Source organism: Pseudopipra pipra, chromosome 4 (genome assembly GCF_036250125.1).
Source record: "Pseudopipra pipra isolate bDixPip1 chromosome 4, bDixPip1.hap1, whole genome shotgun sequence".
In the NCBI taxonomy this organism is placed as follows: Eukaryota; Metazoa; Chordata; class Aves; order Passeriformes; family Pipridae; genus Pseudopipra; species Pseudopipra pipra.
In genome coordinates this window covers 90,692-212,587 of record NC_087552.1, presented here as the reverse complement: position 1 = coordinate 212,587, position 121,896 = coordinate 90,692, and the positions used below count along the sequence as shown (strand labels likewise).

Below are 121,896 nucleotides of genomic sequence, written 5' to 3'. Positions count from 1 at the left end.
AGCTTGTTGTGTGTCAATTCCCAGCCTCGGTCAGGGCTTCGCGGGGAGCGTTGCTGCTGCTGCTGCCGCTGCCGCCGCCGCCGGGAGAGAGAAGTCCTTTGGGAAGCCGGGATAAAAACAGCAACTCTGTGAATTGCCCAGCTTTTCCTAGGGAAGGGCAGGTTTTAGGGAAGAAAGGCCCGTCCTCGCGAAAGGCGCCGCGGGTCTCGCAAGGGGGGGGGCCGCGCGGCTGCAGTGCCGTTCCCGGCCGTGTCCGCCAGGCGGCGACTGCGAGGCGGCGCCCGGCGGTCGGGGCGGGCTGGGAAGCGGAGAGCTGGAGTGTTTTGGCACTGCCGGGCTTCTCCGAGCTTCAGTCCGGAGTCGGAGCTTTTTGTGGGACTGCACAGCGAAGCTGCCTGTGGGAATGACCCGGCTGTTGCTCGGGGTACTCCTAACGACAGTGTCTTTTACTCCGTGTTCCCAGGCTGCCTCTTTTCCTTCGGTCGCCGTGGACACTGTGCCGGACGCCTCTGGCAGGACTAACTACCGTGGCTTTTACGTCCAGCGTGCTGTGCTGTGAACCTGCAGGTAAGAAAAGCTGGGAGTGCAGTCCCTCTGCTTTGATTGCTGTGTCTCTTTGGGAGTTGTTTCGGAGGGGAATGAGAGAGCGATTTGGTTTGAAGGGGACCTTCAAAGGCCACCCTGTCTTCCGTGGGCAGGGGCACCTTCCACTCTCATCCCCGGTTGGATGCTGCAGGTCCCATCCAGCCTGGCCTGGAACACTTGCAGGGATCCAGGGGCAGGCTCGGCTTCCCTGTGCGGTGTGCTCTAATAGCTCTCCACTGGCATGGTGAAAAATGTTGTCAGTGTGTTTTGTTCGAGGATGGGAAGCAGGACCGGGGTGAAAATTGCGTTCTCTGAGGTGCAGAGGGAAATAATTCTCCTTTGAAGTCAAATGTACTGGGTTTTGCACGAGCCTCGTCTGCCTTATGTTTGAATTGCTTTCTGTTCTCGGCAGTTGTTTTAAATTAAACTTTTATTTTGTGTCTCCCCCCTCAGCATCCTGTCCGAGACAAAGCTACCTTTCTTTCCTCGTGGGAATGGACCGGCCGGGCTTTGGCAATCTGTCCCCTCGAAAGACAAAGTGACCTCTTCCAACAGGGGAAGACTGAAGCAAGGGTGCCAGGAAGAACTGGAGTCTCTGGAGAATAAAAGCTGGAAGTATGGCCCTGAAAGTCCCCAGCCCCGGGTGGTCAGTGGTCTGACTTGCACGGCCCAGTGGCCTTGGCCAGGAGCGGTCCTACCGGCCTGTACTTTTAATTTCTTGCCCAGGCTGTAATTTTAATTTCCACTGGGTGCTGGCAAAGCCCCGCTGGGGGTGAGCCCCAGTGCCTGGCAGGAGCGGAGCGGGCTTGCGGGGAGGTGTTCACCCGGTCAGCGTCAGGAACCATCCTAACTGAGGCCTCGGTGAGTGCTTTTTGTGTGACTGGACAGTGGAGCTGTGTGAATGACCTGGCTATTGCTCAGTGTACTCCTAATTAAAGTGCCTTTTACTCCGTGTTCCCAGGCTGCCTCTTTCCCTTCGGTCGCCGTGGACACTGTGCCGGACACCTCTGGCAGGACTAACCCTGTGGCTTTTATGTCCAACGTGCTGTATGCCTGCAGGTAAGAAAAGCTGGGAGTGCAGTCCCTCTGCTTTGGTTGCTGTGTCTCTTGGGAGTTGTTTCGGAGGGGAATGAGAGAGCGATTTGGTTTGAAGGGGACCTTCAAAGGCCACCCTGCCTTCCGTGGGCAGGGGCACCTTCCACTCTCATCCCCGGTTGGATGCTGCAGGTCCCATCCAGCCTGGCCTGGAACACTTGCAGGGATCCAGGGGCAGGCTCAGCTTCCCTGTGCAGTGCTCTCTAATAGCTCTCCACTGGCATGGTGAAAAATGTTGTCAGTGTGTTTTGTTCGAGGATGGGAAGCAGGACCTGGGGGAAAATGCCATTCTGTTAGGTGCAGAGGGAAATAATTCTCCTTTGAAGTCAAATGTACTGGGTTTTGCACGAGCCTCGTCTGCCTTATGTTTGAATTGCTTTCTGTTCTCGGCAGTTGTTTTAAATTAAACTTTTATTTTGTGTCTCCCCCCTCAGCATCCTGTCCGAGACAAAGCTACCTTTCTTTCCTCGTGGGAATGGACCGGCCGGGCTTTGGCAATCTGTCCCCTCGAAAGACAAAGTGACCTCTTGCAGCAGGGGAAGACTGAAGCAAGGGGTGCCAGGAAGAACTGGAGTCCCTGGAGAATGAAAGGTGGAAGCGTGCCCCCGAAAGTCCCCAGCCCCGGGTGGTCAGTGGTCTGACTTGCACGGACCGGTGGCCTTGGCCAGGAGCGGTCCTGCCGTCCTGTACTTTTAATTTCCTGCCCAGGCTGTAATTTTAATTTCCACTGGGTGCTGGCAAAGCCCCCCTGGGGGTGAGCCCCAGTGCCTGGCAGGAGCGGAGCGGGCTTGCGGGGCCCTCCTGGCAGGCGTTGTGTCTAAGGGAAGGGTAGGGGGGCCTTTGTCTGTCCCAGAGGAGCTTCAGTGTTCTTTGTTGCTCTCTGGAGGACTAAGAACTAAAAAAAATAAAAGCAAACGAGAAAGAAAAGAAATGAAAATGAAATGAAAAATAAATAGAATAAAAAATTAAGGCAATAAAGAAGGAAAATGAAAGAAAAAAAATCAAAGCGAGCAAAGTAAAAAGGCCCTAATAAACTGCCAAGTGAAATGAAAGGGCAAACCAGGGCTTCTTGGGCACCCCGGGGTTTACTCCCCGCCCCGCCCCGCCCCGCCCCGCCCCGCCGTCCGCCCCGTGACTTGGGGGTCCCCCCTAAAGTATGAGAAGGGGAGCCCAAAAGGTGGTCGGGGAAGGGCGGGGAGCCGAAAAGGCAGCGGGGGGGGTGCCGCGAAATGTGAGGGAGGGGCCGGGGCAAAGCGGGCGAGGCGCGCGCAGCGAGAGCGAGCGAAGGCGGGCGGTGTGGGGGGGCAGGCAAGGTGGCGACGGCGGCGCATGCGCAGTCCTAAAGCGAGACGCCGGCGATCACGTGGTAAGTGAGGGCGGGCGGGCGAGGGCAAGCGGCGACGCATGCGCAGTGGCTCCTGTGCCGCTGCAGCGCTCCCCGCTCGACTTGAGGGCCGGCTCCGGCGGCACGGCGGGAGCTGCGGTCTCCCGTCTCTCCCGGGGTGTGCGCGGGGGGAATAACGTGAAGATTTTTGGGGCGAAAGCGCAGAAATTAGCGAGGGTCGTTGTCCGGGTAAAGCGGGGCACCGGAAGTAGAGAGCGACCGAGGCCGCCCCGAAAGAAAGATGGCGGCGCCATGACCGGAAGTCCTCCAAGGCCGTACACAAAGATGGCGGCGCCATGACCGGAAGTTCTCCAAGGCCGTACACAAAGATGGCGGCCTCGGCCCGGAAGTTCGCCTTGATGCCACACTCAAAATGGCGTCGCCAGGACCGGAACTTAGCCCAGGCCACACTCAAGAGCCTCCTCGCTCGCACCGCCCCCTTTCCCCTCACCGCCTTTGGCGCGCCGGCCCTTTCGCGCTCGCTCTGCGCACGCGCAGCTCTGTGGGCAAGCGGCTTTCTCGGGGGCCGCGGAGGACTCCGCGGGACCGGCAGGACCTCGAGGTGTGAGGGCGGGAGGGCGCTGAGGGGCTGTGGGGGCTCGTTTTGGCTCGGCTCGTCCCCCGGGGGTGGCAGGGTTCACTGTGGAGCGCTGTGGGCCCGTTCCGTGAGGGGGCTCGTCGGTAAGTCTCCCTTCCTCTGGGAATGACCCGTCCTGCGGCTTCTGGAGGGCTGAGCTGAGCTCGGGAGAAGGCTCGGATGGGCAAAGGCAGCCTCCTGCTGCTGTTAGCCCGCTATTCAACCCAAAAAGGGAGGTGTTTCACAGCACCATTGACATGCTGGGATTTGGGTCTTTCCGGCGATTGCTCGGTGGAAGCTCTTTGGAGAGGGGAGTCAGGGCAGCTGTGCTGTGCCCCACCCGCAGGGCAGGCGGCATCGCTTCCAGGTGTGCTCCCAGAGAGCCGCCGCCTCTCCGAGGCCGGGACAGGGGGAGCGGCGGGCGGGTTTCTTGGCTGCGCCAGGCGGAGGGAATCCCTCACCCCCCGCGGGCGTGCGCTTGAATAGCTGCGTCATCCCTTGGGAGCTGCAGCCCGGGAATGTGAGTTTGCCAAGGCTGCGAGCTCCTGGCGTCGCTGGGGACAGGACAGGGAGCACGGGTGTGGAAAAGGGGGAAGTGTTTCGCTGTTACAAGGGACCTGGTGGCGCGTTTTGTTGTGGGTATCGTTACAAGGGACCTGGTGCTCTATGTGCAGCGATTTACCCTGGAAGTTGTTTCAAGAGCCCGGGTCCTTTAGGAGGGGTGGGTTACCGTGGGTGTTGTTACCAGGGGCCCGGTCCCGTATGTGCAGTGCGGGACTGGGGATGTTGTTACAAGGCAAACGGTTCTTCACGAGGGGTGTTTTAGTTCCGTTTCCAAAAGGCTTTGAGGAGAAAGCTGAAGTACTCCCCGAAAGTCTCTGAGAAGGGCAGTTCGAGCAGTGCATGTGCCCTTTTGGGGTTTAGGCCGTTGTTTTTACACTTGTGTCTTGTCACGCTTGTTGTAGCGTGTGCTTGCCATGAAAAGGCACTCCGCCCTGAGAGTTCGATGCTTTGCTGTAACACTTTATTCCATCTCCCAGCTGGTTCCCCCTGCTCTTTTATTCTTGCCCCTTTCCCTCTCAGTTTCACTGGTCTGTGCATTTTAAAACATTTAGCTACGTGTTTTTCTGGCCTCTTGAGAAAAATTAATGACTACCATAAGTAAGAAACTTTTCTTTTCTTTTTTTTTTTTCTTTTTTTTGGTGCTTTGGTACAAGGAGTTAAAAATATTTTTAGAACCCTGATTTTGACAATGTGATTGGTGAGCAGTAGAACCACTGAGCAGCCTCCTTGTTCTGTGGTGCTTTTCCCTGTTTGTGCCATAGTGAGATTATCACGAAATAATTTACTAGCATGGATCACACACCTTTGGTGGTGGTGCTTGTGGGCTGAGGACACGTGGGCTGTGTGGTTCAGCTGTTGCTGTATTTCATTTACAATCCTCTTTCAAACTTCTACTTCAGGCATAAGTGATGTTTTTTTCTTTATTTTTTTTTTTTTTTAGGGTTAAGTGTTAATAGAATCCCAGAATGCTTTGGTTTGGAAGGGACCTTAAAGATCAGCTCTTTCCAACCCCCTGCCATAGGCAGGGACACCTTCCACTAGACCAGCTTATCTGTCTTCTGGTTGCCTGAGGTGGCAGTTCTGCCCTCCTGTCCTGCTTTGGTGGTTGTTTTTTTTTAGTTCCCCATCAGTTGGTAGGTGGGGGTGTCACCCTGACCGACAGGGTGACAATGTGGTGCTCTCCTTGGCTCTTGCACAGCAGCAGCTTCAAGCTCTAGTTGCCAAAAAGCCCTGAAATAACCCAGTGGCCTGGGCTGCCTTTGTGCCCCTGGGTGAGCCAGTGGCTGTTGTGTGTAGCTGCTGCATTTACTGTAGGCTTCCCTAATTGCTGGTTTTTTGTGGGGTTTGTCTGTGGGAAGCAATCAGCAAGGCAGGGCTCAGGAGGTGAGTTAGGGCAGGAGTAAAGGTGAGCACAAAGACAGGGATCGTTCTTAGGATGCTTCTCTGGGTTTGTAGCTGTGGTTTAAACGACACAGGGTTTGCTCAAGAGCTGAGTCTCCTCCTTTGTGTGCAGGGAGGCTCCTCTTGACCAGTATTTGCACAATTAGCTGCAGGGTAGCTACACATTGCACATCTTGCGAAGCTGCTTCGGACCACAGGACCGATATTTTCTCTGCTCTGGTTGTGTGGGTTGCTCTGCATCCTCACCTCTGCCTTTGGAATGTCTGTTGCTCAGTTAAATAGCATTACCAGGTCAGGCATGGGCTCGGGAGAAATGGTGGCACTTTTTCTACAAATGGTAAAAATGAGCATGTGTTGAGGGTAATGAATCTGGGGGGGCTGGAGGCAGTGCTTTCCTTTTCCCTTTGGGATTCTTGGTGAAGCAGGCTGAAACTTTTTAGTGTCGTGTCACAAGTCAAGGACAGGTTGATAGGGAAAATAGAAATAAGAGTAGTTCCTTTAAAAATACTTTGTATTTTCCACTGGTTAAAAAAAAAAAAAAAGCAAGCCCCAAGTTCCAGCCCCAAGCATTCCGTGACTCGATGCTGAGCAGTGTGTGTCCAGTGGAGCCTGCAGTGGCAGAGGGGCAGAGGGTGGCACGGGGAGGCTGTTCAGGGTGAGGGATCTGCTGTCTCTGCGCCTCAGGGTTTGGTGCTGTACCCGGTGTCCCCAGGCTCAGGGTTTGGTGCTGTACCCGGTGTCACCAGGCTCAGGGTTTGGTGCCGTACCCGGTGTCCCCAGGCTCAGGGTTTGGTGCTGTACCCGGTGTCACCAGGCTCAGGGTTTGGTGCCGTACCCGGTGTCCCCAGGCTCAGGGTTTGGTGCCGTACCCGGTGTCCCCAGGCTCAGGGTTTGGTGCCATAGCCGGTGTCCCCAGGCTCAGGGTTTGGTGCTGTACCCGGTGTCCCCAGGCTCAGGGTTTGGTGCTGTACCCGGTGTCCCCAGGCTCAGGGTTTGGTGCCGTACCCGGTGTCCCCAGGCTCAGGGTTTGGTGCCGTACCTGGTGTCCCCAGGCTCAGGGTTTGGTGCTGTACCCGGTGTCCCCAGGCTCAGGCTCTGGTGCTGTACCCGGTGTCCCCAGGCTCAGGCTCTGGTGCCGTACCCGGTGTCCCCAGGCTCAGGGTTTGGTGCTGTACCCGGTGTCCCCAGGCTCAGGGTTTGGTGCCGTACTCGGTGTCCCCAGGCTCAGGCTCTGGTGCCGTAGCCGGTGTCCCCAGGCTCAGGGTTTGGTGCTGTACCCGGTGTCCCCAGGCTCAGGGTTTGGTGCCGTACCCAGTGTCCCCAGGCTCAGGGTTTGGTGCCGTAGCCGGTGTCCCCAGGCTCAGGGTTTGGTGCCATAGCCGGTGTCACCAGCATGTGTTGCCCCCACCAAGGCTCCCCATCCCAGCTGTGCCCCTGCTGAGTGGGATGAGCAGAACCTGGCTCTCAGTTCCATCAGCCAGAGGAGGGAATGAGCCCTGGTGCTGGCCACTGGGGGGGCACTGGACTGGTGGTAATTCTGCTTTTTCTGAAGGTGTATCAAATTGTGGTGCTAAAATGGATATTTTCTCCCCCGGCAAGCTTTCCCCCAAGGACTATCAATACATGTATTTATGTTGGTTATGTAGCTAGATGTACTAAGAATTTCATTTTAAAAGCAAATACATGTAGTAGGAACCTGCTGGTCTGTTGCAGATCTGCAGCAGTGATAATTCTTGAGGAGTGGTGTCAGGGTTTGTAAAAGCAGAACAGGGAACAGACAAATCAGCTCCAGTAGGTTGAGGACTGTCTATATTTACAGAACACTCAACCCAACAGTGAACCCAAAGCCTGTGGCGATAATTAATACCAATAATTGTACCTTTTGTTTCTCTAGGTCACTGGCAAGCATGGGACAAGAACTGACCGATGACTTGGTGCAGGCCCAGGCACAGAGAGAAGCAGCAAATCCTCCTGAGAGCGTTCCTGTGAGTACCTGCGAGATCGTGATTTTCTTAACAGGTTAAGAATGAATCTGAATGGCGAGACACAGGATTTTGCAGGAAGACCTCCGGGGGAACACGTGACAGAGATTATTTGATGAAAGATTTCTTGAATATGTTTGAGAAATATGTTGATGTTAATTTTTTTTATACAAGCAAAGCATCTGAAAACACTCTGCAGAAGCCTGTGAAAGGTAAACGAGGAGCTGAAGGAAAGAAGGAAAACATTTAGGGGTGTGTTTTGGTGTCACAAGGAGCTGTAGATTTCAGTGGGTGCTTTCAACAGAGGGAGATGCAGCCGGAGCATTGAGACGCTTTCTTTGGAACTCATTAGCAGGGGTGCTCTCCAAGTTTTCCTGCAGGGTGCTGAAGGGGTGCTGGAGTGTCGGGATAGCCCAGCAGTGTCCCTGTACGTACCCCATACCCGGTGTGGCCCCTGGCAGAGCTGCCTGGGCACTCTGCCCGCAGTGCTGTGCTGCCAGGGGCAGCTGGGATTGCTCCTGCCCCGTGTGCCGCTCCCCCTCGTGCAGCTGGGTGACTCGGGGGACTGTGTTGCTGAAGTTTCAATTGCCATTGGTCAGTTTGGCTGGATCGATAGCCTTCAGTTTAAAGGGAGGATTGTCCTATATTCTTGGCTTTTTAATAGCTCTAATTTTGTATTGGGAGGAGCGTCCTGGTCTCGCTGCTGCGTTCGGATAGAACAGTGCTCTTTGGTACCTTCTTCAAGGAGAAGCAGGAGCCTGGCTTTCTCTCTCTTAGATGGCCTTCACGTTAAAGAAAAGTAGTAAAGGTGACTGCAAAGGCAGCGCTGGGTGCTCTGGGAGTCAGGAGTCACTGTGACTTTATTTCCTGGTTCTGCTTAGGAAATTGTTCAGGCTATGCTAAGGATTGTTTTGATATCCTTTGACTCTCCTGATTGAAGTAAAAGCATCGTTCCCCTCCCTCCCTTCCCTAATTCCAGGGTCAGTATTTACTCTGATGGTGAGCTAATTAGCCTCTAAAACGTGCAGAGGAAATGAAGCGTGGTGCCCCAGCACATGTGAGCAAGCTTTGCCCTGAGCTTCAGACAGCTCCTGGTGCCTGCTGCCTGGCAGGTATCCTGGGGACTGTGCGTCTTGGGATGGTTTGGGAAAAATACGGCACAAAAGGTTAAACGTGTGGCAGAAATGAGGTAGGATGGAGCCGTGCCTTGGAAACGTAATAACCGTCGGCGATTGTATCCCATGAGTGCCGCAGTTCTTCCCCTTCTGGCCGCGGTTTTCTGAGCCCCCTGTAAAGGACCTGCAATCTCCTTGTTTAACAGACGGGGTCACTCCTGGGTTAGGCAGAGCCCTTCCAACCAGGGAGGGGCTGGCGATGCCTGCAAGAGGTGTTTCTAGCTGTTTATGGAGGGGCAGCAGGACTTAGTTTTTATAACCTGAAAAGGTTACTTTTTATAACCTTTCCTGATCCAAAAGATTTTTGGGGATAATTTTTTTCGTTTGTTCCCTTTCTCTGCTGCTTGGAGGCATGTCTGTAACACCTTGGGTTCCTCACTCCACTCCTGTGCTATGTCCTTGTAGTGCTGTCCCAGAGGATGTTGGAACAAGCAGTGGGAGCCAACCCAGCTGTGTTAAGCAGAGCTTGGACTCTGAAAGCTCTAGTAGGGTTTTAGTGCTCTGCCTCGTGAATTAGTGGGGTGCTCTAAGAGATTAGGGTAGATAAAGTAGGAGCTAGCCTACAAATGAAAATAAAACATAAACAGTAAGTGTCCCACCAAAATGAAGACAGCCGGTCTCAGTTCCCAGGCTTCCTCCAGTGCTGCCATTCCTAGGCCCCCAGAGCAGCCTCTGCTGAGGTATCCAAAGCTTTTGGAACAGTGAGTTGTTACAAGCTGTTCAGTACATACCGAGATACAATGAAGTGCACTGAGTGTGCAATTCCAGCCTCAGCTCTGATTCTCCTGCAGTTTGCTGTGTTACAGGAGACCCTGTAGCATTTTCTTAATACACTTCAGTGTGAGAAGGCATTTCAACTGGTGATTCAGAACTTAAACTGTTGGCTGCAATCGAAAAGACACATGAAAGCCTTTTTTGTTTTTCTCTCTTGTGTACCTGCTGAACCAACAGAGAGCAGGTATTCCCTCTGGAACCGTGGGGTTTGTAATCTGGAGTGCCACCTGTGTCATCAGCAGGGCTTTCCTGCATGTACACCCAGCTGTCCTTTCTGTAAAAAACCCAACGCCAGCAGCGGCAGCTGAGGTTGCTCTTTGCTTCCCTTTTCCCCCTGGCTTTTGCAGGCCCCTCCTGTGTCAGGTTGGTCTGGGAGGTTCATTCTCTAAAGCGAGCCTGCTGTGACAGATATTTCTTTATAAGCCAGTTCTGTTCAAGAACTTGCTCCAGAACAGTGTGTGTGAGGAATGAGCTGTAGGAGTTCGAATTCCCCTGAAAGCCAGTGCGTGTCTCGTGAGCAGAAGAACTCGGCAGGCAGACAGGTCTTGACTTCTTTACACAGGTGTGTGTTTACCCTGTCTAGCCCTCACCTCTGCTCTGGTATGCATTAAATATTACTTGTTTATTTAAGGTGATAAAGGGCCCCGTGGGTCCTTGGTGTTGACAAAAGCCTTAGGAAATTATGCAATACTCAGGAACTCCTTTTTGTGTCCCGCAGGGTGATCTTTTGGGAGGGGCTTGGTGTGTTGGGGCAGAGAGGAAGACCACAGCCAGACTGATATGTCTGAGGACTCTGGAAGCTTGGACACGGCTTTCATGGTGATTGGAGCAAGTTCTAGTTGTGTTCTCACAGGTATCAGTGCAGGCATCCAAAGCATTTAGGCACTTCCAATAAGTAGGTGGAATCTGTTGTGAAAGTTAAAGACCTTGGTAAGCTGAGGGTTCATCCTTCCTACCTTGTTCCACTGAGGGTGGGCGGGGAAGGCACTGGTTACACTCTACTCCTTTGGAGCCTTTCACAGCAGCTGCTGCAGGTGGCTGAGAAAACTTTCCAATAGAGCCTTCACATGTGTGGAAAACTGGATGAAGCTTAAGATGGAGTTACATCTGACCAACAGTGTCCTGCTGACATGATTTTTTTCCCCTTTACTGTTTCCCAACATCTCTGAAAGGTTCCCTTTCAAGAAAAGGAGGGTAGAATAACAGTTAATATAATTATTAAATTATTAAATGACCAGTTAACATAATTATTGCTCCCCTCCCTCCCCATGATCCATCTCTGTAAGTCATAGCCGTGGTGTCGTGGACAGATGGTTCCCATGACTTGTAAAAGGTGAATTGTAAATGTTTTCCAATGGCTGGAAATGGCAGGATTCTCTGTAGTGCGTGTTCCCCAGGAGCAGGCTGCAAAAACTGGGACTCTGTGTCAGAGGGCACATGGACAAGGAGGAGAAATGGAGAGCATCTTTTATTTCTTCGTTCTTTGCTGTAATTAATTGGAAACGAAGTGAAAGTTAGGAAAGCTGAGTACATTTCATGGAATATCTGAACTGCATCGTTCCAGTGATGTACCAGCCGTGAATAACTTCCAGTTACTTGTACTGTGAGGAAAAATGAAAGCTCAATGTCCTTCCTGCCTCCGGAAGAACTCTGGTTTTCAGTCTGAAAGATTTCCAAGTGAGTCTTCAGCCCTTGGCAGCTGTCAGGAGCTGGCTGGCACTGCTGAGGGCAGGCAGTGGTGTTGCAGACTCTGTTCACGTGCAGTGGGATTTTGGCCCTGCAGGACTTGGTTGGGAAGCTGCTGTTTCAGTGGGATGTGTGATATGCTCGTGAGCATGGGGGGAACTGAAAAGGATTGTTTGATGTAGTTCATGCTGCTGGGGTGAGCAGGGGTGCTCTTGCTGTGGAACAGAAATGCCCCAGCGCGTTGTATCAGGGCCAGCTGAGGCAGGAGATGGAAGCTCAGTCGATGAATCATAGAATGGAATTGTTGAACAGTTGGGGTTGGAGGGGACCTTTAAAGGTCGTGAGTCCAAGCCCCCTGCCGTGAGAAGGGACACCTTGTCTAGCTTTTCTTACAGTCTTTCTGAACTGTTCTTCTTTCCCGTGCATGATAACAAAAGTTTCCTGGGTCCGGCCCGTGCTGCTGGGATGATGCAGGATGGCTCAGTTGGCCAAAGGCCTCGCCCTGTTTGGAAATGTTTGCTTTAACAAGCTGAGCTGCCAGGGTGGAGAGCAGAACACAGGAACCGTGATGGGAATGCCCCGGTGTCTGTGGCCTCCCCTGCCAGCTCTCCAGGTGTATCCCTGTGTAACAGAGCCATGCTACCTTGCTTTGCAGTTGGTTTACAAACCAGGGGTGTCTGAGGAGTTTAGCTAAATCTGCAGACCTGGCCAGTACATTTCCTAATCACCATTTCAGGCAGCTCCTAAAAACATGTATTTGCAAGGTATTTTCTGAATGAATGTGTGGCATCCATACCTAGAAGGGGAGTAAATGTCAGCTGCCTTGTGGCTGTTGCATGTGGAAAGCAAACCAGGTGGGAGATGGAGTACTGGCACTCCTAAACTGCAAAGGAAACAGATATCCAGTAGCTCTGAAGTGAACCAGAAGCCTGAGTTGATAATCACTGCTTTGGTTATCACTTAGGAATGTGTTTGTTGCGTTCCCCATGAATTACTACTCATGATAACGAACTTTATCGTGCCTGTGACAGTCTCTTCTAATAAACACTGCTGTATGCAGCTGACCAAAGGAGAGCAGCATTAACAGAGTGTTTGCACCACTCGGTGCAGTTTAGTAGCAAAATAAAGCAGAAAAAAAGGAGAAGTTATCTTATGAAAATACTGATTTCCTCCTGAAGTTGGCAGAGAAGCTGCAATGCAAACCTAGCAGAAACACATGAATAGATGCATTGCTGTGAACTGGAGGTCTGTGCTGGTGTCAGCTGGGTCTGCACACTCAGAGGAGTGGTTGGCAGCTTTCTTGGTCTGTGAATAATCATTATTTTGTGGGTTCACTTCACCCCTTTCTTGTTTTTTTGTGATTTCTATTTGAGCTGTCAGATTAGCTGATGGACAAGGGCTGCGGAGGACTCTTGCTTCCCTTTGTGTGAAGTCTACATAACACCTCTCTTCAAGTGTGTCAAAACACTTGGCTTTTATTGCTGGTAGGTTTGTTACCCGCACCTTGTGCTTGTCTTGGTGTGGAGCAGTGCTGTGGAATCAGTCTGTACTCAGGCTGGCCGAGGGGATCCCACATCTTACTGGAAGAACTCCGTGTAGCTCGTGCAGGTCTCGGCTAAATTGCAGTAATGTGGGTTATTGTTCAGACTAATCCCAAAAAAAGGTGAGATGGAAATGGTCTCTGTGACACTAGTCTGCTGCACCTGAAATGGGACAGAGCAAGGCAAGTTTTGGTCTCTGGAGAGATTTCTCTGTGTGTTCAGCCTTTTATGTGGCCAGTATTTGTGGAATTTAGCCCCAACACGCTCTCAGTTGTAAGGTGCTGGTAGGAAGACAAAGCTGAATAAAAAGTTGGCTGAACTGACCTTTTCCTGAGGATTGCAGTTGTTTAGAATCCTTACCTGTTTGTCATTCTGTCCTGCCTGCTTTTTCCCCGATCTTCTTTGACTCTGGTAGATATATGTCTTTTTGGAATTGCTGGAGCCCAACAGCATCCATCCTTCCTGCTGCTGCTTTGCCCGTGAGCTGGTGCTGAGTCAGCACCCTGGCACATGCTGGTGGTGCCATTCCTGGCAGGCTGGCCAGGTAGGTGTCCGATGCAGGTGAGCAATCCCAGAGTTAAAAACAAGGCCGAGTTAGTTCTCTTGAATCACTCAGTAGGAAGTTAACGCTGTTCGGAAGCCTGGCTTGGATCAATTGGGGCATACTGGTCCTGACCTGCCTGATTTGCAGTGTTTGCACAGAAAAGGGTTCCATAGGTAGAGGAGAATGAGCACTAGTACCTCCTATGAGTGTATGCAACCATTAGATCCAGTAGTGTGGGGCTCTTTGCCCAAAGCAAGCTCAAGGCAATGCTCAGTGTGTCTGTTGCTGCTCTGTGGGACTCACTGATGCAGGATTGGACAGCTGTAGTTAGCAAGAGCTCATCAGGAGATGGCTCCCAAGTACCTGAGAAGGATGTGTGGCAGAGAGGGATTTTCCAAGAGCTGGCCAGCACCCCCAGTGCCAGGTGCAGACCCTACTGGTAGGGAGGGGCACACGCCCTTTGAGCACAACATGCACAGTTTGAGAGCACTGTTGGGCAAATCACCTTTCCTAAAGTCTGTCCTGCCTGGAGGAGCTCCGTGTTCAGCTGCTTTACATCAGCTACAAGGCCCTACGCCGTATATTGGATTGCTGTCCCATTTCTCATCTCGAGTGCCCAAAGTTCACCCACAGGATGCATTTCTAGTATTTGGGTTCTAAATGAGATAGGCCAAGTTTACACTCAGGAGATGTTCTACAGCCCTCGATGGCACCCCCAGGACAGCTGCCCCTAAAGAGCACCTGTCACTTGCAGTGAAAATTTGCAAACTTCAGTGTAGTGATAGTAATAACAACCACAGACATAAACATGGGAACTGCTTTGGGTTTATAGCTGCACATTGTGTTTTGGCAAAATAAAATACACTTGGTGCTGCTTTCTGGCAAATAGCTGTTGTATAGGCCTGTGCTGTTAGCAGAAGAAAATCAAGTACAATATAAGACTTAAACTATTATAAAATAAACCTTATAACTCAGGGTAGGTTTGCTGAGACTGGTGTATGTAAAAGACATTTTCTGGCCTCTTTAGAATGACAACCTGTCTTCCATCACCCAGAACCCAGCTGGAAAAACTATCCCTCCCTTTGATTTAACTCCCGGGGATGTTGTTTTTCTATTCAGCTTTTTTCCCTCTCAGAATCTATCCGTTAACTGCAAAGCAGTGAGGTTTACTTTTTATGGAAAATGTCTATGAACAATGTAGAAGGGATGAAACTTAAGTACAGCCAAAGATGGCTGGATATTCTCTGAATAGTAACATTTTCCAAGGTGTGTGGAATGCGTCTGGTTTGAGCAGAGCAGAGCTTTGCACACTGAAGTGTGTGGAGGTGTGAGCACGGCCGATCTGGGTGTGGCTGGTGGGGTGTGTGTGCTCACAGATGGCAGGGGAGGGAGCATCCTGGGGCTTTGGAGGGAGGGGATGTGCCCTAAGGAGGTTACCCTCTCCTCTGGCTGCCTGGGGCCCTTATCTCCAGGAAAACTCTGCTGTCCCGTTGAACAAAGCTGAGCCAGAGCGTGCTATGACGAAAGCTTGCTGCCTTCCAGTGGGACAGCTGAAACCTTGTGAGCAGGGAGAGGACTGGAGTGGAACAAGGGTTCTGCTACAGGTATTCAGAGTTATGCAAATGCCAGGGGAAAGGACCCATCCGAGCTGGACAGGGTCTCCTCCAGGGTGGGCTCCTGCCCCCTTGGTGGGGCTGGCACTGGGCACTGCAGTGAGCCTGGTTCTTGAGCAGGGCTGTGTAGCACGGGGGACTTCTGTTCTCATGTCACTGCAGTTAATCCAGCTTCATTTCACGGCATTTCTCCCTTGCCTTCTGTAGGCTGAAGTGTGGTCTTTATAAAAAGTGAAACCATTTGATCTTTGCACATCATTAGGTGTTTGCTACCCTCCCTTTGTAAGGTGAGCACTGTCTCCCTTTTTTGTTTGCTATGGTGATGTCATTGACTGACACTGACTGATGCTGAGGACGTGACAAAGGAACAATATCACAGGCCTTGGAGTTTATTATGTGGGGAGATACAGTCAGGCATATTGATTCTTTCTTTCTTACATTGCCTTTTTCAGTAGTTAGGAGCAAGTTTCTGCTTGTGGAATGATCCTATTCGTTCCTTAGAACGATCATTTACTCAGAACCTAAAAGCTGAGCAAACTGCAGAGGGAAATGATTACAACACGGAACAAAGGTTTTCTCTTGGGTGATGTCAGTACTTTACTCAGTGCATAAGAAATGGTCAATCTGTCTGTGATTTGGCCCAGCTCATGGACTTGCCCAGAGGAGTAACCAGGCAATGTAACATGTGTGGGCTCTTGGGGTTGAAGGTAGAACGTGCAATAAGAGTATAGGCTGTGGCTTCAGGCTGTGTTTCCTGTCTCTGAGAGGACCAGCAGAGGACTGGCTCCTGCCTGGGCTGCCCAGCCAGCCTGTGTGGTGTGACACCATGGCAGGAGCGGGGCTGTGCTGGGGTAGGCAGTGGCCCAGCCAGCATGGCCGTGACATGGGTAGAGCAGTGGCACCACAGGGGCCATGCAGCATTAGGAGATCTCAGAAAAGATGGATTCTAATTGGGAGATAGGTCATAGTCTTACCTAAATAACGGGGAATTAAAGTGGTCTTGTGCTCTCCAAGACAGAAACATCACAGTAGACATCAGGAGAAAAAAAAATGGACACTTTGCTGCTTTTTAATTGGTCTAATCCAGCTGGAAATGTTAAACAGCCATTGTCAGCAGTTGGTACTGGACACAGTGCAATGTGCATTAACAACTGGGATCGAGAGACAAGCACTTCCCTTCCCGGGCCTTTGGAAGCGATGACTGTGAGTGCCCCTCTGTTTCCTCAAGTGCCACAGAAGGGCCGCTCTTGTTTCTGGTTTGTGGGCCCAGAATGCTCAGCGTTGAGCAGACCTTGCTCCCCAGAGGTGATAACCTGGTCAGTCATGCAGCTGAAATATTAAGATTAAAGAAAAAATGAAGAGAAATTCCCAACACTGTTGTGTTTCAGGCTCATGGAGACTTGCACTGCCCAGCCATTTGCCCTTGATGTGGGCACCAAAGGCAGGAGGGAAGGCTGGTGAGCACCTGCTAAATCTTGTGAGGTACCTTTAGAAACAGAGAGAGACTCCAAAGTCAGTTAAGTCAATTGGAATATTTTTCTTTATTTTAATGGGTCAGAATATATTTGAGCCATTAGGTTCTGAGGTAAAGCTGGAGATTAGCCAAGATGCACTAGAGGCACCCCGGGCCTCAGACAGACCAGCACATCATTTAGAGATAAAATGATGTTTGGAACTAGGACTGTGTGTGGCAGTAATGGAGAGGTGACAAGAGGGGGCAGGAACACTCCACAGAGTTCAGGGCTGCAATGGAGCTTCACTTGATGCAGGGGAGTGGAACAGCCTTCAACCAGAGAGGAGACAATCCAGTGCATGACAAACGTTGTGACAGGACTTGCTTTGCCATCAGCTTCGGATACTTGGGCAGTGCATGTGATTTAAATGCGTTGTGTTCTCCTCATCAGGCTTGGAACAGCCTCTGACTGCATCTTTGTGCAGCTGGAGACTGGGCAAGAAACCAGGTTGTTCAGAAGTTCAGAACTTCTGAACTTGAGTGGATTTTCTGCTCTTCTGCAGGTTATGGAGGAGCTGCTCACATCAGCAGTAGCTGGCATTTAAAAAAAAGAAGTCCAACTTTTTTCCCGAGTTGGCCTGGCATCCCCTGCCAGCACAGCGGGCTGTGTCCTCAGTGTCCACGTTGTCCTGTTGCAGGGATCCTGCAGCTTAGCCTGCTCACTAAGCCAAAGAAAGGGGAAAACCCTGGAGTTCAGCCAGCCCTGAGCCGCTGTCGTGCACCACGGAATGTGTGCCCATTCCTGTCACTTCTTCTACCAGTTCACAGGGTCGACTCCTCCAGGCTCTGAGAGTTTGTTCCCACAAACCGTGGTGCTGGTAACGCCAGGGTTGGGAGTTCCATCCCCATAGGGGCCATTCACCTAAGGGCTGGACCTGAGGGTCCTGGGGGTCCCTTCTGACTCAGAATATTCTGTGATTCTCTGGGTTTTACATAACAGAGTGGCATTAATGGAATGGAAAATGTCATGGTAGCAGAACAGCCGGCCACAGGATTTCTCCAGCTTGCGTTTTATCCACGTTCCCGTGTATGGAGTAGTGTGTAGTGTGAGTTAACAGGTATTAAAGTGCAGCATTCTCACAGACAGTTCTGCATACTCAACAGTGGATGGTGGCAGGCTGTTTGCACACCTTTCCTGGTGTGTGGGGATGGGAGCACATGCCTGTGAACAGGGTTCTTTGCTTACCACACTGCAGGGATTTAAGCCCAGCCAGCAGCCAGGAATTTACGGTAGGAAAAAGGAAAATTTAAGGGAAGAACTCCTGACCCCATATGTTGCTTTCTGTCTGTTGGAACCTTTCTCCATTGCGGGGTGTGCCAGTTCCCAGTAAGCTGTGTATGGGTATGGCAGTGCCAGCCTGGCCCTGTAAACCTCAGAGAGCTCGGCAGGTGAAATAAAACACCAAAGAGAGTCTGAGGGGGAACAATGAAGGAAGTGGGGAGGGAGGGACTGTGCTAACACAATGTAAATGCATAACTCCACATTCTTGGGAGAGTTTTGCTGAAACGTAGACTTTTAAAGAAAATATTTGGGGATCGTTATTACAGGAAATAAATTTCATGGTGTTTTTAAGTTGTATCTATAAAAAGCTAGAAAGGATACTGAGTAGACAGTCCTGGTCTGGTGAGCGGGCCCTGCAGCTGTGTTGGCTTCACAAATGTTTTGCATGTGCTGTTCTTAAAGAGAAAAAAGAACAAAAGGGAGAGAAAGCCCAACGCAAAACTCTTTAGTCCCCTCATCTTCCAAACCTTGAGAATTTTTCCTTTTTTCTGCGTGTAATAATTGTATCAATTATGGTTTGCATTTCTTCCGTTAAATGTTTGAAGTAATTAGTGGAGCCTGGAACTCCAAGAAGCAGCTGTTGAGAAAATGAGGCACAAAAAGGGCTCGAGAGCGTCTGTGAACTGACACTGCAGTTGTGTCAATCTCGGCTGCTGGCTGTGCGAGCCCGGGAGCCCAGGAGAGGGGACTGGCAGGCTCTCTGCTGCACTGCACACAAGGGCTCCTTTCTGCTGGAGGCAAGGCCACGCTTGGCAGTTTGCTCGTGAGCGTGAAATCCCGTCCCGGCTGCGTGCACTTGCTGCTTCTATTTTGGTGTGCGAGTCAAGTGGCTGGAAGTTTGTGCCTTTAATGATTTCCTCTTGTTTGCTCAGCGAACAGCTGCTCCGCGCTGTCCCAACACCAGCCCGAGTATTTACTGGCCCGTGCTCTGCGGAGATGAAAAGGGAGGCATTTAATCTAATCTCCCTGGATGTCTTGGTGTTGGCACTTGGCAGTTTTCTTTTGCAGTCTTGGGGCAAGTGCAGAACGAATTAATGTTGCAGTTTGACACCGACTGTGCTTCGAGTGTGATGGCTGCCAGGAGCTCCTGGGGCATACCTTGAAAAGCTCTTTGCCATAGGCTATAGTAAGAAAAAGAAATTGTTATTCAGAATTGCATTTAAACATCAGTCTGAGCAGATCTGAAGAAACTCAGGTGTGAGAGTTCAGTGCTGAGCCTCTTTAACCTGTTGCCAGCCAGGGCTTTAGAGCAGAACATCAGCTTCATGATGAAGCACGTGAAGACTAGACCCGAAGGTTTTGTTAGGTCAGCTTTGATACCTTAAGCCCACATTGAGGCATGAAGGATGCTGAGATGGGAGCTGAAGTGAGTTCACAACATGGCAGAGGGGCCCAAGTCCAGCTTGTGTCAGCTTGAGATGTGAGCCAGCCTATGGACTGCCAGTCAGGGTCCTGAGAGTTGTGGGAAGGAAGCCCTCCTCATCCGCTCCGTTACTTTGGGCTTGGGGTGCTCACTGGAAGGACTTCAGGCTGTGAGGAGGTGTCTCTGTGCTAGAAATGTGCTGTCATAGCTCTCTTGTGAGAAAGACAGTTGGAATTTAGGGAAATCTACTGGGCAGCAGCCTCTCAAAGGGTTGGAGAAATGTATGGAAACAGACATTATTGACAAGACTAACTCAGTCCCTTAATAGGCAGCTAAATGTGTGTATATATACAAATATATGTATAAAATATAAATAAACAAATGTATAAATATATGCATATGTAGTTATTCATACCCACATATATTTATACATTTCCTGTATGTTCCTGTGTATTACAGGGGTGAGCTGTGGAGATGGCAGCTGTGGAGTTGTGTTGGCTCACGTGGTACACGTGGGGGCTCAGAAGTAGAAACGAGGCCTCCCTAACACCAAGGTGTATGCTTTAACAGTAAAACAATTGGCTTTCCCCATGCTCTATTTCCTTTCTCTGTTAGAAGCCCCTCTGATACTGTCGCGCTTGAGGATGTGCTTTTGCTGTTCCTGTGTAGTGCAATAGCCAGACCTGCTCTGATGCTTGCACAGAATATTGTTGATCCCTTTTCAGTTCTCATCTGGGAGTCTGTTAGGAGGCCCAGAATCATTAAAAACAGTAAGGTTGCTTTCCAATGTTGGTCTGAGTCGCTCAATTCAGCTGAGTAATATAGTTTGGAACTGAGCTGCTGATAGTTCATTTAGCCAAATCCTGGGTGTATGTGTAGGACTTGTTTAAATTATTTGTGATTTTGCTGTATGGAAAGCAGTTTCACCAGGAGAAAGCATGGGGATGCTGTAACCCAAGTGCCCTTTTTGTTCTTGTTCAGTGAAGAAGAACCATTTTGTGGAAGCTGTCATTTCTGCAGGCAAAAGGAAATGTTTTTCATAGGAGGAATCTCTAGTTTTATTTCTGCCCAACGTGCTTGGTGTGGTTGTTGAAAAAGCTAAAAGCTGACTGATGAAGTGAGAGCTAGCAATGCAAGTGCTTTTAATTAGCTTATGTAGGGCAATGCACTTAATGGAGACAGGATATGTGTCCAGCTTGATGTGAGTTGTGTTTACCCAAACCATCAATGGGAGGGTGTTTCAGCTTGTGATTTACTGCTGCTCAGGTATCCAGACGTGGAGCAAGTGCCTTCCACCCCGGGCCAGTAGAGCTGTGGAGCTGGAACATCCACTTCTTGAGTTCTGCCAGCTCCATTGCTTTCTTGATCTGTATCATTTTTTGCCCTCAACGCTCTAGAGTTGAAGGAAATCAAGTCTAAATGCCCATGTAGTGGATCAGGTGAGCTTTTGCCAGGTGAGCTTTTACCAAATAGCTCTGTTAAAATGTCTGCATGTTGGATTCATATCAAACAACTCTTGTCATCTTTGCCCAGCGTCTGTCTGGTTTCCACAGGCTCTTCTCTTTCCAAACTTGCTTTGTTGTGGGCTTTTCTAGCAGAGTTGATCTTGCAGTTGATCTTGTCCCGGAGTGTACACATGGCTGATGTCTGAGCAGCGGTGTGATGATCAGCCTGTTTCACGTACAGGTCACCACTCTACATGAAAGAGAACATTATGTTTCATTCCCTTGGGTTTTTTCAACCATTGGAAAATTGGAGTTTAGGCCTTCCTTTCTTTCCCAATGGAAACCAGTGATTTGTGTTTTCAAGAGCCACCCTGATTTATTAGATGGCGTTGATTGAAATCGGTCAAACCACAAGTGTGTTTTTAAACTTGGTGTATCAGTTCCCCATTAGCTCTGCTCTTTTGTTTTAGTCTCTTGTACAAGTACATATTGGATCTGATGGCTCAACTCAGACTCCAGCAGAACCAGCACAGGTATAATTTTCCAGTCCTTCCTTGTGGCTCAGGAATGCCTCAGGAGCCTGTGTGGCAGAAGGCTGCATGTTAACAGCCTCGTGCTGCTGTTACATACCCATGTCAGTGTTGGTGATCTAGACTGACAGTGGAGCAAGGAAAATGAGAAAACTGCCTGATGAAAAAGAGATTGAGTCCTTGACAAATTCCTTATAGCAGAGGGATCCTCTGCACTTTTCTTCCAGTGCCCTTACCTCTGACAGCCGTCAAGAAGATGAGGCAGGGTAAGGCTTAAGTTTTCTTAAAGGCTTCCAGCTGGTGGCATCTGTTCCTATGACCAAGGCCTGTTGGCTTTGACAAAGGAACAGCCAGTTCATGGGACAGCTTTTCTACCAGCTCTGTCCCAGCACCAGGATCACGGTGTCCTGCTGTGTCCCATGCCTGTGTCCCATGCCTTTGCAGTTCTCTTGCTCCTGAGGATGTATGGTTGTGCCTTAACTCCACTTCACTCAGAAGTGCAATAGAACTGTTGCTGAGAGGCCAAAGGCAGATTCACACAGACAAGCAAATGTCTCGTAGCAGTATTTTTCCATGGCTTCTGTACCAGCATTTCTTTTATGTTTTTTCTTCAGGATAGCAACTTGATCTTAGTACAGTTGGCCTGAGCTCCCCTTGGCCCTCCCTGGGCCCCTGCCATAGGCCAGGTGTAGCACAGCAGCATGCAGCACGTGCCTCCAGCTGCCTGAGAGTGCTGACTGTCAGTCTCCCTGGAAACTGGCAGTGACCATTCCGTTTGTGTTCATTGGGGAACAAGCTGGGTGTTGGTGGGAAGTCACAGGTCCTTTAGACATTTCCTCTTTCAGCCCCCTGGGAGGAGGATGTTGTTGGACATGTGGATGAGGTTGAACTAACCTGATTACCGCTGTGAGCTGCCGTGCCGAGGTCGTGCCAGGGCTGCAGCAGTGACCCACTGCATAAAGGTGGCCCCAGGGGTGTGGATGTGCCCAGACCTCCGGGCACGAAGCCCACACTGGGACTCGTTTTCCATGGCTGTGTGTTGTTGATGCTGAGGTGTCTGCACTACTTCCTGCTGTTCTTGGTGAGGAAAGTATTTCCCCAGATTATCGAGTTCTAATTTCCACCTCTGCTCGTGGTGTTTCCTATTGAGCATAAATTTCCTCATCTTAAACAAAACCAGTAATTAATGACCCAAGCTCTGTTCCCTGGCCATGCTGGGATGCCACCAGCTCCCCAGACCCTCCTAGTGCAGCTACAGCACATACACTGCCTTTTATTGCAGGCCTGTCCTGTTTGTTTGCACATGAAAAGGTTCAGACAGCTGAAATGAGCGGCCGGGGGAGAAAAAGCCTATCTGTCTCCCCTGTGGCATTCCCTGTGGCATTCCCTGTGGCATTCCCTGTGGCATTCCCTGTGGCATTCCCTGTGCCATTCCCTGTGGCATTCCCTGTGGCATTCCCTGTGGCATTCCCTGTGGCATTCCCTGTGGCATTCCCTGTGGCATTCCCTGTGCCATTCCCTGTGCCATTCCCTGTGGCATTCCCTGTGCCATTCCCTGTGCCATTCCCTGTGCCATTCCCTGTGCCATTCCCCGTGTCCCAGTTAGGCTCTGCAGCACCATAACCCTTTTCCAGTTTGGGAAGCTGCTCGTGCTCGGTACTGGGCGGCCCCCAAGGACGGTAGTTTTGCTCCTGGCCATCCCTGGCTGTTGCAAAGGCGGTGTGTGCTTACAGCAGGGCTCGGGCAGTCGCACGGGGAGCGCATTCCTTGGAATGCTCTTTGTTTTATCCTTGCGGAACAACCCACCGGGCTGTGTGTTATTGCACCTGAACAAACAGTGCCGTGCACTTCCCCCGGCGAGGTCAGGGGCCGTTCCCGGGCCCCTTGCCCGCTGCTCCCTCTGCCCCGCCGGGGCCTGGCGCCCGTGCCACCTGAGCAGGTGTCAGGGAGGGCACGGTTGGGGGGCTGGCTGGAAAGGCCAGCTGCTGGCCATCGGGAGTGCTTTGTGCAGCAGTGTTTGCCCAGCGGGCAGGAGCCGTGTTCCTCTGCGTGTTTGCTGTGAAAACCACCGGCAGAGTTTCAGCGGCGTGGACTTGCCAAATTCCATAAATACTTTAATTTCATTGTAATGCATAACAACAGGTGTACGGTGTAGTTGCCAGTTTCTGCTTGCGGGCTGGGAGAGTAAATTAGTCTTTGCAAAATAAGAATGGTATTTAATTGATATTTTAAGATAGAAATGGCTAATAGCGAGCTTGGGCTCTGAACAGTCGCAGTTGGGTGGCTGGCATGTCCATGTTGGTCACTAGCTGGAGGAGAACACCTTCCTAAGTCATTCTCAGCTGCCTAGAATGATAAGAAATGTGGCACTTCAGAAATATGTTTTCCATATAATTCCCAAGGTCTTGACTACGAGTCTCTCTCTTTTTTTTTTTTCTTTTCATTTTTTCCCCTCCTTTTGAGTCACTTACTATTTGAAACTGTAGTGAAAAGCACTTCTTGTGTAGTTCCACCATGGCTGCTCTGCAAATACGTTCTTTAATTTAGAAGCCTGAGTAGATACAAAAAACATATTTCCCTGGTCTTGGCTGCAGAGCCTTTTGGGGCTTACATGGTCTGACTACTGCTGAGCTGCAGTCTGATTTAGGAGCCAAGCTTCTTTTTTTGCATTGTTCTGATGCAGACCAGACATTTGTACTAGGCGGGATATATTGCCAAAATATGGAATTGCACCTCCTGCACACTAATGTCGTGGAAGAAGTCTCAAAATGACTGCCTTCTGCCAGGTCAGATGTTGTGTGAGGCAGCGAGCAGAACATGGGAATGTGTTCTCAGACCTACACCTTGCTGCCTGTGGGTTCAGCCCAGCAGGAGAGGGTGCAAGCACAGTTTTGGAGTTCAGGTTGTGCCTGCAAATACATGGAGACCTGGAAGCTGTTGCCCAGAAGCTTTGCTGATTTATATTCTTTGAGGGCGTGGTCCTCTTATCCTGTTATCTGCTAAAATGAGAGTTTTAGGTTTTTGTCGTGAAGGCATTGCTGCCTTATGCTTTGGAGCGGTAGGAACATCAGCATTTCGTCAATCACAAGTGCAGTTGATGTGGTTTTCAGCAGTTCCTTCTCCAGAGGGAGAGCCCAGGATTTCTCTCTGGCATACTCTGCCGTATTTGTGTTTGGGGAAGGATTTGGGGCCTTCATGTTCAGTTTCTGAGGGCTCTTTCAGGTTTCCTGAGAAATCCCTTTTATAGGCAACATTTCAGAATGACTGTGCTGGGAGCCACAGCCGGAGTTTGCCTCTAAATGACCTTAAAAAGGGGCTTGTAAAATAGCTGTGGTCAGCATTGCTGTCTGGAGCAGGTGGGCAGCACTGAGATAAGCAATGAGATGGCTTTTCCAAGGCTGGAGGGCCTTTTATTATCCTGGAGTCCAAGCTGTGTGTGTCCCGGGCCAGGCAGCACCTCCACTGCTGCGAGAGAGAACAGCCTGTCAGTGCTGCCAGAACATCTGAAGAAACACTTGCAGAAAATCACTAATCCATCTGGGGGTCAGGGCACTCTGACAGAGGGGTTAATCACTCTGGGGATCCTGCAGGCCTCTCTGGGGACTTTGGACTTGGCTTTGGTATGTCTTTAACAAAACAGAGGACTTTACGTTTAATAGCCAGGGATAAGGCTTTTGTTTACACAAGTATTTCATCAAATACTGCATTCTTTAAGGGAAAAAAGTAAAAGTGCAGGTTTGCAAGGTGCTTACGCTGGATTCCTGGCTGAGGGGGAGTGAGACAGGAGATGAATTTCCAGCAAGATGACTGCCATCAGCTGGAAAAGAAGACACTTTGGACTGTTTGGTCTCATCGCTTGCTTAGGAACCTGGAGAGACCGTGAGCTGTTCCCAGGACTCCAAGATGCTCTCCATCTGTGGGACAGGCAGCCTGCTAAAGGGACAGCAGTGCCCCAGTGTCTCAGCAGCATCCCTGTCCTGCAGCCCTTGGCATTGCTCCTGTGGCAGTCACCAGGCGGGCAGAGAACGTGCTTGTGTGGTGGCTGCTGTGTGTCTGTGTTGGCAGAAGGCTCCTCTCGGGTGGGAGTTGGGGTGCAGACGGTGAGCTGGACCAGTCGTGCCTCAGCGTGCCTGCCTGAACAGGCAGCTTCTGCTGGGGCCTGCTTTAAGGCTTGATGTAGTTCTGAGAGATTTGAGTCATGGCATTCACAGGCACAGATGGAAGCTTAGAGTTTACCTCCTAGTACTGGAAAGTGTCTTGTTGAGATCCTTTCTTTCAAAGAAGTACATGAACTGCTGCTGGGGGAAGCAGGTGGTACCAGACCACTGATGTTTGTTGTGAAAAAGACACGTCTTAGACAGTTGTTTAAGAAATGCACAAAATGTGCTGTGTTTACACATGGAGTGTAGGGAGGTCATACCAAAAAAAGGAAAAACGCACAACAAACTGCACAGATCGTGTTCCAATCTGCAGTCTCAAATGCCATGGAACTGTTTTGTAACGAAGTAATTACCCTGAGTGAGTCTGCAGCCACGCAGTCTGCTGTGGTTTGATCCTCCAGCAGCTCTGCAGGCACCAGGCTAATGCAGGAGCTGGGGGGGAGGGCACAGGGATGTGCTGGAGTCCCAGGTGGAAAGGTTCAGCTTTGGTTTTGGTTTTCCTGTCCGGCCAGGGGTGTCTCTTGTCACCTTGGGTGAATCCCTTAAAGCTGTTAATAGATCTTTAACACTTGGTTCCTTCCAAGCTTAGCAAATTGCCCTTTATGATTTCCCGTTGGTGTCAGGGAGCAGCAGGAGTGGGGAGTGCCTGTGCCAAGGCAGGGCAGCACGGGGGGCACCCAGGCCTGGTGGTGCCAGCCAGGGTCAGCCACAGGTGTGCTGTAGGGACGGGCAGGTCAGAGGTTCGGGTTGGAAGGTCGGTGGGTACCAGGCCCAGCCCCATGGGAATAGCTGCAGCCTGGGCCCTGGCACGGCTGGAGCTCACGGGGCTGTTGGGTGGCAGGTACCTGGCAGAGGGCTGGGATGTCCCAGGGTGGCAAGGGACCACGGGTGGCCTGGCACCGGGCTTTTGGCTCACCGGGGTGGCTGCGAGCTGGGGAGTGGCTGGTTTAATGGCTGTTTCCTTTTTAATAACTCTTTTTTGTCAGAGATCAGTGTAGAATTCTCTCTTTCTGAACTGTCTCAGTCTCCTAGTGAGTGAGCAGGTTCAGTAGCATGAATGAAAAAACCAAGGCAAACCAATTCCTCCTGGCCGGGGTTCCCAGCCATGGGGCAGAGGAGGGGGCCCCCAAAGGAGGAGTGTGCTGCCAGGTCTGTGCAGGCAGGAGGGACATGCTGTAGCCAAGACGGGCTGCTGGTACCTGGGGAGTGTGTCCAGGCACTTGGCTGCTTGACTTGGTGTTAGGGGCTGTGAAACTCGGCGGTCTGCCAGCTTTCCTGGAGGAGGTGATTTTTATGGGAATAGATGTGGAATTCACCTTTTGATCAGGGCAGCACGAGACCCGGGGTTCCGGGCGCTGGTTTCTGTTGGCAGCCTGTGCCAGGGAGGCTGTGCTGCTGCTGGGCACAGGCTGAGCACCAGCGGGGTGCCCATGCCCACAGGAAGGGCTCCTGAGGCACACGAGCTGCAGGAAGGCAGGGAACCGGGCTCCTGAGGCACAGGAGCTGCAGGAAGGCAGGGATCCAGGCTCCTGAGGCACACGAGCTGCAGGAAGGCAGGGATCCAGGCTCCTGAGGCACACGAGCTGCAGGAAGGCAGGGAACCGGGCTCCTGAGGCACAGGAGCTGCAGGAAGGCAGGGATCCAGGCTCCTGAGGCACACGAGCTGCAGGAAGGCAGGGATCCAGGCTCCTGAGGCACAGGAGCTGCAGGAAGGCAGGGATCCAGGCTCCTGAGGCACAGGAGCTGCAGGAAGGCAGGGAACCGGGCTCCTGAGGCACACGAGCTGCAGGAAGGCAGGGAACCGGGCTCCTGAGGCACACGAGCTGCAGGAAGGCAGGGATCCAGGCTCCTGAGGCACAGGAGCTGCAGGAAGGCAGGGATCCAGGCTCCTGAGGCACACGAGCTGCAGGAAGGCAGGGATCCAGGCTCCTGAGGCACACGAGCTGCAGGAAGGCAGGGATCCAGGCTCCTGAGGCACAGGAGCTGCAGGAAGGCAGGGAACCGGGCTCCTGAGGCACACGAGCTGCAGGAAGGCAGGGATCCAGGCTCCTGAGGCACAGGAGCTGCAGGAAGGCAGGGAACCGGGCTCCTGAGGCACACGAGCTGCAGGAAGGCAGGGAACCGGGCTCCTGAGGCACACGAGCTGCAGGAAGGCAGGGATCCAGGCTCCTGAGGCACACGAGCTGCAGGAAGGCAGGGATCCAGGCTCCTGAGGCACAGGAGCTGCAGGAAGGCAGGGATCCAGGCTCCTGAGGCACACGAGCTGCAGGAAGGCAGGGATCCAGGCTCCTGAGGCACACGAGCTGCAGGAAGGCAGGGATCCAGGCTCCTGAGGCACACGGGCTGCAGGAAGGCAGGGATCCAGGCTCCTGAGGCACACGAGCTGCAGGAAGGCAGGGAACTGCTGGCCAGTGGTTGAGGTGGCCTCAGTCAGTGGCATGTTCACAGACGCCGGGTGTCTGACAGGAGGGGTGCTATGAACAGTGCAGCCCAGGGAGCTGTGCTGGACACACAGAGGGGCTTTGGGAAGGAGCTGCAGTTCCTGGCTGTTCTCTCTGTGTGCAGAAAGCCTTTCTGTGACCCCCCGGGCCGTTTGAATCCCCCGAGACACCCGCAGAGCGTGGCTGGCATCACAGTTCCCAGCTGGCAGCTGGGAGTGTTTCTGGTTTGCATCTTCATTCATCTGAGCTCATGTAGAATAAAAGGCAATGCTGTTAATTGAGCTATTGCTGAGGATCTTCCTTGGTACATCAGATGCTCTTTTTCCCTCTGAGATACCAGGCTTTCCTTTGAACTCATGTGAAAGCACCCGATACCACTAGAAGTCTTCATACCTTTTGCTTTGAGCAAGTTCTGGTGTAGTTTTACTTCTGTGCTGCCAGCAGGCAAAAAGGCTGTGAACCCCTGACCTTCCAGGAGATGTCCTGAGCTGAGCCAGGGCAGAGAGGGAAGGAGAGGCTGGCTCTGGCCACCAGTGACACGATGTGCTTTGAAAAGTGGTTTCTAGCACCTGTACTAGCGAGTGAAGAGAGAATCCTGGTGAAATCCGCTGTCTGGGAGATGGTTGACCTGCAGGTTTTGTGTGAGGCATCTGCCAGTGCTGATTTACAGGCACGTCTAGGGAAAACTTGGCAAACCAGAGCACTTTCCAAAGCAGCAGGAATAGTTGGACAGAGAATATAGGGGCAGCCACGTCGGGTTCTCCTCTGGAACTCAGCACCACGTGCAAGCAGTGGCCGCTGTTGCTGCAGTCTGGCGTGTGTGTTGGGAACAGCAGCAGCTTCTTTGGGCTGAAGGTGCCCCCTGATCAGCCTCACTACAACCTCAGCCTGAAAAATTGACTTGGTTTGAAAAGTGCTGCACTGAAAGCAAATTATACCTCTTAAACTGCTCGTGTGTTCTTAGAGTTACAGACTACTAAAAATAATCTCCCAACTTTCAAACATGGGCTTTGATTTAACACTACTTGTTCTTCCCTTCTCTCAAGACAAGTTTGGTTATTCAGTATTTGCATGCTTAAAAGCCTGCCTATCTGCTGTATGCTTTCAGAAATGCTGTAATTGCTGAGAGTTGCTCATTTACTGCCTGTGTCTGGGCAGGATTCTGCTCTGCTGTCACCAACGGCGACGTTTCAGGGATCCATTTTGATCCCATTAATGCCATTTGAAAACTGGAATGCTGTGTTGCAATTTTCTTTTTTAACCAGAAACAGGGCTAGGAAATTTTTGAAAATTGCCTTTAATTGGCTGGATGGGCTTTGGAAAGAATGTAGCTGCACATTGGGGAAGCAGAGCTTTCCCTTTAGCCTTTAGAAACGCGAGTGTTTGGGCCGGGGAGATTTCAGCATTAGTCTCCTGTGTATAAATAGGGGCTGTGGCTGCTCTGTGGGTGTTGGCAGGTGTTGATGGCTGTGCAGGAAGCCTTACCTGGGCTTTCCAAGTCTCCATGCAGCCAGCACATGGTCTGAGCACGTTGGAAATCCCCTTGGTCTGCCCTGGTCTCCTTGGGTGGTTTGCTGTGGGCACTACAAGCCCCCAGCTGTTGAGCTGGGCACCTTGGTGGCTCATCTTTAGGCCTGGTCTGGGTGAGCTCCAGGTGCCTGCGGCCTCGCTGCTGTTCCCAGCCCGTGATTTATGATTGAGGATGACAGTAGGCAGTGACCTGAGCCGGGTGATGCTGCTCCAGCTGGCTGTGGGTCAGTCTGCCTGGTAGCTGCTGCCTGGGGAAAAAACAACTTCCTTCCTGCTTGGTGTGGGAGCCCAGCCTGGCCCCTGCTGCCCCAGGGTGAGACCCCTTTCCCTGCTTGGTGTGTGCCAAGGGTCTGATTCCCTGCGGATGTGCTGTCCTGCAGCTCCAGTGGAGTCAGGCGTGGCTAGGCTGGCATGTGCTGGGACAGGAGCACTCTTAAACAGGTGGGGAAAGGAGATGCAGACTGCAATGGTTGTGTGAGTGTCTGCCTCACTCCTCACCATGCTCAGGGCAAACAGAGCTTTCCTGCAGGAAGAGCTCCAGCAGGGAGAACTTGGGATGTGTTTCTCTGTGTTACAGCTATCATTTTTCAGCCTGACTACCCTTGAAGCATCCCTCTGCTCTCCAGAGCACCACAGAATATGGCAAGTGAGGCTTCATGAACTGCAGGGAGTTGTTAGTGCTGCCAGTTGCCATTGATCTTCAGATGGCAGCAGGTAGAGACCCTTTGTATAGCGATTTATCTGTGTTTTTGATAGTGTTCCTGTATGTAAAACAGAAGTCAGGTTGTATTTACTCTGGTGTATTTACTCTGTATTTATGAGTACTAGTAACGAGTTTTTCTCGCCGTTTCTTCTTTGCCTTCATCATGTGAAACATGAAAAAGCGAAGTTTAACCTGTCAGTCGTGGTGTAACCCCAGCCAGCAGCTGTGCCCCATGCAGCCACTTGGCCAGTCCCCCACGAGCAGGATTGGGGGCAGAACTGGAAGGGCAAAAGCTGGAGAACTTGTGGGTTGAGATAAGACAGTTTAATAGGGAAAGCAAAAGCTGTGCACACGAGCAAAGAAAACCCAATAATTCCCTGCTTGCCGTGGGCAGGCAGGTGTTCAGCCATCTCCAGGGAAGCAGGGCCCCATCCCACGTAACAGTGACGTGGGAAGACAAACCCCAGCACTCCAAACATCCCCCCCTTCTCATTCTTCATGTAGTTTTTGCAGCTCTATATGCTGAGCACCATGTCATATGCCTTTGGTCAGTTTGGGGCACCTGTCCTGACTTTGTCTCTTCCCACCCTCCCGTGCACCCCCAGCTTCGGGCATCGACTCGGCAAGTGTTGGCCAGCGAGTGATGCTGGAGCTGAACTGCCCTGAGCCTAGGTCTGGTGCACAGTGCATGCTCCATAGCTCACTGCACTGCCTTAGGGCCAGCTGGGACATTTCATTGCTTCTACACAAGTTGTGTGTCTTGAGCTTTCCTCAGATTCCGGTGCTGTGCATACTGGGGGAGGGGGGAAGGTAATTGGAAATGTGATTTATCAAGAATTTAAAAGAGTTTGGCATCCCCAAAGATTTCATACTCCTTCAAAATTTCATATTTGTAAGTACACGAAAGACATTTCCAGATGTTTTTTGTTCTCTTCACATTTAATTTAGAATTGGAGAAGTATTTTTACCTATACAAATAATTGACATACGTGAATTATGTGCCTAAAATGCCCTGCCCGAGGTGCAGGTTTATGTCATCGTGCCCCCCGTGGCACTGTGCATGTGGCAGTGGGACACAATGAGATGGCTCAGCAGAGGTTTTGAGGAGAGGGCTCCCCCCATGCATGTTAACCCCCAGTTGAACTGCAGGTGGGAATTTCAGCAGGCAAACGTCACTCAAACTGCAGTTGGGATTCTGGAGATGGACAAGTACTTCGCTTTGCATCTGGAATTCATTTTCCATGTGTAAAATTGCACCTGCAGAAGGGGAATGCAGCTCCCCTGAGCGCTGTGCTGCGAGCTGGAGGAGTATCCCAGGGTGAGTGACAAGTGTTTGAGAAGTTGCTGGGGCCCTGCTGGAGACTGCACTCATCCAGAGCTCGGAGATTCTTTACCACCCCTCTCCACTGAGAGCTCCGCTGGGAGAAGCTTTAGTTTGCACTGTGATGTGCTTTTTGCAGAGTGGTTTTCTCTGCCCTGGCTCTGGCTGACAGCTTAACGTGTTTTCCTGGCAGCTGATTTACTTGGAATGTAATTCATGACTGAGGAAGCAAGGGCCCGAACTTTTGCTTGCTCTTCCCCCAGCTTCGTCGTGTTTGTTTGCTGACTTCTACCGCTAAAAATGTCAGGTTTGCCTTGTCCCTTCCTCTCCCACCCCAGAAGGTTCCTGTGAAACCCTCTGTTCACTTGGAAAAATTAAATGGTCAAGGAATTTTTTCGCTTAACATTTTGATGCAGGCTGAAAGAGCTTGGAAAGGTGCAGTTTGGAATGATTTCCAGGAAGGCACATCGAGTTCGCTGCTGCGTTTTACGCAGTGCCAGGTGTTTAGGCATGCCCTGCTTGAGGTGGTTCCTGCAGAGCACAAGCTCTGCAGCTCCTGTCTCTGTAGCTCAGCCTGGCTTGGAGCAGTGGAGCGTGTTCCTGGCACTCCAGTGTCAGTTGAGCTGGGTAACAAACAGGCAGTGCTTCCAAAAGGATGTTCTTGTTCCTCCAGAAGTCGCTTCTTCTCTAAAAGAGCTACTGGGTTCTGTTATTTTGGTTTTTTCCCCCCGGGAGAGCATTATTGGAGGGCTACATTAATGTTTGTGAAAGAAATGCTGAAGTTCACAAGAAAAGCATGATTTGGGGGGAGCATCTCTGTCTCTTCAATCCTGCCTGTAACTTGTTTCCTTCTAATCGATTACTCCTGAATACTCCTGTTGCTCCCATGGTGCAGCCCCTGACTCTGTAACTCAGCACTGTGGCAGGACACAGAGCCCACAGCCCTGAAAGGGAAAGCAGCCTCCCTGTCCCCAAGCCCCTGATCATTAGGGCAAAGTAATTGTTGGGTTCTGAGGAATGACAGTGGCTGGCTGGCTCTTGGTGTGTTGTGTGCTGGGGCCCTGAACTCGGCTGGAGGCTTTCTCTTGGGCTGTTGCTGTTGTGGCAGGGTGTGTTTGTCACTCCCCCATGGCAATGCAGGTCGGGGTTTGTTCTGCAGGTTAATTGTTCTGCACTAACTGGTGGTGACAGGCAGTCAGTGTTACACTTCTCTACATAATTAACTGGTTACCATTTTCTAATTGCTTAAATCCAGAGGCTCAGAACAGAGAAGTATTAGCAATTCCTGCCTGGCTTTACGGCCAGTCTCTGTAGGACAAGGTTTGACATTCCACATGAGGAGTGTAGTGCCACTGTCCCTGTTTGCAGTTCCAGGGAAAGCATGGTGGGATTCCTTCCTAACTGAGTCCTGAGGTCAAGTCAGTTCCTAAAACACTCTAAAAAGATCAAAACTTCTTTTTGTAGTTCAGAGGAATAAACTTGGGGTTCATCCTTAGTAAGTTTTCACAGGAAACTTATGAAAGGAAGTTGTGAATACTGTTTATTTGTAATCCTCTAAAGGCATTCTGTGCAAAAGTGGTTTGACAAACCCGGAATAGTTCTGCTTCTGAAATGAAGCACTTTGTGAATGACACAAAAGGAAACGATGGGTGTTGACAGCGGATTATTTCAGTGGGTTGTAATCAAAAGCATCATGAAAAGCAGGCCTGGGGTTCCCCGCTCTGCAGCGCTGACTCTTGTCCAGTTCTGCAATGCTGTCAGCAATAGCAGAAGGTCGGGACTGTGCAGGTATGGCCCTGTCTTACTGCATTACTGCACTTCTCCTCCTCAGAAATAATTCTGATTCCTGGGCACTGCACCAAGACGTGCAGATGTTTTGAAGATGTCCTGATCAGCCAAGATTAGGATGTGAGTGCTTTAAACATTATTCTACAGACAGGGCATCCTTGAAACCTGACTCCATGAGCTGGTTAGACAGTCCAGGACAAGGAAGCACAAACTGCTGCCTGTTCGCGAACGACTTGGTTTCAATGCTGACTATTAAGAAAAAAAAAATATCACACAAATCAACCTTAATCTTTTAAGAGAATTCTCTGCTTCTCTGCTGGAAAGTGGCCGTTCTGGAGGGATTGTTCCCCTCCGATTTTAGCTTTATGTGGTGGGAGCTTGTCCCTTGTGGAGGTGAAAAGAGCTTTTTTTGTGCTTCAGTCAGGGTGACCCAGCTCAGTTTGGGAAGCACCTCTCTTTGTCTGGTGTCCTGGGAGGCTTCTGGAGAGTATTGCAGGGGCCGAGGGAGGTGCTCTTGAGCCTGTGGTTAAGGCAGTCCCTTGCTGTGCTTTTCAGTTGTAAAGATATGCTGCATATGCTCCCCTTAACTGTGACTTTTCCAGAGCATTCCTCCGCCTTTCCTTTTCCTTCAAGATTCTGTGGGTATTGTTGAAGTAAGTGTTGGCTTCATGTTGCAGAGTCCAAAAATGAACTTGACATGATCTTTATGAGAGTTCTTTCCCCTCTCCCCATCTCTGGATGTTTCCTCTCAGCATTTGTCAAGTCATATGTATTCATCTCTTTGCTTTTCCATAAGGCCAACTAATGGCACAGAGCCTGTTTTGCTGGAGACTACAGAAAAATCAGTCCCACTCAAAAAATCCTGCCAGGAGAAGAATATCAGCCACAGGTGAATGCTGGAAGGTGGGGAGTGCCTGGAAACTTGGATGCCTTCCCTTCCATAGAGCAACCTCCAGGAGCTTTTCTGGGAAAGGTTTTCCAGCTTCATCATTTCTTTCTCTTTTTATCTTAGTTGGGTCTAATTTTGACTTTCCCATCTGCCAGCCTTTCCCCACGATTGTTTGCTCTTTGAAGAGATGCACCCATTTTTATGTATGTGGAAAAATACCTGAATTGCTTTCCTCATGGAAATCAGCGTTGGTTGTCACCGTGGGTTTAATAAGTAAACTCTGGTTACTGTTCAGTGCTCTAAGTAATGTTTAATAGCTCTGATTGTTAAAACCCATGTCACACAGTGAGATGCAGTGCAGGCAGCTGATTGAATGAACATGACTAATATAAATTCTTAAAAATGTAAACAAGAAAAAAGAAAACATAAACTGAATGTTCACTGGCACTTGAATATGTCCCAGGGCACAGAGACGTGTATACAAGGCTTATAAAAAATAGCTTTTAGACTCCTGGTTGAGTAACCCATGTTAACCCATCCTAAGCTTGGAGGCCTTTAAGCTTAGGGCTTTTTCTGGCTGGTCTTTTTTCAGTTGGGCCTGAAGATGTTCAGTACTGGCTTTTCCGGGTGGCAGCTCCTTTCATGGGCTCTGTGTCATCCTGCCCTTCTTTGTGCAACTGCTGGGGTAAAACCAACAGCCCTGAATCCACTGTGAGGGAACAGTGACAGGTTGTTACACTGCATTTTTACCTTTGTGTGCTTGGTGATTCAAAAGACACAGCTAAGCACAAGTTTTTGTATTCTCCATGTACCATTTCTGCTTTGGCTTTTTTTTTTTCCTTTTTTTTTTTTTTTTTTAGTGCTGTCAACCATGTTTTGCTGGTTGCAGTTGATCCCTGGATGTTTTGTGGATGTTCCCAGAGGATTTGGTGTTGCAGTTGTTATGAACAGCTTCATTTGCGTAGCTCTGCTGTAATCCTTGACAAGGAAAGTGTTGGTTTCTTTCATGGCATCTTTGCTTGACTTGTTTTTATGCTTTTTAAGGTTCAAATCCTTGCAGGGAAATGCATTGAATATAAAGGTGCCAGAAGGGAAGGTGGGAAAGGAGGTGTCAGTTGTGGGACTGGAAAAGCAGTTTCTCCAGCCCTCCTGCACTGCCTAGGCAGAGTCTGCCATGTCTGAGTATCCCTGTGTTTCCTGGAAAATATTCTCGGCCTCACCCCCCTGGCTTGCAAACATCAGAGAAAAGGAGGATTGTGACACGCTCGGGTGATTAAAAAGGTGAAATAACAGCTGTAGGTCTGTGTTGGGTGAATAATGGAGATGCACGTGAGGTCCATCCAAGTCCAAGGCTCTGGCCGGGCAGGGGACAGTGAGGGCTGGTGGCCAGTCAGGGGACAGTGAGGGCTGGTGGCCAGTCAGGGGACAGTGAGGGCTGGTGGCCAGTCAGGGGACAGTGAGGGCTGGTGGCCAGTCAGGGGACAGTGAGGGCTGGTGGCCAGTCAGGGGACAGTGAGGGCTGGTGGCCGGGCAGGGGACAGCGAGGGCTGGTGGCCAGTCAGGGGACAGTGAGGGCTGGTGGCCAGTCAGGGGACAGTGAGGGCTGGTGGCCAGTCAGGGGACAGCGAGGGCTGGTGGCCAGTCAGGGGACAGTGAGGGCTGGTGGCCGGGCAGGGGACAGTGAGGGCTGGTGGCCGGGCAGGGGACAGTGAGGGCTGGTGGCCGGGCAGGGGACAGTGAGGGCTGGTGGCCGGGCAGGGGACAGTGAGGGCTGGTGGCCGGGCAGGGGACAGTGAGGGCTGGTGGCCGGGCAGGGGACAGTGAGGGCTGGTGGCCGGGCAGCCAGGGGGAAGCTGCTGCTGCAGCCAGAGGCTGGGGTGGTCCCACACAGCCAGTGCCAGCCTCTGGCCACCCAGAGCCTGGAACGTGCCCCCCGGGTGTGCTCCAGGTGTGCCCCACACCCCGTGTCACCTGGGGCACGGACTTGCCAGGTGGCAATAGGGCACAAGCCTTCCTGCTCAGGAGGTGGCAAAGCAGACACTTTGTTATCAAGTCTGTGTGGGTTTGATCTGATCAACAGTGTATTAAATCCTGCCATAGCAAACAAGAAGGTGCCTGGAGGAAAGGGTTTACCACCTTCTGTGTTGTATTGTAGCAACTGATTTGCTGCTCTGGTGATAACCAAGAAGGACTTTGTGTCCCATAAAGTTTGTGGCTTGATATGAATGTTTGTTTTAGATATTGCACCTCAAAATCATTGAAAAGCATTTCTGTGGGAGTTTCTTCTCCAGAGTATTCTAATTTTTTTTTTTAAATGGCAGTTGCCAAGGCTTTTCTTTGTAGAGAATTTGTTTTAAGTGGAAGTTGTCTCCTCATGAAAATCTGACAGTGGCAGTGGTTCCCAAAACAAGGCCCATGGTCCACGTGGGGAAAGTGGCTGGGGGGTGTAAGGAGGAGCGTTTGCTTCTCCAGCAGCCCTGGGATCTCGTGCAGGGCTTGACACAAAGCTTGGCTTCCTTGGATCTCATGGGTATTTAATTCAGTTCTAAGCAGTTACACCAGAGACCAGCTCAGGAGACAGTGATGCCCTGTGTGGTCATGGAAGAGAAGTGCCATGTGCTACCAGAACCTCAGTCCTTTCTTGCCGGTGGATAAGGTCCAAGGGTAGGGAATGGCCCGCAGCATCTGTTTTATGGCTGGCTGATGGCTGCAGAGATGGCTTTTGATGCTCTAACAAAGAGTATTTTGTATAATTGATAGAGAACTCAGTGCTGGAGTGAAATATTGACATAGGTGCAGGCTGTGGACTCCGTGGGAATCGCCGGGTCCTTCCTATCGGAGAGCAGGGCTTGGCTGGAACGTTGCAGCAGGTGGTAGCATGTGATTCCCTGGCAGGACAGTGAGCAGGTTGTTATTTGTGTCACACCAAGGACAGCCCTAACCTTGCTTGACCCATTGTTTTGAGTGGGGATATTGTTTTTTCTCCCTGGCTGATGAAAGGAGCCCAGCTTGTCTCAGAGGCTGAGCCCTGCCTGCGTGTGGTGTGGCAGCTTTGCACAGGGGTTTGCTTTGAGAATGTGGGAAGATCTTGGCTGTATTAAACACCTTTTCAAATAGACCTGCAGAGGATTGCCCTAGTTGGGATCGACTTCTGCAGTTGTTTCTTTGGGCAAACAAGCCTTAGCACTGTGCCTGCAGAGGACACACACCATTACCGTGCGATGTGTCACGGCATCCCAGCAAAGCAGCTGATGTGCACTTGGCCTGGTTCATTGCATTCTCTGTCTGATATTCTGGATGTTCTGTGATGGAGGTTCTCATCGTGGGTGCCTCAGTGACTCCACGAGTTTTACAGCTGTGAGGTGTAGAAAGTTTGTGCTGTAAAACAGACAGACCGTATTTGCGTTCTTAGTGAAGGTTTTGGTACCAGGCACTTCATTTCCTGGCGTGACCCCTTACTGCCACTTTATTCCTCACTCACTCTTCCATTTCCTTCCCTTATTATACAGGGCAAAAACGAAATGACTTTGCGTTGGTTTGTGTCTTTGTAGTCAAAAGAAAAACTGTATAGTAACTTCTTACTTACCTCAGTCCCATTTTGCTCTGCCAAAGCCCAGGGTCTGTTTTACCAGCTCTAAAAAGTTGTCTGGACTGGAGGAATATCTGTCAGCAATGTCCCCAGTATGGCTGTGCCCCCTCAAATGCTGACAAATGCACTGAATTTGTAGTGTGGAGCCAGGGAGTTCCAAGCAAAGGAATTTATTGAAAGTCATCACATACTTCTGAGAAAAAGTAAAAGGAAAGATGAAAGCATTTGCTGACGATTAATTTCCAACTGTATAAGGGGCACCCCTGCAGTGGCAGAGTAACATCTCTCTGGGACAGCAGCTTCTCGAACAGGGTTCCTGGAATGGCCTTTGAGAGCAGCTTTTCGTACTGCTCTTGAAATTGGACTTCAAGTTATGCTGGAAATTGGTTTCGTGGGCCATGTTCCTTCTGATTTCTTATAAAACAAAGATTAAAATGGTTTCTTTGTTTTATCTTTGCAGAGGAGGTGGGGATGGAAATTTCCCAGAAATGTTTTATTTTGTGTCATATTAATTGATTGTTTTGCCTAAGAAGTTGAGCATAGTGAAAACACAGGAAAGCAGGGAAGAAAGGAGCTTAGAGGCAGGGGCTGGGTGAGAGAAGGCTCTTAAACTCCCGTGAACAGTCTGGTATTGGAGTTCCTCACTTCAGCCTTTCACTCTGCAGGGTGATAAGTGGATTCCTTCCAATGCCAATTGATCTGGGTGGGAAGTGGAAAGCCACTATGATCCACTTAATCCCAGAGCGTGGGATGCCTTGCTGTCAGTGCAAAAGCAACCTCAGCACATGCTCAGCTGTTGCTCTTTCACAACCAGTAGTGCAGTTGTCACTCCCCGGCTCCTGCCAGCAAAAACATCCGCTGGGTTCATTTCACCACCAAATATTTTTACACTTCTGCACTAATAAATATAAACTACCCTGACTGGAACTGACGTGTGCCGTCCTACCACTGCTTGCATTGCACCGGAGCTGAGATGTGACCTGAGTTCTACTGCTGTCCCCTTCCCTCTGCCCAGCAGTGTGATCCCTCCTGTCACAGACAAGTTCCCCGCTGGGGCTGATTTTAGCTGCTGAACGAGCAGAGGGGAAAACATCAAATGAGCCCTTACTGTTGTACCCTGCTGAGAGTCCCTACCAATTGCTCCTGAGAGAGCCTGGAAGGGTTTTCCTCTGGCTGGCGTCCAAGGTAAGCGTCCACAGGTAATTGCAGATAAACACCTGAACAGCCACTGAAGTGGCTTTCACTTGCAGTGCTGGCGATCCATCCCCACATGTTTAGGGAGTTCTGACCAGAGGATGTAGGCTTTAGCCAAATAACCCGTGAGAGGAACTGCTGTGTTCCTCCTGGCACCACTGCTCCGGCTGTTTGCTCCTTCTCTCTGCATTTCCCAGCTTGTAAAAGTGCTGAGCTCCCTCTCTGGTGTTTTGTGTCTGGTAATGATGGGCTAGGTAAAACGATCAGGAACAGTAATCTGGGCTGTATTTTCTGCTCCTAATCTGTAAAATGAGACATTAATAGTCTCTCTCTGTCTTAGGTGAGCTCTTACCAGGGTGATTTTGACAGTAAAGATGTTCAGGAATAAGAAGTTCTCAGCTTCTCTGCGGAGGGGATAAACAAAGGTATCTTGGATGGCTCATTTCCAGAGAAGTGCAGAGAGTTCAAGGACAGATGGAATTCAGATGCAGGATCTTTCCTTGCGGGATCTTGTTGTTGTTTGAGCAAGTGATGGATAGACAAAAGTGTGAGTGCCTTCTTATTTTATGCAATTTAGAAGGCACACTGGACCAGATCAGAAATAAAAATATGGTTTTGCTGTGCAATTCCCTCGTAGCTGGGTTCCTCATTTGTGTCTAGGAGCCGATAGCAGAGCTGTCCTGCTCTGCTGGCCAGGCCATGAAGGTGGTTTGCTCAGCTGGAGGGTGAGAACAAGTGCACTGCACTGAAGGCAGTGGATTTCTGGCCGTTCCCCGCCGTTTCGGTTCAGCGGTGGTGACGTGTCCCTGCTTCTCTCCGGGGATGGGCCGAGCAGTGTTTGTCAGCTGCATCCATGAGACTTTAAAAGCTTTGCTGTTGTTTGTGTGGGAGTGCTCAGTGCAGCTCTGTGGTACAAACCTCAGGGGGTAGCTGTTCCCTCTGGGAGCAGAGGGAAGCGCTGTCTGTGGTGGAGGGATGGCCGGCAGTGCACTGGTGGATTGCAGTAATGAGGTCACACTGAGCTGCTCTGTAGCCTTGGTTCGTGTAGGAGCAGAACTTTTTACTTCTGTCACACCTTACAAAAGACTTGCTGCTTTGGGGAAAAAAATTGTCATCTTTCTGTTGAAATCCTTCTGCTGTAATTGTAGCCAATCCAGTGCTCTGATTAGCATGATCGTATTTCTCCAATGCAGATGTTATAGAAATTTGCTTTTTGTTGCCATCAATATTTAATTTTATTTTCTTTAAAGCTCAATTGAATTTTGCTAAAGAATTATATAAACAAGAACACGTGTGTAACTGAGCTGTATCCCTCCTCACAACCTCTTGGAATCCAGTCCTTCACTTCTGGGTGGTCACTGTATTTATGGGGTGTTTTTACAGCGGGTATATGGCGGGAGCTGTGGGGTATAAATGAGAATACAATGGAATCCTGTTTACAATTAGGACATTTGAACTATCTTGCCACAGTTGTCCATCTCTTCCTGTGGTCAACGCAAGGAAATCAGTTTGTTGTTACAGGGACAGCTTGGGATGTGTTTCAAAACAGTAAGAAAAGCTTTACTTTAAGGGAAGGGAATCATTTGTTCCGTGAGGCTGAGGACACTGAGTCTGAGCACGGAGGGCAAATACTAGGTATTAAATCCTTTAATACTGAAAGGAAATCCCTGGAAAGCTGCATTGTGCCTTTTCCTTCTTGCCAGTCCTTGCCTGTCCTAGTTCATTTCTGTGCAGACAGGCAGAGTGGAACTGTGCTTCAGGCTGAAAGAGCCCCGGCTGTTCCTCGTCCTGTCAGTGTTACTGTCCCCAAAGGTGCTGCTCCACGTATGGAAGGGTCCACGAGTCCTCCCAGATCCACTGTGGCTGCCTCCTCGAGGGCCATGGCAGGAACCCCTCCTCGTCCCCATTGTGCTTTAGGGGCTCTGAATCTCAGGGCTGCACCCGGTGAGATCAGATCCATTTTTGGGAGAGGCTTTGAGGCGCAGCTGGTCCCAGCACTGTGCTGGTGTAGAGGAACAGCAGACATCTCACTTGGAGAGATGAAGGAGGGTTTGGTCTCACACCTGGTTCGTAGCACACAATATACCTAATGGATTGTGATCATCTTGTGTCAGGGCACGGTTTTAGTTCGTTTATTTAATGTCTTCCAAGGTTAAAGCTTTAACTAATAGCAGATATTAACAGCTCTGCTTTTATACTGTGTTGTCTTTGTCTCTGCTGCTGCCATAGACTGAATGCCACAGTGTCTGTGCAGAGAGACTGGGCTGCAGCTGACCCAGCACTGCATCCCAGATGAGTTCAGGCTGGGGATATTGAGCGGGGAGTGGGTTAGGATTGAACCTCCCCCCTCGACAGAGGATGTGCCTTTTACCACTTTTGATGTGTGTTCACGCTCTGAGCTCCCGTTCAGCACCAAGAGGATTATGAAAGGGCTCTGCTGAAGCACTTCTCTCCATCTGCTCTTAAACTGAAAACTCTTTTCTTTTGATGTGATCTTTCAGCAGTTACTCATTGTTTTTCTCCAGAGATGTCGACTGTAATGTCCTGTGCACATGCAGTGAGTGCAGGCATTCCCAGTATTTAACTGTACACCGTGCAGTTAGGCATTTAGAACCATAAATGACTGCAGAGCAAGACACAGAGGTTCATGAGCCTCCTTGTTGTTAGGACTTGTGTGTTACTTTTGAAGCCATCTGATTCAAAACTGTCAGGCTTGGAAATAGAAGTACTGAAGATCTGGAATACTACTGACAGAAAGCAGTGACGAAGCATGTGACAAATCCAAGTAAGGCCTGAGGGCACCTCTGCTTGCCAGCATAGCCATGGTACCCAGGACTGCATGTCCAGCTGGTAGTGTCGAGCAATCAGGGAAGAGGGGTACCGGAGCTCCTGGCTCAGGAGGGGTTCATGCTCCCTCCCAAAAAGAAAGCACTGGGTTAGAACACGCTCTGCTTGATGGGTTACTGATCTTCTGTTTGGCCTAGTGAAAGGGGAGGGATCAGAGGAGATGAAGGGTGAATAGGAAGGATTTTTTTTTACTGCAAAATGAAAAATACACTGAAGAAATGAAGGAGAAAACTATCAGGGTAAATACGAAGGGAATATAATTAGAGGGCAAGTTGCCAGCATAAAAACAGAACTCTAGAACAGCGCTGATGTTTTAGGTAGGATCAGGCTGAGGTTCCCAGTGGCCATGGACTGCTTCAAGATGTTTGTGTACCTGTTTGGGATAGGTTCTTGGGTGTATTTGTGGGGTTACTCATTGTTTCAGACACTTGAACTAAACTAGCCAGGGAAAACAGTGAGCAGTGCTGGTCCCTTGGTGCTGGCCTGCTCAACTCATAGCGGATGTTTACTGGCCACTCCTTCTCCTTTCTGTATTTTGCTTCTTGCCTAGCAGAGGACAGCTGGGAGATGATACTCAGGGAATTAAATTCTGTGCTATTGGCCATCCCTGCTTTTGTCTGAATGATGAGACAGAGCATCCTGGGAAACAAGGGGGACTCAGCAGCTTCCTGTGGCTCTCTTTACTCTGTGTTTGTCCAGGAGGCTCTTGAATATGTGCAAACCTCTGTTTACATACACAGAGCTGTCAAAAACGTGCTTGGGTATGTTTTTGGAGCCGGGCTCCTGGTTGAACACTGCCTGTTTTGCACGGTTGGATGGACACAGAGTGTCCCTAAAGGCAATTAACCTTATTTCTTGGAGTTTTGTGTCACACGAGCACCACGATCAGCCAGGCTGGGACAGGAGATGTGCCCTGTTGTCCGTAATTGGTCCTGGCCCTTGGGAGGGGGAACTTGAATTCCTAAGTCAGTGACACTCAAAGAAGCACGGGCAGAGAGTTGGAGGGCAAAAGCATCTGAGTGTCTCCCTGAAAAGTGCTGCCCTGAAAGCGTGTGGACGCTGCACGCTTTGGAAGGAGCTTCCCAGTTCCCGCATTCCCTGTGAACTGCAGTTACTCTGAGGGTTTGGCTTGCAGAAATCTCAGAAACTTCAGAAGCTTTAAAAGGTAAAGTGAATTACCACCAACTCTGCTGCTTCCTTTCTTTTAAATGGAAAACATTCTTCTCAAATTGAAATATAATTATGGACCCAATGTGCTCCGAACATTTTATTTCGTCAAACCGAAAATTATATTCTCTGCGAGCTGCTTCAAAGCCAAAATAAGAACCCCCACCTAATTATAGCAGCAGTGTGGAGGAGGTCTGCTAGGATATTGTACGATACATTTTGACAGCTGCCTTTTACTGGAAGGTTGTCAAGAGCCTCACAAAAACATTCTGAAGTGCTTAAAATGGGTGAATGCAGACTGTGTAGCTGTCGTGCCGGCGGCAGGCAAGGACTGCTGCCTTGGGTTGGGGTGGGCTTAGAGCAGTGTGTAAAAGAATGGTCTCCGCTTAGCTCATCTTAGCTGGGCTGCTCAGCTGCATTCAGGAGCTTTGCTGAAGTTGTAAAGGGTAAAACTGAACCTTTATTTGACATATAGAAGAACTGTCCAATAACGTTTGTCAGGGGAGAGGCATCTCTGATATTTCTAATTTTAAAGATTTGGAATGGTGGGTTTGCAGTTAGACTTGTGATCCACAGGCCAGTGACAGACGGGGCAGTTAGAACAGTGAATAAAATCCATCTTTAACCCCTTCCTCTCTTCCCTGGTTGTTGCCACGTGTATGTGCAGCCCCCAGACTTGGCAAACGCTGCTGGTTTTGGCTCTAGGTAACTGGGTCTGTGTAAGTGCCCAGCACGTGGGGAATCACGGGGTGAATAGTGTTCAGTGGCCCTTCTGGAGAGGCTGCTTTTGACTCTTCAGAAACCCCAGGGAACAGACAAAAAGGAAGGAAAAGGCAAAGAAAGAACTTGGGAGTTCTCCTCATCCTCTGGAGATGGCAGTCCGTGCTGGGGTGTTTTGGAACACTGGCTTGTTCAGAATATTTGAGGGAACACTGAGAAGAAACAAGCTTCCTTAAGTATGTGTTCAAGGAGAACAGTGGTCTGTGGAGGTAGCCAAAAATCCCCTTTCTTTAGGAGGCTGCCAGAACAGAAGATAGAGCCAGCTGAGGACTGCAGTTAACGTGTGATTGTGGCTCCCAGGCTGAATGCATTGAAGGATTCATTCCTTCAACTAATGCTCATTTGCATCAACTGACATTGAGTCAGACTTCAGGGGAATCAGCTTCACTTTGATTTAGCTGAACTGTCAAGTACTTTGGAGATTTATTTTTTCTAAACTGTCTGCTGGTATGAATTCCAGAAGTGTTTATTGGAATTTCAGCCGAGACACGACACAGCTCTCCCAGGTGCCCTCCTATTTGTTGTTTTCGTTAACATCATTATTCTAAGACCATAATTACTCGGAAAATACTGCTGGTTAGGATTACCACGTGGCTTAGCAGGAACTGAGGAACCCGCTGCTCCTTTTGCATAAGCAGTTTGGTCATGTGTGCCCTTGGTTTGAAGGTTGGGAGCTGTGTCTGCAGATGAGCTCGGGGCGAGCAGTCGGTGCAGTGCGTGAGCAGTGAGAGCGAAGCCTTTGATGTGAGAAGGGCAGGGCAGGGCATCACCAACAGCATTTTCCTGAGCCCCTGTGCTAATGTTGGTGGCTTTCTTGAGGGAAATGTGTTTTGTGAAGGGATCTGTCATGGATTTTTCCAAGTCTTTCGTACGGAAAATTTTTGGGGACCTTTTGACAGGTTTGGATGAACAACATCCAACCAGCGCTCGAAGGAAAGGGCCAGCTCAGGTTGTGTTTGAAGCTTCACTTGGTATCCAGATAATGAACATGTAAACACTAGCACAGAGAGTTGCCTGCTTAGGTTCCCTGTTTGGTTTCAGCTGGCTGAAATCAGCTTTCAGTAAGTTATGTGTTCCTACTCTGTCTGCACTGCAATGCTTTTTTTCTTACTAATATGTGATTTAGTTCAACCATCAGTATTTTAAATCAAATGCACTAGATTGTGAGGCTCTTGTTCTGTGTTGAAGGGCTGTTTACTGTAGTTCTGCCCTCGGGAACTCAGAGGAGTGGTGACCTGCTGGACCTTTTCCTCAGTAGGATCCTTTTGAAGCTATCATAGTAGTCTGGAAAAGCTTCAGCAGCACGTGTCCCAGAGCACTGCGGTGATCTGAGCGTTAGGGATTTAGCTCGAAGCAGAACTTGGCATCTGGCTGGGTTAGGAGTTGTAGAAGTTGGCCTGATCTGTGATTTATAGATGTTTAGAAGATGTTGAACAACGAATTTTTCGGAGCAGTGTAAACGAAGTATGTTTATATTAGCAATTCTTTGATGTGAAAATCTATTCAGAGGGTGCCAGGGCACTATCAGAGAACAGCATCAAGACCATCCCAGTGTGTAATTCCACAGCAGGCATTTCCTGCTGTTGCTCCCCGGGGTTGCACCTGGTCTGTGGCACGGCTGGGAATGCCTGTCCAGGTACAGCCATTACTGAGCCTTTCCAAGAGCTAGAGCGGCTCTTACAAGACAGGAGAGTGGGATCAGCTGAGCTGCTCTCAGCTGGCTCTGTCAGCATCAGCCTTGGACAAAGTTTACAAGTCAGGAGTGGTGCTCAAGGAAATGGAACTTCTTCCTAACTCAGCAGGTTTTTGGGAAGGCTCAGGATTCACCAGCCCTTATGATTTCAGCTGAGAAATGAAAGCAAACCCTCAGGAACAAATGCTGTAAGGCACCTGAGGGGAAGGTGCCCTGTGTGATGTCAGGTGTGTTTCTGTGAGCTGTTTGGAAACATTTCTGAGTAACTCGCCTACTTGTTAAACTGCAGCTTAGGAAATCTTTTATCTGCTTGTCTTTGGAGACGCATGGCTTTTATTCCCAACTGGATTTCAGGCAAGGCAGATGACTGAGGGGTTTGACTGATACCAGCAAGCAGGGTGTGCCCTGGAATCCCACTGCCAGGGAAGTTACCGGTCAGATTTCCTTTGAAACGCAGATAGATAATTTTATCAAGAACATTTCTGGTCTACTTATGGGTTTTTTTCCCATCCAAGGGGCAGAGCACACAGGACAGCTTAGGAAGATGACAAACATGGGAAGTTCCTGCAGGCTGAAGGTGTTCTTTCATCCCTGCAGCCATCCAGGGCTGCGACACAGGTCTGCAATCAGGTTTTAGCTGGCCATCGCTGAGCCCCACAGTGTAGAGCAGGTTCCCAAGTTACCCTTTCCAGAGCTGAGGGTTTTATTAATCGGTGCTGTGGGTTCCAGGGCAACGCAGAGTACCCCAGACCTCACCACAAAACTGGGATTCCACGTGGTGGTGTCTCCTTCGGCATCTCCAGTGGGCTGTCAGAAGAGCCTGGAAATTCAGAAACCTAAAGGAGTCAGAAAAGGGGAGCAATGCTGTGTGAGTGTCACCGTTGGGCCAGGATCCCATTTGCTGCACTCTGGATGAAGTGCATGATCAGGAAAGGCAAATGGAAGCTGCCAACAGTGAAAGGGAGGCAGCGCTCAGCAAAGAAGCACGGGGGAAGCAAGAGGGTGTCAGATGAGAGGGAGGCACGGAGGAGAGGGCCAGGCCTGTGAGTCCATGGAGCAGGCTTGAGTCAGTCAGCCCAAATTACAGGAGAGCTGTAGTTTTCCCTTTTTTAATTGATGGCAGAGTTTTAATGTGGTCACAGGACAGAGTCACGTGATTTACAATCAGATGGATTAACCGCTGAGTTACTCTCCGTGTACGCCTTATAAATCCACAGGGATACCTTCCAGATGTGAGGCAGAGAGCAGCAAGACATCTTTAGGATGTATAAGCAAAGGCTGTTTTCCAATTGAAAATACACACCTGGCACTAAATCCCACCGACATGCTATTTGAAGAGAAATTTTGGCAAAGATGTGCTCGACAATCCCCTATGGGGATTTATGGGCAGTTCTGTCAAATTTAGGGCAAACTTGTCATTTTTTTTTTTTTCCTCCCCCTTTCAACCACATTTGCCGCTGGATTCCTCTGGCTGGTTGTGGGCTGCTGGAGCTCTGCGTGCAGCCATCTGCACAGTGGCCCCACCCTGTCATTACACGGGGAGGGATCTCCGCCCTCCGAGTGCGCTGGGACATGTGTTCCTGGGGCGTTCCGAGTGTGGCAGCAGGGACAGGGCGCTTGTGCCTGCCTGGGACAGAGCGGCAGTTTGGCAAAACAAATCCAGCTTGGGCTGCTTTCGCCATGTCAGCAACTGTTCCCGCAGTGATTAAAATCCTCTTTCAGAAACCCCCCAGGTCTAAGACACAAGGTTGCCACGGAGAAGGACTCAGAGGCTGTGAGGACTGCAGTCCCTTCTGTCCTGTGGGAGAAGCAGCGTGGCTGCAGGGAGGTGCTGCAGGGGCAGGACAGGAGCCACAGCCTGGGTGGGGCTTGGCCTGCCCTCTGCGCTGGGAAAGCTCTGTGGCATCGGCGAGGTGCCTTTGAGGAGCCCTAACCCCACAGCAGGTCATACATAGTCAGGCAGATGGACATCAAGGCCTATTTTTAATTAGGATTTCAAAATCAACAAGTTAACTGGCTTCTGTGCCCGGTGACGGGAAAAATGAGTATGCTTTTTTAAGATCAAAGCCTTTAAAACTTCCCTGTCTTAAAAGCAAGACACTTCTGCTTTGCTTTGATTTTACTTCCTTTCCCGTCTTTCTCCTTTTAGTTAATTTTGGTGCTTTTTTTCTCTCTTTTGTGGAAGTTTGAGGACTCTGGTGGGGATTTGAGCTGCTTGTTGCATTTTGTGAGCCTGTCTCGGGCCAGGGATCTTCGTTATGTTTAAACTGACCTGAGTAAAGCTGGTTTTAAACTGTATCTATAAACCTTGAGCTATCAGTGAGTGTCTGTTCTTTTTGGCATGAATTTTTGCCATCGTCCTTCAGGTCTCCTAACTTGGTTCTAGGAGAGTTGAAGTGTGCTGCCGGGTGATTAGAAAGGAATCGTGGGTGAGGAAGGAAGAGCAGCGATGTTGGCAGATGAGAAGGCTCAAAGGCCCTTAGTGCTGAGGAGGAGGCCTCAGAGGGGTCCCTGTAACATGTGGCACTGTGGTTAGCCTGGATGCTCTCCTGGGGCCTGTGAAGCGCTGCTGTGGTAGTCCCTGTGCTTGCCTGAGTTCCACCATGGTTTACAGCTGATAGATCTGAGCAGTTCTCTAGGAGGTTGATTTTGTCAGCAAAGAGCCTGGCGTGGTGACCTGCTGTTTGCCGTGGCGCTGTAACATCTGCAGCTGTTCTCAGGGATTGGGTCCCACCGTGTGAGCCAGGGTGTTCCTTCACAGCTGGGAATCCCTCTCAGATGCACGGCACACACCTGGGCTCGGACCTGACTGTGCAGTGCCCCTGCTGTGTGCTGGGCATTGGACCTGGCCTTGGCCCTGGCTCTGCAGGTGCATCAATCGCTTCTTCCAAATGGGGAGCGCTGAGGACAGGGAGGAGATTGGTGTTTCAAGATGGTCAGATGTACTGCAGGAGGTTCTTCTGGCTCTTCCCATCCATAGCCTTGAGGGGACAAAACTGCAAAATGAGTAACACGTGTTTTGATGGAATTAAATGTGAAATTGGAAAAGGAAACGTGTCTCAAGTATAACAAAGGCTTGCCAGATAAACCATTACGCTCTAGAAATCTGCTGCTGTTAAAATAAAAGATGTTTGTTGAAAGAGTTCCATGTGGTATTGTTTCCATTTCCCCACGTTCAAAAAAAGGAGTATCACTGGATTTCAGTGCAGTGAAAACAAACACATGGGCAGCTCACAGATACTGTTGTATCTCACCTGCTCTGTGACCTCTGTGCTCTGCCTTTAGGGTGTTTTCTGTGGATCCCAGGGTGCAGCAACCCTTCTGTCTGCTGGTCCTTTTTGCTTTTTGAGTGGTGGTAGCGTGAGATAAAGAATTGCCTTCTGCCAACCTAGCTCTGTTCAGCCGCCTCGCCCTAGTCAGCGCTGCTTCTGGGCACAGATTTTGCTCTGCTGTTTGTTTGCTTGTGTTTAAATTGTCACAGTTTTCTCTGGAACTCATTAGCTGTTCAGACTGAAGTGGTACAGGGGTTGTCTTGCCAGAGAAAGGGCTGGTGAAGCCCGCTGTGTCCCCTGGCCAGGGCACAGAGCAGAGATGTGCAGTGAGCAGCTCCCAGTCAACGCCCCTCTGAAAAACTCCAAATCTGCAGGGAATGTGACATGGAGTAAGTATAGCTTTGTCTGCAGAGGTGCATCCCAGATCAGATAGTGTTCTCGCTCTTTCTCCATTGGCCTGGTGGTCAGTGCATGGACTGCAGCATCGTAGATGGGCAAACAAACCACCCTGGCTTAAGACCAGGTGAGTGGTTTGTGTAAAAATCTCTGCCAGGCCTGTTCCCTCAAACCCGGGGGGTGTGTTACAGAGGTGCCCCAAAGCAGGACCAAAGGCTGAGTGGGCCAGGGGAGCTGTTGAGGGGTCTGGGTGCTCTGTTCAGGGCTCAGTCACCAGGAAGAGACTGAAATCTCTCAGCACACCTGAGATGAGAAGCAAAGACTCTCATTTTGTACTTTTAAATCGCAGGGGGGAACAGACAGTTGCTGTTCATGACTCAGTTAAGAACAGGAGTGAAGGTAACACTGTGCATGCTTTGCATAATTTGTCCTTTCTGTGTATTAGGACTTTAGTAGTTGCTCACAAATAAGCCTTTTTAAGTCATTGTTGTCACATTCGACAGGAAATAGCCCCCTTGTGTCCGATAGGTGTGCTTAGTCCTGACTGCTCCCAGTTGAAAAAGTCTCATTTAATGTATGCTTCAACCACTTTTTCTGCTCCTTGTGTCAAAACTGAGGCACGCTGCAAACTTCACAGACACCTCAGCACGTTCATTCCTTCTGGAGGTAGGATGTAGCTTCAGGTGAGGGGTCACTTGACCTCTTTGGTAAAAAAATGGAGGGAAGTGGGGGTAGATTATCTCTTGTATCTGGGGTTTTAGAGCTGGACTGTAACATTTGCAAAACTGCACTTGAACCTTCGTGCTGAACAGAAAGGGAAGTTCAGACGGAGTTCCAGGACAGCTTGTTTGCTGTAGTTGCTGAGGTTGGTATATTGTGGAGAAAACTATTGGCCAGAAGGAGGGACAGGTATGAAGAAGCCCAAGAAGACAGGCTTGGGCTCCTACTGTACTGATTTAAGCATTCTTGTTGTCAGAGAACTGAACGTGTCCCCTGCAAACCTCTTCATTGCGCGGGCAAACCCATCCTGTTTCTTGGATGGAGTCTCAGCTGTGAAGTGCTCCTGCTGGATCCTGGAGTTGTAGTCACATGCCAAGTTAAATAAAGCTGGAGGACTAGACAAGCTCTAATTGCCTGGGCTGTCATCAAAACTGTCTCCAACCATTTTTCAGTGATCTAAAAAGCATTTTCCTGCAGGTAATTGTACTTTTAACGAGCATCCCTCACCCTGGTGGTGTTGTTCTCTGCCTCTGTTTTCTACCCAGCTCCTTCAAAATGCTGTTTGCGAATGGGATACTTTGACTGTCTGTATAATTTTGTGCCTTCAGCTTTGAGTCCTCTGTCGAGCCCTGAATCAAAAGCTTTCCACTGCATTTTTCTTCCCTGGATGCTGATGTGTTTGGGTATAACTTCTCAGGCTGAGAGGCTGGGGGAGTATTTCTGTCGAGAGGGGTTGTTCCTAAAAGCTGTCCTAGCGGTTTGAGTTGTTCCAAAATGCTGCCTTTGTGCAGAACAAGTGTGTCTGGGCCACGGCCTCGCTCGGCACGTTGAGAAGCCCTCACGGTCGGTCACGCTCGCTCGGAGTCACTCGGGACACCATAAATCTGGCAGTTTTCAGGAGAGCTTTGTCTGGTGTGCAGAGCTAGCAAATTATCTTTTCAATGTGGAAATCCATACCTCGCTGCTACACATCTTTTCCTTGGCTGTCTGAGGCTGTCAGAAGATATGAAACTTGGTCTTAAGTTATAGCCTTTGAATCGAATTCTTGTTCGCAATACAAAGTAAAAATACTGAACAATTAAGTTTATGTGATGTTCATACTTGAAATCCAGAGGGTGATATCAGAGGCTCTCGTATTTGATCTACGCGGTTCCTGTGAGTATTTTTGCCATTTTATTGCATTGCTCTATCGAGGGAGTATTACTTATATGATATAATCCTCATTTGGTTCCAGTTTATTAAATGAAAGGAATGTGTTAGGCAGTCAGTTCTTAAGAGGTCTGGAATCTGGACTGTAATTGAATCCATTCCCTCTCAGCTAATTTATGTAATCTGATGAGAAACAAGTGTAGTACAAATTGTTCAAAGAAAACAGAGAATGTTCACTTTATGGAACCATACCAGAACAAAGTTCTCTGAATGAAGCAGCCCAGCAAGGCTTGGGTTCCCTTCTCGTACTTGGAGCGTCTCTCTTCAATATCCCAGTTTTGTAGTGACATTGCCGTGGCTGATGAATTGCGTGGGATCTCTTAGGCAAGAGCTACAAGGCTGTGAGGAGGGCAGTGCTTTGTTTTGTAATTTACAAAAAGTAGATGCAGTTTCTTTCAGTTGTTTGTCATCACACCTAATGTTTACAAACCCCCCTGGGCCTTTGGTTGCAGCTGAGTTCTGGGTTTGCTGCCCAAGGTGCTGATGGTAGCAGGCCAGTCACTGCTGAGGCTTTGGAGCAGTGGGTGGTGAGAGGGGGAGCCCAAGGAGACTGAAGCCAGGGCTGGCTGCTGTTGCTCTGGGCATGGGGCTGGAGCCAGACGGGGAAGAGCATCTTCTCCCCACATCTGTGTGATTCAGAGTCCTTCCCTTGTCTCGTGGTGCTCCCCGTGTACGACGCTCAATATCCGCACCCGCAGGTGGCGTGCCCTGATTGGGGAAGGGTTTTCAGTACCTGCACTAGAGGTCAGGTGGCGTGCCCTGATTGGGGAAGGGTTTTCAGTACCTGCACTATAGGTCAGGTGGCGTGCCCTGATTGGGGAAGGGTTTTCAGTACCTGCACTATAGGTCAGGTGGCGTGCCCTGATTGGGGAAGGGTTTTCAGTACCTGCACTAGAGGTCAGGTGGCGTGCCCTGATTGGGGAAGGGTTTTCAGTACCTGCACTAGAGGTCCCTTTAGTATTGGTGGCTCTGTCAGTCACCCTGCAGGCTCCTGACTGTGCATGTTGCTGTCCCACATTTGACATCCAGGATTTGTGTCACAGTCTTGCCATGGTTTGGAGGTGAAGCAAGGCCGCTGTGCTGCCGTGAGGAGTGGCCGTGCAGGAGTTCGGGGGATAACCCCTGGGTGTGAAAGGGGAGCAAGTGTCAGATGGATGGGTAGGTAGGAAGGAGAGTACATTCAGACTCCACGTTTGCATGTGTGAGCAGAAACATTCATTGCTGCCAACTCCGTAAATGTTTGATTTGGAGATGGATGGTTCCACATCTGGCTCGTGTTTAAATGCAGCAAATATTACTTTTCACTTTTAATTTCTCTCCTTTTTTCAATTCCAACTTCGATCTCGTAAGAAAGATCGAAAGTCTCTTCAGAGGAAAGGTGGGCTTTTTTGTAGCTTCGAACAAACTAACCACAGACATTTTAAATTGGGAAATGCAACTACAAATCACTAAAATATCCGGGGAGAAAAAGTTGTAACTTGGGGAAAAAGCTAACCTGCCCTCCTTTTGTTGTCTCTAGAAAGAACAGAACAGAAGGGAAAAAAATCTCTCACAAACCAGAAATGGGCTTAAGTGCTTGTGTGGAATGTGATTTGGGTTGAACCTTTTGTGTGCAGTTTGGGAATGAGGAACGATTCCCAGTTGTTTGCTCGTGAAGACAGCGTTATGAGGTACAGAGAGATGCAGGAGGGACCTAAACAGAGTCGGTCCTTCTCCTCTTGCTGATTCCCTGGCAATAAAGGGGATGCTTTTGCAGTAGTTCCCCGTGTGTTGGCTCACTCTGAGGGAGCTCTGCAGGTCCGGGGGTCACATCCTGGGGTTGGTTGTGCTGTCTATTTAACATTTCCGTGAGGTGACTGAGTGTGCCAGGTGTTCAGGACACGCCGGGCCGTGGGCACACGTCAGCTGTGTGCTGCTCCTGGGGCAGCCTGGCACTGCTGCCACTCACGGGTGTGTGTGCTGCTCCCGGGCAGCCTGGCACTGCTGCCACTCACGGGTGTGTGTGCTGCTCCCGGGCAGCCTGGCACTGCTGCCACTCACGGGTGTGTGTGCTGCTCCCGGGCAGCCTGGCACTGCTGCCACTCACGGGTGTGTGTGCTGCTCCCGGGCAGCCTGGCACTGCTGCCACTCACGGGTGTGTGTGCTGCTCCTGAGCAGCCTGGCACTGCTGCCACTCACAGGTGTGTGTGCTGCTCCTGGGCAGCCTGGCACTGCTGCCACTCCCGGGTGTTTGTGCTGCTCCCGGGCAGCCTGGCACTGCTGCCACTCACGGGTGTGTGTGCTGCTCCCGGGCAGCCTGGCACTGCTGCCACTCCCGCGTGTGTGTGCTGCTCCCGGGCAGCCTGGCACTGCTGCCACTCACGGGTGTGTGTGCTGCTCCTGGGGCAGACTGGCACTGCTGCCACTCCCGGGTGTGTGTGCTGCTCCTGGGGCAGACTGGCACTGCTGCCACTCACGGGTGGCTGAGGAACCGCTTCTGCCTCCGACTCCAAGCAGGAAATAGCTGTGGCCGAAGCCCCTATGTCCAGATTTTTTGATGGATGGTTAAATGGAATAAGTAGTGCTTTCTTCAGTTGCCAACTGTCTCCTAGCAAGAACAATGGCCAGCTCCTCACGTGTGGTGCTGGTAAGCGCTGGCCTTGCTCGTGGTGCTGGTGCTGCAGGGACAGCTGGTGCTGCAGGGACAGGTGGCAGCTGGAGTGGCGTTGGCTCTGGAGAGCCACCTCTTGCCCTAGGCAGAGCTGATGCCTAAGGCTTGGCAGGGGGCAGTGCCAGGCCCCGGGAGAGAGAGCCCAGAGAGCCCGTACCTGTGCCTGGCTGAAAAGACCAGAGGCTCTTTGTGGATGACTAACTTGCAGGAACCAGAACCAATAGCGAGGGAGGGACCTGTTTTAACTCCTTGGAAAAACTTTCCCTAAAACTTCCAGAACTATTATTTGGAAGAGACCGGGTATCTTTAAATTATTAAGTGGGAAGAAGCAGGCAGAGAACAGCCCCTAATGAGCTCAGGGTGACTCTGCCATTACTGGCTTTTGTGGCTGCATTTTCCAAGCTCTACTGTCTGAGATATGTCAGTAATTAAAAGATCCAGTGAAGGATGGATCTGAAACTGCATTTCCCACATCCTTGGTGAGGTCTAAGCAATCAGGGTCTTGAAATAAACATTTGGTTGAAAAATTCCTCAGTACCGTGAGCTGAATCTACTCATCTCCTGTGCTGCAGCAGAGGCCTCAAAGTAGTTTGATTACATACAAAACAGCGTTTCAGTTAAAGGCTCTCGTTCAGTATCGCTGTGTTTTCCCTTATTTTGGATTATTGTGGTGCCATGTATTGGTCTTTTCTCCTGTGTGATGCCAGTTAATTTTCCTTTGTAAGGAAAGGCCTTGTGATGAATCATTTCACTGCTCATCCTTAGGTTTCATCAGTGAAAATACAGTATTTATGTAAAAATCATCCGTGTCTTAGAGGATGTTCTCCAGCCTCACTGCTGAGCCCTGAGCAGACACGAGTGAAGTGGACATGCTGAACACGAGGGAATGAGGAGAGAAGTGTTCCAAGGACTGATAACCACAGGAAAGCTTCCCCTGTGTGTTCTTATGCCCTGTGGCTTTTTAGCAAAACAAATGCAAACTGTCCAGCCCAAAATTATTGCTCTCTGTAAATATAAGGTGAATGGAAGTGCCTCCATTCTCTCCTTAGAGGAGAGACTGTGACATTTACTGCGGGTACAGAGTTTGCACGCTGCCCTAAGGGAACCCAGACTGAGCATCTGGAGATTTTGGGCCAGGGGAGAGAGCTGTGGGTGTTTTTCCAGCACATCTGAACTGTGTGCATGAGTTAGGGTCTACAGATTTTAATAGCCTGTGTATGTTTTGTAGTCTTTTATATTTCCTTAGCACCCCTCCACAATCATAGTTTTGTTCTTTTTATGTGGACTCTGTATCTTTGGTCTTGCATCAGCTTTGGGAGCTCTTGTGGTGATTGTTTTGGATCACAGAATGAAGCTGGAAAGTAGCATGAGATTGGTGGTGAACTGCTCCATCACGAGCCACCAGCAGAATCACAGCAAAGTTGTTACTATTTAGTATAAAACACTAAAGTCATTAGATGTTCTCCCTTTGGCCATCAGTGAAAGATGCAGTTGAGGAACATGCCCCATGAACTCAGATTGCCCACATCCAGCAATCAGATTACAGATGACTAAGACCTTTGGGCACTTCTCTGCGAGGCAGGCAGGGACAAGCAGTGCAGGCCACGGCCCAGTTCCCACTGCCAAGCAAACAGAAGCCCAGGTGCTGAACAGCCCGTGGCCACGCCGCCGAGCTGCGTGTGCAGAACGTGGCTCTGCACGGGAGGGAGCGTCGCTCCTCTTCTTTGGCTGCTGTTCACTCGAGGGGTGTTTGATTTCAGCTCGGCTCTGGGCAGAGTTATTACAGATCCCACAGCACAAGTTCTCTGTGATGAGAGAAACATGTGATCCTGTGGCCCGAAAGAAGGAATTCTTCTGGAAGGCCCCTGCAGCGGGACGGCTGCTCCTGGCCACCTGAGCAAACAGCCAGCCTGGCTGCTGAGCCCTGAAAAGCCAGCCCAGGGGACACAGGGAATGGCTGCACACAAGGGCCTTGGCTCTGGGCTTCCCCCCTGCCCTGCCTGGCCAAAAGGTGACTTTGTGGGGCTGGGAACATACTGCTGGGACAAAGCTGGTGGCACTGACTCAGACTCGGTGTGAGGAGCCCTGCCAGAGCAGAGCACACAGAAGCCCATCTCAGGCAGCCGAGCAGATGTGCAGAGGGGTTGCAAGGCAGCTGAGGCAGAGCTGCAGGGGGGAATTCTCCAGATGACAGCCAGAAGAGCTGGGATGTGGGAGCCACAGCAGCGGAGATGGCTTTGGTAAGTCAATTCTGCAGAGGCTGAGAGCCAAGCAACTGAGAGCACAAATGTGGGATTGGTCTTCACATGCCGAACAGATTTTGCTAATATCACTTTGGTATGCAAATATGTAATTATTTCGTTTCCCCTAGAAGGAGTATTTGTGGTTTCCTCTTCCCTGGGACTTCCGAGTGCTCGTGTGAAGGGAACAAATAACTGCCAGGTTACCGGGTTGCGTGTTTTGTGGCAGGCTCTGAAAAAGCACAAACCTGGAAGGTTTCTGGTGGAAGTTTTTTAAATAGCGGTTTTGAAGGCACTGCTGGAGGGTGGTGAGGCTGGCCCTGGCAATGGCACAGGAGTTGCTTACCACTTAAATGAACTTGGTTTACATGGAAGCCTGCTGTGTGCCTGTGCCTAAGGTGTTAGAAGGCCAGGTTGTTCACCCGTCAGAGACTCTGTGGTGGATTGGGATGGACTGCACTAGCATGGAGATGCTTGGGCCCAGCAGGGAGGGAGCCGGGCCTGCAGACCCACCTGGAGCTGCACAGGCTGTAGCTGGGAGGGAGGGCAGCTGTTGATAACTGTTGTTTGCAGCACTCGTGTAGAAGAAGTGGAGAATGAATAGCAGAGAGGTGCCAAAGCACTGTTCCCTCAGAGGTCAGGGCTGAGCCTTTGTCAGCCGGCACTCACTGTGGAGAGGAACTTCTGTGTGCTCTGCTTTGCTTTGTTTTGCTTTGTGTGCTCTCAGGGCTCTGGCATTCAAAAATCTCGCAGCAAGGGGAGTATTTTTAAGCTTTGGGAGCTGCAGAACTCTGTGTGATGAGCGTCCTGCCACGTCACTGGGACAGTCCATACAGCAAAGGTGTTCTTGTGCTGACGCTCAGGAAACACAGCAGCCATCTGACAAGGGGGACTTGGAGAAGGCTTCTCGTGCCCCGAGAACTGACTCTTTCCTCTCTGCCTCACTCCCAGAGTCCTCTTTCTCTCTCCTCTCGGGCTGTAATAGAGTTGTACAGGACTGACTTTCTATTTTAGACGCTTAAACAACCGCGGTCAAGTGGTGGGGTGAGGCTCTGAGAGCCAAATTCGGATTTTATTTTGCACGAACAGGGCTTTCTGCTAACACTGGAAAGGTTTTAAATAAAAGCTCAGCCGTAGGGTGCTTGAGCTTCCACGATGAACTTACGTTAGCTCTTGACTAAACCCCCTTTGCTTGAGAATGGTGTTAAATCCGTGCTGTCTCTGAGGGCTTATTTTGTGTTTTAAAGTCGTTCTCAGATGGCCCGATCTCAAGAGTCAGGCCACAGCTCAGAGGATGTGTTGGAGATGGCAAAACATCATATTCTTACAGTATATTGTTTGGCACTGGAGGTGTAGAAGAGGATTCAGTTATGCCCCTTTCATTTACGGAGTTGTGGTGTGTTGTTGATGGGGGTTTTTTTAATATTGCTTTTCTCGGCAGTAGGAAATAACGTGACTGAAGCTTGAAATGGCAATTCCAGTATTTCAGATGCATAAAGAGTCATCTTTGGGATTGGCAGTTCAGCCATGGATATTAGCCAGAGATTGCTGCTTGTGCTGATTTTTGTAGCTATCGGTTCAAATAATTTTGTTTTCTTTCTGCAGGGACCTGCGTTGGTTTTATTACTTGGGTTCAAAAAATCAATCATGCCTTAATGTTTTAATTCTGAATGTTCCCTTGGGCGGTTTGTTTTCTGTATTGCGCTAATGTCCATGTCTTACACAGGAAAGTGAGAGGTACAGTTAATTGTACTGTTAGCATTGATGCTGACCTTGTGTGTTGTCCCAGTTCCTCACTGTGTGGGTGTAACTCAAACTGAGTATTCTACACCCTCGATGGCATTTCCCAGGAACTGGTAACAACAGACCGGTTGTAGCAGCTGCCCAGAGCCCCTCAGGCTGGGTGTTAAGAAGCCTGTGAGACAGAAGGATGTTCCTGTCCTCACACCATGACTGGGGTTTGATAACACCCCTCGGGGAGTCACCAGCACTTCCACACCCAGCCTGAGGGGTCACGGCTGCTAATGGGCCACCGAGGATTCCAAAACTACCTCACCATTCACGGTCACCCAGTGTGGAACTCCCCGCCCTGGGGAAGGTGCTGGGCATTCCCACCCAGTGTAATTTGAGGGGCAATAACCATTGTATTGCAGTGCTGTATTTGGGGCTGGATAATGATACACTTTGTGTAGCACGTTGAAAATGTGAATGGCCTCTGCTGGCAATACTGTGTGCGAAGCTCCATGCACTGATCTGCAGGCTGATCTTATTATTCCCCTTCTCTGGCTCAGAAACCAATGCATTTATAAACAGGGACAATTTAACGAGGCTCCTCTTCCACCTCCCCTGCGTTGCCAGGCAGATGTGCAGGTGAGGCACCCTTTGTGTTGGGAAGAGGATTTCGGAAGGGACAGTGTCATATCTGATGGGGTGTTGTGGCACTGGTAGGGGGAGTGAGATATTTCTGTCCTTTTGGTTGCTGAAAGGCAGCACGTGCAGGAGGCACGGGCAATTGTCCCAGCCGAGTAAGGATACCTTGCTGTTCCCTGCTGGAGTGGGGTCGTCCTCATGTGCAGGATTTCCCTGGACGCGTGTCCCCTGTCGGTGGGCTCGAGGCTGCTGGGCACACCTATGCCAGCCCCGTCTGGGTTGGAGGGTGACAGAGAAGGAAGCCGAGGGTCACCGAGCGTGACCTGGTACTGCCGGTATTCTGGAGAGGCGAGCAGAGCCCCAGCACAGCTCGGGGAGCATCCGTCCCACCTGCCCGCGGCGGACTGTGCTCTGCGCCCGGCCAAGCCGGGAGACGTTCCAAGGGAGAAGGGCGAGTGCGGCGTGACTCGGAATTTTTGTTTTATTGCGATCGCGTTATCGTACGGCCTTTGGGAGGGGCTGGCTGGAGGCGGGCAGGGGAACGTCCCCCGCCTGGTTCCCCGTCCGCCCGGGGGGATGGAGTTGGCAGAGCCTGCCCTCCGCTCCGTCCGTGCGGTCGCCGCGCTCCCCCGGGGTGGCGGTTCCCCGCGCTTCGCCCCCGCCGCAGCCGGAGCGAGGGCGGGCGGGGCGAGCGCCGCGGTTACACCCGCACCGGGCAGCTCACGCCCGGCTCTACCGGGGAGCGGGGAGGGAGCAGCACCGCCGGCTCTGCCCCGGCAGCGGGGAGCGGGGAGGGAGCAGCACCGCCGGCTCTGCCCGACAGCAACCTGCGCGACCGGGAATAAAACCCCTCGCTCCACACCGGGAAGGGAGGGAGGGCGGGCGGCCGGCCGGTTTAGACCGGGGCACGTTCCTCCGCCCCGCTTTTTCCCTTTTTTTTTCCTTGCCCAGAAGCGGAGGACCCCCCGTCCGCGGCTTTCGCCGCAGCGCCGTCTGCGCCTGCCGGGGCTGCGCTGCCCCGGGCGCCGCTGGCCGGGGCGGAGGGGCGGGATGGCGGCGCCGGCCCGCTGGGTGCTGTGCCTGTGCCTGGGCTGGGGCTGCCTGTGCCTGGCGCTGCCGGACCGGCCGGGCCGGGCCGGGCTGCGGCGGCGGGCGGCGCCGGGGGCCGTGCGGGGCGGCGGCAGCGCCCGGGCGGCCGCGGGTGCCGACGGCCCGGGGCGGCGGCGGCCCGAGCACGGGCACGGGCGGCTGCCGGCGGCGGACGGGGTGGCGGAGCACATGCTGCGGCTCTACGAGCAGTCCCGCGGCAGCCGGGACCCGCCGGCCGCGGCAGGGCCGCCGCTCCGCCGGGGCAACACCGTGCGCGCCTTCCGCCCGCTGCCCGCAGGTGAGTGCGCGCCGGGCCGGGCCGGGCCGGGCCGGGAGGGGGGACCGGCGGGGCAGCGCTCCGCTCCTCATTTCCATTACTGCCTTGCTGCTTCTGCTCCGCGAGTAGCAGCGCTGCCGAGCGCAGTGTGAGGGAGGTGCAGCAATTAACGGATCGTCTCCGGAGTCTCCCGTTAGTGCTGTTTTGCATGTGTAGCTTCTGTTGAACCAAGGGCTGGTTTGCACTCGATGGCACGGTTTGGTGATACTTGAGACTGTCTGCGGCGTTCTCGCGTTGGGAAGTGGAGATAGTACTGGCAGTTAGAGGCAGTGACAGAGGAGTTCAGTGGAAGCATGATTCGAGCATGGTAAATACTGCATCTTTGGCAGTGGCACTTAGATATCTCTGTGATTACAGGCTGACGTGCACAGGTGGATTGGTGAAAACGTAAAATCACTTTCCATAACGAGGGGGGGAATGTTTAACATGCCAGCATCCCAAAGGAGCAGTGTCCCAGCAGAAAGAGAAGATGTCTTGGCCACTGTCTTGGCGCTCCATCCCTTTGCTCTGTTCTGGTTTTTGTGCATCTGAGCTCTGCAAGGGCTAAATTCAGTTGTTGTCTTTCTCTTGCCATAGGCAGCAGCAGCTCGTTTTTTGTTGTACTGATGGCAGAAAAGTGCATTTCCAGAAAACCCTTAGATCAGATGTTCCTCGGGATGGTGGCTGGAGTGGAAAGGCTTTTTCTGGTCTCTGATTCTTCCTTGTGCCCGACTGTCTGGCCAGCCCTGCGATGGAAATGGCACGTTCACCTTATTCCCCTTTTGAGGGGCTTAGTCTCCAGATCCTCTGCCTTGATCGTTGCACTCCTTGGCTCCAAATTTCAGTCCCTCCTGGGCTTCCCCTTGTCCTTAATGGGGCTGCATCAGTTAATTTAATACCTCGTGTTGCTGTTACTCCTTTATGTTTTACCATCCCTGCTGCTGACTCCCTCAGGACTCAGCTTTTTGTCTGCCAGGAGCAGAAGCTCCCCAAGAATCTGGGGATTCCTCTGCATTCTGCAGCAAGAGGCCTTGAAGCAAATCTTTGGTGGTTTCATTTGCAGTTTAATGTTGCAGTTTAAGCTGACACTTTCAGGAGAGAAACTGTTTCTTTTCTGAAACAGGGCTCTCAAATGTGGCTGTGAAACCTTTCTGTCCTTGCTTTTCCCCTCCAGGGCTGCTGGTTCTTATGTGGCACATGGGAAAGGCCTTGCCCAGATCTCCCAGGTAACCCACCACACGAATCTTTGAGACCCTGTAAGACAGATGTTGTATGATGAGCCCAGGAGTTGGTGGGATTTGTTGACAGTCATCCCTGTTTGTGGTGGAAGAGCAGTGGTGTCACAGGTGGCAGCTGCAGCCTCGGAACCCACAGCCCACAGAAACCCACTGAGACAATCAAATCAAGCCTCCTAAAAGCTGTTCAGTGCAAGCTTCTCTCCCTGTGGCTCAGTCCTCCAAGGGGATGGGGTGAGAGCTCCAGCGCTGGGTGGCACCTCGGAACTTTCCCTCCCACGCTGCCCTGAAATCTCTGGTGCACCACATTTCGTGACTGGGATGGAGTATCAGAGGTTGCTCGTTTGGCCTCAGGGGTTTGGCCTTTGGTTCTGATGAATGTTCACATGATCATTTATTCTGGCAGGTTTGTTTTTCATGAATCTTGCTAGATTATCTCGTAGCCTAACTGTTCAGTTTGAATCGCTCAGAAGAGGAACCTTTGCTGCCTGTGACAAAGCTGAAAAGCAACCTCAGGCCCCAAATCCAAGAGGAGTGAAGTAAGGATGTCCCCCTTCCCCAGGGCACTTAGTTACCTTGCAGCACCGTTGTCTCTCATGGGCTTACCTGCTCTCATTTGTTGCTGTGTGTTTGAGTTGGGATGTTCAGCTGTGATTTCTGTGTCAGCTCTCGTCACTGTTGCAAGGACATTTCCAGGATGACAGAAACAGCCCTGAGAGAGAAAGAGAGGGGAAAGAGAAAAGCCCCAGAAGCAGACTAGGTTTGCTTCTGAAAGCGTTTTTAATCCCAGCGTCGTTAAAGGAACGTGTCTTGCAAATGAGTCATTTAAAGAACTCGACTCGGGTTGGAAGGTCCCTCTAATGATGTTATAGTAAGAGATATTACTTTAAACTCTTTTTTATTGACTGAATTTCAAGTAACTTCAGCTATTACACCTGCCCCTAGGCCAATTCTTGTGGTTTTAGAACAACTGTGTTCTCCTCCCTTTTGAAAGGCCTTTCTTGGCTTTGTTGTGGTGGGAGGTGCCCACGCACACCGGGCAAAGGGAGCAGTGCACGGGGCAGGCAGCACCTCAGCAGCTGCCATGAGCCTGCAGGGGCCAGTCTGGGCCAAATGCTGGCCCCTCTGAGCACCAGTGACAGCAGGGCTCTTCTGCAACCAGAGCCTTAAAAACAGTCAGGCGGGAGACAGTGAGAGCGGGGGGGTTTGGGGTTTGCTTTTGGTTTAAGCTTTTATTTTGGCTGGGTTTTACCTTGGTTTGGGGTTATTTTGCTGTACCCCCTTAACTTGCTTGGCTTGTGCTAGCTTCCACTTAGAGGTTGGGGTTGGTTTTCCCCCTGCTGTGGTCTTTCCTCTTCAAACATGTAGAAGACAGTTGCTGTGCCCACTGTGTAGCACACTTCCCATGTGCAGTGTGCAGGTTTGTGGTTTTCATATCGTGAAGTCCACACGTAAGTCAGATCCTCAGCATGCACCACTGCTGCTTCCAGAGGAGTTCTGTATTGGAGCAGCTGCTGGCTTTAATCACAGTGGTGGACTTGCTGCTGGTTTAGATCAAGTTGCTAGCTCATGTGACCTTACCTGCTTTGCTGAAGGAATTAGTAGAACTAGTTTGGCAGCGGGTCCTGTGCTCTTTCAAAGCAGAGAACCACATCCTACACCTTTCTCTTGGCAGTACAGGAGTTGGTAACTGGGAAGCAGCAGTTGAGTGAGAGCGAAGGTGGGAGAAAAGAGAAAATCCGGCTTCCACATTTGTGTTCCTCTGTGGGAACTTGTTCCCATTTCCAGCTCCGAGTGAACTTTTGTAGCTGGGCTGTGAACTCAGAAAAAGCCAAATTGCACAGCGGAAACACTGCTACGTTCTTCATGGTGCCCTGGCACGAGGGCACCACTTTTCAGTATCTTATTGAAATGATGGCTCATGGTGACTGTATAACTACACAGTCCTCGTTACTGCATCCTTTTTCACCCCTGGGATAGATTTGGCAGTCCATAAAAATGTCAGGGCATCCTCTATAAAGATAAATACACCACATGTTAACAGGCTCATTCCAGCTTAGTGATGCCTTGAAGTGCCCCCTGTGACAGGAATGTGTTCGTGCTGGCCAGGTCTGTCTCCACACACAGGTGTCCTACCTGGTGCAGTTCCAAAGAGCTCTGGCACGCGGAGCTTGGTCTCCAGAAGTCCTGGTCAGGCTGGCAGCAGCACGGGGTGGAGGGGAGCAGAGCTGTCTGCTCAGACCTGGCCCCGTGGTGTGTGGAAGGTAGCAGCTGTGTGGCTCTGTTGCACGTACTTGTTTCTTGGCTTTTTCTCTTCCTAAATCTTACCCTCCAGAAAGATTTCCAGCAGAATCTGTCCTCAGAGCTCAAGGGCAAAGTTTGGTTTAAAGGAAAGGAAATGTTCCTGAGGAACAGGCGCATTTATAGGTGTTTTTAAGCTGACTCTTTCTTGCCATGCCTGTCATTTTGAAGCCTGGGGAAGGCTTGTTTCACATTCCCATCCGGAGCCGGGTGTCTGTGTGGCACGAGGAACCTCCTTGGCACAGTATATTCCCAAGTTGGGATGGAAACCCAGTGCCCGCCGTTGGGTTTTTTGGGATGGAAGCCGTTGAATCCGTGGGTGTCTGTGCTGGCCACGAGATGATTTTGCTGATGAAAGATCTGAGAACTCAGAGCTGCTGGAGCTTGGAGGTCTTTTTGTAGGAAAACAGCACCATCTGCTGCAAGTGCTTTCTCTGGGCATGGGGTTACAGGCTGGGAGTGGCTGCTGGAGTTGGGCTTTGAACCAGAACTTTGGACTCCTCGTGTGTCTGTCCCATGCCCTCTGGAATTTCTTTACAAAACCAGCAGCTCGTTTGGTTTTGTGCTGCAGTGTTCCACTTCAGAAAAGGCAGGATTTGTTAAGTGGAATTCTTACTAAAAATTAAAATCCAAACTTGTCATTCAAGTTACAGCAATGGTTTAAATAATAACTTCTTTAACAGGTGCTCATGGGACACCACACATTCTGGTTCCTAAGGCTGATGTACTCAGTGCTCTGCCAAATTATGCCTTAACCTTATTCCATTGGTGATTATAAACAAAGCAGGTGTCAGGTCCTCGTGTGTGCTCAGCACCAGTGTAACCAACAGCCAGTTTTGGTTGGAGGGATTAAAAGCAGGATCGAATTGGAAGGAAATCTAGTTCCTATCTAGCATAGTTCTAGCCTGGAACTATGGAACAGCTGGAAACTGGATGGATTTGGGACATCAGCCTTCAGCTCCTGGGAACTTCCCTCTGTGCTCTGCCCTCAGGTTGGGCTGAATGTGTAAACAAGGGTGTCCTCTGTGAATGGTTTGGCCTTTGCACTGCTTTGGCCCTGTTTCACTGAGGAAAATGTGTGTTGTTTTCCCATAATTCCATGAAGCAATGCATCTGATAATCTGGGGAGAAGGGCTCTGTCTTTGTAGTGGGATGGGACCGGTTCCTGCTGGTTTAATGGATGGGTTGAAATATTCCTGACCAAAAAGGGTTTAGAAGAGGAGCTGCTGGGATTGTTGGGGTGGGAATGGGGCAGCACAGGGGGAATATGTTGGACTTACCCAAATGGCATCAGCAGCTGGGATGTCACACAGAATGTCACACGGAACATGAAGCTGTCAAAGTCTTTGACAGATCAGTGCTGGAACTCATGTTCTCACTTGGGCAGGGACTTCCCCAGTGTTTGGAGGGTGAGACTGGTGAGGCCGTTCATCTGTTCATCCCTAGTCCAGGTCCATCTCCGTGCTTGTCATTGCTTGGAAAACAAACAAACAAACAAACACTCCCCCCCCCAAATACTGGCAGAGAAAAACTCTCTTGCAGAATTCTGTAAACTAGAACTCCTTTGCAGCCTCCAAGGAGGGCTTTGACATGCTGTGGTGTCCAAAAAGCATTGAATTTGGAATCCCCTTGTTTTTCTAATGTGTTGGGTTGTTCCCAGCCCTTTGGGGGGCTGCAGAGTGTCCCTTAGCTCTCCTAGATTTGACTTTTCCATGCAGCCTGCTTTGGCAGCTTGACATCGGGGTGTGTGTTTCTCTCGCTCTGAAGGGTGGACTTACCTGCAGCCCAACCAGGACATTTTAAAACAAAAATTAAATCCTCCCCCCCTTCTGCTGCACTCTGTGGGGGTTAAAGGAGTCCCCCACCTGTTTCCCTCTGGCTCTGGCATGAAAAATGAAGAAGTGTCCTGGGTGGAATGATTTCATGGACCCTGTGTCATTGATTATTCTCAAGGGAAACTCGAAGCGCAATCAGTGTCTGATCTGGCCAGGAGGCTGTCACATCAGCCTGTGTCTGCTCCAGGACTTTGTTAAATGTCCATAGGCTGTCACATCAGCCTGTGTCTGCTCCAGGACTTTGTTAAATGTCCATAGGCTGTCACATCAGCCTGTGTCTGCTCCAGGACTTTTTTACATGTCCATAGGCTGTCACATCAGCCTGTGTGTCTGCTCCAGGACTTTTTTACATGTCCATATTCTTATCTAAGTGTTTGTTTTTAGGGAGACCGGAAGGGCAGGAGATGTACGTTTTTAACTTGACGTCACTCACGGAGTCTGAGAACGTCCTGTCGGCCTCGGTGTATTATTACATTGGAGATCTGCTGCGGGTCAAGTGGAACTCCTCCCAGCCCAGCAGCTGCTCTCATCACAGCCAGAGGAGACCTGACATTCACATATGTCTGTCGGTTTGGACCTTTCCTTCTGTTGCGAACCAGCCTCGGAGCCTGGGACATTTCCTAATCAATGTCTCCACTGCTTCCCAGGCCGTCCTTTCCTGGCAGTGGGAGGACATCACTGGGCTCCTGCACGAAGCGAAGCGAAACAACGAACTGCTGATCGGTGTCCAAATGGCTCTGAGGAGCCACCAGCCCTGGGAGAGGGCACCTCCTTGCTGTGAACCCTACATCCTGATCTATGCCAACGACTCCGCCATCTCAGAACCAGAGAGCGTGGTCTCCACTCTGCGAGGGCACCGTCACCCTCTGGCAGGAGCCTTTGCCAAGGCAGATGGCCGGGCGAGGAGCAGCCTCGGGAAGCGCCGGAGGACACGCTCTGCAGACACCCTTTTGCCGTTGCAGAACAACGAGCTGCCGGGGGCCGAGTACCCCTATGGCCAGGAGGAGAGATGGGGAGGCAGGAAACCCTACAAAACCTTCCAGCCCCAGTTAGCAGAGAGGGCCAGGAGTAAGAAAAAGCCCAGGAAGCCTCATGGGCAGCAGAGGCAGACTCTGCAGTTCGATGAGCAGACGCTGCAGAAGGCGAGGAGGAAGCAGTGGAACGAGCCCAGGTCCTGCGCCCGGCGCTACCTCAGGGTGGACTTTGCAGACATCGGCTGGAGCGAGTGGATCATTTCCCCCAAGTCCTTCGAGGCCTATTACTGCTCGGGGGAATGCCAGTTTCCCATCCCAAAGGTAGGAGCTTTAGGGATTCCTTTGCACTGTAAACTGGGCATTTCCTTTCCTGAGGCAGCACAGGCAGCCAGTCCCATTGTGTGTTTGGCTCTAGGACCTGAGTGGTGTCTCTGTCTCCTGCTGCAAGGGGCAGTGCTTAGGACATCCAGCAAACAGACAGCCTTGCAAAGGGAATTAAAAAAATACGACCTGGTGTTAGTTTTTTGTCCAGAACCCAAATTGCCAGAAAACATTTCCTGAGTAGTGCTTACGATGTGTGAACTTGTTATTAACCGGTTTAATAAACATAAAGCAAGCCAGATCCGGACAATTGCTGATTAGCCAGCAGTTGTGCCCCAAAGGAGCCTGTGCTGCCAGGCCCACGTGCCAGGCCCACGCCACAGTCGGTGGGCACGGCACCCTGCAGGAAGAGCACGTGCCTCGTGAGGCAGGGCGGGCACAGGGGCAGAGAGCCCTGGGTTGCAGAAGAGTCAGGCGAGTTACTCCTGTGACAGAGCGAGGGGATCCTGGCCTGCTGGCTTTCAGAGTGTCCTCTGCTTTGCATGAGTTGGCATGTGAGTACCAGGAAAGGCTGATGTGCTCCTGGCCCTGTGACCCAGGTGGATGAACTGGGCTCCAAATGTCCCATGCCCTTCTCAGCAGCAGGGACCCCCCTGAGGCTCTCCAAAGGTGAGAGTGGGCTGTGGGTTTGGAGGCTGGCCTAAAATGAGGGGGGGTGAGGAACGCCTGCAGGACCCTGCAGTAAAGGCAGCGCTTGGACTCAGTGCAGCATCCCATTCCAGAGCCTTTATTCATGTCCCAGGGAAGCCTGAGGAGTTAGTTCCAAAATATAGATGGCATTTCAGGGCCTTGAGGAACCCAGGGAGGAGGAACCACCTATCTTCTGTACAGGTATTTGGATCTGGAAGGATTTGGTGGGTCAGAGGTAGAACTTTGTATTTTGCATTTCTATGTGTTTGTCTTTATTTTTATGAGCATCTTAGTATATTCTGGTGTTGTGAACGTGCCACAGGGACAATGTCATGTAGGGCTGTTAGGATCCAATTATTAAAAGCTACCTCTGCCTGAATTAAGGGTGCCAACAAGACCATATGCCAAGGTCAATAGTACAGATTTTATTTAACAGTAAATATGAGGTAGGGAGAGAGAGAATGAGACAGATGAAGTAAAAGATGAAGATATCACCACCACATGGATTCTGACGGCGTCCTGCCGGTCCTTCCGCCGGTCTCCTCGGTGCTGAGGGACCCCAGTCGTGTTTCCAGGGCACCACTTCTGTACAGTCCCAGCCCTGGATATCCACGGGCTGTCTCAGATGTTCCCACAGCTTGGCACGGCCAGTTGTTTCCTTCCCCACAGCTTGCACAGTGGAGTTTTGTCCCGTGTGCCGATTTCAAACCTTCCCCTTGGTTTAGACCTGGGATTAACGCTTTCCTTTCTCACAGTTTTCCACGGTGGGAATCTTTGGGGTCCATTACCCGGGTCTGCCTTACCAGGCCTGGTTCCTGTTGTTGCCATCTGCTCTCCTCACAGGTTCCTGTGGTGGCTCACCTTGTGGGAATTGCCTTCTTTGACAGTGTTTGGAGGTAATTATTGCTTTTTTTAAGTCCTGACTGTGGGTGCAGTGACCTGCTGTGCCCCGTGTGTCTCCGCAGGCCCTGAAGCCGTCCAACCACGCCACCATCCAGAGCATCGTGCGCGCCGTCGGAGTCGTGCCCGGCGTCCCCGAGCCCTGCTGCGTTCCCGACAGAATGTCCTCTCTCAGCATCCTGTTCTTGGATGAGAACAGGAACGTGGTGCTCAAGGTGTACCCCAACATGACGGTGGAGTCGTGTGCGTGCAGATAACCCCGGGAGGGCAGCGCTCGGGTTTGGGGCAGGGGCTGGGCAGGGCTCTCCCCACACCCGCGCGTGGGTGGCACTGCCCGAGCGTTGCCTCGGGACAGAAAAGAAACTGTGACCCAATCCAAACCACGAGGATGGCAATGGAATGGATTCCAAGGGGAGAGAGGACCAACTTCATTGCTCTGGGAATGTGACCAACACGTGAGTCTTGGCAATGGGACCTGAGTGTTCCTGTGGAGATGGAGAGGTGAAGGAGGAGGGATTTGGAGCTTTTCCAGACTGCCAGAAGGACACAGTGATCTATTTTTATACGAGAACTGTTAATTGTTCTCTCTGTCCTTATGGGGACTGATGGAGGGAGGGTTAGAGGTGTAACATTCTTCACTGTAAAGCTGAGCTTCTTGCCTTGGGTTCTTGGGTAGTGCAGCGAGGAGGGCAAATCAGTCTGACCCCCTAAAAGGTAATGCAGCTTAGCCGTGCATCTCCTGGGTATGACATGCCAGCTCACCCCGTCTGTCTGTTCATTTTCATTGGCTTACCCTTTGGAATTCAGCTTTTTGGAGCTCAGTGAGAACCTCCCTCGTGAGAACCCAACCCAGGACTGCTGAGTTCATAGCTGGGATTTCTCAAAAGCACAGATTTTCTGTCCTGGACAAGTTTTCCTGCTGTAGCAACTCAGCTGGCCAGGGATATGCAAGTATCACACTCGGAGAAGCATCTGGACGACTTGTTCCTAACAAGTATTCTAGAACATAGTTCAAATAATCTCTGAGTTTTCTACCTGAAAGGAGGTTGTTTCCAGGTGGGGATCAGCCTCTTCTCCAGGTAACGAGCACCAGGAGAAGTCATAGCCTCAAGCTGTACCAGAGCAGGTTCAGGCTGTACAGCAGGAAGAATTTCTCCATGGAAGGGCTGGTCAGGCACTGGTTTGATGAGTGCCCTGTTATTGCTTGTGAGAACAGCATTTTCAAATGATTTCTGGTGAAAGGTTTATCTTTGTTCAGGCTGTCAATTAAAAAAAAATTGAAAATCACCCTCCAGCAGAAGTTATTTTGTATATGGAAAGTTTTACAAATGCTCTTTATTTATTTTATTTGTGTGTCCCTCTTGTCCACTTAATGTATCCTTCTTTATCTCAGCACTCTTTCGACAGTGCAGTTTTTTGTCAGTGCAAAGATGAAGTGTCAGAACTGTAGTGGAGTTCCAAGGACAGGTGCAACTGCACCATGAAGGGTGTGTTTCACTACTGCTGGATAAGCTTTGCCTGACCTGTGTTTTTTCCCTTCAGTAACGGGAAAGTTTCACTGGGAACTCTGTAGAAAATACAAAATAAAATTACTTTTTCAAAAGAAAATCCTTTTTTTCAGCGTGGCGTTCAGATCTTTCAGAGCACATTGTGCCAGCTCTTGTTGTGCAGGGAATAACTCCTGTCAGCAGCAAGGCCCCGACTGAAGTGGCAGCTGCAGTTGTTCCTGTGGTGTGGGCCAGTGGAATTGCAGGGGAGTGGAAGAGGGCAGAACCTGTAGGTATTACCCCTGATGTGGGATCTCTCCTGGTAAGGCAAACCCAGTATCCTTTAAAATCAGAATGGCAGATGGCACTGGGGGCAGTGACAGCGCAACCTCTAGAGGGGCTCTGGGGTCTCTGTAATAGGTCTGGAGTCCCTATAGGGGCTCTGGGCTCGCCATAGAGGGTCTGGGGTCTCTATAGGGGCTCTGGGGTCTCAGCAGGGGCTCTGGGGGTCCCTATAATGGGTCTGGAGTCTCTATAGTTTTCAGTCATTTTTTGGGGTGATTTGGCTCAGTTTCTGGTCATTTTTTGGGGTGATTTGGGTTAGTTTTGAGTCATTTTTTGAGTTGATTTGGGTCAGTGTTGTGTCATTTTTTGGGGACATTTGTGTGAGCTTCTGGTCTTTTTTTTGGGAGATTTGGGTGAGTTTCTGGTCATTTTTTGGGGAGATTTGGCTCTTTTTCTGGTCATTTTTTGGGGTAATTTTGGGTCAGTTTCTGGTCATTTTTTGTAGTGATTTGGGTCAGTTTTGGGGCATTTTTTGGGGTGATCCGGGACAGTTTCTGGTCATTTTTGGGGGTGATTTGGGTGAATTTTGGGATCATTTTTTGGGGTGATTTGAGTCAGTTTTTGGTCAATTTTGGGGGTGATTTGGGTCAGTTTCTGGTCATTTTTTGGGGAGATTTGGGTGAGTTTTGGGTCATATTTTGGGGAGATTTGGGTGAGTTTCTGATAATTTTTTGCAGCGATTTGGGTCAGTTTCTGAGTATTTTTTGGGGAGATTTGGGTGAGTTTCTGGTCATTGTTTGGGTAGATTTGGGTCTGTTTTGGGTCAGTTTTTGGGGTGATTTGGGCCAGTTTTGTGTCAGTTCTGGATCAATTTTTGGGGTGAATTGGATCAGTTTTTGGGGTGATTTGAGTCAGTTTTTGCAGGTTTTGGGGTGATTTGGGCTGGTTTGGGGTCAGGTTTTGGAGTGTTTGGGGTCAGTTTTTTGTCAGTTTTTGGGGTGAGTTTTGGATAAATTTTTGGGGTGATTTGGTTCAGTTTTGGGTCAGTTTTCGGCATCAGTTTTTCGGGTGAATTCAGGTCAGTTTTGGGTCAGGTTTTGGGGAGCACTGGGTGTTACTGGGGGTTGTTGGGGAGCACTGGGTGTTACTGGGGTGCACTGGGGAGCACTGGGTGTTACTGGGGGTTGTTGAGGAGCACTGGGTGTTACTGGGGTTTACTGGGGAGCACTGGGTGTTACTGGGGAGCACTGGGAGAGAAAATGAAAAATAAAGAGAATAAAAAATAAACGAAATAAAGAAGGAAGTATAAAATACAAAAGAAAATAAAAAAAAAATAAAAGCAAAAAAAACTAAAAAGGAAATAAAATGAAAAGTTAAATAAAAGAGAAAAAAAAAAAAAGAAAACCTTTCGGGAGCACCCCGTTTACTCCCCCCCCCCCCCCCCCCCGCCCTCCTAACCATAACTTGGGGGATCAACCCTAAAATGTGAGAAGGGGACCCCAAACGGTGGGTGGGGGAACCCCAGGGACCCGAAAAAGTGGAGGGAGAGCCCCGAAATATGAAGGAGGGGCCCCAGAGAAGTGGGTGAGGCATGCGCGGTAAGAGAGCGAAGCGGTGGGGGGGGGAGCAACCACGGTGGCGACTCGGCGCATGCGCACTCATTAGCAAGACGCCCAAGATCACGTGGTAGTTAAGGGCGGCCAGGAGAGGGGACGACGCATGCGCAGTGACTCCTAGGACGCTGCAGCGCTCCCTGCTCAATTTAAGGGCTGGTTCCCGCGGCACGACGGGACTTGCGGTCTCCCGTCTCTCCCGGGGTGTGTAGGGGGAATAACATGAAGATTTGATGGGTGAAAGCGCAGAAATTAGTGAGGGACGTTCTCCGGGTAAACTGGGGGACCGGAAGTGAGAGCGACCGAACTATTTTCAACGGCGCACCAACGATGGCGCCCTCCTCCCCTCGGAAGTCCTTCGAGGCCGCACAGAAAGATGGAGGCGCTCATGACCGGAAGTCCTCCAAGGCCGTACACAAAGATGGCGGCCCCGGCCCGGAAGTTCGCTCCGAGGCCACACTCAAGATGGCGCCGCCAAAACCGGAACTTAGCCCGGCCACACTCAAAATGGCGGCGAGAGGCCCCCTCACCTCAGAGAGGCGTCTATCCTGTTGCCTGACCTCCGTCCCGACCCGGACCCCCGCCCCGCGCCCGCAGCGCCGTCTCGCCGCGCCGCTTCCCGCTGTGGGGACGGGGGCGGGGCACTCGGCGGCGCCGGGAGCGGGCGGCGGGTTCGCGGGCGGCGGCAGGCACCGGCGCCGGCAGCCCCCTCTCGGCGACGCGGCGCGCCGCGCACGTGCGAGGACCCCAGGCAGACATGGCGCGCCGTCCGCCCCCCCCGCTCCGCTCCGCTCCCGCTCGGTCTCGCCCTGCCCCGGAGATGCTGTCGGGGCTGCGCCGCCGCCTCCCCCCCCCGGAAGCGACCCACGGCGGCGGATCCGACGTCGGGCTCTGCAGGAGATCGTCGCCGGGGTAAGCGGGGGCCCGGCGGGGGGGCGGCGGCCGCTCTTCTGCCTCTCCCGCGGCCAGCGGGGCCTGCAGGCAGGGGAAGCGACAGGCAGGTTTCTCGCCTCTGCGGAGACACTCGCACCTGCGTGCCGCCGCCAGGAGAAGGGGCGGCGAGAGCGGCAGGCGGCAGGGCCGGGCTCGGATGTGCCCTGGCATCGCACCCCCCCCGCGGGGAGGCTCCGTGCCGCCTCAGGGACAGAGGAAGCGGATCTTGCAGGACCCCTTTGTTCGCTCGTTGAGCTCGCAAGAGACACAAGGGGCATGAAATCCCAGGGCAGCTGCGCCTGCCGGAGGGGTTGCAGGGAGAAGCAGCTGGGGGGGGGGTGTTTGCTCTCTGCCCCTTTGCCACCTTCCCCTCGCTTCCCTGGGACTGCAGGGAATCCCAACTCCCCTTGGCTTCTCCGGGGGCCTCGCGGCAGGGTTTCGAAGTGTGGCGCTGAGGTTTTCTGGCCTTGGAACTGATGGCTGTTTCGGGGCGTGTCTCACCGGGCAGTGTGTCTTTTAACGCTTGCCGGGGCAGGAGAATTGCGGCGGAAGAAAGCAAAGAAAGCCCAGAGCCTGGAGTAGGCAGGCCCGGGCCTCTGGCGAGCCCAGGCCTTGCTGCTCGGTGCCGATTGTGCCCGGGGCTTGTTCCTCACCGTTGGGGTCCAAATGAGAGGGGAGCAAGAAGCAGAACAGCCCGCTGCTGCTGCTGCTGCCGCCGGGAGAGAGAAGTCCTTTGGGAAGCCGGGATAAAAACAGCAACTCTGTGAATTGCCCAGCTTTTCCTAGGGAAGGGCAGGTTTTAGGGAAGAAAGGCCCGTCCTCGCGAAAGGCGCCGCGGGTCTCGCAAGGGGGGGGCCGCGCGGCTGCAGTGCCGTTCCCGGCCGTGTCCGCCAGGCGGCGACTGCGAGGCAGCGCCCGGCGGTCGGGGCGGGCTGGGAAGCGGCGCCTGCGCAGAGCGAGGCGTTGGCCGGGCCGGGCCTGGAGCGCTCGGGGCCGCCGGGCAGGGCAGTGGCCGGGGATCGGCCGGGGCGGGGGGTGGAGCGTAAGAGCAGGTTTTAGGGAAGAAACGCCTGTGGTGAGTAATCAGAAGAGAAGGGTGAAAGCCTTTGACTTCCCCGGTGCACTTAATTCTCTTTTTCTCCTCTCTTTCAGGACAGGGAAAAATCGTTGACTTGGGTCCAGCGATGCCAAATGTGTTGGGGTGTGAGCAGCCAAAGCAACAGGCTCTAGCCCCACCGACCGGCGCTGGGGGCTCCTGGTGCTGCCCGTGGGGTGGGGTAAGTCAGAGGGACACGTTTCTCTCCTCCTGCCTGTTGCCATTTGCTCCCTGGGCACTGGCTCTGTTCCCACTGCAGGCTGGTCCTTGCCGTGCTGGGAAGGGTGGAGAGGAAGGGGCGAAGGGCTGGGTGAGCGTGGGGTCCCCGAGCTGTGGGGTTGGGCTATGCTGAGTGGGGCAGGTGGGTCCCCGTTGGTGAGCCCGAGCCTTGGCTTGGGGGTTCAGGAGCCCGGGGGGCCGAGCTGGGGGGTGTTTGCTGCTCTGCCAGGGCTGGAGCTGACACAGCGCTGGGGGAGAGCCTGGAGCTGGGCTGGGCCGGGGGACAGACGCAGGGGAGCTGGGGGAGGGTTTGGGACTCCCTGGGGGGAAAGGAGGGGTGGATGGGCTGGATGGAGCCACGGGCCTGTGCTCCTGGGAACACACTTGTCCAGGGCGCTGGGATCCGGGTCAAACTCCAGTTCCCCTCGTGTCCAGGGATGCAGGGTCTGAGGGATTGGATTTCCCTGGGGGTTGCAGGAGACCAGGAATGAGAGGAAACACGGTGCCAGAGCTGTGTCCGAGTGGGCTGCGTTTCCCTGTGAGGACAGAGGGCCTGTGGGCTGAGGCGAGATTGCTGTGAGTGTTGGGATGAGCATTCCAGGGAACGGGGAGCTTGGAATTCCAGGTGCTGATGGAACCATTGCCTTAGGTGGGTTTAGTTTGTGTCTGTTGGAGCTGGGATTAGGGCTGGAGAGCTGTTGCTGGGAACAAAGGGTGGAGAAAACCTGCTCCACGGATGTGTAAGGAAGGATGGAGTAGCAGGGAAGGGGAGTATTTCTAGACAGTATCAATATTCTCCATGTGGGATGGAGCAGCGATGGGGGTGGTTGGTTTGGCCTGGGCCGGTCAGGATCTGCCATAAACAACCCACCAGAGCCTGAACCCTCACTGGACATGTCCAGCCCCTCAACAGAAACCCAAGTTGTTCATTTGTTACAGAGGACAAATGGTTGGTAATTGCTTCTGATCTGTGGAGAATCTCCTTTGGAATGATCAAGCAGAGGGTGTATCAAGGCAGGCAGAGCATTTCTTTTGGCTCTTTTTTTTTTTCTGGTTTGTCATTTTCTGTTTGGCTTCAATGCATTTTGTGTGCTCCTGTTCAGGTGCTGGGGGGAGGGAGCTGCCAAGGACAAACTGGGAGGGTGTTTGCAAAGGAAGGGGGTAGAAGGAGCTCTTGATGTGCTTTTTTTACTTCTTCATCCCACAGAATTGCCACGAGAGGAAATACCTCAGAGGGGCTTCCCTCCAGATAAGCCCTGAATATGCCAGGAGGTTTCAGCCAGGAGAAAGGAGCTGTGGAAGAAAAGCAGCCTAAAAATAGCCAGTGGGGATCATCAGGTTTTCCAACCAAGAAAAACAAGGAGAGAGATGAGGGAATCACGTTCCAATTACTAATGACTTGGTGGGTGCAGGAATGATTTGTGTGTGTTTTCCAGTCCCTTTTGATTCCTGGGATGATTTTAAAATGATGGCTTTAGCAATCAACTAAATTGGAGATGTTGTTTTTGAGAGGAAATGATGCCAAATAAATGCAGAGAGAGAGCATGGAATCATCCGGGGATCCTGGAGTGGTTTGGGTTGGAAAGGATCTCAGGGATCATCTCCTTCCACCCCCTGCCACAGGCAGGGACACCTTCTAATAGACATCCAGCCTGGCCTTGGCCACTTGCAGGGATGGGGCAGCCACAGCTTCTCTGTGCCAGGCCACCTCCCCACCCTCCCAGGGAAGAATGTCTCCCTTATGTGCAATCTTTCCCTTTCTTCTCTGCAGGAAGTGGGCTGGGACAAGGGAATTGGCTCCCACGAGGCCGAGGATCAGAGCAGGCTCTGCACAGGGGACGACTTCCCCTTCCGAACGGGGAAGGGCACCTTCGTCCCCACCCCCGGCACGGGGACGGAGTAACATCTGCCTGCAGCTGGCTGGAGTTCCCCTTGGCTCTGGGCTTTCTGCCCACGGGCCGGGGATCATGGCCAGAGTCCTTCAAACCTGGGGCACAGTGGCCTTCACAGTATCCCTGCAGCCCGTCCAGGGCAGGCTGCTGCCCATCAGCCCCTGATCACAGGTGGATGTAGAAGTGATGGTGTTTAGGGAATGCTGATTGTGTTTCCCCCCCTTTGGCAACGCAGTCATTAAAAAGAAAAAAATAACAAGTCTATGGAAATCCCCTGCATGTGGGAGCCTGCAGCGCTCGGGATTAAACTTGGCTCTCTAATGTTAAAACTGTGGGCGAGGGGCGGTGGCCGAGCAGGGCCAGCGGCGGTGCCGGACGGGGCCGGCCCGGGGGTCCCTTCCCCGCGGGGTCGCAGCCGCGGGACCCGCCCCCGCCCCGCGCGGCCCCTCCCGGCGCGCCCCGCCCGGCGTTGGGGGCTGCGGCCGCTCCCGGCGCTGCCGAGGCTGCCGGGGAGGGACCGGCCTGTGCCGGGGGCACGGGGTTCGTTCCTTGGGTTCGAGAGCGGCAGCGGGAGCGGCGCTGCGGGGCGGGACGGGCGGGAGGGGCCGGGGGAGGGCGGGGAAGCCGCGGCGGGGCCCGGGGGCTGCAGCTCTCTGGCTTCCCGACTGGCTTTGCAGACATTTGCCACCTTCAGAGGAGGCACAAATCCCCGCGGAGCTGAGCAAGGGGTGCGGGCAGTGCAGCGAGCTGGGGCGGGGCTGTGACCAGGGCAGGGTGTGCGCAGTGCCCCAAACCCGCACCCAAAACCAGCCGGAACAGCCCCAGAGCCCAGAGCGAAGCGCCGCGGGATCGCGCCGGGCCCGCCCCTCGACCCGCCCAGGCCCCGCCCCCCGACTCGCCCCGGCCCCGCCGCTCGGCCCCACCCTGCTCGCCCCCAAGAACGCCGCCGCCCCCGCTGCCCGCCTCGCTCCCCTTGTCCCGGGAGAGCTCCCGGCCGGGCCGTGACCGCGGAGCTCCCACCGCCCTTCCCCGGCCCCAGCAGCGCCCGCCGGGGCTGCGGCGGCGGCGGGAGCCGCGCTGAGGGAACGGGGGCGGGGCCGGGCTGAGCGGGCGGGGCGGGGCCGCAGGGCCAGGCGGGCTGGGATTGGGCGGAGGCGCTCGAGCGCTGATTGGGCAGCGCTGCCGGCCCGCGGTATAAAGGGCCGGCGGGGCAGGTGGGGGCGGTTGTGTGTGAGGGCTGCGGGTGCGGCCCCGCTGCTGCCCGGGCTGCGGAGGGGAGAGCGCCTTGGCCGATGGGTTATGGACCGGGGGAGCCGGGGGGCGTTTAGGGGCGCCTTGTGCTGGGCAGCGGGGGCCGGGTAAGCCCCTTACCTGCCGGGGGACCCCGGGGGGAGCCGTGGCCGGGCTGCGGGGCTGGTGCTCTCTGGGTGTCTCGGGTTTTGCTTTGGGATCCCAAACCCTTTCCCCGTGCAGGGTTATGAGGCAAAGACTGCTTTAATTTGGGTTTTTTTGTGCTGCGTTAATGCTTTTTACTCGTTCTGTGTCCATTTGCAGCCTCGCTCGAGGTTTCCCCTGGGGCGGAGGCGAGTTGTGCTTCCTGCGGGGAGAGAGAAGGGCCTTGGGAAGCTGCTCCATGAGCCACAGCTGTGCCGAGCCCGGGAGTCTGTCCAGGTAAGAGCAGGGCTTGTACTGCCAGGGAGGAGCTGGGTTTGCTGTTGGAAGGTAGAATGTGCCCGTGCCTTTCAATGCAAGGACAGGCAGAAGCTGGGAGGGACCCTGAGCAGGTTTGGTGGCACGACAGCAGTTTGAAAAGACCTTGACTGTGGGGGAAGTGTCCAGGAAAAATGATTCCTGTTTTGCAGGGAGGCAGTTTGCAAGGACAGGGGGGTTGCTGTGCTCTCTAGCAAAAATACTGCCCTTGGGATGTGCAGGGTGAGGAAATGTTGGCCCCGTGTGGGCTGGAGCAAAGGTGTGTGGGTGCCTGTGTGTGACACCCGTGGGTGTGCAGGAAGGGGGTTCTGGTGCCATTGGAGCTGCCAGGGAGCCAAAAAGGGCACAGTTGTCTGAAAAAGGCAAAAAGTCTCAGCCTCTGTTGACACCTGCACCAAAGGAGATGCAAAGTTTCCCTTTCTCATCTGCAGACTTCACAAAGCTCCCCAGGAAAGGAAGCTTTAGATTCATCCCCAGCTTTATGCTAAAGGTTTCCTTCCTCCTGTCTCAGCACCCTTTCTGCTGTTGGGAGAGCACGAGGTGGATGGAGAGGATCCCCAGGCATCTGCAGGCACAAGGGACTCGTACAACTGAGATTTTCCTACAGCCCTTGTGGAAGGGACTTTCAGGATACTCTTGGGAATGTGCCAGCTCTCCTGCTGGAGCTTTTCTGTGGAATATTTGAACACAAAGGGTAAAATTAAGTCAGGTCTGTTCTGGAGTATGTTACACTTCTGCAAAACTCCTTTCTTCTGTTTATTTTCTGTTCTGAAAAGCACAGTCTGGGGTTCCTGGGCACTTCCTATTGAGTGATTCCATGAAAATAATTTTGTACTGAAAGGGGAAAGGAGCTGTCTGTAGGAGGTCAGGTGTCCATGATAAAAGCTTTATGTTTTTCAGTCAGATAAGCCTTAAAATATCTCACAGTGTATAGGAATGCCTGGCTTCTAAAACTCACAGCTGAGTCTTAGAGGCTTCTTTGAAAAGCTGATTTCAGGCAGCAGAATTGGCCCCCAGGAGGGACTCTGTGCCTGCTCTCCCGTGGCTCCAAGGGATCTCTGGCCTATTACCTTTTAATAGGTAGCCTTGAGTGTGTCCTTGTTGCACCAGTGGGCCTTGTCCACCTCCCCATCTTCCAGGGGATATACATATTAATGTTTCAAATGCTGTTCCTAATCCTTTGGTGGCTTGAGGCTCTCCCCTCAGGAACTGCAGGAACTCTTGGTGCCGCCTGGGCCGATGGATTGGACGCCCCAGCCCCTCCGTTCCTGCCCAGCCACTGGGGCCGTGTCCAGTGGTGGCACTGCCAGCCCTGCAGGGGAAGTGGGAAGGGCCTTTGCAGGTCCTGTGGGTCACACTGATAGCAGGTAAAGTTGCAGAACAAGGCCCTTGAGTTCAGAAAGCTCCTTTGGATTGGTGAGCAGAACAAAGTGGATCGTTAAGAATTCCCATCTGTGTTTGTGTCTCAGCCTGTGTTAGGATTCAGGGCTGTCAGGTGTTGTCACTGAGGAGTCAAACTGTGCTTTAAATAATGAGACACTGGCCTGATGGCCCAGTGTCAAGAAAAAAGGGGCAATGAGTGTTGAGATGTAACAAGGGCTAATCCTTTTTGCAGTGGGATGGAGCCTGGAAACTGCCCAGAGCTGAGCCCAGGGATTGAAAGGGACCAAGCAAGGGAGGTGAAGAAAGAAGGAAGAAGGGAAGTGAGGCAGCAGGCAAGCAGCAGCAAGTTGCTGTGTAAGCAGGTGAGTTGTGTTGAGGTTCCTCAGGCAGGCACTGAGGACTTGGAGGGCTCCAGACAGAGCAGACCTGGGAAGGCCCTCGGTGAAGCCCCTCAGAGACCTTCTAAGGGTAGGTGTGTGTGGTGATGAGTGTTGGGATTGTCCTGACTGTGGAACAGGAATGCAGGGAAGCAAAATGAACCCTCCTGTAATGCTGACCCCTCCCATCAGCTGCAGTGGAGACACCTGTGTGTGCCCTTTGGGAGCTGATTGCCAGGACCCCCGTGGGGCTGGGATCATGGCAGGGTGTTGTTAGCAAGGAATGCCTGGCTTCTTAAACTCACCAGCTGAGTCTTAGAGGCTTCTTTGAAGAGCTGATTTCAGGCAGCAGAATTGGCCCCCAGGAGGGACTCTGTGCCTGCTCTCCCGTGGCTCCAAGGGATCTCTGGCCCTTCACGCTGGCACCGAGATTTTCTCGGGAAGGGCCTCAGATCCCCGGACCAGTCTGGGACACAGGCAAGATCCCCCTGCAGTTTGGGACCAAATTGGCCCCCTGGAGGGACAGTGCTGTTGGTGCCCCCGGGTTGGGGCACCCCGAGGACTCCAGCGCGCACCGAAAGGATTATTCGGGGAGATCCTCGGGGTGCCCGGCCCTGGGGAGCTCAAAGCAAGGTCCCTGCCATGGATTCAGGCATTGCTGAGAGTATCCCAGGGGTCCCTGTCCCTGCTAGACATGGAGCTCTCTACTGGGCTGTAATTGGGTGATAAAAGTGGTGCTCCAAGTGCCAAAGAAGTGTGGGATTGGGATTAAGAAATGAGCAGTGATGGTCCAATTGGCTGTTTTCTCTGGAATGTGACTGTGAGAGCTGCAGGAGTGCCAGGTGTGTGTTCCAGTCCCCAGCATTTGGTTTGCACATGTCCTGGTCAGACACAGGTCCAACTTGCTCAGTCCTTAACCCAAGAGAGGGAGAATGAAGGACTGGCACTGTTCAGGTGATTGGTGTGACAGGGGTCAAACTGGGAAAACATTGGGGAATTCCTCAGTTTGTCTGTTTGCCAAAGTCACCCAAACCTGTGCTAGGAAGAGAGGGACTGGAAAAGTTGAGGCAGAAATGGAATGGAAAACTGGGGCTATTGACACTGTAATTGCTGAGACTAAATGTGTCCAAGCAGCAGCTCTTGTTGTGCAGGGAATAACTCCTGTCAGCAGCAAGGCCCCGACTGAAGTGGCAGCTGCAGTTGTTCCTGTGGTGTGGGCCAGTGGAACTGCAGGAGAGTGGAAGAGGGCAGAACCTGTAGGTATTACCCCTGATGTGGGATCTCTCCTGGTAAGGCCAAGCCAGTATCCTTTAAAATCAGAATGGCAGCTTGGATTGGTTGCAGGAACAGCTGAATTTGCTCCTCCTGGTTTGCTTGTAGAAGGTGAATGCCAGAACCTGCCAAGAAACCAATGGCCAAGGGGATTGATTAGTGCAGGACCTGAGAGAACCCCCTGAAATGACAGCCTGGAGTAGTTTCCAGTATTAGATTGCAAAGATGGCCTTTGCTGCCTCTACTTGAGCAAGGAAAGCCAAGAAACCTTTGCTTTTGCAGGAAAAAATGGGGCAAGCGGGCAGGAAGAAGAGAAGCCCCGTGACTCCTCCCTGAGCCCCAGCCAGCCCCTGAACTGCCTCCCTGGGAATGGTGGGACGGGCTGGACTCTGGATTGCTCCCTCTGCATGTGTGGTAAGACTGTTATAGCAGCTTTTAAGAACAGCCTGTAAGCATTTGCTGCCTTGGCTAGATGGTGCAAGGGCAGCCTTTAAGCAGCTGAAGCATTCCCTGAGGAAAGCTCTGGGTCTGCCAGATGTGTCAGAACTGTTGGAAGCATCTTTGGTGGGGAGGGCAAAGCAATGCCAAGGGGTGCAGTGACCCCCCTTAGAAGGGACTTTGAGTTAATGGCATCCCTGATGGGGAACTTTGTGGGCTGTTCCCCCTGTAGGGCAGGTGACAGTCCCAGCTACAGGGATGGGAAAAATGGTTAAAAGGGAGCCCCAAAAGCTGGAAATCCTCCTGGAGGCTCTTGGCAAACAGAGTTTCCTGAGTGCCCCCCTGCAAGAAGGACAGTGATAGCTTTTGAGTGCTGGTAGATCCTTTGAATAGACAGCCTTGAGTGTGTCCTTGTTGCCCCAGTAGGCCTTGTCCAACTCCCCATCTTCCAGGGGATACACATATTAAAGTTTCAAATGCTGTTCCTAATCCTTTGTTGTCTTGAGGCTCTCCCCTCAGGAACTGCAGGAACTCCTGGTGCCGCCTGGGCCGATGGATTGGACGCCCCAGCCCCTCCGTTCCTGCCCAGCCACTGGGTCCGTGTCCAGTGGTGGCACTGCCAGCCCTGCAGGGGAAGTGGGAAGGGCCTTTGCAGGTCTGGTGGGTCACATTTACAGCAGGTAAAGTTGCAGAACAAGGTCCTTGAGTTAAGAAAGCTCCTTTGCATTGGTGAGCAGAACAAAGTGGATCGTTAAGAGTTCCCATCCATGTTTGTGTCTCAGCCTGTGTTAGGATTCAGGGCTGTAGCTGTTGTTGTCACTGAGGAGTCAAACTGTGCTTTAAATAAGGAGACTCTGGCCTGATGGCCCAGTGTTAAGAAGAAAGGGGGAATGATATGTGAGTGTTGAGATGTAACAAGGGCTAATCCTTTTTGCAGTGGGATGGAGCCTGGAAACTGCCCAGAGCTGAGCCCAGGGATTGAAAGGGACCAAGCAAGGGAGGTGAAGGAAGAAGGGAAGTGAGGCAGCAGGCAAGCAGCACCAAGTTCCTGTGTAAGCAGGTGAGTTGTGTTGAGGTTCCTCAGGCAGGCCCTGAGGACTTGGAGGGCTCCAGACAGAGCAGACCTGGGAAGGCCCTTGGTGAAGCCCCTTGGAAACCTTCTAAGGGTAGGTGTGTGTGGTGATAAGTGTTGGGATTGTCCTGAATGTGGAACAGGAATGCAGGGAAGGAAAATGAACCCTCCTGTACTGCTGACCCCTCCCATCAGCTGCAGTGGAGACACCTGTGTGTGCCCTTTGGGATCTGATTGCCAGGACCCCCGTGGGGCTGGGATCATGGCAGGGTGTTGTAAGCAAGGAATGCCTGGCTTCTTAAACTCACCAGCTGAGTCTTAGAGGCTTCTTTGAAGAGCTGATTTGAGGCAGGAAAATTGCCCCCCCAGGAGGGACTCTGTGCCTGCTCTCCCGTGGCTCCAAGGGATCTCTGGCCCTTCACGCCGGCACCGAGATTTTCTTGGGAAGGGCCTCAGATCCCCGGACCAGTCTGGGACACAGGCAAGATCCCCCTGCAGTTTAGGACCAAATTGGCCCCCTGGAGGGACAGTGCTGTTGGTGCCCCCGGGTTGGGGCACCCCGAGGACTCCAGCGCGCACCGAAAGGATTATTCGGGGAGATCCTCGGGGTGCCCGGCCCTGGGGAGCTCAAAGCAAGGTCCCTGCCATGGATTCAGGCATTGCTGAGAGTATCCCAGGGGTCCCTGTCCCTGCTAGACATGGAGCTCTCTACTGGGCTGTAATTGGGTGATAAAAGTGGTGCTCCAAGTGCCAAAGAAGTGTGGGATTGGGATTAAGAAATGAGCAGTGATGGTCCAATTGGCTGTTTTCTCTGGAATGTGACTGTGAGAGCTGCAGGAGTGCCAGGTGTGTGTTCCAGTCCCCAGCATTTGGTTTGCACATGTCCTGGTCAGACACAGGTCCAACTTGCTCAGTCCTTAACCCAAGAGAGGGAGAATTAAGGGCTGGCAGTGTTCAGGTGATTGGTGTGACAGGGGTCAAACTGGGAAAACACTGGGGAATTCCTCAGTTTGTCTGTTTGCCAAACTCACCCAAACCTCTGCTAGTAAGAGAGAGGGACTGGAAAAGTTGAGGCAGAAATGAAATGGAAAACTGGGGCTATTGACACTGTAATTGCTGAAACTAAATGTGTCCAAGCAGCAGCTCTTGTTGTGCAGGGAATAACTCCTGTCAGCAGCAAGGCCCCGACTGAAGTGGTAGCTGCAGTTGTTCCTGTGGTGTGGGCCAGTGGAACTGCAGGAGAGTGGAAGAGGGCAGGACCTGTAGGTATTACCCCTGATGTGGGATCTCTCCTGGTAAGGCCAAGCCAGTATCCTTTCAAATCAGAATGCCAGACTGGATTGGTTGCAGGAACAGCTGAATTTGCTCCTCCTGGTTTGCTTGTAGAAGGTGAATGCCAGAACCTGCCAAGAAACCAATGGCCAAGGGGATTGATTAGTGCAGGACCTGAGAGAACCCCCTGAAATGACAACCTGGAGTAGTTTCCAGGATTAGATTGCAAAGATGGCCTTTGCTGCATGTCCTTGAGCAAGGAAAGCCAAGAGACCTTTGCTTTTGCAGGAGAAAATGGGGCAAGCGGGCAGGAAGAAGAGAAGCCCCGTGACTCCTCCCTGAGCCCCAGCCAGCCCCTGAACTGCCTTCCTGGGAATGGTGGGACGGGCTGGACTCTGGATTGCTCCCTCTGCATGTGTGGTAAGACTGTTATGGCAACTTCTCAAATAGCCTGTAAGCATTTGCTGCCTTGGCTAGATGGTGCAAGGGCAGCCTTTAAGGAGGTGAAGTATTCCCTGAGGAGAGCTCTGGGTGTGCCAGATGTGTCAGAACTGTTGGAAGCATCTTTGGTGGGGAGGGCAAACAAAGGACAAGGTGTGCAGTGACCCCCCTGAGAAGGGACTTTGAGTTAATGGCATCCCTGATGGGGAACTTTGTGGGCTGTTCCCCCTGTAGGGCAGGTGATAGTCCCAGCTACAGTGATGAGAAAAATGGTTAAAAGGGAGCCCCAAAAGCTGGAAATCCTGCTGGAGGCTCTTGGCAAACAGAGTTTCCTGTGAGTTACCACTGAAAGAAGGGTAGTGACAGCTTTTGAGTGCTGGTAGATCCTTTGAATAGACAGCCTTGAGTGTGTCCTTGTTGCACCAGTGGGCCTTGTCCAACTCCCCATCTCCCAGGGGATATACATATTAAAGTTTCAAATGCTGTTCCTAATCCTTTGTTGGCTTGAGGCTCTCCCCTCAGGAACTGCAGGAACTCCTGGTGCCGCCTGGGCCGATGGATTGGACGCCCCAGCCCCTCCGTTCCTGCCCAGCCCCTAGGGCCGTGTCCAGTGGTGGCACTGCCAGCCCTGCAGGGGAAGTGGGAAGGGCCTTTGCAGGTCTGGTGGGTCACATTTACAGCAGGTAAAGTTGCAGAACAAGGTCCTTCAGTTCAGAAAGCTGCTTTTGATTGGTGAGCAGAACAAAGTGGATCCTTCAGAGTTCCCATCCATGTTTGTGTCTCAGCCTGTGTTAGGATTCAGGGCTGTCAGTTGTTGTCACTGAGGAGTCAAACTGTGCTTTAAATAATGAGACCCTGGCCTGATGGCCCAGTGTCAAGAAAAAAGGGGGAATGATATCTGAGTGTTGAGATGTAACAAGGGCTAATCCTTTTTGCAGTGGGATGGAGCCTGGAAAGTGCACAGAGCTGAGCCCAGGGATTGAAAGGGACAAACCAAGGGAGGTGAAGGAAGAAGGAAGAAGGGAAGTGAGGCAGCAGGCAAGCAGCACCAAGTTGCTGTGTAAGCAGGTGAGTTGTGTTGAGGTTCCTCAGGCAGGCACTGAGGACTTGGAGGGCTCCAGACAGAGCAGACCTGGGAAGGCCCTCGGTGGAGCTCCTTGGAAACCTTCTAAGGGTAGGTGTGCATGGTGATAAGTGTTGGGATTGTCCTGAATGTGGAACAGGAATGCAGGGAAGCAAAATGAACCCTCCTGTAATGCTGACCCCTCCCATCAGCTCCAGTGGAGACACCTGTGTGTGCCCTTTGGGAGCTGATTGCCAGGACCCCTGTGGGGCTGGGATCATGGCAGGGTGTTGTAAGCAAGGAATGCCTGGCTTCTAAAACTCACCAGCTGAGTCTTAGAGGCTTCTTTGAAGAGCTGAGTTCAGGCAGGCAAATTGCCCCCCCAGGAGGGACTCTGTGCCTGCTCTCCCGTGGCTCCAAGGGATCTCTGGCCCTTCACGCCGGCACCGAGATTTTCTCGGGAAGGGCCTCAGATCCCCGGACCAGTCTGGGACACAGGCAAGATCCCCCTGCAGTTTAGGACCAAATTGGGCCCCTGGAGGGACAGTGCTGTTGGTGCCCCCCGGGTTGGGGCACCCCGAGGACTCCAGCGCGCACCGAAAGGATTATTCGGGGAGATCCTCGGGGTGCCCGGCCCTGGGGAGCTCAAAGCAAGGTCCCTGCCATGGATTCAGGCATTGCTGAGAGTATCCCAGGGGTCCCTGTCCCTGCTAGACATGGAGCTCTCTAATGGGCTGTCATTGGGTGATAAAAGTGGTGCTCCAAGTGCCAAAGAAGTGTGGGATTGGGATTAAGAAATGAGCAGTGAGGGTCCAATTGGCTGTTTTCTCTGGAATGTGACTGTGAGAGCTGCAGGAGTGCCAGGTGTGTGTTCCAGTCCCCACCATTTGGTTTGCACATGTCCTGGTCAGACACAGGTCTAACTTGCTCAGTCCTTAACCCAAGAGAGGGAGAATTAAGGACTGGCACTGTTAAGGTGATTGGTGTGACAGGGGTTAAACTGGGAAAACATTGGGGAATTCCTCAGTTTGTCTCTTTGCCAAACTCACCCAAACCTGTGCTAGGAAGAGATGGACTGGAGTCTCTGCTCCCCTGGGCAGTTGTTTTGCATGATCTGGGAGCCTCTGGGATTAGACTGGACTGTGCAGGCAGGGAGCAGTTTGTCCTGTGGAGCTGGGCTGGGTTTGTTCAGGATGCCTTGGGAGGCAGGGCTGGAGAGGCCCCTCTGTTGGCTGTAGTGGTGGAAGGTTGTAGCAGCAGGGCTGGAGCCCTTCGCCCTCCTGCTCCCCCCGTGAGCCCCGACGGGACCGTGCCCTTGGCAATGGAGGGCCCCCCATTGCTGAGCCAGCGGTTCCGGGGCCAGGAGGGATGGGATCAGGATGCCGAGCTCCACCCAGGGCCAGGGCTGCCAGTGTTCAACCATGGAGAGAACTGAGAGCAGAGTGAGATGGAGGCCAAGCTCCAGCACAGGGATGGGTGAGAAAAGACCCTGGTCCTCAGGTGGAGCTTTGAATTCCCTGGAAAAATGGATCCTGTCAGATGGTTCAGGCCCTCGTGGGTGCTGGAGCAGAGGCCTCTGTGATTTATGGTCACCCTGAAAGGTTACAAGGACAGCAAGTTCTGACTGCAGGATGAGGTGGCAAACAAAGTGCAGTGGTCCAGAGAAAAGCTGAGGCTAAAATTGGTGCTGTGCCAGAGCAGCCTCGTGCAGTGCTTGTTGCTGTCCCTGAGTGTCCCATTGCAGGGGATATTTCCAAGGGTGCCTTGGGCTGGGGAACACTGGGGGCAGTTCCCTTTCCCTGGGCAGGGCAGGCAGGGCACGTTTCCCCCCTCGAGGGTGGCTCCACAGTCCCCCCCTGTGCCCTGGGAGCGTGGCAGAACACCTGGAGCCACTGTCCTTGTCAGAGAGGGCAAAGGGATGGTTGGATGGGGGAGGGAATGGGTCAGGGAGTACAAGCACCATCGGAATGAGTAGTGCAGCACATGGAAAGGAAGGGGGGAGTTAATCCAGACAAAATCCAAGCACCTGCCCAACCTGTGATATTTTTAGGAACTCAGTGGTGCTGTGGTGCCCAGGACTAGGCAGGAGACTTCAGGCTTGGTCACCCCCAGAGCAAGTCTCCAGGGGCAGGCAGTGGGGAGGCAGCTCTGCTGGTGAGGATGGGGTTATTTTCTCTGCTTTATTTTGTCTCCAGAGATATTCTGCCCATTAATCCAAAGTGACTCCGTCTCCTAACTCTCTGAAGAGGTTTTCTGCTTTTTGTGGGAGGGTGAGGTTTGGATTCTAACTATAGAAGAGCCAACAAAATAAAGGCTTCGTGGCAAACAAATGGTGTCTCCCAAACTCTTTGTACTTCAAATAGATGCCTTTATTCTTATTTTTTTCTTATTGGTATTCTCAAGGTGTTTAATACCCTGTCTACAGTTATTTATTTTGGCTTCTCTTTTTTATTTGTTACAAAGTTGATGTGACTGACTTCTTTTTGCAATCCAGCAGTGCTCTCAAGGATATTTCCCCCCCACTCCTGGGCTTGTGCAGGGCTGTTGAGTCCGTGTGTGCAGCTGTCAGCTTTGCTTCTCTGTTTGCTTGGTTGGCTCCTGTTAGGAGAAGGTTTGTTTCCTCCACTGTAATAATTCAGGGAAATCCTGAGATATGATTTAAGAAAGAAAGTCATGAACTGTTGCAATAACTGTGAATCTGAGAGTGCCTAAAAGCTGTTACTGAATTCCATTTCCAGGGACTGTCCTGGTGGGGATAATCCAGAACTGCAGCTTTGATGTTTAAAAATGAGCCTGTGGTACTTCTTGTTTCCTGTGCTGGGCTCTCCTTGAACAGTGCCCAGGGAGGGGAGCAGCAACAGCTTCACTTGGAAGTGGACTCTGGTTTTTGAGAACATCCTAAGCTCAGTGTGGTTTTGGTATCACTAAGTACTTATTTTATTTGCCATTTGTCTTAAATTTTATACACCTTTGAAGTGCCAACTGTGTTTTGAAGACATTCTTACAGTTGTTTCAAGTGAAATTTGGAATGTTACAAATTTAGAAAGAGATGATTTTCCTGTGAATAAACTACTAAAACAAAGGGGGGAGTGAGGAAAGCCAAGCTCAGGAGATAACCTTACCAACTGGTTTGGGCAGTTGTTTACCTAAATAGCCCAAATTGGTTGGAGCTGCAGCACAAACGGGGGGGGGAGAAGGAGAGGGTTTGTATTTTGACAGTTCTGGAAGTTTTTTGCAGGGACTACTGCCAGGTTCTCTTTGAAGTCCAAACCCCATTAGCATGGGGAAATGTTTGTTTGGCTTTAGAAATAGGAGTGTATATTTCCCTTTGAACTAGAGGAATGTTTCTATGTCTTTGAATTTTAAATTGCACATGAAGCAGAAATATGTTTGTGTTTTACAGGTGACATTGTCATGAAAATAGAAATGCATCATTGGATCTTCTGAGGGCAAACCAGCAGACTGATCATTTTTGAGTCCCTCAAACCCAGTGCCATGAGCTCAGAGGGGTGTTTGGGTGCAAATGTGCTGAGTGGTGGTGGCCCCGTGAGATGTGAGCAGCTGGAAATGGGTGTGTGTGTGCAGGGCTGGGCTGGAGCCCTTGGGATTTGGCTCCCAGATCCCCCCCAGCCTTCAGGAAAACCAGAGGCCACCGAACCCTGAGGGAAGGGAGTCCCATCTGCAGAAGGGTTTTTAGGTTGGGGAAAAGCTCCAGAACAAAGCCTGGGTTCCAAACACCTTCAGCAGAAGTCAAGGAGCACAGACCCTGAAGTCATCAAGTTATGAAGTTTGGTTCAAACCATTTGCTTCTCAGTCAGTTTTAATGAAGTGTTAAAAGAAGAACTTAAATAAGGTTAATTTCTGATGGAGAATAGTGGGAAGAAGTGAAGTGGTTTAAGTTCATTAAACATGTTTTATATCAGTCCATGGTTATTTAATTGAGCATTGTTTGGAATTTTTCTTTTTGCATTTGTTCCTTGTGTGCTTTTCTCTATCTAAGGGATGGTTGGAGGTCTTTCTGATTGGTTGGATGTTTTTAATGTCAGTGCTAGACTGGGGTGGACAGTCATTGTAACATGATTTAGAGTTTGATGCATTTTATTCTGTGCGCTCTGTTTGATGTCTCGTGTTCAGCGAGTGCCTGGGCAGAGTTTGGCCCAAGCCTCTGTTTTTTGGGTGAAAACCCAAAGGGGAATTGTAGCTGCAGCTTTGCCCTTGAGCTGCAGCTGGAGCCTGGCCCAAGAACAAGGAAAACCTCCCTGGGGAAGGAAGGGGAGCCAGAGAAGAAAAGCAGCTGCAGCCAGAAAGGTGGGTTTGGGGGGGAGAAGAGCTGCTGGGACCCAGCAAGGGGCTCTGGAGGGCTCTGGGGTCCCTATAATGGGTCAGGGGTCTCTGTAGGGGCTCTGGGGTCCCTATAATGGGTCTGGGGTCTCTGTAGGGGCTTCGGGGTCCCTATAATGGGTCTGGGGTCTCTGTAGGGGCTCTGGGGTCCCTGTAATGGGTCTGGGGTCTCTATAGGGGCTCTGGGGTCCCTCTAATGCCCTTGAGAGGAGCTGCTGCCACCCCAGCAGAGGCAGAGGAGTCGCTGCCCAGAACCAGAACTCCCTGAGAGCTGAACTGGGGCTGTGTGGGGCCAGAGGGGAGCAAAGGGAGGGATTTGTTCCTAATAAAAGAAATAAAGTTTGGGGCATTTTTGGGGTGATTGGGGTGAGTTTCTGGTCATTTCTTGGGGTTATTTTTTGTGAGTTTCTGGTCATGTTTGGGGGAGATTTGGGTCAGTTTCTGGTCATTTTTGGGGGAGATTTGGGTCAGTTTCTGGTCATTTTTGGGGGAGATTTGGGTCAGTTTCTGGTCATTTTTGGGGGAGATTTGGGTCAGTTTCTGGTCATTTTTTGGGGAGATTTGGCTGACTTTTGGGTGATTTTTTGGGGAGATTTGGGTGAGTTCTGGGTCATTGTTTGGGGTAATTTTGGGTCAGTATATGGTCAGTTTTTTGGGAGACTTGGGTGAGTTTTCGGTCATTTTTTGGAGAGATTTGTGTGAATCTCCGTTCATTTTTTGTGGAGATTTTGGTCAGTTTCGGGTCATTATTTTGGGAGATTTGGGTGTAGTGGTTTGGACTTTGTTTTCCCCCATAGGCTAAGAAAAGTGGTAGACCCCAAGGGGTGGAACCCCTGGAAGTTTTGAAGTTCTGCCCAATGGGCGCTCCTGCGCTCCTTTGAGACCTCTGGAAAGGAGGACGTGGACTCCTATTTAGGAGAAGAGTTTTAGACATGCAGAACCAGAGAGAGAGGAAGGGTGAGCTGAGAAGGGTGAGCTCTGAGCTGAGAAGCTCAGAGCGTCCTGGAGCTGGACCGGGACGCCAGATGGAATGGGGGGGGTTGACCTTGGCCCCCCTCGCTGCTGCTGACAAGCCTGGCAGCCTGAGACAGAGCACAGGAGCTCTGGTAGAACTCTTGAGGCAAAGGCTTGCAACTGAATGCTGCCCAAGATGTACTCAGGGGTGAATCCCCTGAGGAAAGGACTTTCACGAAGATGCTCCTGCATTTCGTGATATGCCTGTGGTGATGCGAGTCTGGTCCCTGCTGGCAGTCCACAGGTGAGGCCTTTGCTTGGACCGAAGGAGAGCCGAGGGGCTTGGAGACCCCCTTGTGTATGTTGAACAGAGATCCAGCTACAACAACCCAGTTACTGCTGCATGGAGGACAGAAGAGGAGCTGCTGCTTAAGGACTGGAAGGGATCTGTCCTTCTTTCCCTCCTGGACTTTTATTTGGAGGAGAGAAGAGATCTGGTCCATTGTAAATACTATATGCCATGGTAGAGATAGTTGTGATTGTGTGTATAATGTGATATGGTATTTATTTGTGCAGTCATTGTAATATATTCCCTTTCCCCCACTTTGAGTCTGGTGTGTTTTGTCTGGAAAAAACCCATCTCACTTTAGGTTGAGATGTGGGAGGGGGCTTAGACTAGGGGATTGGATTTTGGGACTATCTCAAACCTTGACATTGGGTGAATTCTGGGTCATTTTTTGGGGAGATTTGGGTCAGTTTCTGGTCATTTTTTGGGGAGATTTGTTTGAGTTTCTGGTCATTTTTTCGGTAGATTTTTTGTCACTTTCTGATCATTTTTTGAGGAGATTTGAGTCAGTTTTTGAGTCATTTTTCGGGTGATTTGGATGAGTTTCTGGTCATTTTTTTGGGCAGATTTGGGTCAATTTTGAGTCAATTTTTGAGATGATTTGTTTAAGTCTTGGTGTCAGTTTTTTGGGGTTTTGGGGTCAATTTCTGGTCATTTCTGAGGAGTGATTTTGTGTCATTTTTGATGAGTTTTGGTGGATTTTTTTGCATTTTTTGGGTCAAATTTTGGGCCAATTTGGGATTTAACCCACTGCTGCCACCTGCTGCTGAACACGGAGTACTGCAGTCGGCCCCAGAGGAGGCGCCTGGCTCCGCCCCCTCGAGCTCGTCCCTCCCCCTGGCCTGTGGCTCCACGTGCCCTCCCCTCCCCTGCGGGGCAGCCCCAGGGGGGGCCAGTGAGGATGAGGAGGGGGAGGCCCCACTGGGGGAGCAGCTGGGAGCACTTCATGTGGGAGCTTTTGCAGGGGAGCAGCCCATTGCAGGGAGTCTCTCGAGCAGTGATGGTGAGAGCACCTTGCAGCAGCTGCAGGAAGCCCCTGCGTGTGTCTGGAGATGGATCATCGCTCAAGGAAGGTGCCAAGAGATGAGCCCTGTGCCAAGAGGCAGTGCAGGAGAGGGGAGTAGTGCATGTGACCAGGTGGGGGAGTGTGGGGGTGCAGGGAAGATGCAGCTCGGACGGGAGGAAGAGCTCAGAGGTGTCTTTTACTGATATGAATATGCAAAACAGGGAGTGAGGTGGAATATAAGCATTGGAGGTGCTTGGGCAGGGGAGCCAGGACGCAGGGGAGGGGGTCACTTTGCTGAGAACCCAGAGTTCCGGGAGGCTCTCTGAGGAGCAGTCAAAAGGAGTTTCTGCTTTGGGGCTGGTCTCCAAAGGAAGGCACCTGAAACTGCTGCTTCTGATAAATCCGTAAGTATGAGAGGCTGGAGGAAGCTCACTGCTGTACCAAGCCAGGAATTTCCACAGATATTTTGCTATTAAAAACAGTGAGTTTTATTTCCTCTGTGCTCAAAACCTGATGGTATTTGTTAAACTCACTTGCTAAGTTGTGCATTGCTTGATGAACCCTTGCCTCTTTCCCTTTTCCTAGAGAGATAATTGGTCCTGCCTTGGAAGCAAGAGAATGCCCTGCTGGCTGGGGCTTTTGCTGTTCTTTTTCCCCAGCTCACCTTTCACTGAGTCACTTGGACTGGGACAAGCCCCCTTTGAGCCTTAGCTAGTGCCTTGTGTGGTTATTGTCAGCAGGGGAGAAGGGGAAGGGCACAACTTTCCATAGTATTGGTCCATGTCCTCCTCTGTACAAAAGCACATGTTCAGGAAGTGTGATGTAGCCTTGAACTGCTCTCCCCAACATGTAGACTCAGGAATCAGTGCCCAGGTTCCTTGCCATGCATCATTAGCATGCTGCAATGCTGAGCTGATTGAGGCAAGGGTTCTGCAGTGCTCTCAGGAAGACTGCTCAGGAATGTTCAGGCAGGAGAGCAGGGCTTTGCGGGGCAGATACAAGTTGCATCCATGCGCTTTGAAGATTGTCTCGTGTTCATTTGTTTCTGTGAATGATTATTAATGAGAAGTAATGTAATTTAACCATTAATTCTGCAACTTAGGGGCTATAATTTTTTCTCTTGACTTTTCATAAAGAATTGTGAACACCTTTAGCCAAAAATTTCTTGCAAAAACAAAGAAACAAAACCACCCAGAAAACAATTGCAGGCATCAGTGAAAAAAAGAGAAAAAAACCCCAAAACTAAAAAGCTGGAACTGACAGCTGAGACTTCCAAAGTCATAGAGATCAAACAGGAAACATCTAGACTCTCCCAAAATTGAATACGGACAAAGATACCTCCCAGACAAAAGCTACCACACCAGAAAGCTCTTGCTGCTTAAGGAGTGCCCAGGCTGGCCCACCACCTGCTCCTGAAATTAAAAGGGCCGGTGCTTTCTTTGCTGTGGAAAAGGAGTGTTGTTCATTTTTAGGAATCCTGTGCTGGAACTGGCAGTCCGACTCCCAAAATTGCATCCAGATGAAGATTCCTCCCAGACAAAAGGTGCCAGGACAGAGAGATGTTGCTGCCCATGGAGTGCCTAGGCTAGCCCACCAACTGCACCTGAGACCCTGAGGGTAAGCACTTTCTTGCCTGGGAGAAAGGGCTGTTGTTCGCTTGCAGAAGTCCTGCAGTGAAATTGCCAGTCCAAGACCCAGAATTGAATACAGACGAGGATTCCTCCCAGACCAAAGCTGCCAGCACAGAGAGCTCTTGCTGCCCACCGAGTGCCCAGGCTGGCCCACCAACTGCACCTGAAACCAAAAAGGTAAGGGCTTTCTTTCCTGGGGAAAAGGGTTGATGTTACCTTGCAGGAATCCTAGAGCTGAAATGGGCAGTCCAACTCCCAAAATTGAATATGAACAAGGACAACAAATGTAGCACACCAGAAAGCTCTTGCTGCTTTAGGAGTGCCCGGGCTGGCCCACCAAGTGCTCCTGAAACTACAACAGTCAGTGTGTCCTTTGCTGTGGAAGAGGGTGTGGATCATTTTCAGGAATGCTGCCCTGAAACTGCCAGTCCGACTCCCAAAAATCCATATGGACCAAGATTCCTCCCAGACAAAAGGTGCCACCACAGAAAGCTCTTGCTGCTGAAAGAGTGGCCAGGCTGGCCCACCAAATGCACCTGAGACCCGAAGAGTAAGCGCTTTGTTTACTAGGAGAAAGGGCTGTTGTTCACTTGCAGGAATTGTGCCCTGAAATTGCCAGTCCCAGTCTCAAAATTCCATACGGACAAAGATTCCTCCCAGACAGACGGTGCCACCACACAAAGCTCTTGCTGCCCACCGAGTGCCCAGGCTGGCCCACCAACTGCACCTGAAACCAAGAAGGTAAGGGCTTTCCTTCCAGGGGAAAAGAGTTGATGCATGAATCCTCGAGCCGAAATGGGCAGTCCTGCTCCCAAAATTGCATACGGATGAGGATTCCTCCCAGACAAAAGGTACCACACCAGAAAGCTCTTGCTGCTTAAGGAGTGCCCAGGCTGGCCCACCACCTGCTCCTGAAACTACCACGGTCAGTGTGTCCTTTGCTGTGGAAAAGGGTGTGGATCATTTTCAGGAATGCTGCCCTGAAACTGCCGGTCCGACTCCCAAAAATCCATATGGACCAAGATTCCTCCCAGACAAAAGGTGCCAGGGCAGAGAGCTCTTGCTGCCCGTGGAGTGCCAAGGCTGCCCCTCCAACTGCACAGGAGACCCTGAGGGTAAGCACTTTATTTCTTGGGAGAAAGGGCTGTTGTTCGCTTGCAGGAGTCTTGTCCTGAAATTGCCAGTCCCGGTCCCAAAATTGAATATGGACAAAGATACCTCCCAGAGAAACGGTGCCACCACACAAAGCTCTTGCTGCTGAAAGAGTGGCCAGGCTGGCCCACCAACTGCACCTGAAACCAAGAAGGTAAGGGCTTTCCTTCCAGGGGAAAAGGGTTGATGTTACCTTGCAGGAATCTTAGAGCCAAAATGGGCAGTCCAGCTCCCAAAATTGAATACGGATGAAGATTCCTCCCAGACAAGAGGTGCTAGGACAGAAAGCCTTTGCTGCCCACGGAGTGCCCTGCCTGGCCCACGAACTGCGCCTGAAAGCCAAAGGTTCTATGCTTTCTTGCATGGGGATAAGGGCTGTTGTTTGCTTTTTTCAGCCCTGAGCTCAAACTGCCAGTTTGACTCCGAAAATTGAATACGGACGAGGATGCCTCCCAGACCAAAGGTACCACACCAGAAAGCTCTTGCTGCTTAAGGAGTGCCCAGGCTGGCCCACCACCTGCACCTGAAATTAAAAGGGTCAGTGCTTGCTTTGCTGTGGAAAAGGGCTGTTGTTTATTTTTAGGAATCCTGCGCTGAAACTGCCAGTCTGACTCCCAATGTTCCATACAGACCAAGATTTCTGCAAGACCAAAGGTTCCAGGACAGAGAGCTGTTGCTGCCCACGGAGTGCCCAGACTGGCCCACCAAATGCACCTAACGGCCAAAGGTTCCAGGCTTTCTTTCCTGGGAATAAGGGCTGTTGATTGTGTTTTTTAATCCTGTGCTGAAACTGTCAGTCTTACTCCCAAAATTGCATAAGGATGAAGATTCCTCCCAGACAAAAGGTGCCAGGACAGAAACCTCTTGCTGCCCGTGGAATGGCCAGGCTGGCCCACCAACTGCACCTGAAAGCCAAAGGTTCCAGGCTTTCTTTTCTGGGGGTAAGGGCTGTTGTTGTCTATTTTCAGCCCTGTGCTGAAACTGCCGGTCCGACTCCCAAAACTGAATGCGGACGAAGAGTCCTTCCGGAAAAAAGGTACCTCCACAGCAAGCTCTTGCTGCCCATGGAGTGCCCAGGCTGGCCCACCAACTGCAACTAACAGCCAAGGATTGCAGGCTTTCTTACCTGGGGGAAAATGCTGTTGTTTGTTTTTCAGAGCTTTGCACCGAAATTGCCAGTCCCAAAACTGAATACAGATGAAGATTCCTCCCAGACAAAAGGTTCCAGGACAGAGAGATGTTGCTGCCCATGGAGTGCCTAGGCTAGCCCACCAACTGCACCTGAGACCCTGAGGGTAAGCACTTTCTTGCCTGGGAGAAAGGGCTGTTGTTCGCTTGCAGAAGTCCTGCAGTGAAATTGCCAGTCCAAGACCCAGAATTGAATACAGACGAGGATTCCTCCCAGACCAAAGCTGCCAGCACAGAGAGCTCTTGCTGCCCACCGAGTGCCCAGGCTGGCCCACCAACTGCACCTGAAACCAAAAAGGTAAGGGCTTTCTTTCCTGGGGAAAAGGGTTGATGTTACCTTGCAGGAATCCTAGAGCTGAAATGGGCAGTCCAACTCCCAAAATTGAATATGAACAAGGACATCAAATGTAGCACACCAGAAAGCTCTTGCTGCTTTAGGAGTGCCCGGGCTGGCCCACCAAGTGCTCCTGAAACTACAACAGTCAGTGTGTCCTTTGCTGTGGAAGAGGGTGTGGATCATTTTCAGGAATGCTGCCCTGAAACTGCCAGTCCGACTCCCAAAAATCCATATGGACCAAGATTCCTCCCAGACAAAAGGTGCCACCACAGAAAGCTCTTGCTGCTGAAAGAGTGGCCAGGCTGGCCCACCAAATGCACCTGAGACCCGAAGAGTAAGCGCTTTGTTTACTAGGAGAAAGGGCTGTTGTTCACTTGCAGGAATTGTGCCCTGAAATTGCCAGTCCCAGTCTCAAAATTCCATACGGACAAAGATTCCTCCCAGACAGACGGTGCCACCACACAAAGCTCTTGCTGCCCACCGAGTGCCCAGGCTGGCCCACCAACTGCACCTGAAACCAAGAAGGTAAGGGCTTTCCTTCCAGGGGAAAAGAGTTGATGCATGAATCCTCGAGCCGAAATGGGCAGTCCTGCTCCCAAAATTGCATACGGATGAGGATTCCTCCCAGACAAAAGGCACCACACCAGAAAGCTCTTGCTGCTTAAGGAGTGCCCAGGCTGGCCCACCACCTGCTCCTGAAACTACCACAGTCAGTGTGTCCTTTGCTGTGGAAAAGGGTGTGGATCATTTTCAGGAATGCTGCCCTGAAACTGCCGGTCCGACTCCCAAAAATCCATATGGACCAAGATTCCTCCCAGACAAAAGGTGCCAGGGCAGAGAGCTCTTGCTGCCCGTGGAGTGCCAAGGCTGCCCCTCCAACTGCACAGGAGACCCTGAGGGTAAGCACTTTATTTCTTGGGAGAAAGGGCTGTTGTTCGCTTGCAGGAGTCTTGTCCTGAAATTGCCAGTCCCGGTCCCAAAATTGAATACGGACAAAGATACCTCCCAGAAAAACGGTGCCACCACACAAAGCTCTTGCTGCTGAAAGAGTGGCCAGGCTGGCCCACCAACTGCACCTGAAACCAAGAAGGTAAGGGCTTTCCTTCCAGGGGAAAAGGGTTGATGTTACCTTGCAGGAATCTTAGAGCCAAAATGGGCAGTCCAGCTCCCAAAATTGAATACGGATGAAGATTCCTCCCAGACAAACAGTGCCACCACACAAAGCTCTTGCTGCCCACCAAGTGCCCAGGCTGGCCCACCACCTGCACCTGAAATTAAAAGGGTCAGTGCTTGCTTTCCTGTGGAAAAGGGCTGTTGTTTGTTTTTAGGAATCCTGCGCTGAAACTGGCAGTCCGACTCCCCGTATTCCATATGGACAAAGATTCCTCCCAGACAAGAGGTGCTAGGACAGAAAGCCTTTGCTGCCCACGGAGTGCCCTGCCTGACCCACGAACTGCGCCTGAAAGCCAAAGGTTCTATGCTTTCTTGCATGGGGATAAGGGCTGTTGTTTGCTTTTTTCAGCCCTGAGCTCAAACTGCCAGTTTGACTCCGAAAATTGAATACGGACGAGGATGCCTCCCAGACCAAAGGAACCACAGCAGAAAGCTCTTGCTGCTTAAGGAGTGCCCAGGCTGGCCCACCACCTGCACCTGAAATTAAAAGGGTCAGTGCTTGCTTTGCTGTGGAAAAGGGCTGTTGTTTATTTTTAGGACTCCTGCGCTGAAACTGCCAGTCCGACTCCCAATATTCCATACAGACCAAGATTTCTGCAAGACCAAAGGTTCCAGGACAGAGAGCTGTTGCTGCCCACGGAGTGCCCAGACTGGCCCACCAAATGCACCTAACGGCCAAAGGTTCCAGGCTTTCTTTCCTGGGAATAAGGGCTGTTGATCGTGTTTTTTAATCCTGTGCTGAAACTGTCAGTCTTACTCCCAAAATTGCATAAGGATGAAGATTCCTCCCAGACAAAAGGTGCCAGGACAGAAACCTCTTGCTGCCCGTGGAATGGCCAGGCTGGCCCACCAACTGCACCTGAAAGCCAAAGGTTCCAGGCTTTCTTTTCTGGGGGTAAGGGCTGTTGTTGTCTATTTTCAGCCCTGTGCTGAAACTGCCGGTCCGACTCCCAAAACTGAATGGGGACGAAGAGTCCTTCCAGAAAAAAGGTACCTCCACAGCAAGCTCTTGCTGCCCATGGAGTGCCCAGGCTGGCCCACCAACTGCAACTAACAGCCAAGGATTGCAGGCTTTCTTACCTGGGGGAAAATGCTGTTGTTTGTTTTTCAGAGCTTTGCACCGAAATTGCCAGTCCCAAAACTGAATACAGATGAAGATTCCTCCCAGACAAAAGGTGCCAGGACAGAGAGATGTTGCTGCCCATGGAGTGCCTAGGCTAGCCCACCAACTGCACCTGAGACCCTGAGGGTAAGCACTTTCTTGCCTGGGAGAAAGGGCTGTTGTTCGCTTGCAGAAGTCCTGCAGTGAAATTGCCAGTCCAAGACCCAGAATTGAATACAGACGAGGATTCCTCCCAGACCAAAGCTGCCAGCACAGAGAGCTCTTGCTGCCCACCGAGTGCCCAGGCTGGCCCACCAACTGCACCTGAAACCAAAAAGGTAAGGGCTTTCTTTCCTGGGGAAAAGGGTTGATGTTACCTTGCAGGAATCCTAGAGCTGAAATGGGCAGTCCAACTCCCAAAATTGAATATGAACAAGGACATCAAATGTAGCACACCAGAAAGCTCTTGCTGCTTTAGGAGTGCCCGGGCTGGCCCACCAAGTGCTCCTGAAACTACAACAGTCAGTGTGTCCTTTGCTGTGGAAGAGGGTGTGGATCATTTTCAGGAATGCTGCCCTGAAACTGCCAGTCCGACTCCCAAAAATCCATATGGACCAAGATTCCTCCCAGACAAAAGGTGCCACCACAGAAAGCTCTTGCTGCTGAAAGAGTGGCCAGGCTGGCCCACCAAATGCACCTGAGACCCGAAGAGTAAGCGCTTTGTTTACTAGGAGAAAGGGCTGTTGTTCACTTGCAGGAATTGTGCCCTGAAATTGCCAGTCCCAGTCTCAAAATTCTATACGGACAAAGATTCCTCCCAGACAGACGGTGCCACCACACAAAGCTCTTGCTGCCCACCGAGTGCCCAGGCTGGCCCACCAACTGCACCTGAAACCAAGAAGGTAAGGGCTTTCCTTCCAGGGGAAAAGAGTTGATGCATGAATCCTCGAGCCGAAATGGGCAGTCCTGCTCCCAAAATTGCATACGGATGAGGATTCCTCCCAGACAAAAGGTACCACACCAGAAAGCTCTTGCTGCTTAAGGAGTGCCCAGGCTGGCCCACCACCTGCTCCTGAAACTACCACGGTCAGTGTGTCCTTTGCTGTGGAAAAGGGTGTGGATCATTTTCAGGAATGCTGCCCTGAAACTGCCGGTCCGACTCCCAAAAATCCATATGGACCAAGATTCCTCCCAGACAAAAGGTGCCAGGGCAGAGAGCTCTTGCTGCCCGTGGAGTGCCAAGGCTGCCCCTCCAACTGCACAGGAGACCCTGAGGGTAAGCACTTTATTTCTTGGGAGAAAGGGCTGTTGTTCGCTTGCAGGAGTCTTGTCCTGAAATTGCCAGTCCCGGTCCCAAAATTGAATACGGACAAAGATACCTCCCAGAAAAACGGTGCCACCACACAAAGCTCTTGCTGCTGAAAGAGTGGCCAGGCTGGCCCACCAACTGCACCTGAAACCAAGAAGGTAAGGGCTTTCCTTCCAGGGGAAAAGGGTTGATGTTACCTTGCAGGAATCTTAGAGCCAAAATGGGCAGTCCAGCTCCCAAAATGGAATACGGACGAAGATTCCTCCCAGACAAACAGTGCCACCACACAAAGCTCTTGCTGCCCACCGAGTGCCCAGGCTGGCCCACCACCTGCACCTGAAATTAAAAGGGTCAGTGCTTGCTTTGCTGTGGAAAAGGGCTGTTGTTCATTTTTAGGAATCCTGCGCTGAAACTGCCAGTCCGACTCCCAATATTCCATACAGACCAAGATTTCTGCAAGACCAAAGGTTCCAGGACAGAGAGCTGTTGCTGCCCACGGAGTGCCCAGACTGGCCCACCAAATGCACCTAACGGCCAAAGGTTCCAGGCTTTCTTTCCTGGGAATAAGGGCTGTTGATCGTGTTTTTTAATCCTGTGCTGAAACTGTCAGTCTTACTCCCAAAATTGCATAAGGATGAAGATTCCTCCCAGACAAAAGGTGCCAGGACAGAAACCTCTTGCTGCCCGTGGAATGGCCAGGCTGGCCCACCAACTGCACCTGAAAGCCAAAGGTTCCAGGCTTTCTTTTCTGGGGGTAAGGGCTGTTGTTGTCTATTTTCAGCCCTGTGCTGAAACTGCCGGTCCGACTCCCAAAACTGAATGGGGACGAAGAGTCCTTCCAGAAAAAAGGTACCTCCACAGCAAGCTCTTGCTGCCCATGGAGTGCCCAGGCTGGCCCACCAACTGCAACTAACAGCCAAGGATTGCAGGCTTTCTTACCTGGGGGAAAATGCTGTTGTTTATTTTTCAGAGCTTTGCACCGAAATTGCCAGTCCCAAAACTGAATACAGATGAAGATTCCTCCCAGACAAAAGGTGCCAGGACAGAGAGATCTTGTTGCCCATGGAGTTTCATATCAGCTACACCTGAGGCCCTGAGGGTAAGGGCTTTCTTTCCTGGGGAAACAGGCTCTTGTTCACTTACAGGTGTCCTGAACTGAGAAAGATGGTTTGACTGCCCAAAATGAACTCAGACGAGGATTCCTCCCAAACAAATGGTGGCAGGACAGAAAGATCTTCCTGCACAGGGAGTGCCACAGCACCTGCATGTGCAGCCCTGAGATGAAGGGCTTTATTACCTGGGGGAAAGGGCTATTGTTTGATTTCCAGAGACTTGTGGTGATAATGATGGTGCAACTCTCAAAAGTGAACACAGGTGAACATAACTTGAGACAAAAGATGCCAGGACAGACATCTCTGGCTTCCCATGGAGTGCCCTGGGTGTCTCATGTAGTACACCTGAGAGTCTGAGGCTACATGTTGCTTTTCATGGGGAAATGGTCTGTAATTTGCTTGCAGGAGCCCAGTGCCAAGATAGCTGGACCGACTCGCCAAAATTCGAAAGGGATGAAGATTTCTCCCAGGCAAAAGGTGCCACCACACAGGCATCTTGTTGCCCATGGAGTGCCCAGGCTGGTCCATCAACTGCACCTGAATCCCAAAGTTTACAGGCTTTCTCTCCAGCAGGAAAGGGCTGGTTTTTGCTTTTCAGAGCCCTCCCCTGAAAGTGGAAGTCTGACTCCCTCTACTGAATGCCAGCAAAGATTCCTCCCAGACAAAAGGTGCTACCACAGAAAGCTGTTGCCACCCATGGAGTGTTGTACCACCTGCACCTGAGACCGTGAGGGTAAGGGATTTCCTTCCTGGGAATTCTTTCCCTGTTTTTTTCCTGGTTTTCCTGCTCTGAAAATTCTAGTCTGAGTCCTGAGATTGAACATGAATGAGTATTCCTCTTGGACCAAAGGTGCCACCACAGAGAGCTTTGCTGCCCATGGAGTGTCCAGCCTGGCCCACCAACTGCCCCTAAGATTTTAAGGCTACAATCTGTCTTTCCTGGGGAAAAGGGCTGTCATTCATTTGCAGGAGCCTTGCAGTGAAATTGCCAGTCTGACTTCCAAAACGAACATGGACAAAGTTTCCTCTCAGAAAAAAGGTGGCTGGACAGAAAACTCTTGTTGCCCATCGAGTTTCACACTATCTGCACCTGAAACCCTGAGGGTCAGGGCTTTGTTTCCTTGGGGATATGGCTGTCTGTTGCTTGCAAGAGTCCTGCCTCAAATACCTGATCCTCCTCTCCAAATTGAACATGGACGAAGATTTCTCTGAAACCAAAGGTAACGGGACAGAAAAATCTTGCTGCCTGTGAAGCTAATTAATTAATTAGTAACCCATTAGGGTGCAGTGCAAGAAATTAATTACTGAATTAGGTCATTAGTGAATAATTAGCATGCTTTGTACAAAGAAAATTAGTTAATTGGTAGCTAATTAAGGTCTGGTGGAAAAGTTAATTACTTTATTATCAAAGGGGAAAAGGGTCCTCATTCACTTCCAGGAGCCTTGCAGGGAAATTGGCCATGTCAGCCCCCAGATTGAACACAGCTGAAGCTTTTTGTCAGAGAAAAGCTGCTAGGGTCGGAAGCTCTTGCTGCCTATGCAGTGCCTGGATTTCTCTTCACCTCCATCTGAGACCATTAGGGTGAGGGCTTTCTTTCCTTGGGGAAAAGGGTTCTTGTTCATTTCCAGGAGCCCTGCAGTGAAATTTGCCATGTCAGCCTCCAGACTGAACACAGCTGAAGCTTTTTCTTAGAGAAAAGATGCCAGAACCAGAAACTCTTGCTGCCTATGGAGTGTCAGGGTGGCCCACCACCTTAACCTTTCATCTTCTTTGATAAGTTAATTTTTTGTCTGCATTGTTAGGTTGTTTATCTTTTTCTTCCTCTGCCCAACAGACAAGTTTAGTTACTTACCTGGTTTCTGCTGTTTCGGTGGGTATAGCTGCAGAAAGAGAGATCGTGTATTTATCCTCATTAGCAGTGTTTTCCTGCATCGGGGCCTTCACCCCTGCTGAACTTGAAAGACTCAGTGCTACTCCTCCCAGAGCTTTTATACTCTGTGGCATTTGGCTCCTCCCTTTCCCTCGGGCCTCATGGGAAGGTGTGTGGGCGTGGCCAGGGGTATATTAACCCCTGCCTTTGCCCCAGGAGGTCATTCAGCAGCTGGGCTTCAATGGGATAAGAGCTCTCCCCTTCTTTCAATGGCTGGGACTTCTCAAGCTATTCTTGCTTTATTGAAGCATCAGCTTTGGCATCCAAAGAAGCAGAGCTGTATATGGCAATGAAGAGGATTACACTCAAATGCAAGGTTCTTAAATTTACCAATTTTGTGTCCTGTGTTGGTAAGGTGCTTTTGTAATTTGTTATCTTTTTTTCTTTTCCTTAGGAGCCTTGCATCTTTTGGGATCTCCTGACCATCTCAACTGCAGTTTGGCATTTTTTCACCAGTGTTATCTAGTCCTCAGGTGAAGCTGCTCTGTGTTGAAGATGGCTACAGACACCCAGGTTTGCAAGTAGTCAGTGGGGGTTACAGCCCAGAGATGGAAGGAGGGCTGGGGTGTCAGCTTAGGAATTGCCAGGAGTGTTTTGAAGGTAGTATGGGTGGTAAGCAGTGTCCAGGAGCCCCCTAAATATCTGTGAAGGCACCCACTGACTTTTCAGATGTGCCACTTAAGTTTTCCTCTCGTTCACCCAGATATTCTGCGTGATTACAGCTGCAGTCTTTGGCTGCAGGCAGTGACCCTGGGGGGTTTGCCTAAAGAGGAGGGAGACTCTGAGCTCTCCCCATCCATCTGGGTGACTTTGGTTAGGGTTTCTTTACCGTGTCAGAGGGACAGGGTGTAAAGCAGAGTTGAACAGAACAAAGGTCAGAGGAGCAGAGCAAGAAGGTGGGTCATCACCTGACATCAGCACAAAGATGTGGCTTCTGGCTCCACGTTTACTGGATGGGTTAAGGATTTTGTTGATTGGGTTTGTTTTTTCTTTGTTTTCAGCTGCAGAGCTCTCAGCCTAGGAGGCTCTAGGCACCGGAGGGGAGGTGATCCGGGTGAGTACCTGTGAGCAAGGTGAGCATTGACTCCAGGACAGAACTAGATGGTCTTTTACAGGTGTTGTGGTGAATCTGTGCACATACTTGGTTTCTTGTGTTTTCCAGGGGTTTTGCCACCTTCTAACAGACAGTCCAGTGCTTCAGGGCCCCTGCTGGTAAGAGGTCACTGTGGAGGAGAGGTAGGTAGGAGCTCCCACAGGAAAGCCATCCTTTCAGGCAGTATCTCAGTATGTACATTTGCCTTTGGCTTTTTTACTTTGCAAAGAACGTGTGCAGCCTCAGAGGGCTGGAGCCACCTGCCAATTAGGTTTGATGGTGTTCAGCTGTCCTTGTGAGTAATCTCCTAGTACTACGAGGGTCATCAATTAAGGCTCAACCTCTTCCAGTTGTAGGTGCCATCCAGCCTGCCTTTGGCAATGGAGGAGCCTTCAGGTTGAGTCAGGGAGGTAGGGAGGAGGTGCTGGGTGTTTCAGAGACACCACGTAACTTTTTTCCTCACTCCCCCAGATACGGCACACGGTGACGGCAGCAGCCTCTGACTCGAGTTGGAGCCAGTGGCCCGAGAACCTCTCAGCTCAGGGGAGGGTGAGTAGCTAATTGCAGGGTTATCTCCCAGTGCTGCCCAACTCTTGTGTCAGTTTCGCTTTTCTTTCTCATAGTGACCGAGTCAGGGATCACAGGACCCTCTGAGCCAGCTGGGCGTCCTTCCTTCGTGGCAAAGGTGGATTCACATCCCCGACTATAGGAAAGATAAGTGGAGGACTATCACCTGGAGAGGGGATGGGAGCTGGGTCCAGTTTTATGGTTAGGAGGGAGGGATTTTCAAATTAGCATAGGGGAAAGGGTCTGCCCTAAGAGGCCCTTGGCACACGTAGGAGGAGCAGTTTACTTTGCATCACTGGGGTAGGATGTGCAGGGCAGAGTCGTTCAGGTCTGTGTCGTGTCCTTTGTCCAGTCTGTGTTTTGTGTCTTACAATTCACAATCACAATTCACAATTGTTGCACCACAGCAGTTGTCCAGAAATGTGCCACTGGAGTTTGTGTTTGGCCTGGAACTGCTCTGCTCTGCAGTGTAGACTTGAGGATAGGTGGAGTAGGAAGGAGACTTCACAGGTAACCTGTGATAGGCTCAGCCACCCAGGGCAGCAGTTCTCTGGTCCTCCCGGAGGCAGCCCCTGCCTGCAGCGTGTGTGCAGTCACGAGAGCGGGCTTTTCTGGAGACGATGGGAGTGGTACAGCAGGGCCTTAAAGTTAGGTCAGTGTTTGTTTGTGCAGGTTGTCTTCAGACCCCAGATGGCTTGTCTAAAGAGAAATTAGAATTGCACAGCAGTTAAGGTCCCTCCATTTATATGGCTGACTTGGCTAACTCATTTCTTTGCGGTGTCAGAGGGACTGGATGTAAAGCAGAGATGTAAAACAGAAGAGGCTGGAGGAGGAGAGTCAGAAGGTGGCTTCTCATGTGAGGTCAGAGCCAAGACATGACTTTTGGCCCTAGGTTTACTTGATCATTTGGATGGTTTGGTGGCTTAGCTTTGTGGCTATGGTTTTTTTTTAAGATGCAGAGCCCTCAGCCCAGCAGACGATAGGCACCAGAGGGAAGGTGAGCCTGGTGAGCAAGGTGAACAGTGACTGTAGGACACAACTAGCTGCTCTCTTGTAGGCAGGGTACTTGTGGTGAATCTGTGTACATACTTGGTTTTTTGTTTTCCAGGCAATGCACCAACTTCTAACGTGCAGTCCAACGTGACAGGGACCCTGCCTGTAAGAGGTCACGGTCAAGGGGTGTCAGACAGAAACTGCCATGGGAGCAGCAAACTCTTGGGCAGTATCTCAGTACTCACACTTGCCTCTGGGTTTTTTTGCAAGAGATGTAGGCAGCCTCAAAGGGTTAAAGCCAACTCACAGTAACGTGACGAACACGGTTTGGTCCCCTCGAGCCGCCCTTGTAGGTGATCTCCGAGTATTAAAGGGATCAGCAATGAAGCATTGAGCTTTTTTGATTGCAGATGCGATCTGGCTAACCTTTGGGAGCAGATGAGCATTGGAGGTGAGTCGGGGAGGCAGCAGGAGGAGTGGGGATCATGGGGGCTGGGGCCACGTGCCACGCTAGTCAGATCTGGAGTCTGGTTTTCTTTCTCGCAGTTGACTGCTAGTAGTGTGACGATGGCAGGAACCCCTGAGGCAGCCCAGGTGCCCCTCCTGTGCATCCAAGATGGCTTGGCGTCCCCGGCTCTGGGAAAGATAAGTGCGGGGCAAAGAGCCAGAGCGGGGTTGGGAGTGGGTGCGTGTGCCTGGCCTGGAGGGATTTTTGACATGAGTCCGGTGCACGGGGTATCCTGTGCCAGGTTATTTGGACTCATGAAAGGAAGGACTTGCTTTTTCTCTTTGGATTCACGTGTGCCGGGCAGAGCAGTTGCGGTCTGTGTCCCATCCTTTGTCTGGTGCGTGTTTTGTGTCACGTGGTGTGTGTGGTCACAGGTCGGGGATGTGTCACTTGGGGTCAGCCTGGAGCTGCTCTGCCCTGCTCCGTGGATCAGTGGGTAGATGGAATATGGCTCGGAGTCTGACATCAAGATGTCAGTTCCCTTAGACAGTGGAGCTGATGGCTGTCCAGTCTGTGAGCAGGATGGTCTTGCGATGCCCTGCTGGGGGGTCTAGAGTCCCGGCTAGGTAGAGTAGCAAAGAGTGTGTAGGATTTAGAGGTTTTTGGCTTTGGTTGTGAGCAGTCCCTAAATGTTTGCGAGCTGAGTGTTTGAGCATTTGCCCATTTCATTTGCAGGGGCGGTCTTGGGAGCAGCTGAAGAGAGAGGAGCCTTGTAGGTGAGTTGGGGAGGCAGCAGGAGGAGCGGGGATCCACTGCAGCTTTAGAGATGCCCTCTAATTTTGTCTCTGGCTCACTCAGGTATCCCAGAAGATGACAGCACCTTGTCCACAGTGGTCAGAGCCAGCGACACGAGGACCTGCCTCGTTGAGAGTGAGTAGAGGGATGGTGGGGGCTGGGGCCACGTGCCACGCTAGTCAGATCTGGAGTCTGGTTTTCTTTCTCGCAGTTGACTGCTAGTAGTGTGACGATGGCAGGAACCCCTGAGGCAGCCCAGGTGCCCCTCCTGTGCATCCAAGATGGCTTGGCGGCCCGGCTCTGGGAAAGATAAGTGCGGGGCAAAGAGCCAGAGAGGGGTTGGGAGTGGGTGCAAGTGTGTGCCTGGCCTGGAGGGATTTTTGACATGAGTCCGGTGCACGGGGTATCCTGTGCCAGGTTATTTGGACTCATGAAAGGAAGGACTTGCTTTTTCTCTTTGGATTCACGTGTGCCGGGCAGAGCAGTTGCGGTCTGTGTCCCGTCCTTTGTCTGGTGCGTGTTTTTTTGTCACGTGGTGTGTGTGGTCACAGGTAGGGGATGTGTCACTTGGGGTCAGCCTGGAGCTGCTCTGCCCTGCTCCGTGGATCAGTGGGTAGATGGAATATGGCTCGGAGTCTGACATCAAGATGTCAGTTCCCTTAGAGAGTGGAGCCGATGGCTGTCCAGTCTGTGAGCAGGATGGTCTTGCGATGCCCTGCTGGGGGGTCTAGAGTCCTGGCTAGGTAGAGTAGCAAAGAGTGTGTAGGGTTTAGAGGTTTTTGGCTTTGGTTGTGAGCAGTCCCTAAATGTTTGAGAGCTGAGTGTTTGAGCATTTGCCCATTTCATAAGTGCTACTCCTCCCAGAGCTTTTATACTCTGTGGCATTTGGCTCCTCCCTTTCCCTCGGGCCTCATGGGAAGGTGTGTGGGCGTGGCCAGGGGTATATTAACCCCTGCCTTTGCCCGAGGAGGTCATTTAGCAGCTGGGCTTCAATGGGATAAGAGCTCTCCCCTTCTTTCAATGAATGGGATTTCTCAAGCTATTCTTTCTTTATTGAAGCATCAGCTTTGGCATCCAAAGAAGCAGAGCTGTATATGGCAATGAAGAGGATTACACTCAAATGCAAGGTTTTTAAATTTACTAATTTTGTGTCCTGTGTTGGTAAGGTGCTTTTGTAATTTGTTATCTTTTTTTCTTTTCCTTAGGAGCCTTGCATCTTTTGAGATCTCCTGATCATCTCAACTGCAGCTTGGCATTTTTTCACAAGTGTTATCCTGCCCTGAGATGAAGCTGCTCTGTGTTGAAGATGGCTACAGGCACCCAGGTTTGCAAGTAGTCAGTTGGGGGTTACAGCCCACAGATAGAGTGAGGGCTGGGGTGTCATCTTAGGAATTGCCAGGGGTGTTTTGAAGGTAGTACGGGTGGAAAGTAGTGTCCAGGAGCCCCCTAAATGTCTGTGATGGCATCCACTGACTTTTCAGATGTGCCACTTAAGTTTTCCTTTCCTTCACCCAGATGTTCTGCGTGATTACAGCTGCAGTCTTTGGCTGCAGGCAGTGACCCTGGGTGGTTTGCCTAAAGAGAAGGGAGACTCTTTGAGCTCTCCCCATCCATCTGGGTGACTTTGGTTAGGGTTTCTTTACCATGTCAGAGGGACAGGGTGTAAAGCAGAGTTGAACAGAACAGAGGCCAGAGGAACAGAGCAAGAAGGTGGGTGGTCACCTGACATCAGCACAAAGATGTGGCTTTTGGCTCCACGTTTACTGGATGGGTTAAGGATTTTGTTGTTTGGGTTTGTTTTTTCTTTGTTTTCAGCTGCAGAGCTCTCAGCCTAGGAGGCTCTAGGCACCGGAGGGGAGGTGATCCAGGTGAGTACCTGTGAGCAAGGTGAGCATTGATTCCAGGACAGAACTAGATGGTCTTTTACAGGTGTTGTGGTGAATCTGTGCACATGCTTTGTTTCTTGTGTTTTCCAGGGGTTCTGCCACCTTCTAACAGACAGACCAATGTTTCAGGGACCCTGCTGGTAAGAGGTCACTGTGGAGGAGAGGTAGGTAGGAGCTACCCCAGGAAAGCCATCCTTTCAGGCAGTATCTCAGTATGTACATTTGCTTTTGGTTTTTTTACTTTGCAAAGAACGTGTGCAGCCTCAGAGGGTTGGAGCCACCTGCCAATTAGGTTTGATGGTCTTCAGCTGCCCGTGTGAGTAATCTCCTAGTACTACGAGGGTCATCAATTAAGGCTCAACCTCTTCCAGTTGTAGCTGCTATCCAGCCTGCCTTTGGCCAAGGAGGAGCATTGAGGTTGAGTTGGGGAGGTAGGGAGTAGGTGCTGGGGTCTCCCTTACTTTCAGAAACACCCCATAACTTTTTTTCCTCACTCACCCAGGCACGGCACACGGTGATGGCAGCAGCCCCTGACTGGGGTTGGAGCCGGTGGCCCAAGAACCTCTCAGCTCAGGGGAGGGTGAGTAGCCAATTGCAGGGTTATCTCCCACGTGCTGCCCAACTCTTGTGTCAGTTTCGCTTTTCTTTCTCATAGCGACCGAGTCAGGGATCACAGGACCCTCTGAGCCAGCCGGGCGTCCTTCCTTCGTGGCAAAGGTGGATTCACATCCCCGCCTATGGGAAAGATAAGTGGAGGACTATCACCTGGAGAGGGATGGGAGCTGGGTCCAGTTTTATGGTTAGGAGGGAAGGATTTTCGAATTAGCATAGGGGAAAGGGTCTGCCCTAAAAGGTCCTTGGCACACATAGGAGGAGCAGTTTACTTTTCATCACTGGAGTAGGATGTGCAGGGCAGAGTCGTTCAGGTCTGTGTCGTGTCCTTTGTCCAGTCTGTGTTTTGTGTCTTACAATTCACAATCACAATTCACAATTGTTGCACCACAGCAGTTGTCCAGAAATGTGCCACTGGAGTTTGTGTTTGGCCTGGAACTGCTCTGCTCTGCAGTGTAGACTTGAGGATAGGTGGAGTAGGAAGGAGGCTTCACAGGTAACCTGTGATAGGCTCAGCCACCCAGGGCAGCAGTTCTCTGGTCCTCCCAGAGGCAGCCCCTGCCTGCAGCGTGTGTGCAGTCACGAGAGCGGGCTTTTCCGGAGACGATGGGAGTGGTATGGCAGGGCCTTAAAGTTAGGTCAGTGTTTGTTTGTGCAGGTTGTCTTCAGACCCCAGATGGCTTGTCTAAAGAGAAATTAGAATTGCACAGCAGTTAAGGTCCCTCCATTTATATGGCTGACTTGGTTAACTCATTTCTTTGTGGTGTCAGAGGGACTGGATGTAAAGCAGAGATAAACAGAAGAGGCTGGAGGAGGAGAGTCAGAAGGTGGCTTCTCCTGTGAGGTCAGAGCCAAGACATGACTTTTGGCCCTAGGTTTACTTGACCATTTGGATGGTTTGGTGGCTTAGCTTTGTGGCTATGGTTTTTTTTTAAGATTGTGGAGCCCTCGTCCCAGCAGACGATAGGCACCAGAGGGAAGGTGAGCCTGGTGAGCAAGGTGAGCAGTGACTGCAGGACACAACTAGCTGCTCTTTTGTAGGCAGGGTACTTGTGGTGAATCTGTGTACATACTTGGTTTTTTGTTTTCCAGGCAATGCACCAACTTCTAACGTACAGTCCAGCGTGACAGGGACCCTGCCTGTAAGAGGTCACGGTCAAGGGGTGTCAGACAGAAACTGCCATGGGAGCAGCAAACTCTTGGGCAGTATCTCAGTACTCACACTTGCCTCTGGGTTTTTTTGCAAGAGATGTAGGCAGCCTCAAAGGGTTAAAGCCAACTCACAGTAACGTGACGAACACGGTTTGGTCCTCTGGAGCAGCCCTTCTAGGTGATCTCCGAGAATTAAAGGGATCGGCAATGAAGCATTGAGCTTTTTTGATTGCAGATGCGATCTGGCTAACCTTTGGGAGCAGATGAGCATGGGAGGTGAGTCGGGGAGGCAGCAGGAGGAGTGGGGATCATGGGGGCTGGGGCCACGTGCCACGCTAGTCAGATCTGGAGTCTGGTTTTCTTTCTCGCAGTTGACTGCTAGTAGTGTGACGATGGCAGGAACCCCTGAGGCAGCCCAGGTGCCCCTCCTGTGCATCCAAGATGGCTTGGCGTCCCCGACTCTGGGAAAGATAAGTGCGGGGCAAAGAGCCAGAGAGGGGTTGGGAGTGGGTGCGTGTGCCTGGCCTGGAGGGATTTTTGACATGAGTCCGGTGCACGGGGTATCCTGTGCCAGGTTATTTGGACTCATGAAAGGAAGGACTTGCTTTTTCTCTTTGGATTCACGTGTGCCGGGCAGAGCAGTTTCGGTCTGTGTCCCGTCCTTTGTCTGGTGCGTGTTTTTTTGTCACGTGGTGTGTGTGGTCACAGGTAGGGGATGTGTCACTTGGGGTCAGCCTGGACCTGCTCTGCCCTGCTCCGTGGATCAGTGGGTAGATGGAATATGGCTGGGAGTCTGTCATCAACATATCAGTTGCCTTAGACAGTGGAGCCGATGGCTGTCCAGTCTGTGAGCAGGATGGTCTTGCGATGCCCTGCTGGGGGGTCTAGAGTCCCGGCTAGGTAGAGTAGCAAAGAGTGTGTAGGGTTTAGAGGTTTTTGGCTTTGGTTGTGAGCAGTCCCTAAATGTTTGAGAGCTGAGTGTTTGAGCCTTTGGCCATTTCATTTGCAGGGGCGGTCTTGGGAGCAGCTGAAGAGAGAGGAGCCTTGTAGGTGAGTTGGGGAGGCAGCAGGAGGAGCGGGGATCCACTGCAGCTTTAGAGATGCCCTCTAATTTTGTCTCTCGCTCACTCAGGTATCCCAGAAGATGACAGCCCCAGTGTGCAAGTCCGGTGAGAGCCAGCGACACGAGGACCTGCCTCGTTGAGAGTGAGTAGAGGGATGGTGGGGGCTGGGGCCACGTGCCACGCTAGTCAGATCTGGAGTCTGGTTTTCTTTCTCGCAGTTGACTGCTAGTAGTGTGACGATGGCAGGAACCCCTGAGGCAGCCCAGGTGCCCCTCCTGTGCATCCAAGATGGCTTGGCATCCCCGGCTCTGGGAAAGATAAGTGCGGGGCAAAGAGCCAGAGAGGGGTTGGGAGTGGGGGTGCAAGTGTGTGCCTGGCCTGGAGGGATTTTTGACATGAGTCCGGTGCACGGGGTATCCTGTGCCAGGTTATTTGGACTCATGAAAGGAAGGACTTGCTTTTTCTCTTTGGATTCCCGTGTGCCGGGCAGAGCAGTTGCGGTCTGTGTCCCGTCCTTTGTCTGGTGCGTGTTTTGTGTCACGTGGTGTGTGTGGTCACAGGTGTGGGGTGTCTCACTTGGGGTCAGCCTGGAGCTGCTCTGCCCTGCTCCGTGGATCAGTGGGTAGATGGAATATGGCTGGGAGTCTGACATCAAGATGTCAGTTCCCTTAGAGAGTGGAGCCGATGGCTGTCCAGTGTGTGAGCAGGATGGTCTTGCGATGCCCTGCTGGGGGGTCTAGAGTCCCGGCTAGGTAGAGTAGCAAAGAGTGTGTAGGGTTTAGAGGTTTTTGGCTTTGGTTGTGAGCAGTCCCTAAATGTTTGAGAGCTGAGTGTTTGAGCCTTTGGCCATTTCATTTGCAGGGGCGGTCTTGGGAGCAGCTGAAGAGAGAGGAGCCTTGTAGGTGAGTTGGGGAGGCAGCAGGAGGAGCGGGGATCCACTGCAGCTTTAGAGATGGCCTCTAATTTTGTCTCTCGCTCACTCAGGTATCCCAGAAGATGACAGCACCTTGTCCAACTGTGGTCAGAGCCAGCGACACGAGGACCTGCCTCGTTGAGAGTGAGTAGAGGGATCGTGGGGGCTGGGGCCACGTGCCACGCTAGTCAGATCTGGAGTCTGGTTTTCTTTCTCGCAGTTGACTGCTAGTAGTGTGACGATGGCAGGAACCCCTGAGGCAGCCCAGGTGCCCCTCCTGTGCATCCAAGATGGCTTGGCGTCCCCGACTCTGGGAAAGATAAGTGCGGGGCAAAGAGCCAGAGAGGGGTTGGGAGTGGGTGCGTGTGCCTGGCCTGGAGGGATTTTTGACATGAGTCCGGTGCACGGGGTATCCTGTGCCAGGTTATTTGGACTCATGAAAGGAAGGACTTGCTTTTTCTCTTTGGATTCACGTGTGCCGGGCAGAGCAGTTTCGGTCTGTGTCCCGTCCTTTGTCTGGTGCGTGTTTTTTTGTCACGTGGTGTGTGTGGTCACAGGTAGGGGATGTGTCACTTGGGGTCAGCCTGGACCTGCTCTGCCCTGCTCCGTGGATCAGTGGGTAGATGGAATATGGCTGGGAGTCTGTCATCAACATATCAGTTGCCTTAGACAGTGGAGCCGATGGCTGTCCAGTCTGTGAGCAGGATGGTCTTGCGATGCCCTGCTGGGGGGTCTAGAGTCCCGGCTAGGTAGAGTAGCAAAGAGTGTGTAGGGTTTAGAGGTTTTTGGCTTTGGTTGTGAGCAGTCCCTAAATGTTTGAGAGCTGAGTGTTTGAGCCTTTGGCCATTTCATTTGCAGGGGCGGTCTTGGGAGCAGCTGAAGAGAGAGGAGCCTTGTAGGTGAGTTGGGGAGGCAGCAGGAGGAGCGGGGATCCACTGCAGCTTTAGAGATGCCCTCTAATTTTGTCTCTCGCTCACTCAGGTATCCCAGAAGATGACAGCCCCAGTGTGCAAGTCCGGTGAGAGCCAGCGACACGAGGACCTGCCTCGTTGAGAGTGAGTAGAGGGATCGTGGGGGCTGGGGCCACGTGCCACGCTAGTCAGATCTGGAGTCTGGTTTTCTTTCTCGCAGTTGACTGCTAGTAGTGTGACGATGGCAGGAACCCCTGAGGCAGCCCAGGTGCCCCTCCTGTGCATCCAAGATGGCTTGGCATCCCCGGCTCTGGGAAAGATAAGTGCGGGGCAAAGAGCCAGAGAGGGGTTGGGAGTGGGGGTGCAAGTGTGTGCCTGGCCTGGAGGGATTTTTGACATGAGTCCGGTGCACGGGGTATCCTGTGCCAGGTTATTTGGACTCATGAAAGGAAGGACTTGCTTTTTCTCTTTGGATTCCCGTGTGCCGGGCAGAGCAGTTGCGGTCTGTGTCCCGTCCTTTGTCTGGTGCGTGTTTTGTGTCACGTGGTGTGTGTGGTCACAGGTGTGGGGTGTCTCACTTGGGGTCAGCCTGGAGCTGCTCTGCCCTGCTCCGTGGATCAGTGGGTAGATGGAATATGGCTGGGAGTCTGACATCAAGATGTCAGTTCCCTTAGAGAGTGGAGCCGATGGCTGTCCAGTGTGTGAGCAGGATGGTCTTGCGATGCCCTGCTGGGGGGTCTAGAGTCCCGGCTAGGTAGAGTAGCAAAGAGTGTGTAGGATTTAGAGGTTTTTGGCTTTGGTTGTGAGCAGTCCCTAAATGTTTGAGAGCTGAGTGTTTGAGCCTTTGGCCATTTCATTTGCAGGGGCGGTCTTGGGAGCAGCTGAAGAGAGAGGAGCCTTGTAGGTGAGTTGGGGAGGCAGCAGGAGGAGCGGGGATCCACTGCAGCCTTAGAGATGGCCTCTAATTTTGTCTCTCGCTCACTCAGGTATCCCAGAAGATGACAGCACCTTGTCCAACTGTGGTCAGAGCCAGCGACACGGGGACCTGCCTCGTTGAGAGTGAGTAGAGGGATCGTGGGGGCTGGGGCCACGTGCCACGCTAGTCAGATCTGGAGTCTGGTTTTCTTTCTCGCAGTTGACTGCTAGTAGTGTGACGATGGCAGGAACCCCTGAGGCAGCCCAGGTGCCCCTCCTGTGCATCCAAGATGGCTTGGCATCCCCGGCTCTGGGAAAGATAAGTGCGGGGCAAAGAGCCAGAGAGGGGTTGGGAGTGGGTGCAAGTGTGTGCCTGGCCTGGAGGGATTTTTGACATGAGTCCGGTGCACGGGGTATCCTGTGCCAGGTTATTTGGACTCATGAAAGGAAGGACTTGCTTTTTCTCTTGGGATTCCCGTGTGCCGGGCAGAGCAGTTGCGGTCTGTGTCCCGTCCTTTGTCTGGTGCGTGTTTTGTGTCACGTGGTGTGTGTGGTCACCGGTAGGGGATGTGTCACTTGGGGTCAGCCTGGAGCTGCTCTGCCCTGCTCCGTGGATCAGTGGGTAGATGGAATATGGCTGGGAGTCTGACATCAAGATGTCAGTTCCCTTAGACAGTGGAGCCGATGGCTGTCCAGTCTGTGAGCAGGATGGTCTTGCGATGCCCTGCTGGGGGGTCTAGAGTCCCGGCTAGGTAGAGTAGCAAAGAGTGTGTAGGGTTTAGAGGTTTTTGGCTTTGGTTGTGAGCAGTCCCTAAATGTTTGAGAGCTGAGTGTTTGAGCCTTTGGCCATTTCATTTGCAGGGGCGGTCTTGGGAGCAGCTGAAGAGAGAGGAGCCTTGTAGGTGAGTTGGGGAGGCAGCAGGAGGAGCGGGGATGCTCTGCAGCTTTAGAGATGCCCTCTAATTTTGTCTCTCGCTCACTCAGGTATCCCAGAAGATGACAGCCCCAGTGTCCGAGTCCGGTGAGAGCCAGCGACACGAGGACCTGCCTCGTTGAGAGTGAGTCGAGGGATCGTGGGGGCTGGGGCCACGTGCCACGCTAGTCAGATCTGGAGTCTGGTTTTCTTTCTCGCAGTTGACTGCTAGTAGTGTGACGATGGCAGGAACCCCTGAGGCAGCCCAGGTGCCCCTCCTGTGCATCCAAGATGGCTTGGCGTCCCTGGCTCTGGGAAAGATAAGTGCGGGGCAAAGAGCCAGAGAGGGGTTGGGAGTGGGTGCAAGTGTGTGCCTGGCCTGGAGGGATTTTTGACATGAGTCCGGTGCACGGGGTATCCTGTGCCAGGTTATTTGGACTCATGAAAGGAAGGACTTGCTTTTTCTCTTTGGATTCCCGTGTGCCGGGCAGAGCAGTTGCGGTCTGTGTCCCGTCCTTTGTCTGGTGCGTGTTTTGTGTCACGTGGTGTGTGTGGTCACAGGTGTGGGGTGTCTCACTTGGGGTCAGCCTGGAGCTGCTCTGCCCTGCTCCGTGGATCAGTGGGTAGATGGAATATGGCTGGGAGTCTGACATCAAGATGTCAGTTGCCTTAGAGAGTGGAGCCGATGGCTGTCCAGTGTGTGAGCAGGATGGTCTTGCGATGCCCTGCTGGGGGGTCTAGAGTCCCGGCTAGGTAGAGTAGCAAAGAGTGTGTAGGGTTTAGAGGTTTTTGGCTTTGGTTGTGAGCAGTCCCTAAATGTTTGAGAGCTGAGTGTTTGAGCCTTTGGCCATTTCATTTGCAGGGGCGGTCTTGGGAGCAGCTGAAGAGAGAGGAGCCTTGTAGGTGAGTTGGGGAGGCAGCAGGAGGAGCGGGGATCCACTGCAGCTTTAGAGATGGCCTCTAATTTTGTCTCTCGCTCACTCAGGTATCCCAGAAGATGACAGCACCTTGTCCAACTGTGGTCAGAGCCAGCGACACGAGGACCTGCCTCGTTGAGAGTGAGTAGAGGGATGGTGGGGGCTGGGGCCACGTGCCACGCTAGTCAGATCTGGAGTCTGGTTTTCTTTCTCGCAGTTGACTGCTAGTAGTGTGATGATGGCAGGAACCCCTGAGGCAGCCCAGGTGCCCCTCCTGTGCATCCAAGATGGCTTGGCGTCCCCGGCTCTGGGAAAGATAAGTGCGGGGCAAAGAGCCAGAGAGGGGTTGGGAGTGGGTGCGTGTGCCTGGCCTGGAGGGATTTTTGACATGAGTCCGGTGCACGGGGTATCCTGTGCCAGGTTATTTGGACTCATGAAAGGAAGGACTTGCTTTTTCTCTTTGGATTCACGTGTGCCGGGCAGAGCAGTTTCGGTCTGTGTCCCGTCCTTTGTCTGGTGCGTGTTTTGTGTCACGTGGTGTGTGTGGTCACAGGTAGGGGATGTGTCACTTGGGGTCAGCCTGGAGCTGCTCTGCCCTGCTCCGTGGATCAGTGGGTAGATGGAATATGGCTGGGAGTCTGACATCAAGATGTCAGTTCCCTTAGAGAGTGGAGCCGATGGCTGTCCAGTGTGTGAACCGGATGGTCTTGCGATGCCCTGCTGGGGGGTCTAGAGTCCCGGCTAGGTAGAGTAGCAAAGAGTGTGTAGGGTTTAGAGGTTTTTGGCTTTGGTTGTGAGCAGTCCCTAAATGTTTGAGAGCTGAGTGTTTGAGCCTTTGCCCATTTCATTTGCAGGGTTGGTCTTGGGAGCAGCTGAAGAGAGAGGAGCCTTGTAGGTGAGTTGGGGAGGCAGCAGGAGGAGCGGGGATCCACTGCAGCTTTAGAGATGCCCTCTAATTTTGTCTCTCGCTCACTCAGGTATCCCAGAAGATGACAGCCCCAGTGTCCGAGTCTGGTGAGAGCCAGCAACACGAGGACCTGCCTCGTTGAGAGTGAGTAGAGGGATCGTGGGGGCTGGGGCCACGTGCCACGCTAGTCAGATCTGGAGTCTGGTTTTCTTTCTCGCAGTTGACTGCTAGTAGTGTGACGATGGCAGGAACCCCTGAGGCAGCCCAGGTGCCCCTCCTGTGCATCCAAGATGGCTTGGCGTCCCCGGCTCTGGGAAAGATAAGTGCGGGGCAAAGAGCCAGAGAGGGGTTGGGAGTGGGTGCAAGTGTGTGCCTGGCCTGGAGGGATTTTTGACATGAGTCCGGTGCACGGGGTATCCTGTGCCAGGTTATTTGGACTCATGAAAGGAAGGACTTGCTTTTTCTCTTTGGATTCACGTGTGCCGGGCAGAGCAGTTGCGGTCTGTGTCCCGTCCTTTGTCTGGTGCGTGTTTTGTGTCACGTGGTGTGTGTGGTCACAGGTAGGGGATGTGTCACTTGGGGTCAACCTGGAGCTGCTCTGCCCTGCTGCGTGGATCAGTGGGTAGATGGAATATGGCTGGGAGTCTGTCATCAAGATGTCAGTTCCCTTAGAGAGTGGAGCCGATGGCTGTCCAGTCTGTGAGCAGGATGGTCTTGCGATGCCCTGCTGGGGGGTCTAGAGTCCCGGCTAGGTAGAGTAGCAAAGAGTGTGTAGGGTTTAGAGGTTTTTGGCTTTGGTTGTGAGCAGTCCCTAAATGTTTGAGAGCTGAGTGTTTGAGCCTTTGGCCATTTCATTTGCAGGGGCGGTCTTGGGAGCAGCTGAAGAGAGAGGAGCCTTGTAGGTGAGTTGGGGAGGCAGCAGGAGGAGCGGGGATCCACTGCAGCTTTAGAGATGCCCTCTAATTTTGTCTCTCGCTCACTCAGGTATCCCAGAAGATGACAGCCCCAGTGTGCAAGTCCGGTGAGAGCCAGCGACACGAGGACCTGCCTCGTTGAGAGTGAGTAGAGGGATCGTGGGGGCTGGGGCCACGTGCCACGCTAGTCAGATCTGGAGTCTGGTTTTCTTTCTCGCAGTTGACTGCTAGTAGTGTGACGATGGCAGGAACCCCTGAGGCAGCCCAGGTGCCCCTCCTGTGCATCCAAGATGGCTTGGCATCCCCGGCTCTGGGAAAGATAAGTGCGGGGCAAAGAGCCAGAGAGGGGTTGGGAGTGGGGGTGCAAGTGTGTGCCTGGCCTGGAGGGATTTTTGACATGAGTCCGGTGCACGGGGTATCCTGTGCCAGGTTATTTGGACTCATGAAAGGAAGGACTTGCTTTTTCTCTTTGGATTCACGTGTGCCGGGCAGAGCAGTTTCGGTCTGTGTCCTGTCCTTTGTCTGGTGCGTGTTTTGTGTCACGTGGTGTGTGTGGTCACAGGTGTGGGGTGTCTCACTTGGGGTCAGCCTGGACCTGCTCTGCCCTGCTCCGTGGATCAGTGGGTAGATGGAATATGGCTGGGAGTCTGACATCAAGATGTCAGTTCCCTTAGACAGTGGAGCCGATGGCTGTCCAGTCTGTGAGCAGGATGGTCTTGCGATGCCCTGCTGGGGAGTCTAGAGTCCTGGCTAGGTAGAGTAGCAAAGAGTGTGTAGGGTTTAGAGGTTTTTGGCTTTGGTTGTGAGCAGTCCCTAAATGTTTGAGAGCTGAGTGTTTGAGCCTTTGGCCATTTCATTTGCAGGGGCGGTCTTGGGAGCAGCTGAAGAGAGAGGAGCCTTGTAGGTGAGTTGGGGAGGCAGCAGGAGGAGCGGGGATCCACTGCAGCTTTAGAGATGCCCTCTAATTTTGTCTCTCGCTCACTCAGGTATCCCAGAAGATGACAGCCCCAGTGTCCGAGTCCGGTGAGAGCCAGCGACACGAGGACCTGCCTCGTTGAGAGTGAGTAGAGGGATCGTGGGGGCTGGGGCCACGGGCCACGCTAGTCAGATCTGGAGTCTGGTTTTCTTTGTCGCAGTTGACTGCTAGTAGTGTGACGATGGCAGGAACCCCTGAGGCAGCCCAGGTGCCCCTCCTGTGCATCCAAGATGGCTTGGCGTCCCTGGCTCTGGGAAAGATAAGTGCGGGGCAAAGAGCCAGAGAGGGGTTGGGAGTGGGTGCAAGTGTGTGCCTGGCCTGGAGGGATTTTTGACATGAGTTCGGTGCACGGGGTATCCTGTGCCAGGTTATTTGGACTCATGAAAGGAAGGACTTGCTTTTTCTCTTTGGATTCCCGTGTGCCGGGCAGAGCAGTTGCGGTCTGTGTCCCGTCCTTTGTCTGGTGCGTGTTTTGTGTCACGTGGTGTGTGTGGTCACAGGTGTGGGGTGTCTCACTTGGGGTCAGCCTGGAGCTGCTCTGCCCTGCTCCGTGGATCAGTGGGTAGATGGAATATGGCTGGGAGTCTGACATCAAGATGTCAGTTGCCTTAGAGAGTGGAGCCGATGGCTGTCCAGTGTGTGAGCAGGATGGTCTTGCGATGCCCTGCTGGGGGGTCTAGAGTCCCGGCTAGGTAGAGTAGCAAAGAGTGTGTAGGGTTTAGAGGTTTTTGGCTTTGGTTGTGAGCAGTCCCTAAATGTTTGAGAGCTGAGTGTTTGAGCCTTTGGCCATTTCATTTGCAGGGGCGGTCTTGGGAGCAGCTGAAGAGAGAGGAGCCTTGTAGGTGAGTTGGGGAGGCAGCAGGAGGAGCGGGGATCCACTGCAGCTTTAGAGATGGCCTCTAATTTTGTCTCTCGCTCACTCAGGTATCCCAGAAGATGACAGCACCTTGTCCAACTGTGGTCAGAGCCAGCGACACGAGGACCTGCCTCGTTGAGAGTGAGTAGAGGGATGGTGGGGGCTGGGGCCACGTGCCACGCTAGTCAGATCTGGAGTCTGGTTTTCTTTCTCGCAGTTGACTGCTAGTAGTGTGATGATGGCAGGAACCCCTGAGGCAGCCCAGGTGCCCCTCCTGTGCATCCAAGATGGCTTGGCGTCCCCGGCTCTGGGAAAGATAAGTGCGGGGCAAAGAGCCAGAGAGGGGTTGGGAGTGGGTGCGTGTGCCTGGCCTGGAGGGATTTTTGACATGAGTCCGGTGCACGGGGTATCCTGTGCCAGGTTATTTGGACTCATGAAAGGAAGGACTTGCTTTTTCTCTTTGGATTCACGTGTGCCGGGCAGAGCAGTTTCGGTCTGTGTCCCGTCCTTTGTCTGGTGCGTGTTTTGTGTCACGTGGTGTGTGTGGTCACAGGTAGGGGATGTGTCACTTGGGGTCAGCCTGGAGCTGCTCTGCCCTGCTCCGTGGATCAGTGGGTAGATGGAATATGGCTGGGAGTCTGACATCAAGATGTCAGTTCCCTTAGAGAGTGGAGCCGATGGCTGTCCAGTGTGTGAACCGGATGGTCTTGCGATGCCCTGCTGGGGGGTCTAGAGTCCCGGCTAGGTAGAGTAGCAAAGAGTGTGTAGGGTTTAGAGGTTTTTGGCTTTGGTTGTGAGCAGTCCCTAAATGTTTGAGAGCTGAGTGTTTGAGCCTTTGCCCATTTCATTTGCAGGGTTGGTCTTGGGAGCAGCTGAAGAGAGAGGAGCCTTGTAGGTGAGTTGGGGAGGCAGCAGGAGGAGCGGGGATCCACTGCAGCTTTAGAGATGCCCTCTAATTTTGTCTCTCGCTCACTCAGGTATCCCAGAAGATGACAGCCCCAGTGTCCGAGTCTGGTGAGAGCCAGCAACACGAGGACCTGCCTCGTTGAGAGTGAGTAGAGGGATCGTGGGGGCTGGGGCCACGTGCCACGCTAGTCAGATCTGGAGTCTGGTTTTCTTTCTCGCAGTTGACTGCTAGTAGTGTGACGATGGCAGGAACCCCTGAGGCAGCCCAGGTGCCCCTCCTGTGCATCCAAGATGGCTTGGCGTCCCCGGCTCTGGGAAAGATAAGTGCGGGGCAAAGAGCCAGAGAGGGGTTGGGAGTGGGTGCAAGTGTGTGCCTGGCCTGGAGGGATTTTTGACATGAGTCCGGTGCACGGGGTATCCTGTGCCAGGTTATTTGGACTCATGAAAGGAAGGACTTGCTTTTTCTCTTTGGATTCACGTGTGCCGGGCAGAGCAGTTGCGGTCTGTGTCCCGTCCTTTGTCTGGTGCGTGTTTTGTGTCACGTGGTGTGTGTGGTCACAGGTAGGGGATGTGTCACTTGGGGTCAGCCTGGAGCTGCTCTGCCCTGCTGCGTGGATCAGTGGGTAGATGGAATATGGCTGGGAGTCTGTCATCAAGATGTCAGTTCCCTTAGAGAGTGGAGCCGATGGCTGTCCAGTCTGTGAGCAGGATGGTCTTGTGATGCCCTGCTGGGGGGTCTAGAGTCCCGGCTAGGTAGAGTAGCAAAGAGTGTGTAGGGTTTAGAGGTTTTTGGCTTTGGTTGTGAGCAGTCCCTAAATGTTTGAGAGCTGAGTGTTTGAGCCTTTGGCCATTTCATTTGCAGGGGCGGTCTTGGGAGCAGCTGAAGAGAGAGGAGCCTTGTAGGTGAGTTGGGGAGGCAGCAGGAGGAGCGGGGATCCACTGCAGCTTTAGAGATGCCCTCTAATTTTGTCTCTCGCTCACTCAGGTATCCCAGAAGATGACAGCCCCAGTGTGCAAGTCCGGTGAGAGCCAGCGACACGAGGACCTGCCTCGTTGAGAGTGAGTAGAGGGATCGTGGGGGCTGGGGCCACGTGCCACGCTAGTCAGATCTGGAGTCTGGTTTTCTTTCTCGCAGTTGACTGCTAGTAGTGTGACGATGGCAGGAACCCCTGAGGCAGCCCAGGTGCCCCTCCTGTGCATCCAAGATGGCTTGACGTCCCCGGCTCTGGGAAAGATAAGTGCGGGGCAAAGAGCCAGAGAGGGGTTGGGAGTGGGTGCAAGTGTGTGCCTGGCCTGGAGGGATTATTGAAATGAGTCCGGTGCACGGGGTATCCTGTGCCAGGTTATTTGGACTCATGAAAGGAAGGACTTGCTTTTTCTCTTTGGATTCCCGTGTGCCGGGCAGAGCAGTTGCGGTCTGTGTCCCGTCCTTTGTCTGGTGCGTGTTTTGTGTCACGTGGTGTGTGTGGTCACAGGTCGGGGATGTGTCCCTTGGGGTCAGCCTGGAGCTGCTCTGCCCTGCTCCGTGGATCAGTGGGTAGATGGAATATGGCTGGGAGTCTGACATCAAGATGTCAGTTCCCTTAGAGAGTGGAGCCGATGGCTGTCCAGTCTGTGAGCAGGATGGTCTTGCGATGCCCTGCTGGGGGGTCTAGAGTCCCGGCTAGGTAGAGTAGCAAAGATTGTGTAGGGTTTAGAGGTTTTTGGCTTTGGTTGTGAGCAGTCCCTAAATGTTTGAGAGCTGAGTGTTTGAGCCTTTGGCCATTTCATTTGCAGGGGCGGTCTTGGGAGCAGCTGAAGAGAGAGGAGCCTTGTAGGTGAGTTGGGGAGGCAGCAGGAGGAGCGGGGATCCACTGCAGCTTTAGAGATGCCCTCTAATTTTGTCTCTCGCTCACTCAGGTATCCCAGAAGATGACAGCACCTTGTCCGCAGTGGTCAGAGCCAGCGACACGAGGACCTGCCTCGTTGAGAGTGAGTAGAGGGATCGTGGGGGCTGGGGCCACGTGCCACGCTAGTCAGATCTGGAGTCTGGTTTTCTTTCTCGCAGTTGACTGCTAGTAGTGTGACGATGGCAGGAACCCCTGAGGCAGCCCAGGTGCCCCTCCTGTGCATCCAAGATGGCTTGGCGTCCCCGGCTCTGGGAAAGATAAGTGCGGGGCAAAGAGCCAGAGAGGGGTTGGGAGTGGGTGCAAGTGTGTGCCTGGCCTGGAGGGATTTTTGACATGAGTCCGGTGCACGGGGTATCCTGTGCCAGGTTCTTTGGACTCATGAAAGGAAGGACTTGCTTTTTCTCTTTGGATTCACGTGTGCCGGGCAGAGCAGTTGCGGTCTGTGTCCCGTCCTTTGTCT

The 121,896-nt window shown here is 51.9% G+C and overlaps 1 protein-coding gene and 2 long non-coding RNA genes across 10 annotated transcripts; all 3 read left to right on the top strand.

The window, feature by feature from the left end:
• The first annotated feature begins 320 nt into the window (after window positions 1–320).
• Window positions 321–69,282, top strand: BMP3 (bone morphogenetic protein 3). 4 transcript variants are annotated; one of them, XM_064651285.1, is made up of 4 exons: window positions 321–567; window positions 7,501–7,800; window positions 65,174–66,084; window positions 67,740–69,282. In XM_064651285.1, exons 2-4 carry the CDS (start codon window positions 7,704–7,706, stop codon window positions 67,929–67,931), a joined length of 1,200 nt encoding a protein of 399 aa, XP_064507355.1. In that variant the 5' UTR covers window positions 321–567; window positions 7,501–7,703; the 3' UTR covers window positions 67,932–69,282. The 4 variants fall into 4 exon arrangements, with proteins under 4 accessions (XP_064507355.1, XP_064507353.1, XP_064507354.1 ...); XM_064651283.1 differs by lacking the exon at window positions 321–567 and adding an exon at window positions 3,447–3,626; XM_064651284.1 differs by lacking the exon at window positions 321–567 and adding an exon at window positions 3,661–3,745.
• A 3,518-nt stretch (window positions 69,283–72,800) lies between these two features.
• Window positions 72,801–74,837, top strand: LOC135412568 (uncharacterized). 4 transcript variants are annotated; one of them, XR_010429745.1, is made up of 4 exons: window positions 72,810–73,000; window positions 73,150–73,269; window positions 73,743–73,872; window positions 74,515–74,837. It is a non-coding gene; the product is annotated as an uncharacterized LOC135412568 (long non-coding RNA). The 4 variants fall into 4 exon arrangements; XR_010429746.1 differs by having other exon boundaries at window positions 72,816–73,000; window positions 73,785–73,872; XR_010429743.1 differs by lacking the exon at window positions 73,743–73,872 and having other exon boundaries at window positions 72,801–73,000; window positions 74,247–74,837.
• A 5,370-nt stretch (window positions 74,838–80,207) lies between these two features.
• On the top strand, window positions 80,208–84,328 carry LOC135412566 (uncharacterized). Of its 2 annotated transcripts, none has more exons than XR_010429742.1 (5): window positions 80,208–80,355; window positions 81,317–81,439; window positions 83,012–83,143; window positions 83,674–83,847; window positions 84,103–84,328. It is a non-coding gene; the product is annotated as an uncharacterized LOC135412566 (long non-coding RNA). The 2 variants fall into 2 exon arrangements; XR_010429741.1 differs by having other exon boundaries at window positions 82,609–83,143.
• Window positions 84,329–121,896: the final 37,568 nt, after the last annotated feature.

Coding starts and splice junctions, on each gene's coding strand:
- BMP3 (XM_064651281.1), top strand. CDS start 59,064: ATGGCGGCGCCGGCCCGCTGGGTGCTGTGCCTGTGCCTGGGCTGGGGC. Junction 59,401..65,173: donor CTTCCGCCCGCTGCCCGCAG/GTGAGTGCGCGC, acceptor GTTTGTTTTTAG/GGAGACCGGAAGGGCAGGAG. Junction 66,085..67,739: donor GCCAGTTTCCCATCCCAAAG/GTAGGAGCTTTA, acceptor GTGTCTCCGCAG/GCCCTGAAGCCGTCCAACCA.